Source organism: Hoplias malabaricus, chromosome 8 (assembly GCF_029633855.1).
Source record: "Hoplias malabaricus isolate fHopMal1 chromosome 8, fHopMal1.hap1, whole genome shotgun sequence".
Lineage (NCBI taxonomy): Eukaryota > Metazoa > Chordata > Actinopteri > Characiformes > Erythrinidae > Hoplias > Hoplias malabaricus.
The window spans coordinates 37814573-37942831 of NC_089807.1; the positions used below are offsets into that span (position 1 = coordinate 37814573).

The 128259-nt window shown below is 39.3% G+C and overlaps 5 protein-coding genes and 4 long non-coding RNA genes across 14 annotated transcripts; 4 read left to right on the top strand and 5 right to left on the bottom strand.

The window, feature by feature from the left end:
* Nucleotides 1-668: 668 nt before the first annotated feature.
* LOC136705187 (uncharacterized) lies at nt 669-3143 on the top strand. The gene is made up of 3 exons (XR_010804035.1): nt 669-823; nt 1446-1501; nt 2889-3143. It is a non-coding gene; the product is annotated as an uncharacterized lncRNA (long non-coding RNA).
* A 4648-nt stretch (nt 3144-7791) lies between these two features.
* On the top strand, nt 7792-11723 carry LOC136706107 (uncharacterized). Of its 2 annotated transcripts, none has more exons than XR_010804117.1 (3): nt 7792-7910; nt 10970-11210; nt 11476-11723. It is a non-coding gene; the product is annotated as an uncharacterized lncRNA (long non-coding RNA). The 2 variants fall into 2 exon arrangements; XR_010804116.1 differs by having other exon boundaries at nt 7797-8006.
* Nucleotides 11724-31616: 19893 nt separating this feature from the next.
* LOC136706151 (GTPase IMAP family member 9-like) lies at nt 31617-33163 on the bottom strand. Its single transcript, XM_066680102.1, has 2 exons — nt 33102-33163; nt 31617-32942 (listed from the first exon to the last, which is right to left on the bottom strand). The coding sequence occupies exons 1-2, from the start codon at nt 33112-33114 to the stop codon at nt 32254-32256; spliced, it is 702 nt and encodes a 233-aa protein (XP_066536199.1). The 5' UTR covers nt 33115-33163; the 3' UTR covers nt 31617-32253.
* A 27500-nt stretch (nt 33164-60663) lies between these two features.
* On the top strand, nt 60664-64770 carry LOC136705872 (GTPase IMAP family member 8-like). 2 transcript variants are annotated; one of them, XM_066679682.1, is made up of 3 exons: nt 60664-62704; nt 63367-63451; nt 63539-64770. In XM_066679682.1, exons 1-3 carry the CDS (start codon nt 62410-62412, stop codon nt 63915-63917), a joined length of 759 nt encoding a protein of 252 aa, XP_066535779.1. In that variant the 5' UTR covers nt 60664-62409; the 3' UTR covers nt 63918-64770. The 2 variants fall into 2 exon arrangements, with proteins under 2 accessions (XP_066535779.1, XP_066535780.1); XM_066679683.1 differs by having other exon boundaries at nt 64459-64770.
* A 13511-nt stretch (nt 64771-78281) lies between these two features.
* On the bottom strand, nt 78282-88341 carry LOC136705831 (uncharacterized). 3 transcript variants are annotated; one of them, XM_066679618.1, is made up of 12 exons: nt 88166-88341; nt 83920-83998; nt 82428-82539; nt 82194-82334; nt 81989-82087; nt 81850-81900; nt 81676-81723; nt 80934-80972; nt 80760-80857; nt 79797-79956; nt 79601-79704; nt 78282-78639 (listed from the first exon to the last, which is right to left on the bottom strand). In XM_066679618.1, exons 1-12 carry the CDS (start codon nt 88324-88326, stop codon nt 78574-78576), a joined length of 1158 nt encoding a protein of 385 aa, XP_066535715.1. In that variant the 5' UTR covers nt 88327-88341; the 3' UTR covers nt 78282-78573. The 3 variants fall into 3 exon arrangements, with proteins under 3 accessions (XP_066535715.1, XP_066535714.1, XP_066535716.1); XM_066679617.1 differs by having other exon boundaries at nt 80664-80857; XM_066679619.1 differs by lacking the exons at nt 79797-79956; nt 80760-80857 and having other exon boundaries at nt 78283-78639.
* Nucleotides 88342-101526: 13185 nt separating this feature from the next.
* LOC136706173 (GTPase IMAP family member 7-like) lies at nt 101527-103194 on the bottom strand. Of its 2 annotated transcripts, XM_066680130.1 has the most exons (3): nt 103115-103194; nt 102773-102955; nt 101527-102670 (listed from the first exon to the last, which is right to left on the bottom strand). In XM_066680130.1, the coding sequence occupies exons 1-3, from the start codon at nt 103125-103127 to the stop codon at nt 102252-102254; spliced, it is 615 nt and encodes a 204-aa protein (XP_066536227.1). In that variant the 5' UTR covers nt 103128-103194; the 3' UTR covers nt 101527-102251. The 2 variants fall into 2 exon arrangements, with proteins under 2 accessions (XP_066536227.1, XP_066536226.1); XM_066680129.1 differs by having other exon boundaries at nt 101527-102955.
* A 335-nt stretch (nt 103195-103529) lies between these two features.
* LOC136706172 (GTPase IMAP family member 8) lies at nt 103530-106981 on the top strand. The gene is made up of 4 exons (XM_066680128.1): nt 103530-104950; nt 105577-105661; nt 105748-105812; nt 106335-106981. The coding sequence occupies exons 1-4, from the start codon at nt 103666-103668 to the stop codon at nt 106364-106366; spliced, it is 1467 nt and encodes a 488-aa protein (XP_066536225.1). The 5' UTR covers nt 103530-103665; the 3' UTR covers nt 106367-106981.
* On the bottom strand, nt 105713-120250 carry LOC136706175 (uncharacterized). The gene is made up of 3 exons (XR_010804126.1): nt 120106-120250; nt 110078-110231; nt 105713-105822 (listed from the first exon to the last, which is right to left on the bottom strand). It is a non-coding gene; the product is annotated as an uncharacterized lncRNA (long non-coding RNA).
* Nucleotides 120251-120424: 174 nt separating this feature from the next.
* LOC136706176 (uncharacterized) lies at nt 120425-121349 on the bottom strand. Its single transcript, XR_010804127.1, has 4 exons — nt 121232-121349; nt 120950-121026; nt 120707-120787; nt 120425-120532 (listed from the first exon to the last, which is right to left on the bottom strand). It is a non-coding gene; the product is annotated as an uncharacterized lncRNA (long non-coding RNA).
* Nucleotides 121350-128259: the final 6910 nt, after the last annotated feature.

Below are 128259 nucleotides of genomic sequence, written 5' to 3' on the forward strand. Positions count from 1 at the left end.
CACTTTTGATCTGTATTCTTCACTACTAAATTTAAAAAGAAAACTAGCTTTCAGGAAAAAGCTAATTGCATTTTAAGACCTTACCTAGGCTGATGATGCAGAGTTGTCTCAAAGCCATATTTCACTGTTGTGCCAGAGAGGTCCAGTGAATGCTCTAGATCTTATCATTAGAATCTGACACGTCGTTTGTATGTTGTGGGCGAGGTTTAGGTAAACGTCATTCACTCAGGGCTTTGAGGAAACTTTGACTGCTTTCTTCACTTCACGTTCAGTCTTTGAATGTGTATTTATGTGGGGGAAAAAAAGAAAGAGCAAGCATGTGCAAAGGTCATTTAAATGTTCAGCAACTGTGCATTTACACCACTCTAATTTCAAGGGCACTTGACACAAATGCACTGTTATGTGCATTGCATAAATCCAAGATGGAATAACTGTCTGTAATGTGTTAATTCATTTAAAGCTTTATTTAACAGACAAAAGCACATAGAACTGGTTTTCAGTGATTTCAATTGTGATATTCATCTCTGGAGCACATTCTAAAAATTATGGACAAAGGCATGTTTACCATTTGGCCACTTAACATTTTATTTTATTAATATTTTTTATGATTTATTAATAGACTATAATAATTCTTGCCATTTTTTCACAGTGGATTTTTGCCCAGTGTTGTTGAATACAAGATATGAACTGCTCACAGTCTGTGGTCACTGTTGTCTACCTCCAATCTTCATGATGTGCCATACATATTCAATGGGAGACAGATCTGGGTCATGAGCATGTCAGTCAAAGACATGCACTCCATCTATGAAGCCACACAACCAAAGTAAAGTAGTGGGGACAGAGTTTGTGTCACGTCCTCGTCTTGTCGTGTCTGTTTTTCCGGCCATGTGCTCGATCTCAGCACATGGCTTTGTTTTGTTGTTGTTCTGGTCCCGTCTTAGTTCCGCCTCCTCGTTTGTCTCATTTGTTACCCTGCCCCCTTGTTATCTGTGTCAGGTGCGTCTCGTCTATGTTTGGTATTTAAGCCCTCTTGTCTCACTTCCTCTGGTCGAACATTTCTCTTTTCACCTCTGTTTTGTCGTGTTCTCAGTCGTGTTGTTTCTCCTTTCTCATATCGGTCGTGTTATCTAGTCTGTCTGTCTGTCTCTACAGTTTCTTCTTGGTCGTTATCTATCATCATTTCGTTGCCCAATCTAGTCTGTCCTTGTTATAGTTTTGTTTCAGTTCTCAGTCGTTGTGTTGCCTCATCTGTTCCCTGCTTCGTGTTTTCCCTCAAGTCTGTTAGTGTTTGTTTCGTTATTTTTCCTTTAATAAAAGAACTGTGTTTTAGCGAGTGCGTCCGCCCTCAGTCAGTCCGCCCTCTCGATCCTGACAGTTTGTTTAAGATTAGGGAAGTCAACAAAATCACATCTTAAATGTGATGTAACCATGCTTTTTCTTGACAGGAAATGCCTTGTCCTTCGTGAGCAAGATTGGGTCTAGATTTGCCAATAGCATTTGTGTAAGTAAATAATCAAGCAGTTTATCACATTTTTTTTTCATATTATGAGTATATGCTTCTGTTAATTCTGTGAAATGAGGGGAATTCTGGATTTAAAAAGTTGGCAGAGGGTGCAACAATGTTTTTTAGGGCCATGGCATTGAGGGGAAAAAAAAAAAAAAAAACAAGATCCCGAGAATAAAGTCAGAATTCTGAGAATAAAGTCGGAATAATTCAGAGAATAATGTCAGAATAATCCAGAGAAAAATCTTGGAATAATTCTAAGTAAAAAATGTCCATATAATTCTGAGAATAAAGTCAGAATATTTAGAGAAACACTGTTTTGGGTTATTATTTAATATAATATGTAGACAGACAGACTCACAGTCTGTGCGCCGTAAAGTGAGTTGTGAAAGAAGCACTCAGTGAAGTGAACAGAATTATTTATTAAATGCATCCACATGACATGACGACTAAACCTGTCAGTGCAGCCCCTGACTGCGATGCATACGACTTTAGTTTATTATCCGAGTCGTATCGCGATGGAGCGTTGTGGTCACCCTGGAGTTCCACATGCTCTGGATCGATCATTTTCATGATTATTAATTGTATCCTGTGAAACTGCATGATCTCTTGTGAATAAAGGGGTTCTTGCAGCAATTCAGAGTTTAAATACTAATCACAATCTGGTCTTGATGTGGAAGAGAACTGAGTATTTATTCCTGAAATCCTGAAATAGTATGACTTCAGCAACACACCACATTCCTCAATTATGCTGTGGTTGTGTCTGCCCCATTAAATTACATGTGCAGTGAATTATTCCGAGTTTATTCTCAGAGAGTAATAGATTATTCTCAGTAATCTAGTATCAGGCTGTGTATCAATAGAAAATCACTAAATGGAGAGATAACTGTTAAAATGTAATAGTCCAAATAACACCCTAGTACTTTCATGTCTATTTATGTCTATTTTGGTTTGAACTAATGTATTGATTGTGTTCATCTAAAATTCAGTTTGAAGTGGATCATTATTAAAATAATTTAGTTTTACAGGGTGGGCCATTTATATGGATACACCTTAATAAAATGGGAATGGTTGGTGATATTAACTTCCTGTTTGTGGCACATTAGTATATGGGAGGGGGAAAACTTTTCAAGATGGGTGGTGACCATGGTGGCCATTTTGAAGTTGGCCATTTTGGATCCAACTTTTGTTTTTTACAATGGGAAGAGGGTCATGTGACACATCAAACTTAAGAAAAACAATGGTGTGTTTGGTTTTAACGTAAATTTATTCTTTCATGAGTTATTTACAAGTTTCTGACCACTTATAAAATGTGTTCAAAGTGCTGCCCTTTGTGTTGGATTGTCAATGTAACCCTCTTCTCCCACTCTTCACACACTGATAGCAACAACGCAGGAGAAATGCTACCACAGGCTTCCAGTATCCAAAGTTTCAGGTGCTGCACGTCTCGTATCTTCACAGCATAGACAATTGCCTTCAGGTGACCCCAAAGATAAAAGTCTAAGTGGGTCAGATCGGGAGACCATTCAACTGGCCCCTGATGACCAATCCACTTTCCAGGAAACTGTTAATCTAGGAATGCTCGGACCTGGCACCCATAATGTGGTGGTGCACCATCTTTCTGGAAAAACTCAGAGAACGCGCCAGCTTCAGTGCATAAAGAGGAAAACACTTCATCATGTAGCAATTTTGCATATCCAGTGGCCCTGAGGTTTCCATTAATGAAGAATGACCCCACTATCTTTGTACCCTATATACCATACCATCAATTCTTTTGTTCCAACAGTCTTGGAGGGATCTATACAATGTGGGATAGTGTCAGACCAATAGCGGTGGTTTTGATGTTAACTTCACCATTCACATTAAAGGTTTGCCTCATCACTGAAAAAATCTTCTGTGTAAACTGAGGATCCTGTTCCAATTATCGTTTTGCCCATTCTGCAAATTCAGTGTGCCGATCTGGGTCATCCTCGTTGAGATGCTGCAGCAGCTGGAGTTTGAAAGGGTGCCATTTGTGAGTAGCCAATATAGGGATATTCGACTGACGCCACTCTCCAGTGACATGCTGCGAGTGCTACGCTGTGGGCTCTTGTTGAATGAAGCTAGGACAGCCACTGATGTTTCTTCATTAGTGACAGTTTTCATGCGTCCACATTTTAGCAAATCCAACACTGAACCAGTTTCACGAAACTTGGCAAGCAGTTTGCTAACTGTAGCATGGGAGATGGGTGGTCTCGTAGGGTGTCTTGCACTGAAATCTGCTGCAATGACCCGGTTACTGCATTCGCCAGACATCAACACAATTTCTACCCGCTCCTCATGTGTTAACCTCTGCGACATGTCAATGGCTGTAAACAAAGAGAAGTAAAGGAAGCAAGGAGAGGTGCATCTAAATGTTGCAATCTTTCATCTGTTTGGTCCACAAACATGCCCCAGCCATGGCTGGAAGTTCAAGAGGACACTATTGGTCTTGCTCTTTCTTGGTGGGTGGGAAAATCCACCCATTCCCCCAGTAAATCAACAACATGCTTCATCAATGCAGGTTGTGATGTGACTCAGGTGGCCACCGTAGATCAGGACAAATAGGCTTCTCCTCCAACTGGATGGAGCAGTCCAGTGCCATATTATTATGTAAGCTTCCAGCTTTAGTGTGGTGTGATTAGGGGAGTGTTTGCTAGCTACCAAGTGGTATTGTCAATGATAAAATCTAGGTAAAAATATAAAACCAAATTATTAAACTGTGGAAAACAAATATAGGGTATGATAAATCAAAGAGATAAACTAAAAATTGTGCAGCGTTCAGATTGATTTTCCCAGTTGACTTTAAACGAACTGAGGTTGATTTTTTAATCACCAGATTCACATGACCAACATTTACTGCCATATCCTAAATTCATGTAACACAATTAACAGCTTCGAAACTAAAATTACTTCAAAAATAATTTCCACACAATACTAATTGAGGCTGTATTTCAAGCTTTAACAACAATTGTTGTGCTGCAAAATGCTGTCAGCATGCTTATTTAAATTCAGAGTGTGAAAATGAAAGACATAGTGTGAAAACTGACACATCTCCCTTCTTACAGAGCTCACATATCACTCACACAATCTTACTACTGTGAATCACAATAAGCTGATCGTAAATGAGAGGCAAAAGTGACAAGTGGAACAAGGTCATTTGACTCATCTCTGACATGAGCATCACAAACTTGTTCAGAAGCAAAATTCACTTATTTTACAGCTGATAGGAATTTGGTCCCACTTTTTACACTGCGAACATTTCATGATGAATAAACCAAAAATTACTTGGAATAAAATGTTAAAACTGCTCTCATTTCTTTCTAAATATCCCGCTGTTCTACACTAGTAGTCTCCATTCTTTCAGCATATTTCATTTTTCTGTGATTTTCAATGTCCCAAAATGTGTTTAGACTCTCAGCAGAGTAAACACACTTTTATCCTCCTCTTCCTTTTAAGGTGGTGTGTGGAGGGCTGTTCATTTATACACTTGTTTACTTTTAGTGACTGTGTGTCAGCTGGTAGTTCTCAGCAACTCTCTTAGTGCCAGAAGAAGCAGCTGAGTGTGACTGGCGTAATGGTGGTGGAGAAATGTGTCAACAGTCTGTCTTCATACACAGAAGCTTATATTTATTTTGATATATATATACATCATATATATATATATATATATAATTTTTAGCAACTATATTTTTCTCTGTATGTCTTTGTCATTCTTAAAACTGCAAGTGTATAGTGTATAATGGTTTGTAAGCCCACAGGAAAAACATTGAGCAAAAACTGAAAATTTGAGTGTGAGCAGAGGAAATCTGAGTGAGATTAAAGGCCAATTTATTTAGCAAAATGCCAACAAATGTTCTGTAAACAATACTCTCACATTTGAAAAAATATGTTCCTGACTTCTGCCATAAAAATAATGTAAGTGATGGTGCCCTCCAATAGTTTACTATAGTTAAAACCTGAGAACATTTCTGTCAAAGGTGAAATGGTTCCATTTTTGAGTTTTTCACTGTCATCTCCGAAAGGCAGCTCATTAGAAATGTATAAACGAGAACAGTGCAGATACAGCAGGGTCCACTAAAGTAAAATAAATATGTAATATGGAAAATTGCAATAAAATTCTATATTTTAATTCATGATGTGTGTCACGGCTGCGCAGGGAGGACGAGGAGACGGACGTAAACGCAAGGAATTTTATTTAAACAAGGACAAAATCAAAATAAACACGGGTAAATACATGGAATTAGACAAGACTATACTATGAACTTAACCAAAGACAGACAAGAGACAGCCATGAACTGGGGTAGACACATGTAAACAGAAAGACTGAGGAAACATACATCTACGCACACAACACCAGACAAAGGAGCACACAAACTACAGGGGTATATCAGGACAGGACAAACAAGGAACACCTGGAGACAATAACGGGACAGAGGCAGGACTAAGGCGGGACTAGGGTGGAGACATGAATAATAACAAACAGAACCATGTGCTAAGTGAGCACATGGCAGGGAAAACAGACATGACAGGACAAGGGCGTGACAATGTGATATGTACACGTTTATACATTCATTTTTCTCCTGTTTTTATTTACATGTTGTTTATCATTTCTATGCACTTTTTATTTCACATCTATTTTATTTCCCAATTAAGAGTGTTACGGTGTGCATTATGACACATAGGGGTGGTTTCCCAGACAGGCATTAAGTCTGGACTAAATCTTCCTTTCAATGGAAAAATCACAATTTAAAATGCAGTGTAGTCCAGGACTAGGCTTAATCTGGGAAACCACCCTTAGTGTTTTAAGTCTGTTATTGGACGGGGTGGGCATTTATTGGTTCAGAGACCACACCTACAAAAGTTTATTAAGAATCATCTTGTTCTTCTGGTCAGTTTTAGCTTGTGCTATTCCTGGCACTGTCAGACACCAGTCAAATTTTCTACTTCTTATTTTGGATAGAGATAAAAAAATCTTTCTAGACATGTACAACCAGATATTCAACCCAAATCTTAAAGAGCATGTGTCTTTTGAACTTCTAAATCTGATGTAAACTGGGTGTATGCACATTAGATCAAAACATGCATGCACGCAAGTAATATGTAGTTTCTTTACCTGTCCAGTCTCAGCCTGGACAAGTAGGCCATCATGTTTAGCGACATTACACATAATATAGCAGAATTAGCTAGCACTAATTATTATTAGCTTTCTGGAGCTTCTCGCAGACACAGGCCTTGCAGCATTGGACTTCTTCCCTTTGGCCTTTGGTCAAAGACAGCCTTGGACACAGCGACCACTTCATCAGAGCTGCTGGCATTCTGAGGGGAATGTGTGGATTCTCCTTCGTCGGTAATGTGAACACACACACACACACACGTGCATAGGGTCTGTGATCACACACCTAGAGCGATGAGCAGCCATTCCCAGGCACTTAAGTCATGGATGTTCCTGCCGTTCCTGGGGATCGAACCGGCACCTAAGACCAGTCCCCTAACCATTAGGCCAATGGCAACGATGAGATAGAAAAAAAAATTATATATGTATATTCACTCATTATCTGTAACTGTTTATCCAGTTCAGGGTCGTGGTGGGTCCTTCATAGGGCAACTCATACACACCTACAGACACCTTTGAGTCGCCAATCCACCTACCAACGTGTGTTTTTGGACTGTAGGAGTAAACCGCAGCACCCGGAAGAAACCCTTTAAGAATATAAAACTTAGCACAAAAAGGAAATTTGTGTTTGGTAGATTATATCTTTATTATTTATTGCTTCTTGGCAATAAATCTTATACCACTGGAAAGCCTGTTAATTTCCCTTTTAATTGATGCCACATTTGTAAGGAACATGCATTTGTGGGTTGAGCATTAAAGCTGATGCGGGCTGTGCCCATGAAAAATTTGCCAAATCTTCTCTTCCACTGCCAAACAGCTTATTTTACTGTTGCTATTGACACTTGTTTTGAGCTTTTCTTGTTTTTGTTTTTCTTGTTCATTTTATTTAAAAAAAAAATACTAGATGATCTACCACCAAAGAGCAAAGAAGACCAAGAACATTTTCTTACATTTTAAGAATTACAAATACTTATTTATTCAATGTAACAGGTTAGAGTAAAGCAGGGGTGTCAAACCAGATCCACGGAGGGCCGTGTGGGTGCAGGTTTTCTTTCCAACCACGCAGAAGCCACACCTCACTCCACCTGTTTTTAATAATTGGATCTAATCAATAGATCTTGACTTTCAGTAGTGTGGGGCTTTTGCGTGGTTGAAAAGAACACCTGCACCCACACGGCCCTCCTTGGATTTGGTTTGACACCCCTGGAGTAAAGCATGTGTAGTTTAATGTGGCTATGCACAGCTATATGGAGTTTTATCATGGACATAGGAGTGAGTTTGATATTGAGGTGGACATATTTGCTGAGTCAAAGCTCACCCCATACCCAAAATATTAGCCAACTATTAGCTGATTCCTACGTAGATAAGGTAGTAAAATACTGCATTTATAATGTTCTTTTGTTATTCTTTATAAATAAGATTAGTAAATAATTTTAATCCAGCACAGTGTCAACATTTTTAGCATAATCATTTTATATCAAGCTTAGACTCATTGTGTCTCTCATAATTGTTGGTATTATTTGTATTAGTTTTTTTTTTTACCAGAATAAAAGTCTCTGAATTTATGAAAATATGTTTGAGTAGATTAAAAATGATTTATATCCTGTACAGGACAGTAATCTGAGTGGTCTACAGTCAGTGGTGTGCCAGACTTTTTATGCCAGTGGACCTATATATGCTTGCTGTCTGGGTTGCTGCATGTCTAGAGGGCTTTCTCAAAACCTGAACACACTTCACTAACTCTCATATCCATCTATGTTAGCTAGCTACCTTAACAAGACTTTATATACAAACCGCTTTTATAACAGTAATTAGCCATCTGTTGTACTCTCGTTACTGACCTAAAGCCCAGAATAAAAGTTGGGCTATTAAGCACAGAGATTGCATATTCTACCATATTTTTCAGTTACTAGCAGAGCCGAATATAGGGAGATTGCATCAACTCCATTCACTCCAATGTCCCAGGGTTTTTTTTTTTTTTTTACATCAATGGAAAATCGTGGAGCCTCTCAATAGTTTCCAAAAGTTAGCGACAGAGACCAGCGACACTGGAGAGTTACAGCAGAACAGATGAGTGTGATGCACATTTACAGTTTAAGACGTTTAAAGAGTGATTTGATATTATTTCACAAGTGGAGAAGGTGAAATGAGGATTTCTTTTGCAATAGAATTTAAGCTGTTACACAATAGCATGGAATATAATTGTTTTTGTGATTCTGTAGAATAGGATGTAATGCGGATCTGAAACTTTTAAACAGTAAAGAGAAAACACCTTCATCCTTTGAGTCTCATAATAATAATAAGTCTAAAGTGTACATACGAGGCTAGTAACACCAGATTTTCAGACTAATCCTGAAATACGGCAAATTAGTTTTTTTACTGTTCACAGGGCCATTACAAAACAATTCCACAGTAAAATTTCTTCATCTTCAGGATATTAATAGTCTGTTATATTGTGTCTTTAGTGAGCCTTTCAGATTTTTGAGACACTATGAAAATAAAGAGATAATATCCGCGGAAGGAAGCTAAACGTGTAGTTTTTCCACGGTGTGGAAGTTGTGTTCCTATTTCGCCATCTAGCGGCGATAGAATGCAACTACTGCACCATTTAAGGCGAAAGAGAAAATCCAGATGAATCGATTGCTCATCCTTGGTGACCCGGATGTGTATCTGAATTTATTTTTTTTAACTCGTATTTTGGTATCTGAATTTTACGACGGAGTTTTAGGGCCACAGCGTGGGGGAAAAAATAAAATTCCAAGATTAAAGTCAGAATTCCGAGAAAAAAACTCGGAATAATTCTGAGAAAAAATCTCAGAATAATTTGCTGCGTATAATGGAGCAGACACAGTGTAACAGAGTAGAACTCCGGCGCCCACGAGGCTCCATCGCGTTACGGCTCGGACTCGTACAAAAAATTAAAGCCTTTATGCATCTCAGTCAGGGGCTGCGTCATGTCGTGTGAATGCGTTTAATAAATAATTAATGCATAAGGCTTTAGTTTCTTGTACGAGTCCGAGCCGTAACGCGATGGAGCCTCGTGGGCGCCGGAGTTCTATTCGCTCTGGATCCATCATTTTCGTGATCATTAATTGTATCGTGAAACTACATGCCCTGGGTTCGTGCACTGATTCAGGGTTTAAACACTAATCACACTGTGGCCCTGATGCGGAAGAGAAGAGTGTTTATTCCTGAAATCTATACCATAGTATGACTTAAGCAACACACTGCATTCCAGTTACACTGTGTCTGCTCCATTATACGCAGCGAATTATTCCGACTTTTTTCTCAGAATGATTCCGAGATTTTTTCTCAGAATTATTCCGAGTTTTTTCTCGGAATTCTGACTTTAATCTCGGAATCTTGTTTTTTTTTTCAACGCTGTGGCCCTAAAACTCCGTCGTAGAATTTCGTCTACCGAATTTGAGCAACTTCGAAATATACTGTTTGGATTTTTTTGAGCTTTAATTTTTTTTATCTGAATTTATTAACCTTGAATAATAACAGTGAAAACGTGTTCTTGAAAATTCACGAGTTCTATTCAAGAGCAATTATATTCAGATTCATAATTTCAGTGCAAAAAAAAATTCACTGCTACAAATTCAAAGGTGGTAATATTTCAAAGTCTGATGAGACGGATTTGCTTCCATAAGAAAGACAGAGACTCAGAAAAAAAGGACTGTGAAGCCACAGGCACCTTCACAAAGAAAGATAGGAGATGTAGCCAACAGGCTCTGTCCTCAGACACCAGATTACATACGGGGATTTTAGCTCAAAGTTTAGCAAAGACCCAGCACCCGGGGGTTTATATAGCCCACAGTTGACGAGAGTCACGCCTAAGTAGTGTGCGTGATTCGAGGCCTCCCCCTGGTGGCCAGAAGACACCTCACCCTTGCCTCAACACTTACACTTTCAACATCATACTCATGAAATTTATTTAATATTTCTACAAATTCCTACAGTAAAAATGTATGATTTTCCCCTTTGAACCTGAGAACATGATCTTCAGCATAATATGTTTGGTAACTGTTTGATTTAACCATTTTATGGCCCTCATTTTGCAATTTATGGAATTGTTATTTTTTATGACTATTTCAATGCTATTACTCCACATTCCTACAGTATTAATGTATAAATATTATCTGGGCACCTGAGAATACATTCTTCAAGGCTGCAGTGGAGTGGGCCAGTGGTTTGATTTAACCCTTAAATAGCATAAACAATTCTGCCATTTATGTAATTTAACTGTTATTTTTATGAATTTTAAAATAATATTATTTCAAATTCCTACAGTAAAAATGTATGAATATTATACTCTGGGTACCCTATAGGTATGAGTTGTTAAGTGCCTTCACTGGTGTCAAGCAAAACGAGAGGCAGACTACAGAGAATACAAGCTAGAAGAAGTGTGGCAGATAGAGAAGTAGGAGGAGAAGGGAGGAACGTGGAGGGCCTGGTGAGGTGCTGGCAGGTGAACCAGACAAGGTAGAGGAGGCAGAGACAGGGAAAGAAGTGCCAGAGATGCAGAGGAGGAGGAGGAGGAGAGAGTCTGGGTTCTCCAAAATGAAAAAGGTTCAGTAGCTTGTATTTACTTAGATCTTGGCAATGTGTAAAATATACTACACAAAACAATTACATGATACCAATGACATCATACAAGCAGACACAATTTCCATGTATTATTAAATAATTAATTATAAACACAAGCATGGAAGCATTTCTAGAACAAAGTGTCTATATGAAATTGAAATATAAAATTTCAGTATGATTTTCTATGATGAGTGTATGAAGTAAAATATTAGCCTAACGTGGTTGCGTCTGTGATCTGTTCCACTAGATAATCATTCATCAGAGAAGTGAGGTGGATCTCTGGGCACTGGCAGTTCAGCTTTCTCCCAGGACGCCAGCGCTGATCCTCAGGGCTCACACTGGTTTTTGTCCCTCACCTTTAAAAAGCAAACCCTCTCTCTCCGGTGGCATCAAGGTCTTCAATTTTCATTTGTAAATGTATAATAAACCTCATCATATTACCTCTTTTTGATTGCTGCTTTATTCCAGTTTTCATTGCAATTTATTCCAGTCTGTTTACACATATTTACATTTATAACATTGCTTATGTATTTTAAGAAATAAAGCGTATTTATGAACAATACGTTTGTAATATTTATGTCTTTACAAATAACACAATCAAAAGTTCACTGTTGCAAGTCGATGAAAGAAAGACAAGAGGAAAATGCTAAGATTTATTTGAAATTACTAAACACAGAGCAATAAAGACAGTTGACAAGAAATTAACAATGTAATTTTTTTTTTTTACAAATTTGTTTTAAAATGGTTGTGATTTTACATTTCTGATAAGTCATATGTATTAGAACTAGTTATATACTATGTACAGAACAGACTAGAACAGGAATGCTGAGATCAGTATAGAACTCATGTCAGGGCAACGACCTATGAAAATAAATGTAGAGCAAAAAGTATATCAATAGGTATATGAATGTATATTCATAAAAAAATAGGAAATTATTATTTACAATTAACTCAATATTCATTCATTCATTGTCTGTAAGCGCTTCTCCAGTTCAGGGTACAGAGCCTACCTGGAATCATTGGGCGCAAGGCAGGAATACACCCTGGAGGGGGCGCCAGTCCGTCACAGGGCATTAAGTCAATATGATGATGCATTTGCAGCTCTTACTCCAGTGGGAATCCTTGATCATTAATCTGTCTGGAATGCTGACACTCAGGGGAATATTTGCAGTTTTTAGATAAAAAACGTAGTTACTGTATTTTGGACTAGTTCTTTAGCAAAAAGTGGCAAAAAAGAAATGATAATATTTATTAAAGCATCAACTGATGTCATGCATATGCTCAAGCCTTAAGTGTGTGTTTTGTTTAGCCAAAATAAATACCATTAAAAGGTATTTTCAACCTATCATTGTCTCTCCTGACTTGCATTTGAATGTGTACATTGTAGCGGAGTCAGTGATAATTCATTACTTGATTAATAATTAATTATTTAATTCATTTTGTTAAGCTCCATGATTGGGAGCCCTTAAGTAATATGTAGTGTCTTTACCTGTCCAGTCTCAGCCTGGAGAAGTAGGCTATAATGCTGAGTGACATTACATATAATATAGCAGAATTATTCATTAATTCATTATCTGTAACCCTTATCCGATTCAGGGTCACGGTGGGTCCAGAGCCTACCTGGAATCATTGGGCGCAAGGCAGGAATACACCCTGGAGCGCCAGTCCTTCACAGGGCAACACATTCACTCACACACTCACACTTTTGAGTCGCCAATCCACCTACTAACGTGTGTTTTTGGACTGTGGGAGGAAACCGGAGCACCCGGAGGACACCCACACAGACACGGGGAGAACACACCAACTCCTCACAGACAGTAACCCGGAGCGGGAATCGAACCCACAACCTCCAGATCCCTGGAGCTGTGTGACTGCGACACTACGTGCTGCGCCACCGGGATTCTCCTCCCTTGCTGATCTTCCTCCTTATAAGAGCCACATACATGCATGTCTCTCTTGATCCTGAAGCTCTTATCACCACTTTGAGGGTCAGGGGTCTGAAGTCTCTTTCATGCTCTGGGTGTGGCACTGAGCTTTGCTGGATTTAAACTACATCTTTTCTTTAACTGTAGCTGTTTTCTACTAGAAATAAAAATAAAACTTCAGGTTGGAATTTCTGGGCTCTCTTAGCTGTTCCTTATTGAACCGATACGGTTTGTTCCGTGTTTGTGAGGTTAGACTGTTAAGATTTACACATTTCTCTCCCTTCTCTCGGAGGGAGGAGCAGGTACTTTGTTTCTCCCAAACAGAGAATGCGCTTCTCGTTGGTTATTTTTTTGGTTGAACTATTTAATGTTCTACCAGGACACAATGCTAAAATTAGTTCTATCTGAAAGCAGTGTTTTAGCTCTGACCTCCTGCTCTCAGCGCCACTGCAAAAAGATTGTTACTCCATTGGCTGCCTCACTGAATGATGGACAGCTAAATCTGGCTGCTTGTTGACTTAATAAAAGTGACTGACATCAATAACCAGAGGTGTAATGACTAACAACCATAAGAGTTGAACCAAAAACATAATAAATAAAGAAATAAAATTAAAGTATAACTACATTTTCTAGAATGGCCTGAAGTAATGTCAAAACTTACTGATAGCTTTCATCAGGTTTTGTCTGACCTTATAGTCAAGTGCTGCAAGAGGGTTCTGGTGTCAAATGCTGATGCTCTAAAGAGAGAAAGCTTGCTAGTGTACATGAGTATGTGGCTCTGGACAGGCTCAAGCTCAGCTGTCGATCTGTGAAAAATATTCAGCTATGGGTCAAAATCTAGCATTGAATTCATGTAGTTAAAAGACAAATTATCTGAAGTTCAGGTACTTGTGAAGTTAGATGAGCCAGTGCTTGTTCCCCATATCTTCTCAGAAGCCTCATGAGCCACGGCTTTCTCCATGTGCTCATGTTGGCTGCTCCCCAGCACCGACCTGTGTTCATTTGTCACATGATGAGCAGTCAAATCCACTGCTCCAGAAAAAATAAACATACAGTATATCCTTTCTGCCATTAAGATGAAGTTGTCATTCCATGTTGCTCGCTTTTTTTGTTGTTGTAGTACTGTAGATGGTATTTGACATAGATTTAATGTGTATATTGTAAGTGAATAAAAGGCAGTTGTATCTTTAGAGTCATGCCACCTTACACAGTACAACTAATCAGTTTTTGCAGCATTATGCATGAAGCTGGTGACTGAAATTATTGATTTGTTCAAAGTAGGTGCATTGGAAAAATATGGCGCAACAGCTGTATGATATGAATTATGACGAACCATATACAATGACAAGAACATATTCCTCATTTGAGTTTCTTTTTCTTCCATGTCATCTGTTCCCCAATCGATGCTGTCAATTTTGAAAATATGTAATATTTGTAATCATGGTAAACCTACATTCATTTTTGCACAACTGCAGGAAACACTGGACATTTCTCCAAATGTATTACATGTATTATTATTAATTATCTGTAACCGCTTATCCAATTCAGGGTCGTGGTGTGTCCAGAGCCTACCTGGAATCATTGGGCGCAAGGCGGGAATACACCCTTGAGGGGGCGCCAGTCCTTCACAGGGCAACAACATGGATGTACCACAGATCCAGTGGAATTTGACTGGACCCAGAGTAATAATGCATTTATACACTGAAAATACCATCTTACACTGTGAGAAATGTGATGGCAACTGTGTTTGAGTGAAGTCCATATGGAATTTACCACCCCTGTTCTAACTATGTGTTAACTGTCTTGACTAGTTTGTCTGTGATAGTTGCTGATCACTCACTATCAAAACCCCTTGAAGTTAATTACATGTTGTCCTACAGTGAAAACCTTTGCAGCTCTTCCTGCTTTTCTTTTACATATGCTAAATTAGTCAGATGGTCACCCTATTACAGAAAAGACACACTGGTTTGCACCTCTTATTATGATAATCATGTTGAGTTCAATGTTTGCCAGTCGCATTTAGATCCGTACTTCAATAATAATAATCAAATGTCCATACCAGGTTTCTCTCCCAAATTTAGCAAAGCAAAAAGAAGCAAATGAATAATAATAATAATAATAATAATAATAATAATAACCATAATAACCATAATAATAATCTTTATTTGTATAGCACGTTTCATACAAAAACACAGTGCTTTACAGAAATTAATTAAAACAAAAATGTATAAAATATGAAAGCTTACACATGGGTCCTGAGGTCACTGATCTTATCCATCATCATGCATGGACTGCAAATGCAAAACCGACCAAAGTAAAATAGGATCATACAAAAATAAAAACACATTAGATTCTTGTTTACTCATATATATACACATAGTACAATGATCTAGGAGTCTGCCAGACACTGAACAAATTACTGTGTAAATAGGCAGGTTATATGCAAAAGCAATTTAAGAATGTCAATTGATTAAATAATAAATAAAAAAAAAATTGAATAAACTCTAAAATGGGTATATGGTTTCTGTTACTAGTAATGGGCATATTTAATGTTACTCTATCTGAATGTGTTAAGTTGTTCAATGTATAGGATAAAAACATTTGTAAAATGGGTCAATATAGACTCAAAATTCATGTTTCTGTCTAATGTTTCTGTCATGCTGGTTGCTGCCGAGGTTTAGCGTCATTTAGCATTACAGCCTTAGCCAGTACCTAGGCAAAATACATTTATCTGCCTTAAAACCAAGTGCACACAGACCACAGAGTATCAATGCAGGTACTCGAATATTTCAATCATTTTAAATGCCCATCATCAGTGGCTGTGAAAAATTATCTAGTGAAGCTTCTCATAGTCAGTCTTCAAGCTCTTCTTGTCTCTAAGCTGCCTCCATCTTCCAAAGACATTGCAAATATTTAGTTTTACGCCACCTTGTGTCACTTAGAATCTAATGTAATCTCCGTTGATGAAGTTCGCTTGCCCATTTCCATGGCTGCAGCACACAGTTTTTCAGGGATTGCGTTCCGCGCCTGACAGCCCAAAATTTTTACATTTACTCTGATTGTACAGAGGGCAAGATCACAGGCAGGACCTCGGAGGGCAGGTCACTGGAGCTCTGCTTCAAAGAGGATATACTGTGTCTGTAATGCATAAGTGTTTTAGCTGAGAGTATTTCCTTAATCTATCATCTCACACCTTGGACATTTTATGTCTAAGTACAGTAAATATCTTACAGGTTGCTACTTTACAGATTGCTCTCTGAACTGTGGTGGAAAATTATGACAGAAATAAGAAAGCTGAGTCTCTGAGTCGGCATCAAGTAAAACAACAATTTTTTTTTGTTTCTTCTCTCACTGACAGTTTCTTAACCAGAGTATTTTATACCTGTAATTGCCCCCACCCTCATTACCATGGCGCCTTTTGAAGTTACCATCTGCTCGCTTTTTTACATTTCAATCACATTTCAATGTATTCTGTTCTCAGTATCTACCATTTGTTTTATTCTCTTTTGCATTTCTAACACCTTTCCAGATGTGCTCTGTGCACCCCCTCTATTCAGTTAGTAGGAGACAAAAGGAGTTGATTGAACGGAAGGTGTCGATATGCTGTTATTTGAAACACACTCACACAAATAAGTCTGCGCATACATGGTCATTGCTTGATTAAAAAAATCTCTATTGATTATGAATCATTTCAATAAACAAATTCCATCACATTCCCCCCTTTGATTCTAATCAATCATTTTTAAAGATAATCTTCATCAAACAAATGTTCCAGTCCCAGGTCTTTATCTACTTCATCAGGTTTAGAGTCCTTTGTGATCTGCAGGAGCTGGTATCTTGCTTGAACATGATGAAACAAAGTTTTGACAACACAATAACACAGCAATGGTCCACAGCAAAGCAAAAACACCAGCAGTATGAGAATAGGCAAAATCATGAAGAATATGCTATGTAAACTAACCAACATAGAGCCCCAAACTCCAGGCCATGAACTAACCACCCGCTCTTCATCCCTGAGTTGAGCAGCCACGGTACGCATTTGGCACAGAACCGTGCTGATGTTACCTTCCAGGGCATTGTTAGGAGGAATATAAGTACAACAATGTTCACCAATCATGCTACAGGCTCCTCCTTGCTTTGCCAAGAGTAAATCAAGTGCCATATGGTCCTGTGTGGTCATTAACCTTAATGCTATTAGTTCACATTGGGAATAATATTTCAGCAAATCGTTCACCTTCAGTAGTTAGTTTGTGTTCACCTGGCACGATTAAGTCATGTAATGAGTTGTGTCGAGTGTGGAGGTGGGGGTGTATGGTCTTATGTGTGCATTCAAATGTACTAAAACGCAGCGACCCTGCTGCAACTTGAGCAGATATAACAATAATCTATGGCCACAATACCAATACCAATCAGGTATCCAAATGGGTCTATCTGGAATAAAAGTGGTTAATACCCCAGAATCTCTCACCAGATTCACTGTGCTGTTGCATTGACTAGGCTCTAAACCCCTTTGCCAGCTACTAGTCTGATTACCTGAAGTTTTGTTCACTGTGTCATATGTGTCTGTGTGTATTTCAAAAACAAACGGGTCAGCTGCAGCGTGTGGTATCAAAGCACAAGCATGACAAGTATTATTTACACCTGATGTATGGGCTGTGAAGTTGGCATACTGCCAAAAACATTCTTCCCTGGATGTCTGAAATACACCTCATTAGAGCTAGTAAAGTCATGTTTAGTGGTTAAAACACAGTGTCCCTATGATGGCCAGCAGACAGCCCAGGCCTATTGCCATTATTTCTAGTCCTTTGGGGTTGACCATTATTATCACTCTTATGTTGTTGTTTCTTCAGGTGAGGTTGGAGCCTTCTTGCAGTGAGTATGGTGTACCCACGTCCCTCGTCCTTCCACTTTCACAGCCGTGTGCATCATTAGGAGCACCTGGTGTGGTCCAGTCCACTTGGGTTGGTCCCGCCTTCATCTGCGGAGGTCCCGTATCAGCACCTAGTCACCTGGCTTGTGGTCGTGGAAGGGTTGGTCAGCTGGACGCGGTAGCACTGCTTTCATCTGCTTAGATACAGACAGAAGTGTCTCATATAATGAGACGCAATACGTTGTGAGACAGAGATCAAGCAACGGATCATCAAGTGGAGGTGGACCTAACCCTGTGTTGGGAGGCCTGCCAAACACTATTTCACTAAGGCACTAAGATCAGTTCTTTTCTGTGGTCTAGTTCTGCTTTGCCATAGGACCAAAGGGAGGCACTTAACCCAATTAAGGCCTGTTTGTTGTGTCATTTTTGCAAGACTATTTTTAATGGTTCCATTAACCCTTTCTACCATCCTAGCACTGGCGGGGTGTTAGCTGCAATGTTTTCTCATGTATTCTCAAATGTATTGTCAATGGGGATGGAGAAACTGTTTACTTTTGCAAGAGTGGATTTAGAACAGATGAGGAGAACCTCTGATATATCACTGTTGAGTTTGAGAAAATTGGAGGAGAACCAAGACTTGACTTCCCCAAACAATTGCATAGGGAGGTGGGAGGGAGAGAGGAATTGGGTTTGCTAGAAAGGTAGAACTGGGTGTCATCAGCATAGCAATGAAACTGGATGTTGTGTTTATGGAAGATATGACCAAGGGGGAGAAGATAGATTATGAAGAGAATGGGACCAAGGACAGAGCCTTGAGGAACACCGGAAGTGAGAGGAGATGGCTGGGATGTGAATGTCTTTAACTGAATAAACTTGAGTGTGGTCAGAAAGATATGAAGCGAACCAGTCCAGTGGTGTGTTGGAAAAACCGATGGCTGATAGAATGGGAGGAGGATAGAATGGGAGATGGTGTCAAATGCTGCACTATTCTTCAGGTCAAGAAGAATGAGTCTGCTGCAGTCAGAAGGTAATTTGTTATTTTGAGGAGAGCTGTTTCTGTACTGTGATGGGGACGAAACCCATATTGAAACTGCTCATAGAGGTGGTTATTAGATAGATGGGAATGAACCTGAGAGGCAACTGTCTTCTCTAGGATTTTTGAAAGAAAAGGTAGGTTAGAGATGGGACGAAGGTTATTGAAGTTCTTAGGATCTAGACCAGGTTTCTTTAGAATAGGGGTGACTGCAGCAGACTTTAAAGATGAAGAGACAGATCCAGAAGTGAGGGAGGAGTGAATAATGGCAGTTATCAGAGGCAATAACGAAGATAAACATGCTTTAACCAGGGGTGTTGGGAGAGGGTCAAGTTGAGAAGTTGAAGGTTTAGATTTATGGATGAGATCAGAGATATTGGAGATAGTTGGAAGCTGAAATGTAGCAAATGGGTGAATATAAGGGGCTGGAACTGGAGAAAATAATGTACAGAGAGTGTCAGGAAGCAATTGTTGGTGTATCAGATCTATTTTGGTATTAAAGAATGACATTAGTAATGTGCAAAGGTCGGCAGAGTAGAAATGTGAAGGGTCTGGCAAAGAGTGGAGGTGACCAAAGAAAACAGGGCCCATGTGTTTCCATTCCGTTGGGAGAAGTACTGGGATTTTGCTGTGCAAAGGTTGTTTTTATATAGAAGAAGATGGTTATGATACAGATCCTTGTGAATTGTGAGTCCAGTTTTCCTGAAGAGGCGCTCCAGCTGGCGTCCAGTAGCTTTGAGCTGACGTAGGTAAGATGTGAACCAAGGAGCTGAATGGGTGAAAAAGACAGTCCGGGTTTTGAAAGGAGCGAGTGAGTCCAGTAGAGAGTGAAGTCCAGTGTTATAGAGATGAACCATATCATCAGTAGTGGCTGAATTACTAAGACTGTCAATACCTGATAAAAGTGAAGTTAGATTAACATTTTTGATATTACGATAAGTAATGGTATGTGGTGGTCTACTTTTAGATAAAGCCATATTGATTTTGAATGAAATAACAGAATGATCAGAGACAGGGAGGTCGGTGGCAGTACAGTTGTGTGGAGTTACACCAGAACAGCAGACCGGGTCCAAGGTATGACATTTAGAGTGAGTTGGGAAGTTGATATGTTGTAATCCAAAACTGTCCAGGCAGGATGTAAAATCCTTAGTAGTGATATGGTTTACATTGCCCCTATGTATGTTGAGATCACCAAGCAGAATAATATTGGAAAAATGTGAACAGAGGAATGTGAGAAATGCTGAAAAGTCATTTATGAAATTTTTATTAAGCTTGGGCGGACGATAGATAGTAGCCAGAACAGTTGTTTTTGGTCCATGCAGCTGTATAGCTACTACTTCAAATGTGTGGTATTCAGGTAAAGTGAGAATGGTGGCTTTCAACTGCTCACAGCAAAGTACCTCCTCCTCGACCAGTGACACGCAGCTGAGAGATTTAAACAAACCCAGCCGGTGTTAACTCATTCAGCTGGGAGAATCCCCTGGTTGATGCTACGTCTTAGTAAGACAGAGAATGTCGAGCTTACGGTCGAGGAGGATGTCCCGGAGGAGGAGGCTTTTATCAGTAAGGGACTGAGTGTTGAGAAGCCTGACGTTAACTTCACAATGGGCTGTGGGTTCCATGATGTTAGCCAACCTAGATATCCTGACTAAGACAGCACGGTCCACTGTCCTGTCAGGGTTTCTCCAAGGGTGACGAGATTTAGACCAGATAGACGACCAAGGAGTCGTCAATGTGGAAGTTCTGTTGAGACTTGCAGTGGATGTATCTGCGTCGAGGAGGCTGGGCAATGTTCGGGTAAATGTGAAGCACTGGTGGCATAAGGGGCAGGTGGAACCGCAGCTTGAGAATACTGGTGTAAGGTTGCAGATGGATGAAGTACTGTGGACAATACAGCCCAAGCAAGGACAAACCTTACAGCCAAGTCATTAATCCACATGGTGAAAAAGTAGAGTTAGGAGACAGCAGGCAGCGTCTGGGAGCAGAGCGATTCGCATACAGGTAATCCAGTCAAAAATTAAAGTCGTTCTGGTGGGAGGCTGGGTTGGAGACCAAGCTCTGGCATTAGACAGATCTCAGAAGTCACAAGCTTGAAGGGGCAAAAATCATAAAATAGTATTAAATAAATAACATTATTTACATAATTTACATAAACTGCAGTTGTGATTATTTACATAAAGTGCAGTTGTGAAATGACATTATGATTATGTATTGTGATTAAAGTGCAGTTGTGATATGACATTGTGATTATGGAAGTTAAAGTAACCATATATACATATTGAAATATAAAACATGTAAACAAAGTAACATTGTGTAGGTGATGCATTAAGTACTGAGGGATAAATTAAATACAACTTTACAGAAGGTGCAATGTAATGATTTAATGCAATGTTTGGTGATGAAAATGTTTGGTGTTTGCTAATGAAAGGTGCAATGTTTGTTTAAAGTGCCTGAATAGTGTTCATCCGGATAACAGCCTCAGGAAAAAGCCTGTTAGTGCGGGAACGGAGGCTCCTGTAACGTCTGCCAGATGGTAAAAGGCTGAAAAGTCCATGATTTGGGTGGGTGATGTCCTTGACGATGTTTCTTGCCCTGCCCAGGCAGCGTTTATGGTAGATGTCCTTGATGGTAGGTAATTCGGTGCCTATGATGCGCTGTGCTGTTTTTACCACCCGCTGGAGAGCTTTGCGGTCTGCAGCACAGCAACTGCCGTACCATACAGAGATGCAGTTGGTAAGTATGCTCTCGATGGTACAGCGGTAAAAGTTCACTAATATCCTGGGTGACAAGTGAGCTTTCTTCAGACTCCAAAGAAAATAGAGGCGCTGCTGCGTCTTTTGATGAGGAGTTCAAGGACCAGGTGAGATCATTGGAAATGTGAAGACCAAGGAACTTGAAACTGGACACCTGATCCACTGCAGATCCGTTGATGTAAATGGGGGCGTGAGCTTGGTTCCTAGTCCGTCTGAAGTCCATGATGATCTCCTTTGTTTTGAGCGTGTTTAGTACCAGGTTATTGTTGTGGCACCACAAGGACAGATGCTGTACTTCATCCCGGTAGGCTGTTTCATTATTATCTGTAATCAAGCCTATCACCGTGGTGTCATCTGCGAATTTGACTATGGTGTTTGAACCATAGGCAGGTACACAGTCATGGGTGAAGAGAGAGTACAGAACCGGGCTCAGAACACAACCTTTTGGAACGCCAGTGCTCAAGGTGATGGTTGATGAGTGAAGGTTGCCTAATCTAACAGATTGGGGTCTGTTAGACAGGAAGTCTAAAATCCAGTGGCAGAGTGATGTGCTGATACCCAGTTGGTTGAGTTTGGATATCAGCATAGATAGAATCACTGTGTTGAATGCAGAAGTAAAATCGATGAACAGCATTCTCACATATGAGTCCAGGTGGGTTAGTGCAGTGTGTAGTGCTGTTGAGATAGCGTCCTCGGTGGATCTGTTGCTACGATAGGCAAACTGGTGTGGGTCCAGCGTAGCAGGCAGGCAGGATTTCAAGTGGGAAAGAACTAGTCTTTCAAAGCACTTGGAAATTATTGGAGTGCAACAGGTCGAAAGTCATTTAACTCTGAAGCAGTAGAGTGCTTAGGGACAGGCACAATGGTGGCAGACTTAAAGATGGATGGTACAGCTGCCTGGGCAAGCAAAACATTAAAAATGTGAGTGAAGACACCCGCAAGTTCCACAGCACAAGCTCTTAGCACACGGCCAGGTACATCATCAGGGCCAGCTGCCTTTCATGCATTCACTCTGCTCAGCATGCGACTGACGTCTGAAGTGGAAAGTACAAGTGGGTTGTCGTCTGATCGTTTATTGAAGATATCTTGTTGCCCTGGTCGAACCGAGCGTAGAATTTGTTCAGCTCATCAGGGAGTGAAGCACTGTTGGTAGATGGAACAGGGTTGGCTGGTTTATAGTCAGTCAGGGTGTGAATTCCCTGCCACATACGCCAAGGGTCAGAGGAGGTAAAGTGCTCCTCAATCCGGCGTTTGTAGCAGTGCTTGGCTATAGCTATTCCTCTCCTCAGGTTAGCTCTGGCCAAGCTGTATGCTTGCCGGTCTCCTGATCTGAAGGCAACATCTCTGGCTTTGAGCAGAGTACGAACCTCTCTGTTCATCCAGGGCTTCTAATTAGGGAATGTTATTATTGTCTTTTGTGATGTCACTCTGTCCACACAGTTGTTGATGTGTTTCAGGACAGAGTTAGTGTAGGTGTCCAAATGGATGTGTGAGCCTGTGGTGGCTCGGGCAGCATACTCACTCCAGTCGGTGTGCTGGAACTGTTGCTGAAGGAAGGAGTCAGCCCCATCCATCCAGATCTTTACAGTTCTGGTTGAAGGCTTAATCCTCTGCATGACTGGAGTGTATTTGGGAAGCAGGAACAAAGAAAGATGATCGGAAAGTCCAAGATGGGGGAGGGGTGTTGTTTTGTATGCATTTGCCACGTTTGTATAAACTTTGTCCAAAGTTTTTTGTCCCCTTGTCGTGCAGGAGACATTCTGAAAAAATTTTTGGTAGTCCAGATTTTAAATCAGAGTTGTTGAAATCTCCTGATACAAAAAGCTCCATCCGGGTGTGTATTTTGCAATTTGGTGATAGAAGCACAGAGACACTCCATAGCCGAGTTAGCGTTAGCGTCAGGAGGCACGTAGACTACGGCTGAAACAATACAGCTGAACTCACGGGGCAGGTAGAAGGGTCTGCATTTAATGATCAGGAACTCAAGGTCTGCAGAGCAGTGGGTTTCCACAACAACAGAGTCCATGCACCACGCTTTGTTTACTTAGATACAGTTTCCTCCGCCGCGGGTCTTGCCCGTAGTCACGCTTGACCGGTCAGCTCTGAACAGCATTCGTCCCTCCATTTCCACCACGCTGTCCGCCACATCGTCCCTTAGCCACGTTTCCATGAAGAACATTAAATTACAGTCCCTGAGCCAGCTCTGTGTGAGGGTCCAGATTTTTAATTCATCCAGCTTACCCGGCAGCGAGCGAACATTCGCGAGAAAACGCTAGGTAATGCTGGCTGGTGTGGGTTTAGCCTTAGCTTAGCACGTAAGCCACCGCGCTTCCCTCGTCTTTGTTTACGCTGGCGTCGCCGGCGTCGGATCCTTCCGGTTGGCAAGATTGACTCGCTTGGTCCCGGTGTTCGGGTCATCTCTGGTGGAAGCTGGTTGAAGTCGAACTGATGCGTGAATCCGGTGTTTGTGCAGTGAATGTTAATTTCCAAAAGGGTCTGTCTGTCGTAGCTGTAGTTTGCAAGAGTTATTTGCGCAAGAAAACTGGAGATAGCTAAGTGAATAAATATAATATTACTAAAACTGGTAAGACGCTGAGCCTCGCGGTGTGATCGCGACGCCATCTTGGTCTTGGGAGAACCATAGGTTTATTTAGTGTGATCTTTTCCATTTTTGATTCAGTTGCATTTAAACAGTAATTATGTGGCATAAACGTATTCAATACGGTGTTTTCTTTTCTAAAGACCATTGGCTACTCAAATATGTAATCACTTGAGGTTCTAACTGATATTTGATATTTTCTTGAAACTGCCCATGTTTTGACCAACATTTTACCCAGCACCTGTTTTTTTTTTTTTTTTACATATTTCTCAATGTCCAGCATTCAAAACATATTCCCACCTCAGATATCTTTGGAGATATTGTTAGTCTGGGGAGTCTGTTAGTTGAAAACATAAGCATTTTGATGATAATTTATTACATGGCATATTACTGTGACAAAACAAATGAGTAGCATTAGACTGACTTATTTTTCTTGATATTCTAAGATCTAGGATGTATGACTGATAAAGCTCTGACAGTCACAGCAGGCCCAGACTTTCAGGAATTTAATTCAGGGCCAATATGGACAATATCCCAACAAATAAAAAAAAAAAAAGAAACCTTCCTTGTTTCTCTGTTTTAAGATTTGTTGGTTTTGGATAAATAATTTCATTAGAGAAATTATTACAACTTTTCCACTTTTGCATTTTGATATAAATTAGAGCCTGATGAGCAGCTGAAACTGTTAATATTTTATCAGGAACTTTACCTTCAGTCTCTGTTATTGTGCTCCACTTGGGTGCAATGGCTGATTCCACTCAGAACATTGATTCTGCTGATGATTTGAAAACAACAGAGGTGAAAGCTCAGAAGTTAGTGAAGAGTTTAGGGGACACAATGCGCCATGTCAACACCTCCTCTGAGCTGAAAGGGACAGGTGGAAAGAGGTCTAGGAATGATGACACAACAGCCATGGACGTACAAAAATCCCAGAGAGCTATCAAGGTCTTATTCCTTGGAATGACCAGCGTAGGAAAGACCTTAAGTATCAGGACTCTTCAAGGAAAAGGTGTGCAGATTGAATGTGACGTTTACAAATACAACACCGCTGGACTGAGTCTGCAGCTGATAGACACTTCAGGATTTGATGAAAGTCCAGAAAAAATCAAGAAGACCATCACTGACTCTGTATCTACTTCTCAACCCCATGTCATTATCTTAGTGATGCCTGTTGGCCACTTCAGTCCAGCAACAAAGAAAACATTGCAGCATGTTCATTATCTCCTGGGGCAGAAGGCCACAAAACACACATTGATTCTCTTCACTAGAAAGGATGATCTGGAAGACAAAACTATTGAAACTTTTATTGAGGAGAATGAAGACCTCAGTGAATTTGTGCACAGGAACAAGATCAGATTTCACGCTTTCAGTAACAGAGACACCAGCGATCAGAGACAAGTAGAAGAGCTGCTGCAGAAGATTGACGACTTGTACAAGGCAAATAAGGAAGAACCTTACAGAGCAGAAGACATTTGTTTACATCCAGTCCAGAAGAAAGGTGAATATACAATTATTCTGTAATAAAAGAGCATCTAAACCTGGGGCCGTATCCACAAAACAAAATCATATCTGATCATTTCCTAGCTAGGAGTTTTAGTTTTGTTTTTGTTTGGAGTTTTGTAGGAGTCAGAAGAACTATTTAGTAAACAGTGTGGTTGGTTTGATATGTTGCTACAGGTGACATTATGTTAAAGAATGATGCTTGACAGTGACTCGTTGAAAACTGAGCTGTGTGATGAATTCCGGACCATAATCACAATTTACTTTTCAATATTAAACAAAATTAAAATAAAACTCTAATTGGATTCATAATTACGTAAAAGTATACATTCCTTCTCAAGTTAGTTGGTACATCAGCGTAATCTGTTAGAAGGGACTAAGTGTAACTCACATGTCATTACAGGGTCTAAATAGATATTAGCAGCATAGTAATGTCTAGTCGTCTAAACAGTAATATTTCCTAATGCATACATCATTACCTATATTACAAGTCTTAAATAGAGCCTATGAAATGTTTATTTTGGTTCCTTAAAAACCCCTCAGTGAACTGTTATATAAACCTTTTCACCAAATTTAATTATTAAGAATAATTCAGATATATTAATCTTAAAGAGTGAATGTGTTGGATTTATGAGTCTGAAGCTCTGTGGCTAAGTCTCTCACCATTTCTGTCAGTGGTACATGGCAGTGTTGGCCGCTCTAACACCAGCTTTGCAGGCCTGGAGAGGAGCACTGGTACACTGCTCACTGAGAGTGATGGGTGAGGATTTAAAGCTTCTTACCATTTGGACAAAACACATTCATAAATGATTTGTATAATCAAAGCCTGGACGTTTCTTTTTTCAGGACCAGGAGTTCAGTTGTAACTCAGAGCTGTTCTGCCCTTTCTCCTGCCACTGCTCCCCTTGTCCCTCTTGATTCTGCCTTTGACCCATCCTTTCCTCCTCCTGCTGCCACTGTCCCACTCACCCACTTTGATTGTGCCTCTTCCCCCATTGTTCCTGTACCATGTTTAACCCCTGATAAAAGCCCCATTCCTGCAGCAGCTGGAACAACACGAGCAGAAAATCTGTTGGAGCAGAAATTACAACTTGAAATTAATTTGCTCCAAAACAAGCACAGGCTCGTGGACTTGAAGAAGGATTACTATTCTCTTAAACTAGAGAAGCTAAAAAACACTGTGCGTTGAATAAAACACTCCATACTGGGTGTACAGTTGTATTTAATGTTGTAGAAAACAATTTTATTACTTTGTATTAGTGGACAAATATCCTTAAATGAATATTAGTTAAAATTAGAAAGTATAATTACATATTCATTGTATGAAACCTTGTATTTTATATGTACTCATATGACTGACTCAGTATTTACACCTTTCTAAATTCTTAGACTTCTAACATTGAACAGATCTGCACTTAGGTTTTCAGCATGCTGATATAAATTACAAGTGTTAGCCAGGACAGCTGAACTTTAGGGGCATTTTGACCTGAAGTGCATTAGTGACTCCTCTAAATTTTGATGACAGAAAAGGAGTGTGGGAAAGAAAGGTACTTGTCAGAAGGGCATGATGAGTGTTTTGGGGTCACAGGTGCATGGGAAACTTGCACGCGAGAAAGCTGAGTACTAACATGTCTTATTATGCATATTAATATATGTTAATCAGCCAGAAACGCCTCACCACCAGGCTATACGTCATATGGCGTATAAATGTTGGACTCAGATCTTGAGAGCTCAGAACTTTGCGTGGAAAGGGCATTAGGATGTTTTTCATGTATTAAGTTCTCCTGGATCCAGTATTGTTAAATAAATACTTTGATTTGCTTTGAACTTCACTCGACTGGTCTCTGCAACACTTCCGGAACGACCACGCCTCCCGGGAGAGAGAGGGTGTATTTTGAACCTTTTGGAGATCTTCTAAATTTTAATTACTTTGGGAACGGTCCAAAAGAACATTTTAATCTTCATTAAACAGAAAATTAAATTACTCTCACTGCATGATGGTTTTGAGGCTGTAGAGGAGGTTGAGGGCATTTGTAATTAATACAGTACGACTCACAGATGACAGTATTCCTGTTTCATCAGCACTGCATAACTGTGTTTTCCTGTGGCCAAGTTACCATTTACCTGGGGTAGTATTGTATTGTTTGTTGTAGTAGAGGTGACTGCAGTCCTGAGTTACTCAGCAATCTCTGTAATACCCTTGTGATTGAGATGGTCCTTTTGCAGAAGCATTTAATAAATGTCAAAGTGATTTTTGTTTGTTTGTTTCGGTTTTGTGAATACAGCCCCTAATGTGAAAATATGCATTTTATAGAAATGTTCATTGTATTATTTATTTATTATTATTATTTTTTTTTACAGAAAGAGAAGCTGGAAAATGCAGACTAATTTAAAAATGTAAAACATTTAATAGGAAAGGAAAACAACTGAAGAACAAATGATGGAGTGCTCCAGTTTCTATATATTTATTTTATAGGTTTAATACCTTTTTCATAAAAACAACTCAGAACATTATTTGTACTTTTATGATTCTCTGATTCCTTTATGCATTTAAAAATGTTTCTATACTATTGAGTTTGTCTCATAAAACCGTGATAATTTTTCCAATTGGAAACATGTGCTCTTTATATTTCTCATTACAATATTGTGTGTCACTTTTGATCTTTTACTTTGTGTCTCAAATCCTCGTGGTGTTACAGTAAATATGCAATTATTTGCAAATAATTAATTCTGCTATTAAAGAAATTAATAAAAGGAATATTTTTGTTCACTGAACTTTTCCATTACACGAGCAAAACCATATGGATCTATCGTCTGTCTTTGAGACTGTAAATAGTGTAATGTTTCACTAGAGGGCGCTATAGCTTTGATTCCTGGGGCTGAGCTGAGGATTCGTTGAGGGACGTGGCAACCCTGAATTACTTTGTTTATCCTACTCTCTCTCGCTCTCTCTCTCTCTCTCTCTCTCTCGCTCTCATTTTTAGGGTTCAAGCACTCAGTGCGCTGAACCCTATTGTATTTGTTACGGTTTTTATTATTATTATTCGTTTTCTCCTGTAAAAGTCGTTGTGCGGAAGAGACCGTAGGTCGTACAGACGCCCCACTTGGAGGGTAGAGGCTTCCGCATTTAAACCATCTGTGACAGTGAACACACACACACACACACACACACACACTAGTGCACTAGGGGCTGTGAACCTACATCCAGAACAGGGGGCAGCCATCCCTTGAGCCTGGGGAGTTGCGGGTTCGGTGCCTCAGCCGTGGTTTGAAGGAGGAGGACAGTTTTTCTGCTGGTCATGACCTCTCAGTACTGAAGCTCTGTTCTCTAACCATTAGACCATGGCTGCCTGCATGTTTATTACAGATGCAGACTATTTTATAATCAATGTATAAAAAAGACATTCTATCTGTGGTTAATGTATTAAACTTGGTTGTTAAATGGTTAATCTTACTAACAAAAATATGTTAAAGGCTTAATGTCGATGGGTGTAGAAGATAATGTAACGTCAGTATCCGTAGAATCTGAGGTTTAACAGTGTAAAGGGATGTGGGTTCACTATTTGGCAAACTACCAGTCACTGTAGCCCTTTCTATCAATGTGTTTTAAATTATTTTAATGACTTTACAACCTAATTAATAAACCATTATTAAAAGTGTGTAAGTAATTTAAAGACTTTTATAAGTGTGGTAGTTTTCTAAAGTGCTACAATTTTGTCTCCTATCATGTCTTTTTCTGATTCACCAAACTAGCAATCTTTGCGTTTTTGTTAAGCTCTGACATATGTATCTAATAGAATCAGCCATAGCATGAGCCCAAAACTGGTGTCTTTCAAACACCACATTCTTGTTTGATCAGCAGTATATCACGTATTGTCTCTTCACCCTCTTCATGTGGAATAAGTAATGGATTATACACTTGTAAAGCCTCTTTCTCCAGTGAATGCAACAAGGTGGCTATCTTTATCTTTACCTGTTTACTCTCAGCACCACTTGTGGTCATGTACATGTGGATCTTTTGCACCCATTTCCTTCATTAATTCATTCATTCATCCATTCATTCATTCATTCATTCATTCATTATCTGTAACCGTTCATCCAGTTCAGGTTTGCGGTGATTTCCTTCAATGTTCTCTGATGTTTCCAGAAATAGTGAGTAGCTGTGGGTGTTTAAACTGATTCATGATGCAAGAGTAGGCTTATAGTACAGAGCGCTATCCGTGTACAGTCCTCTAAATAATAATTATATAAAAAATGATAAAATAATTGTTTTTTTGTCTTTCCTCAAAATTCCTGGACGAATCTCAGTCCCAAAACACTCTCAATAGAGAACCTGCCACTTTGGAAACCATGTGGTATCCTTTACTCGTAATGTGGAAGTATAATAAATATATATGGCGTCTGAATGTTGGAGTGAAAAGACTATTGTGAACTATAGACACGCACAGCCAGGAGATTCATGCACTTAATAACAATGCCTCAAGATTGTGAACAACTGTTGAGATGGCACACCCTACTGTGTATATGTGATAGGTGCAGCTTTTTACAATTAGTGCAGAACACAATATACTACAAGATAGTGGCAAAAATGTTGTGGTTGCTGGTAGGAATGAGAGTGAGCTGGGCCCTATGTGAATACCTAATGGACTTATATTTTACATCTGTGAATAATTACAATTAATAGACGTGACCGACCTCATGGAACTGGCTTGTAACACCTTCACTTATGGTTAGGAATGGCACACCAAGGGGTTTAGCACATACATACTCACATGTAGCTATTGCTCCACAAGGGGGTGCTAATACATAAAAAATTAGTACACCTTTAGGTACTGTACCTAACCATGCATGAGTGACTATGTATTTGAATGAGTTCCAAGCCTGGTTCTTGAGATGTGTTGAATCATTTAATTTCACAATTTACAAAAAGAGTCTTTAAATCCAACACTTGTCAACTGCAGGATTTATAGTCTATACATCACAAACATTGAGTTTGTTGTTTGGATTTTTTTTTTTAAAGAAACATTTATTCCTAAAGCCAAAGAGAGACAGCTTCATTAACATTTGGGAGGAAGAATAAACAAACAATATAAAAAAGAATTCTTGGAAAACCAAACTAACTTTGCCATAAAACTGAAAATCCTTTTAAAGTTGTTAATGAAAGATCAATTTGGACTAATTCTGTTGTTCAAAGGGAAACATTCAGTTGACACACCTTTCTTAGCTATTAGAAATCTGGAATATTTGATAAAATAGACATTTGCCATTGTATTATATTGCAAGTATAAATAATTACACTGCATTGACTAAAACTTGAACAATAAAAGAAGAGCTGCCACTGCTGAATTTATTCTTGATTTTTAAAAAAGGTTTTAAAACTTGTAAAAACATCTCCAGCCTGTTCAACATTATGGAAAAATATTAAAACTCTGTGGTATTTCGTGATTTATCAAGCTTGTAAACTATGAGAGCAGAATGCACATCTAAGGAACTCTTACAAATCTGACCTTCACGCCTACAGAGCACCAAAGCAGGGAATGTAGTATGGCATGCAGGACGGTAGGATGGCATTGTTGCTTTACACTCAGCATATCATAAATCTGTAAGGCATCAAAAACGGAAAAACAATCAAAAATAGCCTGAATGGGAATCACATCAAAGCCATAGACTTTGTGAAAATATGAAGAAATATTCTACATATATATGTACGTGTAGTACCTTAGTAAAAATGTAGACACATATACCTTTTGTCATAACTAAATAACACAGGAGCCCCTGTCTCTTTGGAATTACCAGTAACCATTTTAATTTAAAGTCCACTCATACTGTGTGCTTTATTTCACCAGTTTTTGAACATTCTTTCTTTTCAGGCAGTTATAATATTTCTGAAAGCTAAGCAGGCACTGCAGTAGGACAGCAAGAGCTACACCTGCAAATGTAGGACTACATTATTTAATGATTTCAACAAGGACAGTATTGTTTACACGATTAGAATTTCTCTCTGGATGTCAATACTCCACATGTAAAATAGTACATTGATTTATTAGAACACAGAAATAACAACAACAACAACAACAAAAATATATAAAAAAGGTAAACAATCTTATATGCATAGCAGAATATACACTGAGACAGAACATCATGTTTTTTTTATTAAATTGTCCATTTAAAAAGCAAAAAATAAAAAATAAATGAATAAACTGAATAATAAAAAAAAGTTAAATGCCAAGCATATAGAATAACAACATAATTTATGGAAAATAAATTTGTGAGAATGTATATCACTTTATCTTTTCTGTGCTCCTTTTTATGTAATGATTTATAATGAGTTCATCAAGTTCTGCACTACAGTATTGTACATGGACTGCTGTTTTCCTGTTTTTCCCTCAGCTTCACCTTCAGTGCAGCTATTTTTCTATCCTCCATTTCCAGTGTAAACAGCTCATAGTTGTAGTAGGTGTGGTTGTTAAGACTCAGCATGTTGTAAATCTTGTTGAAGAGGTCTTTCACCTGAGTGTTGTCAGTCCTCTCCCTGTTGTTGAACAGATGATATCTCTCTCCACATGCAGAGATCAACTGTTTCAGTTCAGGTCCAGCTTCTTCAATGTAGGTTTCAATGGTCTTGTTGTCATACTCAAGATCATCTCCACGAGTGAACAACACAATCATTTGCTTGTGCATTCCCTCGCCAAAGACCTGCTGAAAGTTCCTCACAGTGTTTTTCTCCTCTTCAGTGAAACGCTCCACAGCAATAACAAGAAGAAAGGCGTGTGGGCCAGGAGCAGCCATCCGAACCCCTTTCACAGTCTCCTTTATTATATCTTCATTAGACATGTTTGTGTCATACAGACCTGGGGTATCAATGACTGTTACAGTCTGACCGCTGATTACTCTTGTTTCCTCTGAGCAAGAAAATGTAACAGAAGAGGCTCTGGAATTAGACTTGAATGCATTCTCACCCAGAATGGTGTTACCTGTAGCACTTTTACCAACCCCTGTCGTGCCCAGTAGGACTAAACGCCATGGTGCACTGCCTTTAAATAGAAAAAATAAACAAAAGTCATAATATTATGTTAATTTACCTGCTTTATATTATTCTGCTTTATTGTTTGAGTTTATGTTTATTTTAAACTGATGTTCTGCTGAAAATAAACTGCCTTCAAATTATATTTAAATATATTAAAAACACTCACCAGTGGATGCCATGACTGTCGCACTGAGGGTATTGTTGGAGGTTTGTACTGTTAGTTGTTTTACTATGAATTCTTCATATGAATTCGTTTTTATCTTCTGGGATTTTATAGGACCCTGTTCAGCTGGTGACGCCTCCTGTTTTATGTACTCTTTCATGATTGGATACTTGAATTCTTGAGCTCTTCTTTAGAGCTATAAAAACTCTCAGGGTACTTCCTCCTCTGTCTGTTTCTGAGCTTACTTTAGAACGGTGAGTGCCTGATGTTGTTTTATCAATTATACAAACTTAATTTTAATATAGAATATAATTCTTTTTGGCATGACTGACTTCATTAATGACTCCAGACTCTTCTCCAGTAAAACAGTTTGTTCATGTTTCTTTTGTTGAGCTTAAATGCCTTTACTGAAACAGTGCTTTTTTATTTCTCTGTTTAAAGTCTTGTTTGTTTGGGATAAATAATTTGACAACAATACAATAAATTAGAGTATGATAAGCAGCTGAAACTCTTAATGTTTTGTCAGGAAGGTTATCTTCAATCTCTGTGATTGTGTTCCACTGAGGTGCAATGATTTATTCCACTCTGATTTTGATCCGCATTGATTCTGCTGATGATTCAGTACAGATTGTTTTAATTGGCCGTACAGGCTCGGGTAAGAGCTCCTCTGGAAACACTTTACTGGGCAGGACACATTTCATTTCACAAGCTTCTGCAAAGTCAGTGACACTGATGTCCCTGTTGTTTATTTGCTGTATTGTGAAGACAGGTGATGGAAAAGAATCTAGCTCAGACACGGGTAAAGGTGTAAATACATCTTTATTTACAGAAACAGTGTCTTATGGGTTCTTAAGGATCCCGTGAGAGAGGTGTCCAGTTCAGTGCGTGCTCGTCTGCCCCTCTGTCCGTTCTTGGCTAGCACTCCCATCTGTATGATTCTTAACCTTTCCAAATGTGGTAATAAGGAATCTGGTCTACATTTGCACATTCAAGGGACTAAGGGAGGGGTAAAAATTTATAGTCTCTATCCTCACTGAAAGCTTATCCTAAACATTTCTCTCTTTGGAGCACAGACACAGAGCATATGTCTAAACATACAGAACAGTGACCATTTCGTAATGCTGCACTTAAGGCCTTATGTTTAAATATACGCCATTTCCTCCCTTCGAGACTGTCTCGTAAAATTAAGCAATCCATACATGTTAATGTCATAACAAATAAATGATACATCCCTATAAACAATTTTAGCATTACTTGAATTATGATATAGCAAAATAGTGTAGTGCATGTATGGAGTTTGACTGGAATGAGGAAGCTGTGCTTAACACCAGACCCACTCACAGGAATGCAGCTCCAGGAGAGCATTGTGTGTGTACAAAGAGACAGGATGAGAATTAAGAGACACACGTGTGCTGAGCTTAAATTATGTAAATAATACCAGTAATAATTTGAATAACATACACATAAAATAAGGTAGGGAATTAATGTGGATAAATTAACATGTATATATTTTTGTCTAGCAAATTTGTATTACAGGACAACCAAAATAAAGCTGAAAACAGGTGGAGCCATCAATACAAGGTAGAAGGAGAAAGACAGAGAGAGAGAGAGAGAGAAAAGCCAAACTGAGTAAGGGAAGTGTGAATTTATTCTCACATATATACACATACACATAATTAGTTTGATTATACTACAAACACACAGTTTAAGTTGAAGTAGTGAAGTAAAAAAATGGGGAATAAGTTAATGAAACCCGAAAAAGATGAGATTACACCATTTTTCCTGATGTTGTCTGAAGGGATGGGAACGAAGGCAGAATTGTCGGAATGCATGAAGCAGTGGAATAAAAAACAGCCAAAAAATAAAAGCAATGGACGCTTTGGGGTTCATTTGATGTTGAATTATGTCAGGAGGTGAGAGAGATGGTGGAAAGGAAAATTACTAGAACTAAGGCCCAGGTAGGGAAGAAAACTACGTTGCTTAGCTATAATACAAGCTTTTGAAACTCATGCAATTAAAATGAGAGGAAAAAGTGCAGGAGAAAGAAAGGGAAGTCCCTGGAAAAGATAAGAGACACATGGACAAAGGAAGACGGAGAGTTAAAGATAGACCTCCACCATATGCCCCTGAAATAAAGTGTGCAGCAGACAAGACAGCCAGAAGCACAACAGTATCAGAAAACTCCTGTATACTGCTGGACTTGTGGTAAGCCAGGCCACTACAGTTGTGATGGCCAGAGTCAAGAATGGTATTGAAGGTGCCCAGGAGACCTAAGGGGGGAGTCTCTAAATTTGGTTGCCTCAACAGTGGCAAATGAAGAACCAGTAGTGCCAATTAGCATAAATGGTCAACACTTTGTGAACAAAGTGATTCAGAAAATCTCACAAGCACTGAGAATCAAACACAGTCTAGGGTGTGTTTATCATCCTCAGTCACAAGGCAGAGAAGAAAGGCAAAATGGAATAACTTGTGCAAAGATTGCAAAGATTATGGCAGACAGTAAACAGAAAACAGAAAATAAACTCTAGCATTGATGAGCATGAGAATGTCAACCAACAGAGTCACTCACCTAACGCCTCATGAAATGTTAACTGGTCGACCAATGCCAGTAACATATTTGAAGGGACCCACCCGTGGCCCCAAACTTGAAAAGTTGAAAAAGAACTACAAGAGTATGTCAAATGTCTGACAAAAATCCACAGAGAGATTTTCAATCAGGTAAAAGGAGCCACTGGAGGGAGGACCTTGACTATTGCTGATGAAAAACTGAAGGAAGTGTAGACTACGTCTACGTCAAAACGTTCAAGAGAGGCTGGACTGAACCCAGACGAGAAGGACCATTTGAAATGATTTTAGCTACTCCAACCACTGTAAACGTAAAAAAGAACGAAAAGTCTGGATTCACCTTAATCATTGTTCCAGAGCTCCAGATCTGTTAAAACCACTCACATCAGCTACACCCACTGTGCAACAACAAAGCACAGACACAGGAGCAGAAGCAAGGGACCAGACAACGCCAGCACCAGACGTCATCAAGCCAGGTCCAAGTGGAGTACAAAGACCAGTAACTAGGAGTGTCACTAGAGCTACACCACCATCAGCTGATGACTCTGACTGATTGATGTTTTGAGTCTAGGCAACAGTTGGCAAACAGTCATCACTCATTTTTTTATTTTATTTTATTTATTTATTTTTTAGCTCAGTTTGAGGAGTGAGCCAAGCGCCGCCTCTGCTGCAGTAACAAAATAACAGGACAACTAATTAACTCTGACAGAATAACTTGACATTATGCCTGGTTGGCATCCATTTAGACATCCTGGACTTTGTGGACTGAGGGGAACCACTTGTGTATTGTTTATGTTGTCTAGTATCATTGTGATAATCATTCTGTCTGCAGGTATTTCTTACACAAGTTATGGCCCACAAGGTAACTTGAATGATACACGTGTTCACACCACTAAACACATCCACACAGGTTAGAATAAATGACACAGATCCAGTTCTAATTTCACTCAAACGTGAGAATATTCTGCAGTACAGCAGACTTGGAACACATCAGGATTAGTTTGTGAATGCTACTGTCCAATAAATAGTCAGCAGATATGCATGGGGACATCAAGTCTTTCACCAGGAGAATACAATGTGCTTAATGAATGGACATTGGTGAGAGGAAATAGGAAGTACACAAAGTCAATGACATGCTTACATAAGCCAGGTATATCAAATTGTACTCAAATCCCAAATTGTGTCAATCCAGCTTCAGCAAAACCAAGACAACAGTCTCATAAGATACGTTGTGCCTTGGCACTAATAATGGTACATCACCTACATCAGTCCAAGATAGAGCAAGGTTATTTTGTGAAATATCAGAATTTAGGAGCTAATGATACAATTACAAACATAAAGGGCAAGTTCCACTCAACTAGGAACTCAAAAAAAATTCATGAATGTCACTATAGGTGCTCTAGCTTCTTTGGGCCAGCAGATAGATGCAACTTCTAAAATGGTGGTACAAAATAGGTTTGCTATTGATTCTATGAGAGCTCCAGGTGATGGTGTTTGTGTTCTGTTTGGAGAAGAGTGTTGTACTTACATTCCTATGAACACTGCTGAAGATGGTAATTTCACTACATTTATGACACAATTAAAGGAATTGAGAGATGAACATGTGGCCAACACAAAGGGAGGAGTCCCTGGAGAGGGATGGTTGTCTTAGCTATTTTCAGGCCAATGGAAAGCTGTGTTGATTAGAATGGGTATGTTTTTGATTTTGTTTTTTTTAATTTTGTTTATATTGGGAAGTTGTGTTATGCCATTTATTCGCAGTATGGTGGGTAAGATTATGTCTGGACTCACAGGACAGTATCCCGTACTTCAACCTGTACAATCCAGTGGATCTTCTCGAACTATTCATGTGACATGTCCTTACACCAACTCGGATCATCAAGCCATCTGACTTAGGTGAAGTGCTAGAAACCTGTCCCTATAGTTAGCAACGTGCCTATCCACGTGATGTAAAATTACAATAATCAGAGGACAACGTCTTCAGGAGTAAACACCTTCTTTGCATGTTTTATGCTATCCATGTATTTACTCATATGTTATTCCTTTTGTTATTGATTACTGTAATCCATTATCCATATATTCATTTGTATTTACTCATGAGAAAATGCAGTTGCACATGTCATTCTTGTTTATTAGGAACAGGGATAGTTAAGCTTGCTAAATATTTACATATACATTACTCCCAGACAGACTCTGTATTGTAACGTAGTCAATAGTAGGATGTAATTTGGCCTATTGGTTATGTGAATGAGTGTGAAGACAGGGCCATAAGGCCTGAGCAGTTGTGGAACGCCCATATAATGGGAGAAAGGAGGACCTGACAATTCAGCATTACGGACCCATTACCCAAGGGGAGGGTTTGTGCTTGATTGATGAGCATGGTCTATGTATATAAGCTGTGCAAGCCACCAGTTTTGACTGACTCTTAAAGTCACCCTGGACAGTTTGTCCAAGGACAGTCGACATTTCCAAAAGTTGTTATAGTCGTCCGTGCTGGGACGTGTATTAAGGGTACCTGTGTTGTTAACTTTGCTGTGTTGTGAAGACAGGTGATGGAAAAGAATCTCCGCAGACACGGTTAAAGGTGTAAATACATCTTTATTTACCAAAACAGTGTCTTACGGGTTCTTAAGGATCCTGTGAGAGGAGTGTTCAATTCAGCGCTCAAAATCTCTCTCTCCCTCCTGGTTAGGATCCCGATCTATATGCTTCTCTAACCTTTCCAAATACGGTAAACATAGAGGTTGGTTAACATTTGCATGTTCTAAGGGACTAAGGGAGGGATACAATTTATAGTCTCCTAACCTCACTGACAGTTTATCCTAAACATTTTTCTCTGTGGAACACAGACACAGAGCATATGGCTGAACATATAAAACAGTGAACATTCCCTAATACTGTGCTTAAGGCCTTATGATTAAATATACCTCATAATTTCCTCCCTTCGAGACTGTTGAAGTCTCATAAATTATAAGCAACCCATACATGTTAATGTCATAACAAATAAGTGATAACTTCCTACACACAATTTTAACATCACTTGCATTATGATGTAACAAAATTTCGTGGAGTGTGTGGGCGAAAACACCTGCCAGGCAGCCATCTTTCTTGAAAATCCTTCAAACATTTTAGACAGGAAAAATTTCCCCATGATCCCTCTGCCTAGGCGATCACAAACTGTACTCCAGTCCAATTAAATTTATTCTATATGTGTAGGGAGTTGACTTAAGTAAATGTGTATAAAAATCTCAGAAAATAAAATCAAACCAATGTCCAAATTCAGGCTGGTCGACCCATCAGACCTTCCAATGGACCTGTCCCTACCTGACACACCCCTTGGCCCTAACATCGATAAAAACAAAAACATCTGAGATTTCAATACACTTACACAGATTACATTTCATCAGTCTATAAGTCTTCATAATAAACAGTTGTTACAATTTTTAATATCACTCATATAATGGTTTATCACTATCAAAGATTACTAATAATAAACAATTCAATAGGAACATATGACATAATATTGTCTTTTCAGCAATTTTGTCTTCTGATGTGATGTTGATGACATATTGAGCTTCAGCAAGTCTTCACCATTCTGTTTCAAAGTCCTTCTGTTTTATTGTCCTCTTTTGAGTTTTTGGATCCCTGTAGCACTTCAGGAATCTCGAACAACCATCCTCCCCTACAGTGATCTTCCCCCCTTTTTTCTTTCTGGAAGAAAGAAACAACAGCGAGTATCTTTTGCAAAAATGACAGATGCAAATAAACATCAAATACAACTTTAATAATAGTAATACTAATGTAGTATTAGAGTAATTTTTTTATAAGCTACAGTGTATACTTCATCCTAGAATCTTTATAATTGATTACTAAATAATAAACCTAACAAAATAATAGAATAATGACATAATTGAATAGTAAAAATATATAATAGTTGATATTCAAAATGGATATCTTTCCACCAGGTTGTTTTCCAAAATTTCCATGTTTGTCTGAGTCAGTTCTACTTAATAATGGCATCTGTACTTGATCTCCAGGCATTACAACTCCAATCCATTTCAAAATCATAGCTTTTGCACAAGTTAACAACAGTCTACAAAAACAAAACATTATACACACTGCTAAAAGAGCTGCTCCAAAAACTTGAGCCAACATTGCTCCTAGTGGTCCTAATTTAGTAATAAATAAAGTGTACGTTATATTGTCTATATGATCTGCTAAAAATGTCACACCATACCATGGGAATAATCCTATACCCCATTTTTCTCCTATACTATTTCTCCAATGGTAGGCTTCCAAACTATGAAACTGAGCCATTTCCCCTTTCTTTCTTCTCACCGAGCTACCTTCAGAATTCCCTTCATCAGTTGCTTCAACTTTTTTGGAGAGTATAAACCTCATAAGGAAGCTTTAATGTTGCCATATAACAACAACCTGTCCACCCATATGGTAGAAATATGTATGGTAGAAGTATGCTTTATCTCCACAAACCCACCAAATATCCTTAAAATTTCCTATAGTCACATTTATAGGCAAAATGTCATACTGCACCATTAATGTTCTACTCTGCTTGCTATCTGGTGTATGAAAATTCACTTTAAACCAGGCATCCTTAGGTTTAGGCTCTTTAAAATTCATCATATAACGAGCACAATTAGATATTCCCATAAACATCCCCTGTCCATTGTGAGTATCATTGGAAAAAAACAGTCTTTAGTCCCCAAAGACTTTACTTCCATCGCATCAGGCCGTGCTGTCAGTATATTTTCATGCTGATCAAGGAAATTCACATATCAAATCATATTCACAGGTCTAAACAAATGCACTGATAAAGCCATTATTCTATCTTCTTCAGAGTTTTGCTGATATAATAACCATGATAAAACATAAGATTGACACATAGCATGCAGTGGTTCTGGTACTGTCTCTAAAATTGATGGCCATGTGCTTGGTGTTGGAACTTTCACCACACATGGACCAGTCAACATCTCACTCATTCTTACGGAATGGGTTATTTGCTGAAACCATAAATTTCTAGCTGCCCATGGGTCTGTGATTTGGAACACTGAAGAATCAAATCCATATGCTTTCCATTTTGCTTCTCTTTTCTGTAATGCATGGTAATGGTCAGTCATTTCTTTAGATGTCCAGTCAAAATCAAAAAACTCTCTCTGCCCTTCTAAAGTGATTTTCTGAGTGGTTACTAAACCATTTGAATCCATGTCTTCCATTGGGTTTCTAGCTTCAAAAGTCACTTTACTAATATTCACTTCATGCTCCATATTTAACTCTGGTCCCTGTGTTATGTTTACTTTCTTCTGCAATGGAAAGGACATTACTGCTGGAGTCTGGGTTACTTTTACAACATTATGTGATCTTGTTATTGTTCCATTTAAAACAGTTGTGATAGATTCAGATGTACCCGAAGCAGAAGTCATCATTGGCAGTGTAGTGCTATTCATCTCCTTTATTGGCATATCTAAAGTAGTAATCTGATTTGTTACATTATTTCCTTTACTTATTTCTGGAGCTAAAGTAATCGGCTTAATTTGTTCTTTAGTAACCTTCAGAGTCATTGCTATAGTGGTTTGGTCCTGAACACTTTTAGTAGATGTAAAAACTTCAATAGGACTCTGGTCCTTTATCATCACTATCACTGTACGAGTTATGTACCCTTCTCTCCACACATTTTGAAATGGCACAAATTTAAGCTCTGGCTCCAAATAAGTACAAGTGCATTCCCCTTGACCTTCCCATGTAACATTACGTAAAAGAATTGAACAATCATCTCTAACTTTGAACCACCTAAAGGCATTAAACAAAATATACTTTCTCTGGTCACGAGGCAAATGATCAACTTCAGGTCCTGTTAACACCACTTCTTCACCACGACTATTTTTCCACTTAGGAGGACTATTACTCCCTGTATTAAATCTTCCACATTTACAGGGAAGATGAACTGTTTTACCTAATTTAACTTTAATCACAGTCTTCAAAGTTGATTATGTTGTTGAAATGATCAGAGGCACTAGTGTAGTTAGATGTGATCCATTTACCCCCTCACTAACTTTCGACACCGGAAAAGTAAAATTCTCTAAAGTTTCATTCTCTTTAGTTCTCATACCGTTTAGGTCTAACCTTTTTCCGAACTGGTCTTGGACTCTTTTCTTGATCCAAGTCTCTGAACTGTTTTGAAATGGAATTACTGCTTTCTGGAATGGGACCTGCTGTTTCTGGGACATATTGAAATTCAATTTCTTCAAACTTTTTGTCTTGTTTACAAACTGCTGTGTCATGTCTGGCATCGTCAGCATCATCCAAACCAGGGACAATCTCCTCTTCAGGATTCTGTTATTTTCAACCTGTTCTCCCTCGTTATTTTGGTTCTCCTGAACCTGCAACCTCTCCTCCCTTTGAGAAAGGCTTCTATTCACTTGGTGCTTTAACATAGTGAGATAAATGATACCACGTTGGAGACCCCTTTAACTTGAACTGCCGTTCCAGTACTGCGAACAACTTCTCTGCGTTCGTTATACCATTTTCTTCTAAATACCTTTACAAACACCTTGTCTCCAGGCTGCACTGTATTCTTCCTTTGCTCATCCAGCCTCTCCTGCTCCTCCTCTTTTCTTTGCTTTTCTGAAACGTATCTGGATATTCTTTTATGTAAATTAGCTAAGTATGAAACATATGCTCTCATGTCATCTTCCAAAAGAGCTAAACTTGGACCTTTCCCACTTGTACGCAAACATGGCGTTGGCATTCGTCTGCCTGTCATCAACTCATGAGGAGTCATGTGTAAATCACGCAGCTCACTTGAGCGACACACCATTAATGCTAATGGAAGTGCTGCTATCCAATTTAACCCCGTGTGCTGACAGATTTTAACAAGCCGATTTTTCAAGACACCATTCATTTTTTCACAAATCCCTTGACTTTGCGGATGGTACACAGTTCCCAGACGCTGTTTAATTCCCAATTTTTGCTAAATTAATTTCAGTGTTTTATCCACAAACTCTTTCCCATTATCTGAGGATATTCAATCTGGAAGTCCCCACCTGCTTATGACTTCTCTACACAAAAACTTGGCAACCGTTTGTGCATCCTTACACTTAGTTTATGACCTATTTCCTCACCTGATGCACTAAGAAGAATATCATCCATGTATTGAATGACAGTACTTTTTAACTTCTGATCTACCCCAACTAAATCATCTTTCAATACTTTTATTGAAAATGTGAGGACTATGTTTATATCCCTGTGGTAATCTCTTATACTCATAGAATTGCCCCTTGTATGTGAATCCAAATAATCCACACCCTGACTTTCTATTCTTAGTGGAACACTAAAAAATGCACATAAATTTAATACTGTGAAATACTTTGCATCCGGAGGAATTTGGGCTAACAAAACATGTGGATCTGGCACTTCTGCTGGAAAGTCTGCTACTATTTCATTTACTGCTCTCAAATCATTTACTAAACGATAAGAATTATCTGGCTTCTTCACAGGCAACAAAGGTGTATTACTCTGCGGACTCTGTGTTATCTTCAGAACATCTGCTTTCACAAGACCTTCAATTTGTGGTTCGATCCCTTTGATTGCTTCTTCATTCAAATGATACTGAGGCTTCCATGGAGGTTTTGTTCCTCGTCGAAGTTCTACTTTCACTGGTTGAGCTGACTTCACCAATCCAATGTCAGTGCTATGTTGTGACCATAAACATTTTGGAACATATCGCAGCATTTTCTCTTTCAGGGAGTTTGAATCCATCTTCGCATTGCAAAGTGACTCGTGTCATCCTGACGACTTGTGGCTGTCCTTGTCCTTGAGCAGTAATCATAATCTTAATAAATCGCTGGTCTTCACTCCTCCAGATGGAAAGATTCTCTTTCAGTGGTTCAAAGACAACTTCTTCTGCTTCTGCCATCATTTCACCTGTTTGTTTGTGCTCACAGTCCTCAGACACCAGCAAAGTCACATGTGGTACACTTTTTCCAATATCAAAATCTTTATGCAAATAATCATTTTTGTCTATCTTCATAGCAGTTCTTTGTGGTCCCAAAGATTATGCAACATGAATGTAATTCAATTTGCTTTGGTTGATGACTCAACCATTGTTCTGTATCTGATTGTTCAGCATCCTTAAAGTATTTCAGTGTACAATGAAATGGATACTCCGGAACATTCATATCAAGCATGTTTGCTACAATAAACTTCTCCCACAGCTTGACTGGTTACAAAAATTCTTCGCTAAGATTTCCAATCCAAAATACTGAAGGTATTCAGCCTCCGTTTTCATCATTAATTGATCAATCATTTCACTGGGCACTTCCACCAGGCAGCCGTCTGGTGTACGTTTTATTGTACAGTTCTGTCTTCACAAAGCATCTCTTCCCAAAATTGCAATAGGTGTAGGTTTTGATACCAATATGGGTATTGTACGCTTCAGATGTTTATAGCAGAGCTATGCACCGGTTCCATGAGAGGAATCAGCTGTTTTACTCCCTCAAACCCGATTGTCCGAATCATCTGACCAGACCTGTGGAGATCCCTTACTCTTCTGACCATCATCGCTGTCTTCATTCTCTGTTTCATCAGAACTTCCATCTCTTGAGTCCTCTTTCCTTCTACTCGCATCTCCTCTTTTTTCTGCTTTAGCCAGTATTCGTCTGATTGCTGGGTCGTATCCACCCATGGCCTCCTCCTTGTCACTCAGATCCTCATCTCCAACGGTCCTACTTCTCATTCTCAGGTCACCTCTAGTCTGCAGACGTCGAGTTCTCTTCTTGCTTTTTGGAACTTGGATACAGTTTTATCGTTGTCTCTCCTTGTCCTGTTTCAATGATGCATTCACCTTCATCTTGAATGTGATAACTTCCGCCTTGACTGATCACTGGAAGCTGAGTGTAGACTTTCTCAGTTTTCGCTTCCTTCTCATAAGGTGGTGGTGCCTTAACTGAGTCTACACGTGAAAAAGGCACATTAACTTCTGCCATTTGTTTTTCTATTACCTTGGTACGCTGACTTATTGCTTCTGCACTTTTCTCCCTCTTTTCTTTTGCAGCCTTTATCGGTTTCTGACTTCCTTGTTCAAATAAATGGAGAATGCCAAGCTATATTTGTCTTTTTTCCTTTCGCTTTTCTCCTTGATGCCCTTTCTTCTGTCCTGCTTTGTATGTTGATACAAGTACCTGCATCATTTTAATTACATCTGGGTTAAATGTCCCCTCTAACGGCCATGTTTGGTCAATGTCAGGCCATCATTTATACAATTTTTCTGATATTTTTGCAATGCCTTTTATTAAAGGATTTTTTTTTCTTAATTATCTCAGAAGGAGTAATCCCTTTTGAAACATTAGTGCCCATTTTTGGCATAATAATGGCTTAATATGTTCCCAGCTTACACTTTCAAAAATATTTCTCTCCATTTTTTCTCTGTTTATAAGCCACTATATTACCACAATCAATAAAAATTAAACCCAAATTGAATTTGCCAAGTTCAGAGAAATCAAACCTTAATATGCAATGCAAATTCACACCACTAAATCCCCTTTACTAAGTAATATAATTACTCAGTACAACATAAAATTCCTTGCAATTAAAGAATATACAAACTTATATAAAAAACAATAATTTGTCTTCATAAACCTCATATATAACTCTTAATGGAATTATAATCAAATAAGCATTATCTTAAAAAAAGAACAACCTGTTGCCAAGCTTTATTTGATAAAGTCTATGTCATGTACTGTAGCACAAATAATGGACTAAATGCAAATAGATAACACAATCAATTAATTTCTAATTATTACTTTTTAATAATGAGATCTATTAATGATTAAACCTAAATGTATTAATAATGCAGGTGTTTGTGAAAGATAGTTTGTGGATAAAAAGGTAACTGGCCTTTTCTTGAAGTCTGCTCTGGGTAACTTCAAACTTCAACCCGCCTTTTTGGCCAGCTCCTTGTTTTTTCTTGTCTCACACACCCTCACAGGATAAGAGAAACAGACAAATAGAAATTGAATACATTGAGATTAGTTTTTAGTAATTAAACATTCAATATTGTTTATATTTTATTTACCAACATTTAGTTCATTCATAATATTTTTTATCCTTCATTCAATATTGTATGATTATTCTACATGTAAAACAACTCCAACAAGTGTCTTCATTGGCTTAAGGCCTGAATGACCTTTTTCTTAACAGCCCAGAGAAAGGGATCTAAAAGTGATTGATGGCAAGTCCATCCTCAATAAAGCTTGCTTTTAACATCTGCTTTTGCTTTCCCAGTTAAACATAAATATGTCACATACCATTTTATGGTCACTAGATAGTAAAGTTTCAACACTGCATGTTGATTCTTAAAACTTAGTATATTAATATTATCTTAGTAGTTGTAAGTTGCAATTTTAACATATAAAACATTGCAGTGTATGTTTGAAACCCCAGAAAGCACCACTGTCAAACACTCAGAGTTTTCCAATATTCACACATTAGTAGTACTTTTACATTTATCAGTTGGCAGCTAATTAATTGTTTATATAAAGTAACAATACTTCACAGAGATCTAAACACAAAGATTATAAGATTCAAACCCCTTTTTCTGAGCAATAAATGTTAATTTACTAAACCCAAATGAACAACATTAAAGCTCAACATCCAACCAAATAACACCATTCCAACACACTCTATTAATTCAATGCCCTCCAAATTTCACCTTGTGGCAGTTCTCTCCATGTAAGGCCATCACCCAGTTCCACTGGCCAAAAACAATTACCCCAAACAATGTGCCTCAATTTTATCAAACTATTGCATTCCAAGAGAACCCAAACATATTACTGCTCCACCAATTCACTCTCACCCACTATGTTAAATTTATCCTATATTTACCTTTTATTTTAGATTATTATACTTTTATCTCAGCTGTGCTCACATACAACTCCACACAAGCACTACACAAGCACCACACCCATTGAAAAAAACAATTCAAACGCACACAATCTTAGGAGCCCAAACCTCTGCACAGCACTATACATCATATATTTATACATTTATATTTTTAATTTGCCCAAATAACTATTATTTTCTATTTAAACCAAATCAATGTGGCTTTTATCAGTACATCACAAATCAAAGTCCTGCCATCTCTTTCTTTTTCAAGAGTGAAACCTAGGCCTTACACACTTGTCAGAAGAGACCCCCCGATTAAAGTGTAAAATCTCAAGGCTTCATGGAAATGAGGGGAGCTTAGACCTGATCTCTTTTTTTCTCCCGATAAAAGCCAGCATATATAGATTTCAAATTTTCTCCTTTTCTCCAATACTAATGTTACCTTTAATTAAACTTTACAGTTACATTGTTTCAAGTGGTCACCCCTAATTAAATCTCCATATCACACCTCCAGTTTCTCATCAAACCGACCCAAAAAATCACCTAGTGAATTTTTCAGGGTTTACAGCTGGGCTAACCCCGCCTCAACAGAAAGCTTAATCCAAATTGCAGCATCTTGCAACTCACTATTATCTCTTTTGCTTTTATTCCATTTTCCTCTTCTATTTCTTCTCTTTAATTACCTAATTTCTCTTCTATTTCCCTTATATTCCTTCACTTTTAACTTATATTAATTTTAACCAAATGCCCCTGGGGCCCCAGGGCTTCTCACTATTTTCAAATTATTCCAATTCCACAATAACTCAAAGCTTACTTTCACGCAGTGGCCAACACACTATGTTACTAATTAAGCTATTCTACACTTATACTTCAACATTTCCTTTCCTTTTCCTGTTCTTCTGTTACACTTCATACTTCATTGTTCCCTTTTATTCTCTTTATTTCTATTTTTCTATTACTCTAGTTTACCAAATTTAGAACGGAGAAACTCTTTCCAACACCTCATCAACACAATACTGCATACACTAATGAGTCTAATACGGTACAATCCTTCTAGCAACAAACAGCTCAAACAACCAACCAACATTCAAATTTGTGAAAAAGCTCACCTTCTATTTGCCGCTTTAAGCGGGAATTCGAATGCAGCAGCCGTCTGAAGCTGAAAGGGCACAACTCAGCATCCCATCCTTGTCGCCATCTTTTTGTTGTTTATTTGCAGTATTGTGAAGATAGGTGATGGAAAAGAATCTCTGCAGACACGGTTAAATATGTAAATACATCTTTATTTACAGAAACAATGTCTTACGGGTTCTTAAGGATCCCATGAGAGAGGTGTCCAGACACAGAGCATGCATCTAAAAATATAGAACAGTGAAAATTTCTTAATGCTGCTCTTAAGGCCTTATGTTTAAATATATGTCATCCCAAGCAGTAGCTGAAATAATAAATGCTAGGAAGGTTACTGTGGTGGATACTCCTCGCTGTGATTGCACAGAACTTTCTAATCAAGAGTTTAATGCTGAAATAAAGAAGACTCTACAGAATCTCAGTGGACCGCTCTCCTTCCTCCTGGTCATAAAAGTTGGTGGTGTAGAATCTGATGAAATTGTGTTACGACCCAGTCTAGGGTTGAGCCGTAACAGAATGAGGTGTGTGTTGGAATTAATATATGTGAAGGGAATAATTGTAACAGAGATGTAAATGGTGAAACAAAAAGACACAAACAGAAACACAGAATGGATAATGAATAGAATATATATATATATATATATATATTGTAGATGTGATATTTACAATGAAACCAAACACCAGTGAACTTCAGGATGGCCTTATGCTGACAAAAACAACAAACAAACACCCCTCCTAACTGACCCACAAACAACATTGTTTCGCTCTCCTTCCTCCTGGTCATAAAAGTTGGTGGTGTAGAATCTGATGAAATTGTGTTACGACCCAGTCTAGGGTTGAGCCGTAACAGAATGAGGTGTGTGTTGGAATTAATATATGTGAAGGGAATAATTGTAACAGAGATGTAAATGGTGAAACAAAAAGACACAAACAGAAACACAGAATGGATAATGAATAGAATATATATATATATATATATATATATTGTAGATGTGATATTTACAATGAAACCAAACACCAGTGAACTTCAGGATGGCCTTATGCTGACAAAAACAACAAACAAACACCCCTCCTAACTGACCCACAAACAACTCTAACTTACCTAAGTGTAAACAAAAGACAATATCTTACCTTACTCCCTGTCTATACACAAAAACACGCACAAAGCCCACTCCCAAAACAAACGGCAGCCAACCCTACTCTGGTGAAATATATACACAGTGTTTAGAATACTTTACAAAAAAAAAAAACAGATCTAACGTCAGTATTTCAAAAAGGGGCAAAAACAAACTCGTAGTCGAAGAGAATATAACAAAGTCAAAACCAGGTGTTGTTAACTTTTGCTGTGTTGTGAAGACAGGTGATGGAAAAGAATCTCCGCAGACACGGTTAAAAGCGTAAATACATCTTTATTTACCAAAACAGTGTCTTACGGGTTCTTAAGGATCCCGTGAGAGTAGTGTTCAATTGAGCGCTCCGATTCTCTCTCCTGGCAGGCTTGGATCCCTCGTCTATATAGTCCTTTCCTTTCCAAATAAGGCAAACATAGAGGATAGTTTACATTTGCATGTTCTAAAGGGAGGGTGTAAAATTGATAGTTTCCTGTCCTCACTGACAGCTCATCCTAAACATCCCTCTCTGTAGCGCACAGACATAGAGCATATGGCTGAACATAAAAACACACTGAACATTTCTTAATACTGCCTTATGAGGCCTTCTGATTTAATATACCTCATAATTTCCTCCCTTCGAGACTGTTAAAGTCTCGTAAAATTTAAGCAGCCCATACATGTACATGTACAATTTTAACATCACTTGCATTATGATGTAACAAAATTTCATGGAGTGTGAGGGCAAAAAAAAACCTGCCCGGCAGCCATCTTTCTTGAAAATCCTTCAAACATTTTAGACAGGAAAAATTCCCTCAACGATCCCTCTGCCTAGGCGATCACAAAATTGTACTCCAGTCCAATTCAATTTATTCTATATGTATAGAGAGTTGACTTAAGTAAATGTATATAAAAATCTCAGAAAATAAAATCAAACCAATGTCCAAATTCAGGCTGGTCGACCCATCGGACCTTCTAGTGGACCTATCCCTACCTGACATACCCCTTGGGGGTCCAAGTTATGAAACTGAGCCATTTCCCTTTTCTTTCTTCTCACAGAATTACCTTCAGAATTCCCCTCATCAGTTGCTTCAACTTTTTGGAGAGTATTAACTTCATAAGGAAGCTTTAATGTTGCCATATAACAACAGCCTGTCCACCCACATGGTAGAAATATGTATGCTTTATCTCCACAAACCCACCAAATATCCTTAAAATTTCCTATAGTAACAATGTCATACTGCACCATTAATGTTCTACTCTGTTTGCTATCTGGTGTATGAAAATTCACTTTAAACAAAAAGTCCTTAGGTTTAGGCTCTTTAAAATTCATCTTATAATGAGCACAATCAGATATTCCCATAAACATCCCCAGTCCATTGTGTGTATCATTGGAACAAAAACAGTCTTTAGTCTCCACAGATTTTACTTCCATCGCATCAGGCCGTGCTGTTAGTATATTTTCATGCTGATTAAGGAAATTCACATATGGTAACTTCATCAACCAAGTACAATTTAATCTAGGTCTAAACAAATGCACTGATAAAGCCATTATTATATCTTCTTCAGAGTTTTGCTGATATATTAACCACGATAAAGCATAAGATTGACACATAGCATGCAGTGGTTCTGGTACTGTCTCTAAAATTGATGGCCATGTGCTTGGTGATGGAACTTTCACCACACATGGACCAGTCAACATCTCACTCATTCTTACAGAATGGGTTATTTGCTGAAACCATAAATTTCTAGCTGCCCATGGGTCTGTGATTTGTAACACTGAAGAATCAAATCCATATGCTTTCCATTTTGCTTCTCTTTTCTGTAATGCATGGTAATGGTCAGTCATTTCTTCAGATGTCCAGTCAAAATCAAAAAACTCTCTCTGCCCTTCTAAAGTGATTTTCTGAGTGGTTACTAAACCCTTTGAATCCATGTCTTCCATTGGGTTTCTAGCTTCAAAAGTCGCTTGACTGATATTCACTTCATGCTCCATATTTAACTCTGGTCCCTGTGTTATGTTTATTTTCTTCTGCAATGGAAAGGACATTACTTCTGGAGTCTGGCTTACTTTTACAACATTATGTGATCTTGTTATTTTTCCATTTGCAACAGTTGTGATAGATTCAGATGTACCCGAAGCAGAAGTCATCATTGGCAGTGTAGTGCTATTCATCTCCTTTATTGGCATATCTAAAGTAGTAATCTGATTTGTTACATTATTTCCTTTACTTATTTCTGGAGCTAAAGTAATTGGCTTAATTTGTTCTTTAGTAACCTTTAAAGTCATTGCCATAGTGGTTTGGTCCTGAACTCTTTTAATAGATGTAAAAACTTCAATAGGACTCTGGTCCTTTATCATCACTATCACTGTACGAGTTATGTACCCTTCTCTCCACACATTTTGAAATGGCACAAATTTAAGCTCTGGTTCCAAATAAGTACAAGTGTATTCCCCTTGACCTTCCCATGTAACATTACGTAAAAGAATTGAACAATCATCTCTAACTCTGAACCACCTAAAGGCATTAAACAAAAGATACTTTCTCTGGTCACGAGGCAAATGATCAACTTCAGGTCCTGTTAACACCACTTTTTCACCACGACTATTTTTCCACTCAGGAGGACTATTACTCCCTGTATTAAATCTTCCACATTTACAGGGAAGATGAACTGTTTTACCTAATTTAACTTTAATCACAGTCTTCAAAGTGGATGGCGTTGTTGAAATTATCAAAGGCACTAGTGTAGTTAGATGTGATCCATTTACCCCCTCACTAACTTTTTTCTAACCTTTTTCCGAACTGGTCTTGGACTCTTTTCTTGATCCAAGTCTCTGAACTGTTTTGAAATGGAATTACTGCTTTCTGGAATGGGACCTGCTGTTTCTGGGACATATTGAAATTCAATTTCTCCAAACTTTTTGTCTCATTTACAATCTGCTGTGTCATGTCTGGCATTGTCAGAAATATACACAGAGTCATCAGCATCATCCCAACCAGGGACAATCTCCTCTTCAGGAGATCTACTCTGATTTGTTTCTTGCATGTTATTTTCAACCTCTTCTCCCTCATGTTCTTTTGGTTCTCCTGAACCTGCAACCTCTCCTCCCTTTGAGAAAGGCTCCTCTTCACTTGGTGCTTTAACACAGTGAGATAAATGATACCACGTTGGAGACCCCTTGACGTGAACTGCCGTTCCAGTACTGCGAACAACTTCAAAAGGTCCTTCTCTGCGTTCGTTATACCATTTTCTTCTAAATACCTTTACAAACACCTTGTCTCCAGGCTGCACTGTATTCTTCCTTTGCTCATCCAGCCTCTCCTGCTCCTCCTCTTTTCTTTGCTTTTCTGAAACGTATGTGGATATTCTTTTATGTAAATTAGCTAAGTATGAAACATATGCTCTCATGTCATCTTCCAAAAGAGCTAAACTTGGACCTTTCCCACTTGTACGCAAACATGGCGTTGGCATTCGTCTGCCTGTCATCAACTCATGAGGAGTCATGTGTAAATCACGCAGCTCACTTGAGCGACAAACCATTAATGCTAATGGAAGTGCTGCTATCCAATTTAACCCCGTGTGCTGACAGATTTTAACAATCCGATTTTTCAAGACACCATTCATTTTTTCACAAATCCCTTGACTTTGCGGATGGTACACAGTTCCCAGACGCTGTTTAATTCCCAATTTTTGCTAAATTAATTTCACCGTTTTATCCACAAACTCTTTCCCATTATCTGAGGATATTTGATCTGGAAGTCCCCACCTGCTTATGACTTCTCTACACAAAAAGTTGGCAACCGTTTGTGCATCCTTACACTTAGTTTATGACCTATTTCCTCATCTGGTGCACTAAGAAGAATATCATCCATGTATTGAATGACAGTACTTTTTAACTTCTGATCTACCCCAACTAAATCATCTTTCAATACTTTATTGAAAATGTGAGGACTATGTTTATATCCCTGTGGTAATCTCTTATACTCATAGAATTGTGCCTTGTAAGTAAACCCAAATAAACCCTGACTTTCTACACTTAGTGGAACACTAAAAAATGCACCACATAAATCTAATACTGTGAAATACTTTGCATCCGGAGGAATTTGTGCTAACAAAACATGTGGATCTGGCACTTCTGCTGGAAAGTCTGCGACCACTTCATTTACTGCTCTCAAATCATGTACTAAACGATAAGAGTTATCTGGCTTCTTCACAGGCAACAAAGGTGTATTACTCTGCGGATTCTGTGTTATCTTCAGAAAATCTGCCTTCACAAGACCTTCAATTTGTGGTTCGATCCCTTTGATTGCTTCTTCATTCAAAGGATACTGAGGCTTCCACGGAGGTTTTGTTCCTGGTCGGAGTTCAACTTTCACTGGTTGAGCTGACTTCACCAATCCAATGTCGGTGCTATGTTGTGACCATAAACATTTTGGAACATATCGCAGCATTTCCTCCTTCAAAGAGTTTGAATCCATCTTCTCATTGTAAAGTGATTCATGTGTCATCCTGATGACTTGTGGCTGTCCTTGTCCTTGAGCAGTAATCATAATCTTAATAAATCGCTCCTCCAGATGGAAAGATTCTCTTTAAGTAGTTTAAAGACAACTTCTTCTGCTTCTGCCATCATTTCACCTATTTGTTTCTGCTCACAATCTTCAGACACCAGTAAAGTCACATGTGGTACACTTTTTCCCATCTCAAACTCTTTATGCAAGTAATCATTTTTGTCTATCTTCATTGCAGCTCCTTGTGGTACCAAAATTATGCAACATGAATGTATTCAACTTGTATTCAACTACATGAATTCAACTTGCTTTGGTTGATGACTCAGCCATTGTTCTCCATCTGATTGTTCAGCATCCTTAAAGTATTTCAGTGTACAATGAAATGGATACTCTGGAGTCTTTGCATCAGGCATGTTTGCTACAATAAACTTCTCCCACATCTTGGCTGGTTCCAAGAATTCTTCGCTAAGATTTCCAATCCAAAATACTGAAGAAGCTTCAGTCTCTGTTTTCATCATCAGTTGATCAATCATTTCACTCGGCACTTCCACCAGGCAGCCGTCTGGTGTGCATTTTATTGTACAGTTCAGTTTGCACAAAGCATCTCTTCCCAAAAGTGCAATAGGTGTATGTTCTGATACCAGTATGGGTATTGTAGTCTTCAGATGTTTATAGCAGAGCTCAATTGGTTCTGTGAGAGGAATCAGCTGTTTTACTCCCTCAAACCCGATTGTCCGAATCATCTGACCAGACTTGGGGAGGTGTATAGCATCTTCAGGCCGAATACAGGTGAAAGCAGCTCCACTATCTGCCATCATTGTCAATGGTCGATTATTTATTTTCACCTCTATTGTTGGATCTCTCTCCGGCCCTATTGCTACCAGCTGACACCTCCCACACGAGTTCTCCGGGCATCCCTAGAATCCTGGTTCCGGGCCCCTATAAGGGTTCACAGGTCCCTTGATTGACCTTGGTTGTCCTCTGAATCCTCCTCTGAATCCTCCTCTAAAGTATCCCCTGAAGTTTCCTCCTGGCCAGTTGCATTCACGAGCAAAATGACCAACTGTCCACAATTATAGCACACTTCTGTAATTTGGCTCGCAAAATTGACTGCTCCATCTGATTTAAATCTGGATCATTTCTGTAGAATTTCTTCCATGGCTGGAACTCCCAGGTGATTTGCTAAAAGTCTCTTTATGTCACCTATTGCTGGCTGTGTTCCCACCAGAAGCTCTTCCAATTTTGAAATCCAAGGATGTGCTCCTTCTTGCAAAGTAGGCAACTTTTCCATGATATCTGACATATCTGTATTTTGCCAAGGCTTGTATTCCAAATTCCGTCCACGGACTATCACTGGACACATCTTTTCAAGTGATTTCCCTTTCCTTGGACGCAATGTGTATTGTCTTTCCGATTTTTTAGTGTCTTCATTTTTCAGATCCTCCTCATATATCTGCAACTCTTTCAGTTGTGTCTCCAGTGAGCTAGAAGCATTATCTAAGTTCAATAAACATTGGTCTATACTTTTTTCTACTTCTCTCAAAGCTCTTCGTCTGTCTTCTCCTCTTGTGCTGGATGTTGCAGGAAAGAATCCTCTTTCAGAGAAAGATCCCTTACTCTTCCATCCATCATCACATTCTTCGTTCTCTGTTTCATCAGAACTTCCATCTCTTGAGTCCTCTTTCCTTCTACTCACATCTCCTCTTTTTTCTGCTTTAGCTAGCATTCGTCTGATGGCTGGATCATATCCACCCATGGCCTCCTCCTGGTCACTCAGATCCTCATCTCCAATGGTCCTCCATCTCATTCTCAGTTCACCTCTTGTCTGCAGATGTCGAGTTTTCTTCTTGCTTTTGGAACTCGGATACAGCTTTATCGTTGTCTCTGCTTGTCCTGTTTCAATGATGCATTCATCTTCGTCTTCAATGTGATAATCTCCACCTTGACTAATCACTGGAAGCTGAGGATAGGCTTTTTCAGTTTTCACTTCCTTCTCATAAGGTGGTGGTGCCTTAACTGAGTCTACATGTGAAAAAGACACATTAACTTCGGCCATCTGTCTTTCGGTTTTATTTGTAAGTTGGTTAATCGCTTCTACACTTTTCTCCCTCTTGTCCTTCGCTGCCTTCATCAGTTTCTGACTCTCTTGTTCAAATAACTGGAGAATGCCAAGCTCTATTTCTCTTTTTTCCTTTCGCTTTTCTCCTTGACGCCCTTTCTTCTGTCCTGCTTTATATGTTGATACAAGTACCTCTATTGTTTTAATTACATCTGGGTTAAGTGTCCCCTCTACCGGCCATGGTTGGTCTATGTCAGGCCATCGCTTATAAAGTTTTTCTGATATTCTTGCAATGCCTTTTATTAAAGGATTATTTTTCTTAACTATATCAACAGTGTAGTGTAGTAAGGTACACCACAAATATATACATATAATTTTATAATTTGTTTTATAGCCTTGACCTTATTCAAACTCCTCCAACCTCTGATATTTGACTTAATGAAATTAATTAAGATTTATAATTGGCTTAAGCAATTAAAACATTAATAATTAGTTTGAGAATGAATAATAATCATGCTAAATGAGTCCGTCAGGATTTTCAGGAAATTAATAAACAAATTGTAAACACTGTGATTTCAAATAATGAGAGTTTTATTAATAAAGGGAAGTATTTAATTACATAGCACAACCTTGTAATCTCACGGTGTCCGGCAGGGGGAACTGATTCGAGCTTAAAGGTGAGCTAGGCACTACTGTCTTGTGATTAAATTGTTGCTAACTAAGGTTAATAAATGGTAAATTATAAAGAGGGTTTATTTAGACATCAGCTCCTGAAAAGGTGTTAAATATACTAGCTTACTAGTTAGCCGTTTCACCGAGCCGTCGCGTCCTGCTGTTTAATCTCCGTGTCCCGGGGTGTTCTCGTCGTTCCCACGTGGTGAGAAGCAGGCCCGCTTGTAGAGGATCTCTTTACAGTCGATTTGAAGACTCTCGATTCCGAGCTGAGCTGCGTCGATCGAGATTTCCCTTCTTCGGGTTTTCACAGGCGTGGCTGGTTCTCCACCGTAGTGGAGAGGCTTTTTCAGAGTATTCGCTAGTCTCGTTGTTCAGCTTTCCAGGATTGATGTCTTCAGGAATCAGCTTATAACGTTAATATATCTGTTATCGATTACTCAAACGGTTGATACCTTACTTTGGCCACAAATAAGTTTCACCCGCTTTGATCACTCGTGAGATCACACTTCGATAGGTAATAAAACATAAACAAGATTAAAAGAAAAGAAAGATATTCAAATTACTCGACTTATTAGTAAAACTTCATACTCTTAGCTAATTTCGAGACGTCTCTCGTAAGCTTTTCTGAAGTCTCTGAGAGGGTTCCTTTGTTTCGTTGTCGGCGTGGAAGAGACAGCGTTTTTTTGTTGTTCAAGGTTTCTCGTCGGCGTCCTCTCTTTCCACTTCCTTTCGTGGTCCGTTACTTCTGTAGAGTCCTCGCAACTCTTCAGGACTTCGAACTGAATGTGAGCAGTCGAGCTGCTATTTTCAAGGCTGGCGCGGTCACGCCCTAATGGGAGGCGTCCTCTTTCTGATTGGACGCGAGTTCAGTCTCACGTGACTCTCGCTAGGGGGAGAGAGTCGAAGGGAGTTTGAATCATTGATTCTCACATAAAGAATATGAATTTCTCATATCAAAATTCTTATACCCGCTATCAACATATAACAATGAGTACATTGGACTATTAACATCAGACAGTTACATAAGGTTTCATCTTTACGTCCCATTTATGATGCTATGCTGGGAAAGTATATTAGTTCGTTTAATCCTATTCAGAGGTAGGATTTCTCTTCATGATAGAAAACAGTCCACAATATACACATTTCATTAGGAGGTAGGCATTCATCTGAGGGTACAGAAAGTGACATCAATACATAGGTTTAATACACAAATAATCAGAGTTTGATTATTTTCCGCTATTGTTTTCCAGCGACTCCGAGCGAGGCGTAGTTTCGCCAGTGTCCACTTGGTGTCGCTGTTGATTCGTGCTTCGGCTGGTGATTCACGGGAGTTCACTCGAGGTCACTTTGGTTTGAACATTTGTTGACCCTGTTTAGTGGGCTCGAGATAAGGAGCCGACATTTAGGTGCCATTGTCATAAAATGGCCGTAAAGGCTCTCTTCTTTGTTTGAGGTTCCTGCCTCTTATGAGTATTATAAGATAGTTATCTCGACAGTTCCTGTTAGTTAAAAGAGAGACGGGGTTGTTGGGGCCATGTGTTACTTTAAAGGGTTCTTTGATGCTCTTAGCTTATGAGTGTGCGTGTGTGTGGGGCTTTGCACTCCCGCGGGCACAGACAGTCCTCTGGAATGTGACTTGGTCGCAGAGGAAAGGTTCTATTCAGACTGGAGAAGTTTTAATTCAAAACTTTTCATTTCTTCATTTCAATCTGTCCAAATCTGGTCTGTACTCCACTACAACAGGAGTAACCCCTTTTGAAACATTAGTGCCCATTTTTGGCATAATAATGACTAAATATGTTCCCAACTTACACTTATTAATTATTTCTCTCCCTCTTTCCTCTGTTTATATGCCACTATTTTACCACAATCAATAAAAATTAATCCCCAATTGAATTTGCCAACTTCAGAGAAATCAAACCTTAATATGCAATACAATTCACACCACTAAATCCCCTTTACTAAGTGATATAACTACTAAGTGCACCATAAACCTAGATTTATTAAACATTCAATAACTACCTTGTAATTAAAGAATATACAAACTTATATAAGGCTCAACAAGCACTTCTAAATATGATTACCACTAAATATTTGCAACCCCATTACACCTATAGCAAAGCTTAAATAAAAAAACCTTTTACAAATAATTATTTTTCTTCATAAACCTCGTTGTTAATTCTTTATAATCAAATTATTATCTTAAAAATGAACAACCTGTTGCCAAGCCTTCTTTGAAGAAGTCTATGTCATGTACTATAGCACAAATAATGGACTAAATGCAAATAGATAAACAAATCAATGAATTTCCAATTATTACTTTTTAATAATGAAACCTATTAATGATTTAATCTAAATGTATCAATGCAGGTGTTTGTGAAAGAAGTTTGTGGATAAAATGACTGGCCTTTGAGCAGTCTGCTCTGTTCTGGGCAACTTCGACCCCCCCTTTTTTCCTCCTGGTCCTCTTCTCACTGTCTCCTCACAGATGAGAGAACTCACACACATACACACACACCCCACAGGATAAAAAGACAAATAGAAATTTAATACATTCAGCTTACTTCTTAGTAATTAAACATTCAATATGCTTATTTGTATTTTATTTACCAACATTTAGTTCATTCATAACATTTTTACCCTTCATTCAATATTGTAAACACCTCCAACAAATCTCTTCATTGGCTTGAAGCCTAAATGACCTTAATCTCAACCCCCCTAAAAAGGGTCTAAAGTGATTGATGGCAATAAGTTCATCCTTAATGCAGCTTCCTTTAACATCTGGTTCGGCTTAACCAGTTTAACATAAACATTTCACATACTATTCTATGACCACATGATAGTAAATTTCCAACCCTGCATCTTGGTTTCTAAGATGTATATATTAAGATAAGATTAATGTACTATGTTGTAATCTTCACATATAAAGATCGCAGTGGTATGTTTAAACCCCAGAAAGCACCAATGTCAAACACTCAGAGTTTTCCAATATTCACACATTGGCAGTATTTTTCATTTATCAGTTGGCAGCTTAAAATTTCTTCACACAAAGCAACAGCACCTCACAGAGATCCAAACCCCATGTATGTATCTCAATTTCATCAAACTATTGCATTCAAAGAGAACACAAACAAATTACTGCTCCACCAATTCACTCTCACCCACTATGTTAAATTAATCCTCTATTCCCTTTTATTTTAGATCATAAGCACAACACAAGCACCACACCCATTATCAGGAGCTTCAAACCCCTGCACAGCACTATACATCAATATTTTCTAATTTGCCCAATAACTATTAGTTTCTATTTAAATCAAATCAACGTGGCTTTTATCAGTACGTCACAAATCAAAGTCCTGCCATTTCTCTCTTTTTCAAGAGTGAATTTTAGGCCTTACACACTTGCAGAAAGAGACCCCCCTTGCAAAGCATAAGATTTCAAAAATTCAATAAAATGAGAGGAGCTAGACCCATGATCCCTTTTTTTTTCTCCCAATAAAAGCCATCATATGGAGATTTCAAAAATTTTTCTCCTTTCCCCAATAACAATTTTCCCTTTAATTCCCATGATTAAACCTTACAGTTTCCCCAATGTACCCTATTAATTACTCAGCTTTACACCTTGCTCACCTTTCTCCTATTCTCAACCTCTAAAAACTTCTTTCTGGAGCTCATTGTCTATAGTTTCTTAATGTATAGTCTCCCAGAAAGCTCATTTATTTTTACTTTATATATTTTTACTTTAAAAACGTCTTCCGTTCAGGCTCATTGTCATAAATAAACAAAACCCCTCATTTTATTGAGGTTCATATTCATTTAAATAACTGTCCTTGAACGAAGCTCATAATTTTTACCATTACAAATTTCTTTCCCTATTAATTTCTAAATCTCTCATTCTTTATCACATTTCCCCTTTTTCTTTAAACACTCTCTCTCTCTGACACTCTCTGGGCAGAGGTGTCTTTTTCCCCCCTTTCTCTAAACACACCCACAGAAAATGTTACAGCGCAAGGGAGAGACCAGTTCTCCCTCACACACACTCAATATGGGGGTTGATCATTCCCCCACTTTCTCCTTTTTCTCCCCAAAAAATTCTTTCAGCTGACACACACACACATAGTTACAGACTAAGGGACAAAGTTATAAGATGGGAAAAGGGAGGGGGTGAGGCACACACACTCAGCTGACACATACACATACACAGCAAGACACTCCTTTTTTCTTAACTCACTAAGCACACACACATAATCCAACATCCTCCAAACAGCGCTTACACACTCATCATTTTCAACACAATTTCTCATAGTCGACTCTTTCACACATTAACAGCATGCTTTTTATTATTTCCTTTCCTTATTTCCTTATTCTTTTATTCTTTATTTTAATTTATGCTACCTTATGAGGTGTAATAATTCAAAAAGAGGCAGCATCAATACAGTGTTCGTCAACAGTGTTTTGAGTGGGCACCCCTAATTAAATCTCTGCAGCACACCTCCAGTTTCTCATCAAACTGACCCAAAAAATCACCTAGTGAATTTTTCAGGATTTGCGGCCGGGCTAACCCGCCTCCTCGAGGGCTTATCTGAATCAGCGGCTTCCTTTCTTTATTTAACTCTCTTATTGTCTCTTTTCCTCTATTTTTCATATATTCCTCTTTTATACCTTTTCGTTATCCTTAAAACCTTAAATTCCTTTAACCTTAAATAAATTTTAACCAAATGCCACTGGGCCCAGGGCTTCTCACTATTTCAATACAATCCAATTCCACAATAACTCAAAGCTTACTTTCACGCAATGACTGTGATTCATGTCTTACAGTTTCAAGCAAAAATAGGGCCCTGTTTACCCAAACGTGCATGTCATCATCAGCTCACCTTATCGTTACTAATTAAGCTATTCTACACTTTTACTTCCTTTCCTTTTATTTTTCCTTTTTACTCTTTTCTTCATTATTCCCTTTTATTTCCTTCATTTCTCTATTACTATGACTATAGTTAAAAATTTAGAACGGAGAATCTTTATCCAACACCATCACCAACACAACACTGCATACACTATTGAGTCTATTTCGGTGCAACCTTTTCTGCATCAGACAGCCCAAACACCCAACCAGCGCTCAAATTTGTGAAAATCTCACCTTCTATTTGCCGGCTTTAAGCGGGAGTTCAAATGCAGGGGTCATCTGAAGCAGGCAGGTCACAGCTCAGCATCCCATCCTCGTCGCCATCTTTGTTGTTAACTTTGCTGTGTTGTGAAGACAGGTGATGGAAAAGAATCTCCGCAGACACGGTTAAAAGTGTAAATACATCTTTATTTACCAAAACAGTGTCTTACGGGTTCTTAAGGATCCCGTGAGAGTAGTGTTCAATTGAGCGCTCCGATTCTCTCTCCTGGCAGGCTTGGATCCCTCGTCTATATAGCCCTTTCCTTTCCAAATAAGGCAAACATAGAGGATAGTTTACATTTGCATGTTCTAAAGGGAGGGTGTAAAATTGATAGTTTCCTGTCCTCACTGACAGCTCATCCTAAACATCCCTCTCTGTAGCGCACAGACATAGAGCATATGGCTGAACATAAAAACACACTGAACATTTCTTAATACTGCCTTACGAGGCACGACGCACAAATACACGAACTGGAAAATGGAATGAACTCTAGATGGGTGAACAAACACATGGACTGGAACAGATTGCAGAAACTATAAATTTACAGAGATAGTGAGAAAACACACACATACACAGCGCAGCGTAACAATTGATAAAATCTTTGCACTCAGAAATGCCCTTGGCAATTCATACCTGGAGCACACCACAATCTTGTTTTCACACAGCGACATCCTCAAGTCGAAAACTTTTGATGAATTCCTCAATGAGGGAGGAGAATATTTTCAAACCCTATTAAACCGCTGTGGTCACAGATGACTTTCCTGGAACAACAGAGATGTAAGATGTGATGAGGATGTGGAAAAAATCCTGCGATATTTGAAAACAGAGGTGGAAGCTCAGCAGTTAGTGAAGTTTAGAGGACACAATGCACCATCATGTCAACACCCCCTTTGAGCTGAAAGGGACAGGTGGAAGGAGGTCTAGAAATGATGACACAACAGCCATGGACGTACAGAAATCCCAGACAGCTATCCGAGTCTTATTCCTTGGAATGAACACAGTAGGAAAGACCTTAAGTATCAGGACTCTTCAAGGAAAAGGTGAGCAGATTGGACATGACGTTTACAAATACACAGTCCAGGCTTTGATGAAAATCCAGAAGAAATCAAGAAGACCATCACTGACTCTGTATCTGCTTCTCAACCCCATGTCATTATCTTAGTGACGCCTGTTGGCCACTTCACTCCAACAACAAAGAAAACCATGCAGCATGTTCATTATCTCCTGGGGCAGAAGGCCACGAAACACATATTGATTCCCGTCACTGGAAAGGATGATCTGGAAGATACAACTATTGAAACTTTTATTAAGGAGAATAAAGACCTCAGTGAATTTGTGCACAGGAACAAGATCAGATTTCACGCATTCAATAACAGAGACACCAGGGATCAGAGACAAGTAGAAGAGCTGCTGCAGACGATTGACGACTTGTACAAGGTAAATAATGAAGAACCTTACAGAGCAGAAGACCTTTGTTTACATCCAGTCCAGAAGAAAGGTAAATATAACATTATTCTGTAATAAAAGAGCATCTAAACCTGGGGCCGTATCCACAAAACAAAATCATATCTGATCATTTCCTAGCTAGGAGTTTTAGTTTTGTTTTTGTTTGGAGTTTTGTAGGAGTCAGAAGAACTATTTAGTAAACAGTGTGGTTGGGTTTTATCCGTTGCTACAGGTGACATTATGTTAAAGAATGATGCTTGACAGTGACTCTTTGATAACTGAGCTGTGTGATGAATTTGGGACGATAATCACCATTTACTTTTCAATGTTAAACAAAATTAAAATAAAAATGTAATAGATTTCATAAAAGTATACATTCCTTCTCAAGTTATTTGGCACATCAGCTTAATCAGTTAGAAGAGACTAAGTGTAACTCACATGTCATTACAGGGTCTAAATAGATATTAGCAGCATAGTAATGTCTAGTCGTTTAAGCAGTAATATTTCCTAATGCATACATCATTACCTATATTACAATAGAGTTTATAAAATGTTTATTTTGGTTCCTTAAAAACCCCTCAGTGAACTGTTATATAAACCTTTTCACCAAATGTAATTATCAAGAACAATTCAGATATATTCATCTTAAAGAGTGAATGTGTTGGATTTATGAGTCTGAAGCTCTGTGGCTAAGTCTCTCACCATTTCTGTCAGTGTTACACAGCAGTGTTGGCCGCTCTAACACCAGCTTTGCAGGCCTGGAGAGGAGCACTGGTACACTGCTCATTGAGAGTGATGGGTGAGGATTTAAAGCTTCTTACCATTTGGAAAAAAACACGTTTATAAATGATTTGTATAATCAAAGCCTGGACGTTTCTTTTTTCAGGACCAGGAGTTCAGTTGCAACTCAGAGCCGTTCTGCCCTTTCTCCTGCCACTGCTCCCCTTGTCCCTCTTGATTCTGCCTTTGACCCATCCTTTCCTCCTCCTGCTGCCACTGTCTCACTCACCCGCCTTGATCCTGCCTCTTCCCCCATTGTTCCTGTACCATGTTTAACCCCTGATAAAAGCCCCATTCCTGCAGCAGCTGGAACAACACGAGCAGAAAATCTGTTGGAGCAGAAATTACAACTTGAAATTAATTTGCTCCAAAACAAGCACAGGCTCGTGGACTTGAAGAAGGATTACTATTCTCTTAAACTAGAGAAGCTAAAAAACTGTGTACTGAATAGAAACACTACATACTGGGTGTACAGTAGTATTTAAACAGAAAATTAAATAACTCTCACTGCGTGATGGTTTTCTCAGTATGGTGGTGTTGTAAGGGTCTGGTAGAAGGTTTTCCTGTAATCATCATGAAAGTAGGTTTCATTACTTGTCAGTGAACTTCTAAAGGGAAGCAAATAAATTGTTGGAGGCTGTAGAGTAGGTTGAGGGCATTTGTAATTAATACATTACGACTCACAGATGACAGTATTCCTGTTTCATCAGCACTGCATAACTGTGTTTTCCTGTGGCCAAGTTACCATTTACCTGGGGTAGTATTGTATTGTTTCTTGTTGTAGAGGTGACTGCAGTCCTGAGTTACTCAGAAATCTCTGTAATACATTTGTGATTGAAATGGTCCTTTTGCAAAAACAAATTTTCACTGATCATTTAATTAATATCAAAGTGATTTTAGTTTGTTTGTTTTGTTTTTGTGAATACGACCCCTGATGTGAAAATATGCTTTTTATAGAAATGTTCATTGTATTATTTATTCATTTTTTCTTATTATTTTTTTTTCTTATTTATTCTTTTCATACAGAAAGAGAAGATGCTAAATGCAGAATGATTTAAACATTTAATAGGGAAAAGAAAACAACTGAAGACCAAATGATGGAGTGCTCCAAATTCTACAGATTTCTTTACATTTAATTTCTTTTTCATAAGGACAACTTAGAACAGTATTTGTACTTTTTATGATTCTCTGATTCCTTTATGCATTTAAAAATGTTTCTATACTATTGAGTTTGTCTCATAAAACCGTGAATTTTTTTTCCACTTGGAAACATGTGCTCTTCATATTTCTCATTACAATATTGTGTGTTACTTTTGATCTTTTACTTTGTGTCTCAAATCCTTGTGGTGTTACAATAAAAATGCAATTATTTGCAAATAATTAATTCTGCTATTAAAGAAATTATTAAAAAGAAATATTTTTGTTCACTGAAATTTTCCATTATACGAGCAAAACCATATGGATTTATCGTCTGTCTAAACTCTTTGAGACTGTAAATAGTGTAATGTTTCACTAGAGGGCGGTATAGTTTTTTTTCTGGGACTGAGCTGAGAATTCGTTGAGGGACATGGCAGCCCTGAACTGCTTTGTTAATCCTACTCTCTCTCTCTCACACACACACACACATTGTATTTGTTAGGGTTTTCTTCTTATTATTCGTTTTGTCCTGTGAAATTTGTTGTGCGGAAGAGACCGTAGAGGCTTCCGCATTTAAACACACACACACACACACTAGTGCACTAGGGGCTGTGAACATACATCCAGAGCACGGGGCAGCCATCCCTTGGGAGTTGCGGGTTCGGTGCCTCAGCCGTGGACTGAAGGAGGAGGACAGTTTTTCTGCTGGTCATGGGAATCAAATCAAACACCTCTCAGTACTTAAGCTCTGTTCTCTAACATTAGAACATGGCTGCCTGCATGTTTATTATAGATATACACTTTTATAATCAATATATAAAAAGACATTCTATCTGTGGTTAATGCATTAAACCTGGTTGTTAAATGGTTAATCTTACTAACAAAAATGTGTTAAAGGCTTAATGTCGACTGGTGGAGAAGATAATGTAAGTATCCATAGACCCTTCCTGGATCAGGGCCTTGTCTGGTCTCATGACCTCCAGGGCTATGTCGTCGGGAGCTGTTAGCTCCCAGTAGGGTCTCCCATGGCGAACAGGTCTGGAGTGAAGATCCAGACAAACATGATCCAAAAGCATTCCTATGAGTACACCCATTAAAATTCAGTGTACCCTGCCCGGGAAAGGGTTACCGGGACCTACCTCTGGAGCCAGGCCTGGGGGCAGTGTCCGACGGCGAGCGCCTAGTGGCCGGGCAGCCCATGAAACCTGGCCGGTCTCAGCCCAAAATGGCAAAGTGGGAGGATCATGTGGGCTCACCACCCGCAAGATCCAGAGTAGGGGTGCGGTGCACTGCCCATTGGGCACAGAGCGGGGGCGAAGGGCCCCCTGGTGTCATGGAACTTGTCAGCGGAAACTGGTTTTTGGTATGTGGAACATAACCTCACTGGGGGGGAAAGAGCCAGAGCTGGTGCGTGAGGTTGAGAGATACCAGCTAGATATAGTTGGGCTCACCTCTACACACAGTGTAGGCTCTGGAACCAAACTCCTCGATAGGGGTTGGTCTCTCCTACTCAGGAGTTGCACAGGGTGAGAGGCGCCGGGCGGGTGTGGGGATACTCACAAGTCCCCGGCTGGTGCCTGTACAGCTGCAGTTTGTCCCAGTAAACGAGAGGGTCGCCTCAATGCGGCTCTGATTTGCAGAGAGGAAAACTTTGACTGTTGTGTGTGCGTATGCACCGAACAGCAGCTCAGAGTATTCGGCCTTCTTGGAGGCAGTGACTGGAGTTCTAGAGGGGATTCCATGCACAGACTCTATTGTTTTACTGGGAGACTTCAATGCTCACATTGGCAATGACTGGGAAACCTGGAGAGGAGTGATTGGGAGGAATGGACTGCCTGATCTAAACCCGAGTGGTGTGATGTTGTTGGACTTCTGTGCTAGCCATGGTTTGTCCATAACGAACACCATGTTCGAACATAAGATTGCTCATAAGTGTACTTGGTACCAGAGCACTCTGGGCCAAAGGTCAATGATCGACTTTGTGGTTGTGTCTTCTGACCTGAGGCCGAATGTTTTGACACTCGGGTAAAGAGAGGGGCTGAGCTGTCAACCGATCACCATCTGGTGGTGAGTTGGATCCGATGGCGGGGAAAGCTGCCGGACAGACCCCAAACGTATAGTGAGGGTGTGCTGGGAAAAGCTGGCAGATGACTCTGTCCGGATGGATTTCAACTATCACCTCCAAGAGAACTTCTAACATGTTCCGGAGGAGGTAGGGGGAATGGAGTCTGAATGGACACTGTTCCGGACCTACGTCGTGGAAGCGGCTGCATGTAGCTGTGGTCAAAAGCTTGTCGGTGCCTGTTATGGCGGCAACCCAAGAACTTGTTGGTGGACAACGGGGGTGAGGGAAGCTGTCAAGCGGAAGAAGGAGGCTTTTTGAGATTGGCTAGCTCGGGGAACTTCCGATTCTGTCGACAAAGGCTGCAGCTGTGGCAGTTGCTGAAGCAAAATCCAGAGCATGGGAGGAGTTTGGGGAGGCCATGGAGAATGACTTCCGGGCAGCCTCAAAGAGGTTCTGGAAAACACTCCGACAGCTCAGCAGGGGGAGGGGGGACACTGTCCAAGCTGAGCTCAGCAAGGATGGTGAAACTCTGAACTCGACTGAGCGTATTGTTGGGCATTGGAAGGAGCACTTTGAGGAACTCCTTAACCCATGCCTCCTGTGCAGGAGGTAGGGCCAGAAGTGTCTGGGGGGTCAGATTCCATTTCCTTGGCTGAAGTCACTGAGGTGGTGAAGATTAAAAATGTTATTTTGGACCGTTCTCAAAATAATTAAAATTTAAACATATCCAAAAGGTCCAAAATACACCCCCACACACGTGCTCGTTCCGGGAGCTTTGCAAAAACCAGTCGAGTGAAGTTCAAAGCAAATCAAAGTATTTATTGGATCCAAGAGAACTAATACATGAAAAAGTCTAATAGCCTTCCCAGTAGAGTTCTGACTCTTCGCATCTGACTCCACAGTTTTATAACTGATATGACGTTTACCCTGCTGGCAAGGCGTTTCTGGCTGATTAACATATATTAATATGCATAATAAGACATGTTAGTACTCATGTTTCTCGCGTGCAGGTTTCCCATGCACCTGTGACCCCAAAACACTCATCATACCCTTCTGACACTGTAGGTTTTGTTTCCCACACTCCTTTTCTGTCACCAAGATTCAGAGGAGTCACTAATGGACTTAAGGTCACTGAGATGCCCTAAAGTTCAACTGTCCTAACTTAACACTTGTAATTTATACTACAAGCCTAAGTGCAGATCTGTTCAATGTTAGAGGTCTAAGAATTTAGAAAGGTGCTAATACTGAGTCAACATGCCAGTTAGTGTGCAGATTCTAAACTGTTTAAATGCATGGTTAAAATACTGGTTAATCATTCATATAAGATACAAGTTCTCATACAATGTATATGTAATTATACTTTCTAATTTTAACTAATCATTTAAGGATATTTGTCCACTAACACAAAGTAATAAAATTGTTTTCTACAACAATTCCCCCTTATGACGTGTCCCAAGACACGTCATCACACTCTAAATCCTCCAAACATGTTTTTGACATGTATTTAACCTGTGAGAGCGAAAACCTGTCGGGCAGCCAACCAACCAATTTTTGACAGGAAAAATTCTCCCACTGGCCCCTACTGCCCCCAGGCGGCCAAAATTTAATCATGTCAACAGGAGGAAATAACATCATTTCCCTATTTGTTATCTACCAGACTACTTATTCTACAACAGTAATTCCTCCCGCTCTTCCGCAGACTCCAACATTGGTAACATATATGGTGGTGGAGGATCTTTGCCCTCCATCATACGTGTTATTGTTCTCTCTATCAGAGACCTAATACAAGGTACACAGCAGCATCCGCACGTGACTAAAATAGCGGCGAATACCGCTACTGCTGAAGCCATAGATATGAACACGCCTTTCTATTGTCCAAAAGTTCTCTCTAACCACTTAGTGATTGGATTGTCTACTCCCGTGTTTTCTGCCATCTCTCTAGACAGAGATTTTAGGGCTATTAAGGCTTTAGTCACCTTTCCATCTGGGGCCGTATTATTTGGAATTACAGTACAGCATACATCTCCGAACATATGACAAACGGCACCCTGATTAGCGAGTACCATATCTAACGCTATACGATTTTGTATGGTCATTAGTGAAGTTGCAGATAGTTGTTCTGATAAACCAGTTATTGCTGCTCCAGTAATGTTAGCCAATCTCATTACTTGGTAATTTACATAATTAATTCTATCAACGTTCTTGTTTGGTGTAATCCAAATGAAAATACTTTCCCATCCTGCCGCTATCTGATCTACCAATTTATGTTCGTCTGGCACTCCGCGAGGAATTCCTATTGCGTCTATATAAGTGGGTGTGTTTTTAGTTAAGTCAAATTCATACATCTTGATTCAAATTCAGTCATCTGATCGTCTAAGCCTATTGTGATTAGGAGTGGGTTTGTGCACGCCATACATAGTGATTGGGGAAATTAATCTAACCATAGCACAAAGGCCGTGACTATCCGTAGGTAGTTTTAGCAATAAATTTAACCCTCCGCAATAATAATACAGTCCTGCTCTAGCCCATGGCCCTATAGAGTTACCGGAGTCATGATTAAATATAGTGTGGCACCATTTAGGATTTATTTTACCTAAGTGTTTTGTACTCCGTGTCACGTCACCTGCTGTATGATTAAAACAAGTGAAGTTACCTGATTCAGGAATCTTAAACGGCCCTGACCCGGTGTTGTTTGCTATGACTGGAAAAATGTTTACCAAGGCAGTACAATTAGCTGGATTAGCCATACGTGTTAAGTTAATCATACACTTAAACCCTATTGGGTCTTTTCTCGGAAATAATGGGGCTGGACCTAAAAACAATGTTGGTCTGGCTGCCGCACATGCTATGCACCCGTCCATGTTAGCTTCTCTGGCTTGCGCATTTATCCATTTAATCCATAAGTTACTCCCTTCAAACCCTGTGCTTAATTTTACGATTTGTTCGGTTGTCCATGTAGAATAATCTGTCCCCAATATAGACTGATTTCCCCCAGTGTTGTCTGTCATGTTTTTTGTGTCCTCAACGGTGTCGGCTGTTGGTTTATTTCTAACTCTGACCTTAATCCATCCCACAGGGTCATTACCACTTACATCTACCCCGACCCCTATGAAAAATGCTGAAGACTTTTCCCCATTAGGGTCGGCTTGCCACTCCAATGCAATAGTTATCAAATTGGTGATTGGACCATTATCCCTCTGTATGTTAAGTTTTTCCCATTTCTCCCGTTCACGAGTCGCCCAACGTGTAGTCGGATTCCAATTAACATGTGTTGACCTCATCACATCATTCCACTTGTTGCAGGGTCTAGCCTTATTAGCTGCTTGGTCGGTGTTTTGATTACATTTAGTATTGTCGTCACGAGACCAACACAAATACACCGGCTCCCCCTTTTGCCCCAGCTGATTTGTACCACATTTAACCACTTCACATAAGTTCACTGTCCATGCGGTTGTCTCACCCCAATAATAATCTAATTCTATACCTCCCCAGCGTGTGATGCATTTTGATTTAAGCTGAGAGATGGTTGATCGTTTAGTTCTATTTAGCTGTGATGTCAGGTCTTTAATTGTCGCGTTTGCCGGGCGTACGATTGCTGAAATATTGACAACTGTTCCCTCTACCGTTGTTAATTGTTCCTGTGTGAAAACCATAGCCAGTGTTATTATCATTATACTCAATAGAGTATTTGTTATGGTTACCTGGAACCATATCGGAATATCAGGAGGAAGTACTGGTTGGTAATGTTGTCTGTATTTTATCCTGTCACACCCCCTTTTACCATACCAAGCCATCATTAAACAATCAATGTGTTTCCCCACTAAGTTCCCTTCTAATTAAGAAAATATTATCTAAACCCTTATATGTGTAAGTGTTAAAGTTACAGGGTGCGTTTTTTTTTTTTTTTTTTTTTTTTTTTTTTACAATGTGTTTAGAAAGTTCAACCTGCAAAAAAAGGAAAAAATTAACAGTCCAAGCAACCTGTAAAAAGAAGAACAGTCCACGACAACCTGTAAAGAAAATAATAATATGTTCTGGATCTTCAACAGCTTCAGACAGCACTCCGTTGACACCTGTTGTTCGCAGAGTGTCCAGCAGGCACTTGTTACTAATTAGATGCTTGCTTCTCCGTCTGGTGCTCCTCTGGTGGCAGTGCTGGCTTGCACTGAGACAGGTGGTACCATGAGCTGCCTTTACCCTTGAGTCGTACCGCGTGGCTGGTTCTCTCTGTCACCTGGTAGGGTCCTGTCCAGCGAGGTTCTGACCACTTTCGCTTGATGGCTCTCAGATACACCCATGGAGCGACGGCCACCTCAGGAGGTATCTCATTCTCCTCGTCTCCTCCTCTGTTTCTCCGTACCTGCACAGATAGTTCCTCACACACTGATTTTAGTTTCAAAAACTGTTGACAATACTCATCTGTGTTTATCCCAGGCGAGCCCACATCAGGACTCAGCCTTGTTTTTGGACCTGGGAATGCTACGCCTCTGACCAGTTCAAATGGGGAGAAGCCTGTGCTTCTATTTATTGAACTCCGAATACTGATCAGGGCAATTGGTAGGGCATCGAGCCAATTCATGCCCGTGGTCAGTGTAATCTTAGCTAATTTTGATTTCAAATTTTGATTCATCCTCTCCACCTGACCTTGTGAAGCAGGATGATACACACAACCATAGCTATGGTGCAGCCCCAATGACTGCTCCACCCACTGCAGTGTTTTGCTCGTGAAATGACTCCCATTATCTGAAAAAATTTTCCTAGGAAACCCATGGTTCGGAATCCAACAATTAATCAGAAACTTACAGACTGATTTTGCATCTTCCCTCAGAGTGGGGACTGCCTCTACCCACCCCGAGAATCTATCTACAACGACCAGGAGATATCTATATCTCCTAATGGGGTCAATCATATCTGTGTAATCCATTTGAATCTCATGTCCATGAGAATCTGGCAATGGAAACCTTCCTGTAGTTAGTTTAAATGCTTTTGCTACGTTCTGCGTGTTACAAATCTGACATTTAGTGATGTGATCAACCACCAATGCTGACATGTATGGGTGCCACCATTGTTTTAAATCTTCCAGTGTCTGTTGTCTTCCTACGTGTGCCACTGTGTGTGCCTCTTCTAAAACTACTTGTGCTAGTGACATTGGTAAAACTACTTGTCCTTCTTGTGACGTCCACACCTGACTGTTTGGGCTAGCTCCCTTTGCTAGCCATACTGACTTTTCTTCTGGACTTGCCTGATCCTGTATGTATCTAAGCTCTTGCCCTGTGGGAATCGGTTCCCAGGGTACACTGGAGTCCAACACAAGCATGTTGTTGGGTTCCGTGTAGCCTGCTGCTCTTTTTGCTGCCTCATCTGCAGCCTCATTCCCTCTGTTTATTATTGTGTCTCCCTTTTGATGTCCTTTACACTTCACAATCGCTACCTTATTTAGTTTGTGTATAGCTGCTTCTAATCGCATCAGTTCTGTCTTGTGTTTGACTGGTTTCCCTGTGCTTGTGACATATCCAACCTGCTTCCAGTGTGGAAGGTCTACGTGCGCAGCGGTGACTACGTACGCTGAGTCACTATAAATAGTGACGTCCCTTCCTTCTGCCACTTCTAGTGCTGAAATTACTGCTAGTAGTTCTGCCTTCTGTGCTGATGGACTCTGTTTCACCTCTTCTGCTATAACTGTCTGAAACTCATGCGTTTCCCCCTTCGCTTCCTGAACTACTGCGTATCCTGCTCTGACTTCACCTGTATCTGCCCGGTACCCACACCCATCCGTCCATAAATTCCATGACCCTGGAATGGGTGTGGCTTGTAAGTCTGGTCTTACTTTTCCTTGCCTTTCCACCTGTTCCTCACACTCATGTGGTGGACCTTCCAACATCCCATCTGCCATATTAACTCCTTCGTGTGTGTAGGTGATGTTGGGTGCAGTCAATGCTTTGTGAATGCGTCTCTGTCTCAATGGAGTGAGTGTGAACATCTGTGAATTTATGTACGCTACTACTCCATGTGTGGTTAGAATGCGCAATGGATATCCTGCTACCAGATGTGCTGTTTTCTGTACTAATTTGGTCAGTCCTGCTACATGTCTTGTGCACTGTGGTTGTCTCCTCTCTATAAGGTCCAATGGGACACTTAAATACATTAGTACTGCTCTACCTTCCCCCTTTTTCTGAAACAGTACACCATTAATCACAGTGTCTGTTTCAGAAACATCCATGTAAAAAGGTAATGAATAGTTAGGTCTGGCTAAGTCAACTGCAACGGATAAGGCTTGTTTAACGTCTATAAACGCCTGTTCCGACTCCACCGTCCAGGTGAGCTTACCAGACAAATTTCTCATCCCCAGAGATTTCACCATGTCTCTAAGAGGTTGTGTACGTCCGACAAAGTCAGGAATGTATTGTCTGCTGTAGCCAGTCAGTCCTAAAAATGCTAACATGTCTTTCACAGTTTCAGGTTGTGTGTGTGACAGTATAGCGGACCGGTGTGTGGCAGACAAGCCCGTGGAACCCTGTGTTACTACTCTCCCTAAGAAAGTAACCCTAGATCTGCAGCACTGTAATTTCTGTTTAGATACCTTGTACCCTGCGTCTGCTAAGCATTGAAGAACCACCTTGGTTGCTTCACGGCAGATTTCCGGTGTTTTAGCCGCCAAAGCAATATCATCAACATATTGTATCAATAAGGAGCCTTCTGGCAGTTGGCATGAGTCCAGACTCTTCCTCAGGGCCTGATTAAACAATCCTGGAGACAGAGCAAAACCTTGAGGTAATCTAGTGTATCTGTATTGTATACCTTTATGTGTGAATGCACATATATCTCTGCAGTGTTCTGCCAGTGGTATACAGAAAAATGCGTTAGCCAAATCAATGCAAGTGAACCATTTCATGTCTGGACCTAGTTCCGACAGAGCGGTGTACGGGTTAGGAACCGGAACAGTGGCAGTAGCCAAAGCTGCATTCACGGCTCTTAAATTATGGGCCATCCGATATTGGCCAGGCTCCTTTTTCGGAACCGGCAAAATCGGTGTGTTCCAAGCTGATTGACACGGTTCCAGGGCTCCGGCCTCCACCAAAGCCTGGACTGTTTTATCCTAAGATGCAACAGCATCTGGCTTGTGTTTATATTGGGGAATCCAAATTGGTTGTGTAATATTCATACAAAAAGACACAGGTGTCTGATTAGTGTATCCTACATCATCTGGTCCTGTGGACCACAATGTGTCAGGTAGTGATGCTAATAATGCCTCCGTCTGTGGATGATCAGTGTCCTCTGAAGAATTTCTGTTCTTTTTGGACCGTTCCCAAAGTAATTAAAATTTAGAAAATATCAAAAAGTTCCAAAATAGAACCTTCCTCCTCAGGGAGGCGTGCTCGTTCCAGAAGTTAAGTTCCGAAAGACCAGTCGAGTGAAGTTCAAAGCAAATCAAAGTATTTATTACAATACTGGATCCAGGAGAACTAATACATAAGAAACGCAAAGTGCCCTTTCCACGCAAAGTTCTGACTCTTCGCATCTGACTCCACAGTTTTATACCTGATATGACGTATACCCTACTGGCAAGGCGTTTCTGGCTGATTAACACATATTAATATGCATAATAAGACATGTTAGTACTCGTGTTTCTCGCGTGCAGGTTTCCCATGCACCTGTGACCCCAAAACACTCATCATACCCTTTTGACACTGTAGGTTTTGTTTCCCACACTCCTTTTCTGTCACCAAGATTCAGAGGAGTCACTAATGGACTTAAGGTCACTGAGATGCCCTAAAGTTCAACTCCCCCTTTTGGCTAACACTTGTAATTTATGTGTTTCCTAAGTGCAGATCTGTTCAATGTTAGAGGTCTAAGAATTTAGAAAGGTGCTAATACTGAGTCAACATGCCAGTTAGTGTGCAGATTCTAAACTGTTTAAATGCATGTCTAGATACTGGTTAATCATTCATATGAGTACATATAAGATACAAGATTTCACACAATGTATATGTACTTATACTTTCTAATTTTAACTAATATTCATTTAAGGATACTTATCCACTAATACAAAGTAATAAAATTGTTTTTTTACAACAATTCCCCCTTTTGACCTGTCCAACTGACAGGTCAATACATTTATATAAATGGTAAGCAATTAATGTTAGATTGGTCTGCCTAGGTCACCCCCGGCTTGGCGAGTGACTTAGGTAGAGCGTGATGTCAGATTGTGGTGGTAGCGGGCAATTACACCGCTCCTGTTAGGAGTGGACACCTCTGTCCTACCACTCACTCTCTAGACTAAGAGATTACAATGAGCCCTATATGTGTATGTGTTAAAGTGTATTCTTTCTGTATTCTAAAGTGTAAGATTTCACACAATGTATATGTAATTATACTTTCTAATTTTAACTAATATTCATTTAAGGATACTTATCCACTAATACAAAGTAATAAAATTGTTTTTTTACAACACCTCACAACCATGATGTCTAGGCAGCAATTGATGGTGCAATGTGACTAGGATGGGTGAGGTATCAGTGATGTGATATGTCTGTGTTGACTGTGAAAACATGAAACCAGGCAGCTGGGTCCGGACCCAATCCGTGGCCTCATTTGCTCTTTTTACCATGGGGCCCAACTGCTTGGCCTCATGTTTCGGATGGAGAGCTAATGAAATGTGTGGTGCCGCCGTGTCAGACAGTTTGTACCAATTGTGTTGTTGTGGTGTTAGTGAAACAGGAGATGCCACCCCTTCAGGACCCACATAAATCCCTGTGGTGTCAACCGACCACTGTATGCCCTCTAATTCTTTTTGAAAAGATTCATAATAAGTTAAATCTCCCCCCACATCATAAAACAGGGTGACATGGAATGGGTCGGGCGGAGAGACGTAGGGTGCCATGGCTGTAATCCAAGGCGACCACTGGTGGAACAAAGCAATGAGTCGTGGTGACGGGTCCGTCTGTCCAGTCACTAAACCCCAATAAATGTCTACCGACTCATCCTGCTGAGGTCTCATCAGATACATACCATCAGTGTACCCCACCACTGCCACAGTTTTGTGTCCGTCCAACCACGTAAGTGTGATCCCATCTGGTTGGCATAAAATAGTAACTCCCATTTTCATCAACAAGTCTCTACCACAAATGTTCAAAGGTGCTTGTGGTGCAATTAAAAATGAATGTGACACAGTCTGTGTACCAGTACTGACTGGCAAATGTCTTGTTTTTGGCAGTGATGTAGATGTCCCCGAGAAGCCCCTTACTTGCACAGTGTGTTTGCTCATCAGATGTGCAGGTAATACTGTATTGATGGCTGACCATGTGGCTCCCGTGTCTACCAGAAAAAGGATTTCGGAGGCCCCCACAGTTAATGACAGCATGGGTTCTGCCCTGGCCCTGCTGTCCTGGTGCTCCTCTGGGCCCCGTCAATGTCCACCCCACGGCTCCATGCTGTATTGGCCAGCAGGAAGATGTGATGGCTCCGGTTTTGGTGCCGCCTGTGGGTGTGGTGCCTGGTGTGGATAGCTGGTGTCAGTAGAGAGTGGTGCCCTACATTGTGCTGCCCAGTGGTCCAAAGCTCCACATCTTAGACACGCCCTTGTCCGACGGCGGGCCCTGCCCCTCCACCTACCATTACCGCGCCCCCTGCCCCATGAGTAGGGCTGATATGAGAAATATTGACTTGATCCATAATTATACGGTGGGTTTTGTGGTGGCCCTGATTGGGTAGGCATGTATGTGTTTGTGTTCATAAATGTTTGTGGTGATTGCATATTAGGTGATGGTGCAGTCATAGGCATCATGGTATCAGACTTTGTTTGCTTTTTATTATCATTTACAGATTTCCTGGCTTCTGCTAATTGAACAGTTAGTAGGTCTCTTTGTAACTTAAGTGTCTCCTTGTCTTTGTTATCTAATTTTTCCTTATATTTGTTCATATGGAACAAAACGTGTCTAACCCACAAGTCATGTGGTGCGTCAGGGCCCATATTAGGATCGTCCTCAATTTTATCCTTTATGAGGGCTGGCAAGCCTTTCACAACTGCAGTCCTAAACCAAACCACCTGCTGCCCCCTTGCAGGGTGAACCCCTGTAGTGTTAGTCCAATCCTCAACTGCTTTACCCATATATTCCCCTGGGCTAAGCTTTTCATCCCAGGCATATAATGGGATTGTGGACGCTGCTCTGGTTGGCCACATCTCTCTCATAACGTCAGTAAGGCGCTGTGAGTGAATGTGGAAAAGATCATAATTAGGTTGAGTAGATGTCTGAGCCTGTCTCTCTATTTCAGCTGCTTCCATGGAAGTAGTCGATCTTTTAATAATGTTTCTAAAATCCCCCAGTGCTAAAGTCATGCCACCTGTCAGACTGTCCAGCTTTCTTAACCAGGCAGCCGCTCCACTACATAAAGGCGGAAGCTGATCGACCAAAGTCTGTGCATCAGTCAGTGATAATGGTACATATTTATATGTTCCAGTACTAGTGGCCACTAATGGAAGCATAGTGTCAACGTTAGTGTCAGACGTATACCTGTCAGGCGGGTGTCGGGGTCTGGTGCTTCGTCTCAAAATGTCCGTTTTGTCTGAAGTGTGCATGTCACATTCTAAAGTCTGTTGTTTTAAGTCCAATTGTCTCTGTTCTTCTAATATGAGTTTTTCCATGGCACGCAATGTTTTGTTCAAATCAGAAATCCGTCTACCACCACGTCGTCCATTCGCACTGTCCTCATCATCTTCTATATGTCCGTCATCCTGATCCGAGTCATCCGTTGTGACATGGCCCTCTAAATCAGCTTTAATCCTGATTTTTTGTTTATTTTTACGTGGCATCGAGTTCTTAAATGGAGTTGTCAGTGTTTGTTTATCGACAAGGCGCGGTTTATCCTGTTCTACATGCTTTCCCGTGTCATCTATAATGTCAGAACAGTCGGTGTTAATATCCGTGTGTGGATTTAAAATTGACTCATGTGGCTTTCGCAATTGGAATGGGTCGTCTGTGTGTGCGTTTGTGTGTGTGTCACTTTGAGATGGCAAAATCCCGGCCTCTTGTGTCTGTCTGTACGCTCACTTTGCCGGAATCAACACTGAAAACAGGGAGGACATTATCAACTGGTGGGGCGTGACCTATGTTATATGGGGGAGGCGGAGCAGTAGAAGCTGTAGCCCAGCAAACACAGCTACGTATTCACAACGTGGTAAAAACCACTATATTAGTCATTTGGAACGTTGTGTAAATATTGTCAGAAAGTCAAAATGAAACACTTTATAGGGTTGTCACAACGTTTTTGTGCAACATTACACTACCATTCAGCAACAGATTTGCAACATTCCAGAAGGCCCCTTTCATGTATTCTGCAACATTCTGACAACCTAAAATGTAATTACTCATTTATAGTCACAAAGTAGACATAAAGTTACATCACATTATGCAAATACTGTTCTATATTTCTCATAGTAACATTGTCAGTGCATTTTTCCTGATCCACATCATCAATCATTTTTAGTCTGTTACAAAATACGGACATTACTGTGGCCAGAACAGAGATACTTAAAAAACGAGATATCATAGATTAAATTATGTCATCCATTTTGTTTTCATATTTCAGCATAATTACATGATAATGTACTTGTCATAGTTTTGTTTCCAAAATTGCAATGATGCAAAACATAACTACAAGCATTACACAAACATAATAAATATCAGACAATCACAATAACATTCAGAATGCAGTTTAATCAAAAATAATTTTACAAAAAGAGTATGCACGTTTATACACATTACACACAAACACAAACATACACTCTTTACAACAGTTAAGCTCCATCCACTCACATTGAAGTTAAGAACAAATTTTAAACACAGAGCACAATAAACAGGAGTCAGTCAGAACAAAGTTCATTTATTCACACAACAAAAACAGTCTGATGAATTCTAAGGAACAGTGAGGTTGGAAAATGTTCATGTAGAAGTAAAGAAATTATAAGATGGTGATTCAGATTCCACTGGGTCTGAGTTCGCCAAAGGCTGTGGAGGGGAGGAAATGAGACAATTCAAAAGTGATGAACATTGCTTGTATCCCTATAATTGTGCTACAATTGCCATATAAGGAGCACTGTGTAAGATTTAGTGACATGTAGCAGTGAATTGGAAAATCCCTCCCTTCTGGTGCATCCCCATCTTCTCTGCACCTATCCAAGTTTTTAGTGGGGCTCATTCTTTCGTTTTTTTTTCTACTGCACAGATATAAGATATAAGTTTGGTGCATGTACTGAGAGCAAGGCAGAAAACGCATGTCTCGAGCTGCAGCACCTGCATGGCCAAACATCATCATCTATGAAAATGATCACTGAATTCATGTTCTGTGACTCTTGAACATAACCATCTAAAAAACTTTTATCTAATTTTTTATTGCTTTGGAGAGCGGCTCCTTGTTTGCACGTGGTCATGCACTGTGAAATGCCATGCATCCCAAAAGCCCCTGAGTGTTTATATCCAACAAAAAATAATGGAAATCAGCATGAAGCTTCCTGTCAATTTGCAAACCTACAGAAAAGTGATGTATGAAATTACGAAATCAATCCAAGGTTCAGATGGAGTTTTTGTATGTGAAAGTAAACCAACTATGAGCTTCTTGCCCAACCAATTCCAGAAACGATCCTAGGTGTGGATTTGAGTATATGGGACTGGAAGTATGAAAGGTTAACAGTAGAAGTGACTGACATCTGACTGGTACAATGACCTCATGCAAGCTGTGCAGTGTTTTTGCCTCCTTAAAGTATGTTTTACTGTCAAACAAATGTTGAAAAAATAAAAATCGGTGCATCCCTACTTCTAATACCTAATGATGCTTCTCATAATGCTTCTAGCACACAGATTTGTAGTTACAGGTGATTATACTCTAATAAGCATATGGTTTTATATTGCATTTCTGCTAATTACTCCCCTAAATCTTACACACTGCATGTTTCACTAGATTTTTACTTACATTCCCTTTTCGTCGTGCAATCCCTGGTGCATGCTTCAGAGTTTCAGCTATGTGAGCCTCAATGTCTGCTGCGTTTGATCCTGGTTGGCTTCTCATCACTGCTTCTGCATAGATGAAGCATACATTTTTAAACCCAATCAACATTGATTTTTTTCCATAAACATCTAAGCTCGCAAGTACAGAGAAATACACTCACTCATTATTACTCTGTAAATGGTTAGATTCTGAAGTGAGATTTTCCCTTTCCTTCCTTTCAGACTAAATGAAGCCCATATTCTTGAGGATGCAATTGTGCGCATTGTACGTCTTACTGAATCTCCAAGGGAATGCCCCCCTAAGGTGGCAAGGTACCTGACCTATGAAGAGAATTGTATAGTTTACAGTTTTAATTTTCCTATTTATTGGAAATATTTCAACTTATAAACAATGGATTGATGGTGCGTATGAGAGGGTTTGATGGTGTGTGTGAGAGAAAGTTTAATGGTGAGTGTGAGAGCGTTTGATGGTGTGTGTGAGAAGTTCAATGGTGTGTATAAAAGGGTTTGATGGTGTGTATGAGAGGATTGACAGCGTGTGTTAGAGGTAAGTTTGAAATGGTTATTTAGTAATGAAAATGGTTTTATATTTACATTGATAAGTCAAAAAAAAAAAACCTTTTACAGATTAACAATTAAATGGTTCTTTGCATCATGAAGGGTTTCTTCAGATTGATTGAAAATGTGCTATAGACGTTTTCTGTATAGTGCCTTTAAGAGAAGAGTTCTGTATGGCACCAAAAATGGTTCTATTGTTACAAGCTTAACATCATAACAATAGAAGATTACTTTTCTGAAAAGAACCATCTATAGCACATTCTCCATCAGTCTGAAGAACTCCTTCATGATGCAAAGAACCATTTAATCATGCAAAAGGTTCTTCGAGTGTTCAGGGTTCACACCATTTCCCTTAATAAAGAATCCTTATAAAACCATCAATTTTAACTGTGTAGTTGTCTATGCTGCATTTAAATTGGATTTGTAATTATGAATTTATTTTATATCATTGGATTAATTGAGCTTGTCACCATTTTTCTTTCTTCTTCTTCATCTTTCAGCTTAATTTCAATCTTATTAAAACCCTCCATATCATCCACAGTGACAAACTCCATATCCATTGGCACCTCACTTCTAGCATTAATCAGCTGTTTAAGGAGAAGGCTTTGTTCCTCCTGCTTCTGCAGTAGCTGGTCAAGTTTCATGAGGACATGCATTTGAAAATCTATGAAACAGAATTTTGTCAATATAATTTCCAAACATTATCAATAACATTAATGAACACTTACAAAGAAACTTACTGTCTCTTTGAGGAGGGCGCTCTGGTTGAATGGGTGGTCCTAAAATAATTGCAGAAAACATTTATATTCTTAATATTCTGTTAAAATTCCAACAGGCAAAGGCTGTGTAGTAAATTATTATTTTACTGGTTGTTTTCCATATAAACAAACATCACTGTCTGAGGGCTAATGCTTCTCATAGTCACAATTCAGCAACTGTTGAAATGCAACAGAGCCATTTCCACAGTATTTGCTATAATGTTTAAAAGTACAAACAAACAATTTTTTTGTTTTTCAGATATCAGCAGCCTGCATTTCTTGTCATTCATGCATGTTCTAAATCATTCCAATCAATGCCCACTCTTAATTATTCTAACTAATGCTGCTCTGTGTGTGTATGTATGTGTGTTTACTGCCCCTAATCCCTAGTATGAGAGTGTGTTCACTGCCATGAATGAGTTAAATGCAGTGGTCAAACTTTGTTGTACTATTGTACAATCATAAAGCATGTAAGAAGTAGTAAGATGTAATGCTTCAATCAAATCAGCATTTTGGCTTCCAATATTATATTAAGATTCTTCACTGACAAATATAAAAGTCACAATAAAGCCTTAAAACTAGTCAAGTAAACTAGAAAGGGTACACGAAACAATAATAATAATAAAATAAATAAATAAATAACAATGTACATTTTCCATACATGAAAACCAATACCAAACCTGCATCACAGAAAATAAAACAAAATGTATTCTCTGTAACTCACTTTGGGCCATTTCCAGTTCTCTACCCACAACCACAGGAATCTCGGACCCTATAAGTAACATAATAATGTCTACATTATTTCATTTATTTAAACATGCCAGATTTTTTTCCCTTCTATTATTGTTTGTATGTATATGTGCATGTGGCTGTTTGTTATAAAAAGAAAATAACTCACAATTCGGCAAACTTGCTGGTTCTCTTGCCATATCCAACCCTCTTTCCATATCTAACACAGGCAATATAAACATTACATATACATGAATGCATTCAGACATACAACAGTTTTAATATTGATCAAATAAATAATGCCTTACCTTGGTAGAGAGCACATCTTGTTTGTGCAAGAAAGTCAGACAATCTAGGTGGAGATCTAGCTTGAACTTTAGGACCCTTGGTAGGTTGGAAACTATCATCTGCAGCACACAGTTAAGTAATATTTACTGATATATTGAACACCAAATTCTTAATATATTAAGACACATTGCCCTTTAAAATACATGCATCATATTAAATATTTACCATCCTCACTGGCAGAGGTATAACACAAATAGCGAGATGGTGGCCTCTTTTCCCTTAGCTTCTTCCCACTCCCATCTGACTCCTCTAAACAAGAAGTGTTCTCTGCCTTCCTCATTAGCTGATGAGCTGTTTTATAATCAACTTTGCAAAGAATTGGTGCCCAAGAGTTAAAATATTTGCTTCTAAACAATTAACAATAATGATTACAATGAGCCTTCAGAAATTGATACACACCTGATGATTTAAAAACTCTGACTTCAAGTTTTTTCCACAACGCTTTGTCGGGCAAAGATCCACGTTGAATCAATTTTTGTTTATTTTTAGGTGGCCAGTAGCAAAAGTGTCCCTAAACATATAAGTGAAGTTGAATTACTTTGATGGGCCTCAACCTTTGTTTTGCAAACTCTCATATTTGCTGCTTTCTAGATTTAATTAAGCAGCGATTTTCTACGTCATTCAAGTGAGTGTGTTTAAGGAAAACATCAAAATGTGCATGTAAGGGCTACTCTAAAGCCAGAACAGGAAGCCATAAAATTTACTAGCATTTCAAGTTTACTAGCAAGTAAGATCATGTTACATACTTTCAATACTACTCTTGAAACACTGGACAAGCTTTACAGACTGGTGACAAAAATCCAATTTAACAAAATAGTAAATTGCAATACACATGTCTAAAAATGTAAGGAGTATTGTTAATTTCATATTAGTGTTATATATTGAATGATCCTGGGATCAGGGACTACCTACCTTAAATCTACATTCACTGTTCTTTTATTAGCTCCACTGACCATACAGGAGCACTTTGTAGTTCCCCCTGTTATTCAATGGACAGGACCCATACAGGACCCCCACAGAGGGTATGATTTGGGTGTTGGATCATTCTCAGTGCTGCAGTGACACTGACATTGTGGTGGTGTGAGTGGATCCGACACATCAGTGCTTCACACATCAGAGCTTTTAAAACCTATGCACACTCACTGTCCACTCTAATAGACACTCCTAACTTGTTAGTCCACCATGTAGATGTAAAGTCAAAGACAGTAGCTGATCTGGTGCTGCAGAGTTTGTATAGGTTTTCCTCTAGTCCATCAGTGGACACAGGATGCAGCACACAGGACACTGTTGGCTGGAAATTTTTGGTTGATGGACTATTCTGAGTACAGCAGTGACCCTGAGGGCTTTAAAAATTCAGCAGCTGTGTCTGACCTCTTGTGCCAGCACAACACACACTAACACATCACCAACACGTCAGTGTCACTGCAGCGCTGAGAATGATCCACCACCCAATTCATGCCTGCTCTGTGCATCCTGTAGTGGATCTGACCAATGAAAATCAGGGTGAAATCAGGATAAGAAAGTACGCAGAGAAACAGATGACTGCAGTCTAAATGTAGAACTACAAAGTGTTCTGGTGTTTTCAGTGGAGCTGATAAACTGGATGATGAGTATAGACACAAGGTAGGTTTTCCTAATTCAGTGTATAAATTGTTAACTACCTTAGTGTTTTAAACTGTAAGCTCTAAACTCTAACAGTATTTTAACTGAAATTAAGTTTTTTTTCAGCATACTGTAAAGTTCATACCTGTGTACAAACCAGTATGGATAGGTCAATTGTCATAGGTTTTGTTATAAAAACTACAAACTGTGTACAAAAACAAAAACTGTGTACCAATCACATAATAATGGTATAGGAATTACATGCATTACATTAAAATAAAAATCTTACTTCAGATGTTCTCTCCACCCAGGAATCCGGGACAACAGCCACACTTCGCTCTTGTACAAATTCAAGAACTGAATACATACTGTTAACATATAAAAAAACATATATAAGTTGGTTATCTGATATTCTATTACACGTCATCAACTTAACCTTGAATTCATTATTTATTCCTTGTTTGTTCATTTACATATATACATAGTTCTTGTTATTGCTGGGACGGCTAGTTACTGAATGCAGTTCATTCATTCACTCCTTATGAAGAAGGGTAAGGTACAAAATATGATTTCCTCGGTGAATTTTGATTGCCCTTTTCATGATTTTATTTTTTGGCACCATCCTTATGGTCATGTCTCCACAGTGAAATGTATATGCTCCAATGAATGTTGAATCACATGGCTCCACAAACATTGGCATTGGTTGGCTATAAATGCGGCACAAATATCCATTCTTTGTGTCATCAACAATTTCACAACACTGTCCATCCACTGACAGAAAAGCATTATCTGGTGTGTGACAAGTGAATGTTTCTCCTCTTTTTTTGGTTTGTAATGCCATTCCTGTCTCACTCTCCCAAATTCTTTTTGCAATCTGCACTAGTGGGTTTTTAGGGGATCTAACCATTTTCTTCAGTGTCTGCAAGTAGTTCTCAAAAGGAAATCCAGAACAGTTATCCAGAGAATCATGAATGATTCCATCAGTTGCTATATGTAGCAAAGAATGCACATTGTATATTAAAAACTGAGATCCATATAGGTCCCTGCCTTCAGCTACAAAGTACTCCAAAAGACTTTGTGCATACATCCCATATTGTTTCACGTGGTCAGGACTTAACAAAATGCACAGTGCAACACTGAAACAAAGAAAATGCTCATATAGGTCTTGTCTAAGTACACCAGGCAAAACAACTTTACCTGTATATAGCATAAACTGTCTAAGTTCAGTTGCCTTCCATCTGTCTAGGTGTTTCAGACTCCTGGGTCTTCGGGCAAAACATGTGGGAATGTTTTTCTGGAGATCTATGAGCCTAGTACTAACAATTTCAACCTGTCCTGCAGACATCATTGTCTCCCTGCTTCGTCCTCTTTCTCCTCTTGTCCAGATGAGTAGTAATTTTTTCATGACACCAAGACAAGTCTGGTGCATATAATCAATTGGAAAAGCTTTTACCATGTCAATTGGTAGTTCACAAAATGGTGTACCACCATGATGGTGTTCAGCTTGGCTCTGTGTACGGAATGTCCTATCTGTTCTGAGAAATAAGTGATCTATTTGTTGGTATGTCACAGTATTCTGCCAGGTGCCTCTCTGGTGACATCTATCACACCCATAGTAAGCAGAGTATTGCTTGGTGTTTTTAACCATTGCACGTGCAGGTGCATCACAGACAACACATTTTATTTTGATTTTGATATTCTTTCCTCCTATGTCAAAACCATTTTGTAGTACATCTTTTAGATCAGAAATGGCATCTTCAAGAAAGGACAAGTCTGTTGGTCTATGGTTTCCTGAGGTTAGAGTGAGAGGGAAGACAAATAATGGATCTAAATGCACTGCGCATAGCACTGGCCACAAGCAAGTTGCTGAGCTCTTAAATAGTGGCAGCCCATCAATATTTAGGGAAAGCTCCAAATACTCTAATGATGCTATTTTGTCCTGTGAATAGCGTTCCATTAGTCTTGACAGTTGGTGTCTTAATTGAAAATGTACATACTGCATTCCAGATTTAATTGTTGTTTCTACAGATCTAGCTGTCTTCAGAAGTGTGCGGGTGGTTAAAGGTACTGTTAAACCAACAGAGCTAAGGATTTTCAAAAGATCATCAACAGCCCTATGTGAAACACTGTTATCATTCACCCAGCATGCAAGCTGTTTCTGTATATCTTGTTTCAGCTCCTTTTTCCTCAGACTTGACTGAGAGGGAGTTGTTGCATTATATGTACATGTGTTACATGCAACACTGCAGCCAATCTCAACAGTGGCATCTTCGCTGTTTGCCTCAAATAAGGAATAATTGCAGTCAGTCTCATTGTCTTCCTGGCTGTATTCCTCAGACAAGTAAGGACTGCAAATTGTCCCTACAATAGGCTCCTGGCTGCTTGCCTCAGATATGAGAGAAGAAATTTTTATCATATTTTTTTCTGTTTTGTTTTCTGAGACCCCTAATCCTCCAAGAATTCTCCTGGCTGATCTCCATCTTTTGAGGTAGTCTTTCCTGCTCCATCCTCTTTTAACCATCCTTAAATATTAAGAGGTCCAATTTAAAGTCAGAAACTCATCAACTGTTATCACAAATCCATTATTATATTGCTGTAAAATAAGAGTGTAGGAGTGACTGGGTCATTAAATAATTTAAAATATAATTTACTCTGACATGCCAAATGTCGTAGAATAGCAGTTTGTGAATTGATTATTAAGTGATGTTACCTTAAAAGACTGTTTGAACGACGTGATAGTGGGTGCCAGACAGATGGGACATAACATTTTCAAAGTTTTGTGGCCACTTAATATTACTCAATCCATTGTACAGGGAATACATCATAGAAGGCATTACCACCCACAGTTTATAGCACAGTGTCCACCCACAAGAAGACCTACCAGAGTGCCTCTGTTCAAACCATGAAACCAAACACCACATTACATGGGCTCAGAAGGTTGCTAAAAGGACGCTAGAAGACTGGCAACATGTGGCTTGGTCCAATGAATCGGTTGTTTTGGACTGATTGTACAGTGTGTATGTGACCCAGACCCCATGAAGACATGGACTGGTGGACCTTGTGCTCCCATATCCTGCTGAAGCTAAAGAACATTGCACTGACCTGTGATCGCTTGTCTTGGTAAAGTCTTCGATTATGTATTCCTTGCACATGTTATACTGTAGATAGAGGAATGTTAAATGCCCACTCAACTTTGGAAGTGGAACATGCCATCTGTCTGACACATGCTCTCTTGCCTTTTCCAAACTCTGATAATATATGTCGCCTTGACATTAGCATGCTGGCCAATGTTCAACCTCACTCACAGGATAACACCTCACAATGTATACAGGTACGGGCATTGCCAAGTCATCCTCTGAGGTAACACTTGATAATCAATTTACATAACGCTACTCCATGACATTTGGCATGTCACTGTACATTAATAACTATCGCATTGGGAAAATAAATATTACAAACTATTCATTTACAGTATTTTTACATATTTGATTACATATTTTAAAAATTATTTGAACAATAAATTGATAAATAAATATACATTGATGTATAATGAGTTAATGCATGAGTTCATTATTCTGAATAATTCATTTTTGTTTAGAGCATCCTTGATAGTGTCCTAATTACCCGAGACCTGTAAATTTGCACATTAGTAGTATTTAAGTGTAGAATAGAAACGTTTTAAACATTTTAACTAAAGTAAATGGGTTTTACATTATTGAGAATATGGATTAAAAACTTTTGTATTATTATTCTAAACTTCTAAATGGTAGGTTAGACCTATACGCAATTATTAATTACGAGATGATAAATGTATTTCAACATGTGGACGACAGGAAAACGGAAAAAAGAAATGCACACATTAAGTCCAGCTACCTCATAGTATCCACATAACACAACAGCAAGTGAAATTGCCTACAATTTATTGTTTGGGCAGTTAAAAGGTAGACATACCAAGACATTTATGTGAAATGCGTCTGACTGAACTTACAGTGAGATGCGTTAGCATTTGCCAATTAACCCATTCATGGCACTCGCAGTCACTCAAACTCTCTTTTGTTCAGAGACACACACCTCTATCAACATTTCCCTCAGTTGTAGCTATACAGTACGATGGCAAAAAGACAAAAGTATTTTGTCTATTGTAGTCATAGGAGTTTTAGAATCAGAAGAGTCGACTCCCAACACCCTTTTGCCACACTAATACTCGTTTAAAACGTCAAAATAACTTCAGGACCAACGAAAAAGGCAGGCGACTATTGGAAGAGGTGTGGGACTCGAATGCTCTTTAAAATTATAGTTTTAAATATAAGTATATTAGTATAACTTATTAGTTATACGTTCTGTTCAGTAACATTAGCTAACTAGCTAACATCAATTGTACAAATAATGCTGATAAACTAAGCAAGAATACTGAGCTATCTACCCAGAATTGTCTGTAAATGGGGACTATGGTAGTACGTATATAGTATACAACATATACATTCGAAAATGTTCTAAAATTTATATTTTATAGTCATAATTTATAAATCACTCACCTGAAATCCTGTGAGACTTCAACGCAGCAACGGTTCTTCGCCAACTGACAAAAAATTGAATTTCTCTCGTGCCCTCTAGGAGCAGGTTGCAGAGAGGTGGACACAAGGTTGCAGCGGGACCAGTAGAATCTGATTCGCGCAGTTGTCATAACGTACTTCATTGGTTATGTTGGCACCAACCCACATAGTTCATAACTGCAACCTTTATCAATAGGTTGATAGAAAGTAGATGCAGGGTTTTATTGCCACCAACCTTAGTGCAACATATTAACAACATAGTAAAAGAGTGCCTGTTAAGTAACGTGGCCACCAACATAACCACAACTAAAATACAACGTTGTGTGGAAGTTGTGTGTTTGCTGGGAGGCTCCTCCCCCTTGTGGTTCGTATAGGTAATTTCCACTTCCGGCTTCTCGGCAGTGAGTGATACAGCGCTCGAAGGTGACGGACCTGGTGTTTTCAATACCACGAGCTGCGGAATGAGACTGAGGAACGCCATTTTAAAATTTTGAAGCTCCGCAATGTCCGTTTTGGCTATATTTAAACTTGTGTTCGCCTTAGGTCTTTGGAAAAGGCTAGCCTTACTAACCTCTGCTTCAGCCTGACATAATATTTCCTCCAACTCTCTTTTTAACTGATTAATACAGGTGATTAAAGAAGTTTTCTCCCCTGTGTATAATTTAGCCCACATTTCAAATCTCTGGAGCACACTTTTGTGCACAATATCCCGCTTTTTCAAATGTTTTTCTCCCAGTTTTAATCCCTCAGTTATTATGTCAATTTGTTGTACAAACGGTTTCCATTCCTAATTCCCCACACCGTAAATGGCGTTTAATTCATTATGCAAGTCTCTAGGAGTAGCCATAGTGTCTGTAAGAAGCTGATTAAAAAATTGGACCTTACCTGAATGGGTCTTCGTTCTAGTTCACCCCTTAATTGCAAATCAATTATCACCCCAAGGTTTCATCACAATTCAGAGTGAACTAAAACAGTTTCCCAGCACCCACGCAACCTCGGACGATATATAGAAAAGAAGAGAAAAAAATCTAAGTTTTAAAGTCAGGTTCTGAAACACAGCCAATAAAAGCAGGACCACCTCAGCCCTGTGAATAATTTCACAGGTGGATAGAAAACATAAGTTTGTCTTCAAACACAGTATTGAATTTAAAAGCAAGTCAAGCCTAATTTACATGAAGTATGAAACCGACCCACGGACCATAAAAAAGCTTATTAGTCAGAAGCAAATAACACGCCAATATATGAAATAAAATTTGTAGTAAATGGAAAAAGCAAGAAAAGCAGGACTAAAATCTCACAACACAGAATTAAACCAACGACTATATTTTAGGAACAAAAACAAGTTTCCAGACACACTCAACAGTCCACAAGCCACAGTGAAATCACAAGATATATTATAACAAGCGAAAACAAACTTTTGAGAACTACTGAAATAGCAAGCAGGTTACAAAATATGTTATGATGAACGAAAAATTCAAACCGAGGCAGAAAATAAAATGGAACACAAACTACCACAGTCAAAAAATGCAAAGTGAACCGGAAAATAAGATTCTTAGAACAATAAGCAGGAAACGAAATACTATTTATATTACCACAAGAAGTCAAAGTGACCAACATATGCAAATAAACCCCAAAAAGAAAGAAACTGAATTTTTAAATTTGAGCAGGCGCTCTTATTAAAAAATCAACCAGTTTATGCAATCCTCTATCGCCCTCTAGCGAGCAAAAACATACACGACAGTCATATAACAGCCTCTAAGAATAACACAAGCTCTCAGAACTGACATAAAACATGAATACACAATTAAATTTCATTAAAATACACAACAAACTCTTTTTATTTTTAATTATTTCGCGGGGACAACTTCCGCTGCTATTTTTTTTAATTAATTCGCGGGGACAACTTCCGCACCTATTTTTTTATTAATTCGCGGGGACAACTTCCGCTCGCGGGTACAACGTCCGCAAATATTAATATACTTAACCTGCGGGAACAACTTCAGAGGGAACCACCCCTCTCGGACGGCCTTTCCGACCGGGCAATTAACTCGATACCTCGTCAGGTTCCGAGTGGAGGACGCCACTACTCAGTTTTGAAAGATGGGAAACCAACATCCATCTATTATATTTTAAATTCCATAACCAAACAACCCCAAATGTATAAACCAATAACAAATTATATAAACATATTTAAAATAAATTGATTTGCTCAATACCCCACTCTGGACCGCCGTCGGACCTCCTCACCACTTCCAATTTAATAAGTCCAATATGCAGAATTTGAATAAACAGGGTCTGCACCCACCTTATTTCATTGCGACCGCGAGTGGAAAGGAAATCCGAAGCCGTCCAAAGTCACCAGCTTCCCGCACGTCGGGGTCACCAATTGAAGATTAAAAATGTTATTTTGGACCGTTCTCAAAATAATTAAAATTTAAACATATCCAAAAGGTCCAAAATACACCCCCACACACGTGCTCGTTCCGGGAGCTTTGCAAAAACCAGTCGAGTGAAGTTCAAAGCAAATCAAAGTATTTATTGGATCCAAGAGAACTAATACATGAAAAAGTCTAATAGCCTTCCCAGTAGAGTTCTGACTCTTCACATCTGACTCCACAGTTTTATAACTGATATGACGTATACCCTGCTGGCAAGGCGTTTCTGGCTGATTAACATATATTAATATGCATAATAAGACATGTTAGTACTCATGTTTCTCGCGTGCAGGTTTCCCATGCACCTGTGACCCCAAAACACTCATCATACCCTTCTGACACTGTAGGTTTTGTTTCCCACACTCCTTTTCTGTCACCAAGATTCAGAGGAGTCACTAATGGACTTAAGGTCACTGAGATGCCCTAAAGTTCAACTGTCCTAACTAACACTTGTAATTTATACTACAAGCCTAAGTGCAGATCTGTTCAATGTTAGAGGTCTAAGAATTTAGAAAGGTGCTAATACTGAGTCAACATGCCAGTTAGTGTGCAGATTCTAAACTGTTTAAATGCATGGTTAAAATACTGGTTAATCATTCATATGAGTACATATAAGATACAAGTTCTCATACAATGTATATGTAATTATACTTTCTAATTTAAACTAATAATTTAAGGATATTTGTCCACTAACACAAAGTAATAAGATTGTTTTCTACAACAGTGGTGAAAAAGTTTTGCAGTGGCATAGCTCCAGGAGTGGATGAGATTCGCCCAGAGTTACTGAAGGTACTCGGTTCTTATTATCAAAAAAGGGGACCGGAGAAAGTGTGCGAATTATCGTGGCATTACACTTCTCAGCCTCCCGGGGAAAGTCTATGCCAAGGTGCTGGAAAGGAAAATCCATACGATAGTCGAACCTAGGATTTTGGAGGAACAATGCGGATTTCGTCCTGGCCGTGGAACTATGGACCAACTCTTTACTTTTGCACAGATGATTGAGGGGGCGTGGGAATTTGCTACTCCACTCTACACATGCTTTGTAGATTTGGAGAAGGCATATGATCGTGTTCCCCGAGAGATTCTGTGGGTGGTGCTCCGGGAGTATGGGGTGCCAGCGTCACTCCGGCGAGCCGTACGGTCCTTGTACTCTCAGAGTTTGGGTTGTGTTCGCATCCTTGGTGGTAAGTCAAGCTTTTTCAGTGTGGGCATTAGACTCCGTCAGGGCTGTGCCTTATCTCCACTCCTGTTCCTGATATTCATGGACAGGGTGGCGCGGCGTAGCCTGGGGCAGGAGGGCTTCCGTCGAGGAGCTCAGGAGGTGGCATCTCTGCTTTTTGCGGACGATGTTGTTCTTCTGGCTTCTTCGCACGGAGGCCTTCAGCGTTCACTTGAGCAGTTTGCAGCCGAGTGTGAAGCGGTCGGTATGCAGATCAGCAATACCAAATCTGAGGCCATGGTTATCTCCCGGAAACAGATGGCATCCCTTCAGGTAAGGGGTGAGAACCTGCCACAAGTGAAGGAGTTCAAGTATGTCGGGTTCTTGTTCACGAGTGATGGGAAGAGGGATGGTGAGATTGACCGTAGGATAGGTGCAGGGTCTGCAGTTATGCGGTCATTGTACCGCACCGTTGTGGTGAAGAGAGAGCTGAGCCATAAAGCAAAGCTTTCAATTTACCGGTCAGTCTATGTCCCCACTCTCACCTATGGTCATGAGCTCTGGGTAATGACCGAAAGAACAAGATCGCGGATACAAGCGGCCGAAATGAGCTTTCTTCGATGGGTCGCTGGGCGTACTCTCCATGATCGGGTGAGGAGCTCAGTGACTAGGGAGGAGCTCAGAGTAGAGTCGCTGCTCCTTCGCATTGAGAGGAGTCAGTTGAGGTGGTTTGGGCATTTGATCAGGGTGCCTCCTGGACGCCTCCCACTGGAGGTATACCAGGCACGTCCAACTGGAAGGAGGCCCCGGGGTAGACCCAGGACACGTTGGAGGGATTATATCTCCCGGCTGTCCTGGGAACGCCTTGGGGTTCCCCAGGAGGAATTGGTGGATGTTGCAAGGGACAGAGACGTCTGGGCTTCTTTGCTCGCCCTGTTGCCACCGTGACCCTGAAATGGAGAAGCGGAAAAGAAAATGAGATGAGATGAGATGAGTATCCATAGAATCTGAGGTTTAACGGTGTAAAGGGATGTGGGTTCACTATTTGACAAACTACCGGTCACTGTTGCCCATTCTATCAATGTGTTTTAAGTTATTTTAATGACTTTTCAACCTAATTAATAAATCATTATTTAAAACGTGTAAGTAATTTAAAGACTTTTATAAGTGTGGTAGTTTTCTAAAGTGCTACAATTTTATCTCCTATCATGTCTGTTTCTGATTCACCAAACTAGCAATCTTTGCTATTTTGTTAAGCTCTGTAATATATGTATCTAATAGAATCAGCCATAGCATGAGCCCAAAACTGGTGTCTTTCAAACACCACATTCTTGTTTGATAAGCAGTGTATCATGTATTGTCTCTTCACCCTCTTCATGTGGAATAAGTAATGGATAATACACTTGTAAAGCATCTGTCTCCAGTGAATTCAACAAGACAGCTATCTTTATCTTTACCGTTTTACTCTCAGCACCACTTGCGGTCATGTACATGTGGACATTTTACACACATTTCCTTCATTCATTCATTATCTGTAACCGCTTTTTTAATTCAGGGTCATTTCCTTCAATGTTCTCTGATTTTCCAGAAATAGTGAGTAGCTGTGGGTGTTTAAACTGATCCATGATGCAAGAGTAGGCTTATAATACAGAGCACTCTCCGTGTACATTCCTCCAATAATAATTATATAAAAATAATAAAATAAATATCCTGTACATGACTTGGTGTTTTTTTGTCTTTGCTCAAAATTCCTGGATGAATCTCAGTCCCAAAACACTCTCGACAAAGAACCTGCCACTTTGGAAACCATGTGGTATTCTTTACTCGTAATGTGGAAGTATAATAAATATATATGGCGTCTGAAGGTTATAGTTAAAAGACTATTGTGAACTATAGACACGCACAGCCAGGAGATTCATGCACTTAATATCAATGCCTCAAGATTTTTGAATAACTGTTGAGATGGCACACTCTACTGTGTAAATGTGATAGGTGCAGTTTTTCACAATTAGTGCAGAACACAATATACTACCAGATAGTGGCAAAAATGTTGTGGTTGCTGGTAGGAATGAGAGTGAGCTGGGCCCTATGTGATATTGTGATATGTGATATTATATTTTACATCTGTGAATAATTTCAATTAATAGATGTGACCGACCTCATGGGCTCATCAAGGGGTTTAGCACATACATACTCACCTGTAGCGATTTCTCCACAAGAGGGTGCTAATATATTAAAAAATAGTACACCTTTAGGTACTGTACTTAACCATGAATGAGTGACTATGTATTTGAATGAGTTACAAGCCCAATCCTTGAGGTGTGTTCCTTTTTATGAGGGATCATTTAATTTCACAATTTACAAAAGGAATCTTCAAATCCAACACTTGTCAAAGGCAGGATTTAAAATGTATCCGTCACAACTTCTCTGAGATCTTTATTTGGAATTTCTTTTAAGAAACATTTATTCTAATTTTTGGGAAAAAAAATCTTCACAGAACTAACTTTACACTAAAAGTGAAAATCATTTTAAAGTTGTTAATGAAAGATCATTTTGGACTAATTAATTTGTTCAAAGGGAAACATTTTTGACATACCTTTCTTAGATATTACAAATCCTGAACATTTGGACAAATACACAGTTGCCATTTTATTATATTGCAAGTATAAATAATTACACTGCATTGACTGAAACTGGAATAATTAAAGAAGAGCTGTCACTGCTGAATATATTCTTCATTATTATAAAAGGTTTTAAAACTTCTGTAAAAAGCACAATCTGAAAAAATATGTAAAAAATATAATTTGATGTTTATAGTCAGTTAGAAACATCTCCAGCCAGTTCAACTTTACAGAAACTTATCAAAACTCATGGTATTTCTTGATATTATCAAGCTTCTAAACTATGTGAGGAGAATGCACATCTAAGGAAATCTTACACATCTGACCTTCACGCGTACAGAGCACCAAAGCAGGGAATGTAGTATGGCATGCAGGACGGTAGCATTGATGCTACACTCAGAAATCTCAGCATATCATGTTGGAAATCTGTAACGCATCTAAAACTGAAAAACAACAATTCTATTTATATTTTTACGTGTAGTGCATTAGTAAAAAATTGGATACATATACCTTTTGTCATAACTGAATTACACAGGAGCCCCTGTCTCTTTGCAATTGCCAGTAACCATTTTTATATAGTGCACTCATACTGCGTGCTTTATTTAATCTGTTTTTGTACATCTATACTTGTCCAAGGCACAGCTTCCCAAAAGCTTTTTAGTCCTGACATCATCTGAAATGATATAGCAAGTTTCTCATGTAATGATCACTCTACATTTAAAGATAATCATAGTATAATAAAACTTTGGGAAACCCTGCCTTGTTTCTGTTTTTATTTTAATGTTTTTATTTTACTTTTATTTTTCACTTTCTATTTCATTTTCTATTTGCTATTTGTACGTCTTTTCTGTTCATCAAAGGAAATGTCATCTTTATCTTTGTTATTGTCCTTTTTGTTGTTATTTAATTCAATTTTTTTTTTGTATTGTGTGTGAATTGTCTTGTTCCCTTGTGTCTCTTAGGCACATCCCTGCACATTCTCATCAAACCTTTTTTATATTTTTAAGTCAATAAAACACAGATAAGTATCAGTGCTGTTCAAAAGGAAGATAATTGTAGGAAGAATGTTTATCTGTGCTTGTGTTAAGACGTTCTGAACAAAAGAATGCACAGTTGCCTGTGAAATATGTGAAATGTGCATCTGATAACTGACAGAATGTTATTCTTTAATACTCAAATGACGTGAACAGGACTGAAGTGAGTTCATACCGGTAATGTAAGTCTTTTCAATCACTGGTCATCTTACCTTGAGGATCAGTCTGTACTTCTTCTCGCCTTTTTATCTAAGTCAAACCCCAAATTATTTAGAAGCTCCTTTAGTCTAAATAACATATCAACATTTAGAAATGTATTCTGTTTTGAAGATTTTTTTTTTTCGCTCTGACACAAAACTCCTAACTGTTTAAAGAGTTCTGGAAACAAGAACATTGACAGTGACAGCAAAATGAATGTTCCATTGCATTTTATTAATGCTTCAACTGAAAAACAACAATTCTATTTATATTTTTACGTGTAGTGCATTAGTAAAAAATTGGATACATATACCTTTTGTCATAACTGAATTACACAGGAGCCCCTGTCTCTTTGCAATTGCCAGTAACCATTTTTATATAGAATTGCTGTTTAAAGAGTTCTGGAAACCAGAACATTGACAGTGACAGCAAAATGAATGTTCCATTCCATTTTATTAATGCTTCATTATCTCGTTACATATATTGTTACATACAATGAATTGTGGATTAAATTATTACTGTTATATTTTGAAACGATGTTTCTTTGTTCCCAGTGAAACAGTCAATTAAGAATCATGAGCATGTTCCTGTAATGCATCTCTTTAATGAAACATTTAAATTGATATGCTTTTTTTTCATTTGTTTATCACCAAACCAGTATATAGTCCCAGGGCCACAATTAGCACAACATAAACTGTGCTACCCTATGTAGATTTGTAAATAGCTCTTATGTTAGAGGGTAATGTAACTTAACCTTCTCTCACCCTTTAGGACTTGACTTGAACTTAACTAAACTCAGAAGAACTTGGACCTGATACATTTAAATAAATTCTTAAAGAACCAGGCTTTGTTATACACTTCAGTAACGTCTCATGGACTAAGGAGGTGACTTAGACTTTAAGCTAAGCTATTTAAGCTAAATGCTATGGTGCACTGCCTGTAAAATAGAAACAAAAAATAATAGTCATACTATAATGTTAATTTACCTGGTTTATATTCTTCTTCTTTATTGTTTCAATTTATGTTTATTTTTAACTGATGTCCTGCTGAAAATAAACTGCCTTCAAATTATATTTAAATATTTAAAACACACTCACCAAAGGATGCCATGACTGTTGCAATGATGGTGTTGTTGGAGGTTTGTTTTACAGTTGTTTGTAGTATGAGTTTTTCATATGAATTAGAAAACCTTTATAGGAACCTGCACAGCCAATGATGCCTCCTTAGAACGCTAGGTGTATTTAATGTGATTTTTCTCTGTTTTTGATCAGTGCCTCTTTCAGTTGCATTTAAAAAATAATTGACTGACATAGACATATTCAATATGTTATTTTCTTTTCTAAAGACCCTTGGCTACTCAAATATGTAATCACCTGAGGTTTAAATGCTAACTGATATTTGATATTTTCTTGAAACTGGCCATGTTCTGACTACATTTTTACCAAGCGCCTGTTGTTTTTTACATATTTCTCAATGTACAGCCTTCAAAACATATTCCCACCTCAGATATTTTGCAGAAATTGTTAGTCTGAGGTGTCTGTTAGTTGGAAACATAAGCATGATGATGATAATTTATTACATGGCATATTACTGTAACAAAATAAATGAGTAAATGAGAGTCACATCAGGCCCAGACTTTCAGGCATTTAGTTCAGGGTCAATATGGACAATATCTCAACTAATAAAAATAATGTTGGTGCATTGGCAATTGACTCAGCTGCTTATAATAGTAACAATAGTTATTCTAATGATAAATATTCTAAATATTGTTTATTTAGAATACTCAAAATGAAAAATAACATATTTAAGCTTTTTAGTTTATATTTGGTGATCTAATACAAAGTTATTTGATGTGAAATCTCCAAAAACTTTGAAAGACTATTAATAAAATAATGGGAGTATTTTTTTTGCTGAATTTTTTCCTGCCCGGAGTGGGTTGCCGCCATGTGACTCAAAACGAAACTGAAAGTAAACATCGTCGTTCATGTTTTGAGCAGAGGAATGAATTATGATTGCAATACTATCAGTTATGAGAGCAAAATCAAACACAGATTTTGAAGGATCGGCTTGTTTTAGGTGTAGTACTCCCATACCGCTATTTTTAGAAACGGTAGGATCTGCTGTTTCTAACAGTATGCGGAGCTTTAGAGCTATAAAAACTTTCAGGGTACTGTTTCTAAGCTGTGATGTTGTTTTATCAGTTATGCAAACTTAATTTTAATATAGAATATAATCAGTTTTGGTGTAACTTACTTCATTAATGACTCCACACACATATGCAGTAAAACAGTTTGTTCATATTTCTTCTGTTGGGCTTAATGCTTTTACTGAAACAGTGCTTTTCTTATTTCTCTGTTTAAAGTCGTGTTGATTTGGGATAAATAATTTCATTAGAGAAATTATTACAAATTTTGGACTTTCACAATTTGATATAAATTAGAGCCTGTTAAGCAGCTGAAACCCATGTTTTATCAGGATCTTTATCTTCATACTCTGTGATTGTGTTCCACTAAGATGCAATGGCTGATTCCACTCACAACAATGATTCTGCTAATGATTTGAAAACAACAAAGGTGAAATCTCAGCAGTTAGTGAAGAGATTAGAGGACATAATGGACCATCATGTCAACACCCCGTCTGAGCTGAAAGGGACAGAGGTAAAGAAGAAAGATGAAATAATGTAATAATGACATAATGTATGCCACTGATGTAAGAAAATCCCAGACAGCTATCCGAGTCTTATTCCTTGGAACGGCGAGAGTAGGAAAGACCTCAAGTATCAGGACTCTTCAGGGAAAAGGTGTGCATATTGAAGGTGACGTTTACAAATACACCACTGCTGGACTGAGTCTGCAGCTGATAGACACTCCAGGCTTTGATGAAAATCCAGAGGAAATCAAGAAAACCATCACTGAATCTGTATCTAATTTTCAACCCCATGTCATTATCTTAGTGACGCCTGTTGACCGCTTCAGTCCAGCAATAAAGAAAACCATGCAGCATGTTCATTATCTCCTGGGGCAGAAGGCCACAAAACACACATTCATTATCTTCACTCAAAAGGATGCTCTGGAAGACACAACTACTGAAACTTTTATTAAGGAGAATAAAGACCTCAGTGAATTTGTGCACAGGAACAAGATCAGATTTCACGCATTCAATAACAGAGACACCAACGATCAGAGACAAGTAGAGTTGCTGCAGAAGATTGACGACATGTACAAAGCAAATAAAAAAGAACCTTACAGAGCAGAAGACCTTTGTTTAGGTCAAGTCCAGAAGAAAGGTAAATATAACATTATTCTGTAATAAAAGAGCATCTAAACCTGGGGCCGTATCCACAAAAAAAATCACATCTGATCATTAGGAGTTCAAAGTAAGAAACTAAAAGAAACACTAAAAGTTCCTAGCTAGGAGTTTTAGTTTTGTTTTTGATTGGAGTTTTGTAGGAGTCAGAAGAACTATTTAGTAAACAGTGTGGTTGAGTTTGACCTGTTGCTACAGGTGACATTATGTTAAAGAATGATGCTTGACCGTGACTCGTTGATAACTGAGCTGTGTGATGAATTCTGGACGATAATCACAATTTACTTTGCAATATTAAAATAAAAATGTAGTTGAATTCATAAATACGCAAAAGTATGCATTCCTTCTCAAGTTAGTTGCCACATCAGCTTAATCAGTTAGAAGAGACTAAATGTAACTCACATGTCATTACAGGGTCTAAATAGATATTAGCAGCACAGTAATGTCTAGTCTTCTAAGCAGTAATATTTCCTAATATATACATCATCATGATCATCATCATCATCATCATCTTCTTTGCTGCTTAAACCATTTTAGGGTCGTGGTCTAATGCATACGGGCTTAGACCACATAAGCAATCTTAAATAGAGCCTATGAAATGTTTATTTTCGTTCCTTAAAAACACTCAGTGAACTGTTATATAAATCTTTTTACCAAATGTAATTATTAAGAATAATTCAGATATATTAATCTTAAAGAGTGAATGTGTTGGATTTATGAGTCTGAAGCTCTGTGGCTAAGTCTCTAACCATTTCTGTCAGTGTTACACAGCAGTGTTGGCTGCTCTAACACCAGCTTTGCAGGCCTGGAGGGGTACACTGCTCATTGTGCTTGAAGACTGAACTTAAAATAGAATAGAATAGCTTTATTGTCGCTGAGAAAATATGTTTAAGATCAATGTTAAAACATTTCCAGGGTGAGTAGTGTCCATTGAAATGCAGATAGCTTTTTTCTGGAGTCGGCTGTTGTAAATGTCACTGAGTGGAGGTAGTGAAGTACCTGTAATTTTTTCTGCTTCTCTAACCACTCACTGCAGGACTCTCCTGTCCCGTGCTGTACATCTGGTGAACCAAACTGTGCAGCAGTATGTCAGGAGGCTTTCAATGGTGGCTCTGTAAAAGTTCACCAACAAGTGTTGTGGGAGGTGGGAGTGCTTCAGCTTCCTAAGGAAGCAGAGTCTCTGTTGTGCCTTCCGCACTTGGCATCAGGTGTTGAAAGCCCAGGTGAGGTCAGCAGAGATGTGTACTCCAAGGAACTTAAAGTTCTCCACTCTATCAACCTCCACTCCATTGATGTGGAGTGCCGTGGTCTCAGTGCGAGTGGATCTTCTGAAATCCACAACCAGCTCATTGGTTTTATTAGGGTTCAACTCCAGGTTATTATTACTACAGCATACTGTCAAGTGCCGGACCTCCTCCCTGTAGGCTGACTCATTGTTGTTTGTAATCAGTCATACAATGGTGGTGTCATCAGCAAACTTGATGATGTTTTTGGAGGTGTGAATGGGGGAGCAGTCATATATGAAGAGTGAGTAGAGGAGGGGGCTGGGGACACATCCCTGTGGGGTGCCTGTGTTCAAGATGAGAGTTGGGGACGTGCGGTCTTCCATCCTGACGTATTGGGGTCTATTGCTCAGGAAGTCCAATATCAATAAGCACAGTGAACTGCCCAGGCCCAGATCGCCAGTTTTTTGACAAGATTTTGTGGAATAACTGTATTAAAGGCTGAACTAAAGTCCACAAATAGTATACTTACATATTTTTTTTTTCTGTTCTAAATTAGTGAGGGCTGAGTTGAGAGTTGTGATGACAGCATCCTCTGCTGACCTGTTCGTCCTGTAGGCAAACTGACTTTGGTCAAATTCAGCTGGGATGGCAGATCGGATATGAGGGATAATGAGTCTCTGAAAGCATTTAGAGATGATAGGAGTTAGGGCGACTGGGCAGAATCATTTAGGCAGATCACTGTGTTTTTCTTTGCCACTGGGAATATGGTGGCTGATTTAAGGCAGGTGGGAACGGCAGATTGTTGCAGGGAGAGGCTGAAAATTGTGGTGAAAACTCGTGACAGCTGGTCTGCGCAGACCTTGACAATACGTACAGTGACACCACCTGGTCCAGGAGTTATTTTGGTTGAAGTACTCCTGGATGCGCAGTTGGTATTTGTGCTTGGCTTTTATGATGCCCCTTCTCAGGTCAGTCCTCACTCTCTTGTAGGCCAGTTGGTCCCTGAGTCTGAGAGCAGTGTTCCTAGCTTTTAGCAGGGTCCTCAGTTCTGCAAGCCCACTGCAAGTCTATTTGCTCCTTTCTCCTCATTAGATTATGGTTAGGGAAAGTTTTAGGGTCAAGTTGTCCCACCCACTCTGAGGTGCCTCTGGCCGACAGAGACATCCTTGGACAAGTTGGAGGGTAGATATTATCAAATGAGCTGACAGAAAAAAATATTTGGATGTCTGGGACTTGGGGAGTAATCTGAGACATAATGTAAGGGGAACAGGAAAAGTGCGCGTGACAATTGCCCATTCTGTATTTCTCCACAAAAACACTGTCAGAGGTCAGTTCTTTGACATAGACTTTTATTGCTTGTGTACATCATTCAGACCTTCAGCATATGAACATCTTTGTTACTGATGTAGATCATTTTAGTTTAGTCGATGTGTGAAGTGCATACAGTAGTCCTCAGTGCTGGGTGCAGAGAGAACATGGCATTCAATAAAAAAAGTAGATTCAAAATTTCAGGACAAAACATTTTTTTAAATATAATTATTATTTTTTTATATATAATGTGTGTAATCATTCTTTCTCTAAAGGCAGTTATAATGTTTCTGAAAACTAAGCAGGTCCTGGAGTAGGACAGAAAGAGCTACTTCTGCAAATGTGGGACTAGGTTTATTTAATGATTTCAACAAGAACAATGTTATTTACACAATCAGAATTTCTCCCTGGATGTCAATACCCCATATGTGCAGTGGTACATTTATTTACTGAAATAACAACAAAAATCTACAAATAAAAAGGTGAACAATCGTATATGAATAGTAGAATATATATTAAGAATATATATTTAGACAGTACATCATTTTCAACATTTTTTTCTGTTGAATTTCCCATTTAAAAAAAGCAAAAAAAAATTATTAAAATAAAAATAAATAAATAAAAACAAATTACTGAATAATTAAAGAAAAGTAAAATGATAAGCATATACAATAACAACCTAATTTATGGAAATTGTTTGTGAGAATGTATATCTCTTTATCTTTTCTGTGCTCTTCTTTATGTAATGATGATTTCTAATGATTTCATCACAAGTTCTTCACTACAGTATAGTACATCGACTTTTGTTATTTCTTTGTATTTCCTTCAGTTTCGCCTCCAGTTCAGCTATTATTCTTTCCCATTTTTCTCTCGCCACTGTCTGTGTAAACAGGTCATAGTTGTAGTAGGTGTGTTTGTTAAGACTCAGCATGTTGTAAATCTTGCTGAAGAGGTCTTTCACTTGAGTGTTGTCATCCCTCTTCCTGTTGTTTAATAGATGATATCTCCCTCCACATGCAGAGATCAACTCTCGCATTTCAGGTCCAGCTTCTTCAATGTAGTCTTCAATGGTCTTGTCGTCATTCTCGAGATCATCTCCACGAGTGAACAACACAATCATGTGCTTGTGCACTCCCTTACCAAAGACCTGCTGAAAGTTCCTCACAGTGTCTTTCTCCTCTTCAGTGAAACGCCCCACAGCTATAACAAGAAGAAAGGCGTGTGGGCCAGGAGCTGCCATCCGAACCCCTTTCACAGTCTCCTTTATTATATCTTCATTAGACATTTTTGTGTCATACAGACCTGGGGTATCAATGACTGTAATTTCCTGACCGTTGATTTCTCTTGTTTTATTTGAGCAAGTAGATGTAACAGATGTGGCTCTGGACTCAGACTTGAATACATTCTCACCCAGAATGGTGTTACCTACAGAACTTTTACCAACCCCTGTCTTGCCCAGTAGGACTAAACGCCATGGTGCACTGCCTGTAAAATTAAACAAAAAATAATAGTCATCATGTAACATTAATTTACCTGCTTTATATTATTCTGCTTTATTGTTTCAGTTTATGTTTATATTTAACTGATGTTCTGCTGAAAATAAATGGCCTTCAATTTATATATGAATATTTAAAAAACACTCACCAAAGGATGCCATGACTGTCGCACTGAGGGTATTGTTGGAAGTTTCTGCTTTTAGAGTTGTTTAAATATGAATTTTTCACATGAATTCGTTTTATAAAATCTTCTGGGATTTTATAGGACCCTGTTCAGCTGGTGACGCCTCCTGTTTGACGTTCTCTTTCATGATTGGATACTTGAATTCCTGAATTCTTCCTTAGAGCTATAAAAACTCATGATACTTCCTCCTCTGTCTGTTTCTGAGCTGACTTTAGGTGAGTGCCTGATGTTGTTTTAACAGTTATTCAAACGTAATTTTAATATAGCAGAGATTTTTTTTTCTTAAATGACTTCATTAATGACTCCAGACTCTTCTGCAGTAAAACAGTTTGTTCATGTTTCTTCTATTGAGTTTAATGTCTTTACTGAAATAGGGCTTAGTTTAAGAGAAATAATTACAGCTGTTATACTGTCACCATTTGATATAAATCAGAGGCTGATGAGCAACTGAAACTCTTAATGTTTTATCAGGATCTTTATCTTCAGTCTCTGTGATTGTGTTCCACTGAGGTGCAATGGCTGATTCCACTCAGAACAGTGATTCTGCTGATGATTCAGTACAGATTGTTTTAATTGGTCGTACAGGCTCGGGTAAGAGCTCCTCTGGAAACACTTTACTGGGTGGGAAACATTTCATTTCACAAGCTTCTGCAAAGTCACTGACACTGAAGTCCCAAACAGCAACTGACATAATCAATGGTAGGAAGGTTACTGTGGTGGATACTCCTGGCTGGGACTGCACCAAATTTTCTAAACGAGAGTTTGACGCTGAAATAAAGAAGACTCTACAGAACCTCCGTGGACCGCTCTCCTTCCTCCTGGTCATAAAAGTTGGTGGTGTAGAATCTGATGAAATTAATAAAATCTTTGCACTCAGAGATGTCCTTGGCTCTTCGTATCTGGAGCACACCACAATCTTGTTTTCACACAGCGACAACCTCGAGTTTAAAACTTTTGATGAATTCCTCAATGAGGGAGGAGAATATTTTCAAACCCTATTAAACCACTGTGGTCACAGATGCCTTTCCTGGAACAACAGAGATGTAAGATGTGATGAGGATGTGGAGATAATCCTGCAATATTTGAAAACAACAGAGGTGGAAGCTCAGCAGTTACTGAAGAGTTTAGAGGACACAATGCAACATCATGTCAACACCTCCTCTGAGCCGAAAGGGACAGGTGAAAGGAGGTCTAGAAATGATGACACAACAGCCATAGACGTAAAAATATCCCAGAGAGCTATCAAGGTCTTATTCCTTGGAATGACCAGAGCAGGAAAGACCTCAAGTATCAGGACTCTTCAAGGAAAAGGTGAGCAGATTGAAGGTGACGTTTACAAATACAACACCGCTGGACTGAGTCTGCAGCTGATAGACACTCCAGGCTTTGATGAAAATCCAGAAAAAATCAAGAAGACCATCACTGACTCTGTATCTGCTTCTCAACCCCATGTCATTATCTTAGTGACGCCTGTTGGCCGCTTCAGTCCAGCAACAAAGAAAACCATGCAGCATGTTCATTATCTCCTGGGGCAGAAGGCCACAAAACACACATTGATTCTCTTCACTAGAAAGGATGATCTGGAAGACAAAACTATTGAAACTTTTATTAAGGAGAATAAAGACCTCAGTGAATTTTTGCACAGGAACAGGATCAGATTTCACGCATTCAATAACAGAGACACCAGCGATCAGAGACAAGTAGAAGAGCTGCTGCAGACGATTGACAACTTGTTGAAGGCAAATAAGGAAGAACCTTACAGAGCAGAAGACCTTTGTTTAGGTCAAGTCCAGAAGAAAGGTAAATATAACATTATTCTGTAATAAAAGAGCGTCTAAACCTGGGGCCGTATCCACAAAACAAAATCATATCTGATCATTTCCTAGCTAAGAGTTTTAGTTTTGTTTTTGTTTGGAGTTTTGTAGGAGTCAGAAGGACTATTTAGTAAACAGTGTGGTTGGTTTGATATGTTGCTACAGGTGACATTATGTTAAAGAATGATGCTTGACAGTGACTCGTTGATAACTGAGCTGTGTGATCAATTACAGACGATAATCACAATTTACTTTTCAATATGAAACAAAATTAAAATAAAAATGTAGTTGATTTCATAATTACGAAAAAGTATACATTCCTTCTCAAGTTAGTTGGTACATCAGCGTAATCAGTTAGAAGAGACTAAATGTAACTCACATGTCATTACAGGGTCTAAATAGATATTAGCAGCATAGTAATGTCTAGTCGTCTAAGCAGTAATATTTCCTAATGCATACATCAACTACAAACAAAATACAAACAACTGTTGTGTAAACCTTTTCATCAAATTTAATTATCAAGAACAATTCAAATATATTAATCTTAAAGAGTGAATGTGTTGGATTTATGAGTCTGAAGCTTGTGGCTAAGTCTCTCACCATTTCTGTCAGTGGTACACGGCAGTGTTCGCCGCTCTAACACCAGCTTTGCAGGCCTGGAGAGGAACACTGGTACACTGCTCATTGAGAGTGATGGGTGAGGATTTAAAGCTTCTTACCATTTGGACAAAACACATTCATAAATCATTTGTATAATCAAAGCCTGGACGTTTCTTTTTTCAGGACCAGGAAATGTTTTGCAACTCCGAGCCGTTCTGCACTTTCTCCACCCAATGCTTCCCTTGCTGGTAGGTATTCCTGCAATCATGGTGAAAGTAGGTTTCATTACGTGTCAGTGAACTTCTAAAGGGAAGCACATACATTGTTGGAGGCTGTAGAGTAGGTTGAGGGCATTTGTAATTAATACATTACGACTCACAGATGACAGTATTCCTGTTTCATCAGCACTGCATAACTGTGTTTTCCTGTGGCCAAGTTACCATTTACCTGGGGTAGTATTGTATTGTTTCTTGTTGTAGAGGTGACTGCAGTCCTGAGTTACTCAGCAATCTCTGTAATACCCTTGTGATTGAGATGGTTCTTTTGCAAATGCTAATTTTCACTGAACATTTAATTAATATCAAAGTGATTCTGAAACAATTGCTCAAAAGTTCCCCTGAATTGACCAGTTAAGAGCTACTTTGTAGTCTTGGGGGTTTTTGTTTGTTTGGTTGGTTGGTTTTGTTTGTTTTTGTTTTTTGTGAATACGACCCCTGATGTGCAAATATGTAATTTATAGAAATGTTCATTGTATTTTTTTTTTTTTACAGGAAGAGTATATGAAAGTTGCAGAATAAGCTAAACATTTAATACGAAAGGAAAACAACTGAAGAGCAAATGATGGAGTGCTCCAAATATTACATATATTATTATAAGTTTAATTTCTTTTTCATAAGGACAACTTAGGACATTATTTTTTACTTTTTATGAGTTTGTCTTATAAAACAATGATCACTTTTACACTTGGAAACATGGGCTCTTCATATTTCTCATTACAATATATTGGGTGTCACTTTTGATCTTTTACTGTGTGTCAAATCCTTGTGGTGTTAGAGTAAAAATACAAAGATTTGCAAATAATTAATTCTGCTATTAAATAAGTCAATAAAACGAATATTTTTTTGCACATTGCACCTTTAACTAGCATATGGATTTATTGTCTGGTCAAATTCTTTCAGACTGTAAACACTGTAACGGTTCACTAGATGGCGCTATAGCTTTGATTTCTGGGGCTGCGCTGAGGATACGTTGAGGGACGTGGCAGCCCTGATTTACTTTATTGTTTATTTATTTCTCTCTCTCTCTTTGTTTTTATATCCCAAGCAAAAAGGAGACAACAACCCATTATTGGGTGCTTTGCCAAGTTCTGAATATAATCCTAGTAGATGTGTAGACAGATCTGTAATATAATGTGATTGTGCAGTGAGGGTGTGTTTTCGTTTAACTGGTAATGATGGTGACTAATACAGTTAAGAGAGGTCGTCAGCCTGAATGTCAGTGGTATGTATCATCCGTGAAGGTTGGTTTCATTTAAAGAACCTCAAGTATGATATGGATGTAAGTTTTCATATTTTCCAGAACAGGTCCAGTAAAATTAGCTATATGATGCAGACCAGCCCACTATAAACGTTTTTCCATAAACTGTTTTACCCACACCTTTTCTTCCAGAGAATATGAAAAAGCCCACTGCAAGTCCATATACTTCTTTCTCCTTTCTGAAAATGAGTAGTATTTAAGTTTTGATTACCTGTCTAGTTTACCTGAGAGGTTAGTTAACTATTGTGTTCATTAGTTTAGCTAATAAACCATATTCTTCCAGAATCTTTACATACATCATAACCTAAATTTATTAAAAAAAAACCTGAAGAAAGCTTTAACTTAAACTTGACATTAGACTTGCTAGCTAGCTAGCTAACTGCATGTTAGCATTACTTAGCAACATATTTGGGTTAGCATTCTGCAGGCTCTTCTGCACTACACACTTCCACTTTGAACAAAGAGACATTGTTGAAATGATCTATGAATTAAATTATTATATTAGCATACAGTTGTATACGTAATGTTTATTCTACCCCTTCTAAAGCTAAAGTGTTTGATCAGGTAAAGCGCTGTGCAGTGTAGTAGATGCTAATGATTTGGGACTGAGGAGCACTGCTCAATGACTCAGTGACCACATACTCCTACACTGGTGATTCAGTCATGGCAGGCAGTGCGTTTCTATGGCGACCCAGTCTGACCTGTGAGGATGAACTGCATCCATGTGTTAATCAAGGCCATCCTCATGCTCCTTCACCGACCCGGAAATTCTCCAACACACCTCACACTCCCCCCTCCACTGAGTCATTTCCAGGCAGTACACACACACACACACACACACACAAACCCACACTTCATTATTAAATCAATCTGTGCTCCTGAAAGAGTCTGTTCTGAACATTTGGGGGTCCTTAAGTGACAGGTTCTTGCCCAGAGATTTTCAGACAAAACAGCAACATCAACATGAACTAAACTTAATATAGAGCATGTGGGAAGCACATTGTATATATTATACATTTTTTATTTTAAATGTCCTATTAATGTTTAAGGGAATGCCAAGTGTAAGGGTAGGTGTCTATTTCAAAATGTTAAACAGCTTCTGAAGCTTTTGCTCTCTTTAAGAGACTAACACAGACCTAAGTACTTTCTTCACTTGTGCTTAAAGTAATTAAGACTTATGTAATGAATCCCTTATTAGCCAAAATGTGAAACTTATTTTGGTTAATCTTATAATTCAGGTTAAATATTGTTCTGAAACATAAGATTTCTGGTGTCAACAAGATCAAAATTCCAGTGTTTGTTCAACTTATGACCCAAAGGTGCTGACAGAGAACAAGGGAATGTAATCTCCACTGGAAAGTTCCAGGCAGATCCAACATCAGTGATCACCTCCCACACAATCTGTCATTGTCTCTCTCTCTCTCACTCTCTCAAACACACACACAAAGTTTCCACTCATCCACTCAACTTCTCAATCACTCTCTCCTCCTCCCTCTTCTCACTGTCCCCCTTTCCCTCCTCACACTTCTTTCACAATCCCTCTTTCCACTTCAACTCTTCTCAGTTGCCCCCCTTCATCACAGATCCCATCTTCCACTTTACTCCCTCACAATCCCACTCTCCTCCGTCATTATCCCTCTCTTCACTCCCCTCTTTCACAGCCTTTCACTCATAATTCCCAATCCACCCTCACTTCCTCTTCTCTCCTCCCTCACACTCCTTGTTTACAATCTTTCCCTCACTTTCTCTTTCCTTAGTTCTTTCACAATTTCTTTCCATCCCTCCCCCACAATCCTCATCTCCTTCATCCCTCTTTCTTCCTTATTGCTCATCCTTCTTCTAGTCATCCCTCTCTCATATGCTAGTGGCATTACTGAAGGCTCCCTTTTCTTTTCCCCGTTTCTGTTTCCAAAGCCTGTCCATGGGGAGCAGCAGAAACTTTGTCATCTTCCAGCACTAACCACTGGGTTTAAGAGACATGTCTGTGAAAGCTGTGGTTTATATGAAAAACACAGTTAAGCTTCTGGCTCTGCACTTGGTCAGCTCCGCTCTGCGATTCGAAGCAGTGGGTTTTCTGTTGTATTTTACTGTTCATGCAAGAAAAATATTCTATAAAAATCAATGTATTATTGGACTACACAAGATGTGACATAAAACTTTTCTTTCTTTTAATTTCTTCTTGTGTGGTTTTGTAGGACTACCGAGGTGGTTTTATGGCCTGCAAACTCTCAGTTACAAGCTGTGGTCATATACTCACCATAATTGAGCCATTTGGCAAGTTCCACTGTAGCAAAGGCCAGGAAAACAACTATGCAGCAGAATTCACTTTATTTCTCTTGATTTTACAGTAGGTCTCAACAGAAACAAAGGGACGAGTCAGTTTCCAGCAACCAGAGTGGAGAATTCCCACAGGGCTCATAGGAGTCATAAAAACACACAAAGGACGTTTATTTTTCCTTTCTATTCTTCTTTTCTGAAGTGAAATATTTCACAAGTGTTTCTGAGTTTGCTGCTGGGTCGACTGGCGACGAGTCAGTTCTCTTTCAAAACTATTAAACCGTTTATATCATATGCTATTGTAGACTCCAAGCAGAGCATGCAGTCCTCCAAAAGCAACAATAATTTCTCTCTCTCCTTGAGAGTAAATAAGTCAGTGTCACTTTATATGAGTCTGTGTGGAGCAGCTAAAGTGCAAAGCTATCTTTTACAGCATATTTCATTAAAGGAACACTAGGTTATATTTTTAACTCAAAAATACAGTTTCAAAATCATTGTGATGCTTCAAAGAGCTTTAATAGGGAGAATAAAGCCTCTGATGTTGCTAGTCCAGACTCAGCACAGCAGAAAGTGCATTATATTGCTATGGAGGAGGTTAGGAATCCTCCATTCTTCCCCTTGATTTCATGACACTGCTGTAAACATCATTTCCACTCTGCAACTGTAGGGGGAGCACAGGAGCAAAAATATTAGATCTTACCTAGTGTTCTTTTAGGGGTGGTGCAGCAGGTAGTGTCTCAGTCACACAGCTCCAGGGATCTGGGTTGTGGGTTCAAGTCCCGCTCCGGGTGACTGGAGTTTGGGGTGTTCTCTCTGTGTCTGCATGGGTTTCCTCCGGGTGTTCCGGTTTCCACCTATGGTCCAAAAATACATGTTGGTAGGTGGATTGGCTGCTGAAAAGTGTCCAGATGTGTGTGAAGAGTGAATGTGTGTGTGTGTGTCACCCTGCGAAGGACTGGCACCTCCTCCAGGGTGTGTTCCCGATTTGCACCCAATGATTCCAGGTAGGCTCCGAGCCCACCACGACCTTGAACTGGATAAGGGTTACAGACAATGAATGAATGAATGAATAGTGTTCCTTTAAGTGTAAACCTGAAAGCCCATGTGTGATTGTAGGCTTCCTACAGTGCGTTAAAGCTAGCACACCATTGGGTACACAATCTTAAATTTTAACTTGCCCAGTGTCATGCATCAGCTAGACAATTATGTCTCCCAGCATGTTGTGGTGGAGCCAACATTAATAACTCACTAATGCTCTTGTGGCTAAATATATTCAAATCCACACAGAAATGTTCCAACATCTAGTCTGAAGCTTTTTGAGTATTGCAGAAGCTTTTAAACAAACTGGGTGTGGTCTGCACACTCTAATTATATACTGCCTTCATGTTGTGTATCTCCAAACGGTGTGTGTTTCTGACCTGGGCTGTTTCAGTGGGGAAGTTGTTCCACCTACACTAATGTGAGAGCACTTTATTCACTCTGTATTCTATATTTATTTTCTATAACTGCTTCAGGGTCACAGAGAGTCCAGAGCCTGAATCACTTTGTGCAAAACTCTGGACAGGGTGCCGGTCGGTCACAGAATATAACACAGATACTCAAACACTCACACCATGAGCAACTTTATAAAGGCAATCCACCTACAAACAAGTGTTTTTCTCTTTTTAACTATGGAATGAAACTGAAGCTCCTGGAGGAAACCCACACAGACACAGGGAGAACACACCACACTCCTCACAGACAGTGGCCCAAGACTGAGAGCTCTGAAGCTGTGTGACAGAGACACATTGTGCCATAGTGCCACTTTAGAGCAGTTCACTGATATGACAAATTAAAGATCAGTTGAACTGATTGGCTGTTCCAGAATGACAGATGGGGTTGATGATTCTAATGACTGCCCATGACTGATACCGTGTTTCCCCGATAGTAAGACACCCCCGATTGTAAGACGCAGTGTGGGTTTTAGGGGGGTCGGCTAATGTAAGACGTACCCCGAAAGTAAGACATAGTAAACTGTACGTTGGAAAAATATAAGCCATAGTACCGGTACCTTTTGCTGCATTAACTGCGGGATGTGGACGGATCTGGAGCGGAATGAGCGGAGGGATGTGGAGGCCGCGGGAGCAGCAGTAATGTTGTCCGTGGTCCAACACGCAGCCATGGTTGTCATGGAATAAATCTGTTTTATCTTCCAGTATAACATATTCAAACTCTTCGTTCTTACCGTTTTTCATTGTTTTACATGTTATACATGGAAATACCGTCATGATACGGTTGATACGGCAAGACATTCTTGGCACTTGCTTTTATAAAACTGTTTTATGGTGAATACCATACTGTTCAGGTTGTTAATAAATGTTAATTTTATGGTTAAAACAAAAATCGACATTTTTTACCAATTTAAGACATACCCCGAAAGTAAGACATAGTGGGATTTTCGTTGGTAAAAAGAATGTAAGACACTGTCTTACTTTCGGGGAAACACGGTATATTGATACATGCTACAGTCCTTTCTGAATGTGCCTTCCAAGAGAAAAGAAAACAACATCCAGTGGCTTTTACAGTTGAGCCCAGGAAGATGTATTAAAAAGCATGTGTCACTATAGCAACAGCTTTACTTTGAACTCATGAAAACCAGCTCCTATGAAGGCTGCAGCTGTCCTGTGCTTTGACATCTGCACGAGGGTCCACCTGCATGTGCAGGTCCACTGTGTGGCCAAAAGTGTTCTGAGCACCTGCTCATCTAACATTTCTACTGAACCAATGGGTATGAACAGAGTAACAGGCACTGCTCTTCTGGGAAAACTGCAGCCTTGATATTGTAACATCTCTGTGATGCACAATAGCACTAGTGAAGTCAGGTACTGATTTAGGATTATTCATGTAACATTAAAAGCAGTCAGAAATAATCCCACACTTTTTTATTCTAAATGAGCTGATTGACGCTCCATCACTCCAGATAACAAAATTCAATTACTCCACATCCAAGTGTGGGGGGATTTACAGCCCTCTAGCTGATGGTTTGGCTTAAGCATTCGTGTGCTCTGAGGTGACTCATTCCATTGCATGTTTTTCTAGGAAGAATATACAAGCTGTGTGTTTGCAAATGAGTCCTGTGTCCACAGTTGGTACGTTTACTGTCTGAAAGCAGCAGAGAGCAACCAAACGTTACTACAAGCCGTACTCACATTTACAGAACATTTACCGTCAAGAATATATTTACCGTCTGGAATAGGGTGACCAGATCTGAGATGGTGAAAAAGAGGACACGTCTAGGGGGAGGGGGTGATGAGGTCACGCCCCTCACTGCCGTTGTATGTTTAGCTGAACCTATGTGTGCATTTAGGTCCTTTACACCTTTATTTGCTACACAAAACATGGGAATTTCTTTTTTAATTCATCCGAGAACTTACATTTACGTTTCGGCATAGCTGCTCAAGATGAGGGTAGGTACATGAGCTTTGCCTGACGTAAACAAGGACCACTGATGTGCAGACTGACCAATTAAATGTTTACAGAGAAGGTTATCAACCAATAACGTTAGCTCTGCAGTCAGACCGTCCAATCAGAAGATTTTAGGCTACTTCACCACCCCCCCTTCTCACTCAAGTGAACCAAACGGAGTAGGGGAGGGCGGGACTAGTTTGTGAACGAAACGCTTCTCGAAGTTCTATGTAAGCTCTAGAAAAATAAAATTCTGAACGTTGAAATTCCGCCCGGACATTTTTTTTAAGTCTAAAAAAGAGGACATGTCCGGGTAAAAGAGGACATCTGGTCACCCTATATAACAACATGGTAAAAATAAATTTCTTTTCAACCTCCATATATTTGAAAAGTAGACCCTTTAGGATTTCTTGGGGTATGTTTATTTTGGCACTAAGTAGAATGGTACTAAGATGAATTCACTCATTATGAGGAATATCCACAGGTGTAAGGTGTTACAATGTAGTTAACAAGCAGCTGAACCCTATAAATTTGTTCAATTGTATGCCATGATCAGCCATGTTGAAAATAGGTTTAGAGTAGTAACTATGATATGTAAAGCCCACTAGTTGTCAGCCTACAAGTTTCATGACAAGAAGAAGAAATAATTTAATTATTCCAACTGAAGCTTAGCATATTTAGAAGTATTAAATCCATACTTTACTATACCTATGGTTACTTTGGTAAATATAAACAAAAAATTATGTAGCCAAGCTAAACAATGGTTTGAGTATAAACACAAAACTGCATAAAAGCAACTTTGATAATTCTGGAGAACTACTGTTCTCAAAGCAAAATAAACTCCCTCTCGTGTTTGTTTTCATTCAGAAGCTCAACATTTTCTAAGGTGGGACTGTATGTTTGAGTAAAGCCCAGTTTATGCTTCTTGGTTTAGACATCATAGAATTAATAAAATTAATTAAAAACAAAGGAAAAGACTCCAAAAAATATCATTGAGAGGTGGGACCATATGAGGAAACACATGCACCTAAAAGGTTTATAAAACTAATACCAATATGCCACTACATTATATACTACATTATGTAGAGGACTATGTTTGAGATTCCGTACTGGTATTACAGGTAGGCCAACGCAATGTTAGGTGTCTTGCCCAGGGCCTTTTATTGGTGTAGCACAGACTGGTTGCTAAGACCTGGAATCCCTCACATGTCTCTCACATGGGAGCCAATGGTGTTACTACTGTACCACGCCAACCACATTTGTAATTCAAGCTGTGTAGTTTTTTAGCACTATTGGTATGTGCTTACTTACATGGAAAGTTAGTTGGAGTCATTTCCACCTTAAGTATTAAATCTGAAACAGCATGCCTTTTCACTGCCATGGTTCAGCCAGTAATGCACAGAGGAAAATGCCATTTTGGACCAAGTCATTAGTTTCTTTTTCTATTTACCAAGCCAGGGCTTGTATAAATGCATCTATTTTACACTACCGCATAAGTTACATAGTGCAGGTTCTGCAGCGCCAATTCTGGAGTAGCAAGGACAGAGGCCCTGTTCTTCCTATTACAGGTCAGTGAAGCATCAAAATGATTTTGAAGCTCTATTTTTAATTTGAAAGTATTACATAGTGATCCTTTAAGTACCGAGTAATGTATAGAACTGCAGTGGAACGTCTTAGAACATTCAACAACTATCAGCACAGGAAATGCAGTTTATGTGACTCCCTTCTTGTACTTTTGGATTCTTTACGAAAAAAATAAATGTTAAGCTACAGGGAACATTTTAGATACCTCATGTAACCCTGAGTAAATTTAGATTCTGCTTATGGATTCAATGCATCCTTGTTTCAGTGGCATTGCATAACTATCCACTCACATTGTGTGTGTGGTGGACCGAGGGCCGTGTGTGTGTGTATTTGCATGTCAAGAACGCACACGTGATCCACTCGGATGTGAGAGTCTCATTAGACTGTTTATACCAGGGTCATTGTGCAGATCACACACAATTTGCATATTTAACCTCCTGGTCCTTTCTCTCTCCCCCTCCATGATCATGTGATGCAGCCACCTAAAGCTTATAATGCTTCACTCCCATCACCAATATACACTGTCACTGGCAAATATCCTCCACTCACAGTCGTCTAAGACCCTGGAGCGTGTTATTATATTTGTGTAAATGAAGCAGTGTAGTTCATTACAGTTTCAATACTGAGCTGTGTGTGGGACATTCAGGTCTGTATCCAGCTCTTTGTACTCAAGAGGCTTTGAAGCCTGGTTTCTGTTTAATGTGCAGTTCATTAGCCAACATTGAGCTCATTTAGCAATGACATCTGATATAATACAGTGCCTGAACCCAGCACACATAGCACCTCATTTAGAGCAGCCATGGTTGGAGCACTTGCTGTGAAATAATGACTCAACTAGGTAGAAGAATAGAGCAAAACTCAATTACAGTGAAAAACGTATGTACACCGTTCCATGTTGAATGATAAGGTGAGCATCAGATAATATTATACACACCATTTAGCAATAAAATTAAAATGTCCATCCACATTGTTTCTACACTCATCAACTCCACTAATCATATGGATGCACTCTGTATTTGTACAACTACAGGTGTACAAGTATGTGTTAGTGTGTGTTGTGCTGGTATGCATGGATCAGACACAGCAGTGCTGCTGGAGATTTTGGAAGACTGTTAATAGTCTGACATCCAAGAATATCCAGCTAACTATGTTCTGAGTGAAGTGTCATATGACCTCTGATGAAGGAATGATGGATTATTAAGAGAAACCATGTGGCAAAAGATGAACTTGTCCCCACCAAGATGGAGGTGAGTAGACTCAGTGTTTAAAAACTCCAGCAGAACTGCTGTGTCTGATCCACTTGTACCAGCACAACACACACTAACACACAACCACAACGTCAGTGCCACTGCAAGCGCTGAAAAAGATCCACCACCCAACTAATCACCGCACTGTGGTGGTACAGTCTGTAGTTTCAGGACTACACAATGAAAATATATGGTCAGTGGATATAATAAAATGGAACATGTACAGAACCAGTTAAATGTTTGCATACATCTTCTCATTAGTCATTGGTGGAATAGGGCTAGTCACTGTATAGAACTGTGTGCCAGCCCCTACCTCTGCAACAACCCAAGTTATGGCCTCATACACATTAAGAATGTAAGCAGATCTACAAATTTACTCTTGACCAGACCCATGTAAAAAATATTTAAATAAACAGTAAACACAAAACTAATAAGAAAAACATTCATTCATTCATTATCTGTAACCGCTTATCCAGTTCAGGGTCACGGTGGGTCCAGAGCCTACCTGGAATCATTGGGTGCAAGGCAGGAATACACCCTGGAGGGGGCGCCAGTCCTTCACAGGGCAACACAGACACACACACCTATGGTCACATTTGAGTCGCCAATCCACCTACCAACGTGTGTTTTTGGAGGAAACCCACACGGACACAGGGAGAACACACCAAACTTCTCATAGACAGTCATCCAGAGCAGGAATCGAACCCACAACCTCCAGGTCCCTGGAGCTGTGTGAATACGACACCTACTTGCTGCACCATCATGCCGCCCATAAGAAAAATCATTGAATGAAAAGATGTGTCCTAACTTTTGACTTTTTTACTGTATATTCACAATATGTGGAAAATGTCCCAAACAAAGGAATATGGAGAGAGATTAGTCTCAAAATACTTTACACATGCATAAATGTTAATCCACATATTAAACACCAGTCACAAATATGTTTCATCATTCAAAAATGAACACATCCCAATCTGTGTCTCATGGTCTGCAATTTATACAAATACAGTTATATTCATAAATACATGTTTTTGGTTTTCATAGATATATCACAATTTTATGCGAAAATAAATAATTTACATTGCAAATATTTGTAAAATCGAAGTCTCGAATTGAAAATTTATTTGTAAATTGTAGAATCTGCGTTTGTGGATCAAGTCACTCACGTGTTTTTCGTGACGCGCATTTGTTCATTTCCTCTCGTGGGTTTTTGGATTTTGAGACTTTTCTCTCGCATTTCACGGGATCCAAATACAAATGCAGCCGGATCCACAAATGTGGCCACCAGGCGAACAAGCCACTGCTGGGTGGCACTGTTGTTTTAGAACGTGGGGCCAACTTAAATGGAGACCCATTTGCGCAACATTTAATGTGGAAGTTCAAACAAAAAGCCCCCAAGCCGCTGAATTCAGCTTCATATCACAGACAGTTAGGAGGGGGATCACTGGGGAACGCTTTTGAAGGTGCCCTAAATTTACCGACATTAAGGTAAATTTATAAAATAATAAAAAAAAAATTATAAAATAATAAAAAAACGTCGGTAATAAAATTACCGACGTGAAGGCAACACACTAGACAAATGCTACACAAGCATCAAGAATGCCTATCGCGCTGTTGCGCGCGCCGCTCTCGGGCTCTCCGATCACAGCCTCGTTCACCTCATTCCCACGTACCGGCAGAAACTTAAAACCAACAAGCCGGCCATTACAACAGTGAAGAGGTGGACCAGTGGAGATATAGAGAAGCTGCAGGGCTGCTTCGAATCCACAAACTGGGCTGTGTTTGAGGAGGCGACAGACGGACTGGACGAATACACAGACGCTGTGACGTCATATATAAGCTTCTGTGAAGACAGCTGTATTTCAACTAGAACACGTGTTAAACACAGTAACAGCAAACCCTGGTTTTCTATAGAACTGAAACAGCTTAGGCGAGAGAAGGAGGCCGCATTCAGGAGTGGAGACAGAGCTGTCTACAAAAAAGCCAAGTACAGATTGGAGAAAGGGGTTAAAGCAGCGAAAAGAAAGTTCTCAGAGCAGCTAAATAACCACATCACAGCTAACGACCCATCGTCAGCCTGGAACAGTCTTCAGCTTCTCACTGGCTACAAGGTGAGAAATACCCCCCTCCACCTGAACGACCGTCAGCTCACCAACGACCTGAATGAGTTCTTCTGCAGATTTCAAACAATAGACAATCAGCAGACTCTCTCACCCCATCATCAACCCCCCTCCTCCCCCACACTGGCTCTCACACCTCCACCCCCAGCTTGTCTCACCATCAGCCTGCAGGACGTCCACAGACTCTTCAGCAGACAGAAGGTGAAGAAAGCCCCGGGACCTGATTCAGTTTCTCCATCCATCCTAAAACACTGCTGTGACCAACTAGCACCAGTCTTCACCAGCATCTTCAACAGATCACTGGAGCTCCGTTGTGTTCCAGCTTGCTTCAAGACCTCCACCATCATTCCAGTCCCCAAGAAATCCACCATCACTGGATTTAATGATTACAGACCTGTCGCCCTGACATCTGTGGTCATGAAGGTCTTTGAACGCCTGGTCTTAGCCCACCTAAAGACCATTACAGACCCCCTGCTGGACCCCCTGCAGTTTGCATTCAGAGCAAACAGATCTGTTGATGATGTGGTCAACCTAACTCTCCACTTCATCCTTCAGCATCTAGACAGCTCTGGAACCTACGCTCGGGTTCTGTTTGTTGACTTTAGCTCGGCTTTCAACACCGTTGTGCCGCAGCTACTTCAAAGCAAACTGTCCCAGCTGTCAGTGCCGGACTCCATGTGTCAGTGGATTGCAAACTTCCTCACAGACAGAAGACAGTATGTACGGCTTGGGAAACACACCTCAGACCTTCGAACACTCAGTACTGGAGTTCCACAAGGGTGTGTTCTTTCACCCCTTCTTTTCAGCCTTTACACCCACGACTGTGTCTCCAAGGAACCAGCTGTAAAGCTCCTGAAGTTTGCAGATGATTCCACTCTGGTGGGCCTCATAGCCAATAGTGATGAGTCTGCTTTCAGAAAGGAGGTTGGTCAGCTGGTGTCCTGGTGCAGTGACAACCACTTGCTGCTGAACACAGACAAGACTGTAGAGATGGTGGTGGATTTCCGACGCAACCCACCCCCTGTATCCCCCCTCTACATCAAGGGCACTGCAGTTTCCACTGTAGAGTCACTCAAGTTCCTGGGCACCACCATATCCAGGGACCTGAAGTGGGAGATGAACACCGTCTCCATCACCAAGAAAGCTCAGCAGAGAATGTTCTTCTTGAGACAGCTCAAGAAATTTGACCTGCCACAGACCCTGATGATCCAGTTCTACACAGCGATCATCGAGTCCATCATCACCTCATCCATAACCACCTGGTTTGGTTCCTCTACCTCACAAGAAAGAGCCAGGCTCCAGCGCATCATCAGATCAGCAGAGAAGATCATTGGATGTAACCTGCCAACGCTTCAGGAGATCCACACCAGCAGGGTGAGGAAACGCGCTCGCAAAATTATGCTTGACCCCTCACATCCTGGACATCACCTCTTCCAGACTCTCCCTTCTGGTAGAAGACTAAGGATCATCAAAAGCAGCACAACACGACATGCTAACAGCTTCTTTCCTAGAGCTGTAGCTCTCCTCAACCACAGTGAACACCTCTGAGTCTCCAAACCACTGAACTAAACCGACTGGACTTAACTGCACTGAACAGGACACTTTACTCACTTGCACTATGCTATTTTGCACAGCTGTACAGAAGTTCTATTTCTGTAACTTCTACAACAATATATAATATAACCTACTTTAGGAATATCTGGAAACATTTATATTCATACGCATATCTGTACAGTATAGATTTTATATTTTATGTTGTCTAATTTATGTCTTAACGCTCTTTTTTTCTAGTACTTAACTGTATTTTTTTAGTCTATTTATTGTTTATTGTACCTCTTTTAAAGTTTTGTTAACAGTCTGCGTACGTGTTACATGTCATACATGTGTTGCTGTCACCAAGACAAATTCCTAGTATGTCTAACATACCTGGCGAAATAAAGAGATTCTGATAAAGAGATTCTGATTCTGATTAAAAGCCAACAGAACTTCACTAATTTCGCTGCAGACTAGGGTTGTCAAATAAAATACGTTAAAATCATCCCGTATTTGGACTAAAACAGTGTTGCTTATTGGACTGATACTGGACGTAATTTTGAAATTGGACTGTTAAAACGGGTGATTTGTTTCAGACAGATGCTCCCCAGTAAACATTTAGCCATTGATTCAACGTTGAAATAACGTACTTGATTGTATTATATGGCATACAATTATGTATGTAAATATTTTGTACCCACCACAACCTTTATCTGGACAAGCAGACAATGAATGAATGAAAGCACAGAAGCCACATTGATGCAATAATTGTTAAATTATTATTTAGGTCAAATAACAACCTGTAAGCTTCTTTGAAGTCCTCTCTCATCTCAACGTCAGTGTGGTGGTGTGTACAGCTGTAAATCCATCACTGAACTGGTGAATTTTGTTCACTGTTAGAGTATGGATTCCATCAACCTCATCAAACTGTAAAAACAAAGCAGAACACAATAGGTGAAAGCTTCATTATAATAATGCAATAAATTATATCAATAAAGACAATGTAATGGTCTTACAGTAAAATCTAGTATTATATTATAGTATTATATTATAAATATTATAATAATAATATAAATATTATATATAATATTTTCAGAATTATAAAATATACAATAATACTTATATGATGTTGGTTCACTTGCTACCAGCACTGGGCATTTGGTGACAATGCTGTTGATGCATCTGTTGACTTCCTCGCCTGATAAAATTACTGAAACCTTCAGATCTCTGCAACATTGAAAAGTGGCACATTTTCTAGCTTTTGCTTGAGTGACACATGCAAGGTGTGCTGGAGAATGGAGAGTATTGACTCAAAACCTGTATGCTTTCATTAATAATCTGATCACCGCTTATAAGTTTTAAAATATTATTATTAATTCTACAATATAATAAAATACATACTTGCATTAGTGTTCCCCAAAACATTCATATTTCACAGTTAAATCTTTGGGAACATGAACATACTCCATGTTAGTTGGATACCTGTGTGGGGAAAAAAATATTGTCAGTCTAACAAAATATTGTATCATATGTAAATGTTTTGGTGCACCTGATAAAATTATATGTATTGTTGATTTTCTAAGTAAAAGTAATAGCAGAGTACAATACATCGATATTTTTACACACAACTTAAGATAAAAGTACCGTTCATCTGATGATTTTCACATATTTGGGTTGCATTGTTAGCAAGGTGGTTTGTATGTAACTGCAACCCAGACCTGCTGAAATAAGTCAAAAACATTACTGTTAATAATGTAATATTACTTTGAATTTTTTATACAGAATGGGTTAACTATTATCCTCCTCTACTCCTTCACTTGTCTTCACTGAGATGCTAACCTAGCATAGCTGCTAGAGCTCTTTAAATATTTATACTTTACCAGAATGAGTGAAACTAAAGTTTTATTAAGATTAAATATCACTTACATCTGAATATACGAGCCTCCTCCGCTGTTTTAGTAATGCCTGCTTCCACAAACCATTGAAAAATCATCCACTGAAACTTATTTTGGCGCTGTATTCAAACTCATAGTAACCGTTATCTGAAGGGGAGGGGCTCTCTCTCAAACACACACACATTCTCTCTCTCTCTTTTAACTGATTTAAAACGCATTTCGGACGTTCATAGACGTTGTCAATTGGTCCCGAAATAACTGACTTGTTTTCAACGCATTTCGGACGTCCATTGACGTTGTCAATTGGTCCTGAAAAATCGGCTCCGAAACAGAATATGCGCTTCTCATTGGTCATCACTTTTATTTAGCCAATCAGCAGCCAAAGGTAGCTGTCTATCATTTACTGCGGCAGCCAATGGAGTCATAGTCCCGCCTACAGGGGGTTGTTTTGCTGCGGCCCTGATAACAACAGGTCAGTCCTGAGACACTGGGGGAAACAACAGTGCCATCTAGCGGTGGCTTGTTCGCCTGCTGGCCACATTAGTGGATCAGGCTGCATTTGTATTTGGATCCGGTGAAATGCGAGAGAAAAGTCTCAAAATCCAAAAACCCGCAAAAGGAAATAAACAAATGCACGTCGCGGAAAACACGTGAGTGACTTGATCCACAAACGCAGATTCTACAATTTACAAATACATTTTAAATTCGAGACTTCGACTTTACAAATATTTGCAATGTAAATTTAAACAAATGTATTTATTTCTGCATAAAATTGTGATATATCTATGAAAACCAAAAACATGTATTTATGAATTTAACTGTAACTTGTAGAAATTGCAGACTGTGAGACACAGAGTGGGATGTATACCTATGGAAGCAAGTCTGTCTCATCAGACTTTGAAATATTACCTTTGAATTTGTAGCACTGAATCTTTTGCACTGAAATTATGCATCTGAATATAATTGCTCTTGAATAGAAGTCGTGAATTTTCAAGAACACGTTTTCACTGTTATTATTCAAGGTAAATAAAATCGGAAGACGAAATTCAGATCCCAAAATATGAGTTACAAAAAATTCAGATACACATCCGGGACACCAAGGATGAGCAATCGATTCATTTGGATTTTCTCTTTCACCTTAAATGGTGCAGTAGTTGCATTCTGTCGCCGCTAGATGGCGAAATACGAACACAACTTCCACACTGTGGAAAAACTACACGTTTAGCTTCCTTCCGCGGATATTATCTCTTTATTTTCATAGTGTCTCAAAAATCTGAAAGGCTCATTAAAGACACAATATAACAGACTATTGATGTCCTGAAGATGAAGAAATTTTACTGTGGAAATGTTTTGTAATGGCCCTGTGAACACAGCATGTGATATGAAAGAATATGTGGAAACATGAACTGTGAATATATGTCCTATGGCAGGGAGACCAGACGTCCTCTTTTTTAGACAGCAAAAATGTCCGGGCAGAATTTCACAAATGTCCGGGATTTTGTTTTTCTAGAGCTTACAAAGAATTTCGAGAAGCGTTTTGTTCACAAACTAGTCCCGCCCTCCCCTACTCCGATTGGTTCGCTTGAGTGAGAAGGGGGCGTGGTGAAGTAGCCCAAAACTTTCTGATTGGACGGTCTGACTGTAGAGCTACCGTTATTGGTCGATAACCTTCTCTGTAAACATTTGATTGGTCAGTCTGCACGTCAGTAGTCTTCGTTTACGTCAGGCAAAGCTCATGTACCCACCCTCATCTCAAGCAGCTATGCCGAAACGTAAATGTAAGTTCTCGCAAATAAAGGTGTAAATGACCTAATAGCACACATAGGTTCAGCTAAACATACAACGGCACCGAGGGGCGAGAGCTCATCAACACCTGCCCCCCAGACATGTCCTCTTTTTCACCATCTCAGATCTGGTCACACTATCCTATGACATTTTTATTTTTTAATTGTCAGATTATCAAATATCTGAAATTGATTTTACAGAAGGTGTAGTACAAATATAACATCCCAAAGTGAAGAGTTTATTTCATAAAGTTGTGTTTGTTTAAACACTGAATGTTGGTGTGTATATTAACAATGTCTGGTTATTTCTAATATTATTATAAATATTTATATAAACATTTGTGTTTGTAGATTATTTATTTGTTGTAACAATGCTTCTTGGCAATACATTTTAAACCATCGAAAAGCCTGTTAATTTCCCTTTTCAATGGTACCACATTTGTAAGGAACATGCATTTGTGGGATGAGCAGTGGAGCTGAGTGTGTGGGTTGCACCCATGTATAATTTGCCAAATCCTCTCTGCCAAAGACAATTACATTGTACAACCTGTGTTTATAAGTAATTACTTAAGTTTTATTTGTATAAGCTCCATTTCTTAGTGCTGTTCAAATGAAAGTCAAATGTCCATATGTTTAAAAAGACAAAGGCTTTCATGGGGTGTTCTAATTTTCACATGACTTTATACTCCACAGTTCATGTTTCCACATTCTGTCATATCACATGCTGTGTTCACAGGGCCGTTACACAACATCTCCACAGTAAAATATCTTCATCTTCAGGATATCAATAGTCGGTTATATTGTTTGTTTAATGAGCCTTTCAGATTTTTCAGACACTTTGAAAATAAAGAGATAATATCCGCGGAAGGAAGCTAAACGTGTAGTTTTTCCACGGTGTGGAAGTTGTGTTCGTGCGACAGAATGCAACTACTGCACCATTTAAGGCGAAAGAGAAAATCCAGATGAATCGATTGCTCATCCTTGGTGACCCGGATGTGTATCTGAATTCTTTGTAACTCGTATTTTGGTATCTGAATTTCGTACCGAATTTGAGTAACTTCGAAATATATTGTTTGAATTTTTTTGAGATTTAATTTTTCATCTGAATTTATTAACCTTGAATAATAACAGTGAAAACGTGTTCTTTGAAAATTCATGAGTTCTATTCAAGAGCAATTATATTCAGATTCAGATTTGTGGATTAACATTTACGCATATGTAAAGTATTTTTGAGATTAATCTCTCTCCATAAAGGAACCCGTCTCTGAGTGTGCGTGTCCAAACATTTGACTGGTACTGTATGTAGAAAGTAAGAGATCATTGTAATTGAATGGTGTTTATTTAGTGTGAGCAACAGATACACTCTTTACTGCTAAATGCTAATTTTAGTGCTACGTGCTTATCAACTGAATACTAAAATTACCTGGTGTTTACTTAATAGCCTCTTCTGGACACCACATATTATTTGAAGCTAACCACTTAGTATCTAGAGCTAACTAGCTTTTCTTATTTCTTATGTTTCTAATTTCCAGAGGCTCCATAACAAGCTGCATTTCTGAAGCCATTTCTGCTGTGAAATGACATGTGTATATGTGTGAGTGTGTGTGTGTGTGTGCAGTGGTGTGAAGAAACTGGATGATTAACATCCTAGATCTTGTTAGTACAAGCACTGCAACAGCTCAGTAACCAACCAGCATTTTCCTCTTGCACTCCCTACACTCTCTGATCCCTCTGATGTGTGTCTTATATGATGTATGTGTACACTTCACATTTACAGTAAAGTATTATTGTTATGAAAAGTAATTGTAATTCAGCTCCTTGTGATAAACACAGTCATATGTCTCCCACACACACTCACACACTATCTGTTAGCAGTAAGTGGTGGTCCTTATCTTGAGGTCTAGCATACACACACATACACGCACTGCCCTTAATGAGACTCATCTAGCTCCCTGTTTACAAAGCACGGTTTTTGATCTCACCTAAATGAAGCCTGGCTAATGGTTAAACCAGCAGATAGCTTTTGTAGTGCACTGTGTGCTTTTGTATAAACACTGCTGGACCCAACTGAGCCCGTGTCTTCACACCAGCTGTCTTACTGTAATGAGATCATGAACAGGTTTACTATCATCTGGATGTGTGATAAGCCTCTTCATTAATGAACCTCTGGTGTTGATTGGGGTCATTGATGCAGGAATAGAAGTGAACAGGGTCAGTTTGCTCAGTGAAGGCAGCACATATTTGGAATACATCATCAGTTAACATTTGTAGCCGTAAAACACACTGTATAGTTAAACCTTTTTTAATAGAAAGGCTTTTTTTCCAATCGATAACTTGTACATGTATTTAACTTTTACTTGTTTAAGGGTTAAAGGAAGACTAGGTAGTGTTTTTACTGTAAAATTACAACTTGAAAAGCATTATGATGCTTCACTGACCTGTAATTAGGTGACTATAGCCTTTTTCATTTAATTTAATCTCCAGGCTCAGCACTGCAGAAAGTGCACTATGTAACTTTTGCAGGAGGAAGCAGTAGGGGGAGCCCAGGAGCAAAATACCAAATTGTACCTAATTTTTCTTTAGGTTGCAGTCAATTATATGAAAACATTGATCTCTTTTCATATAGAGCATGTCATCAACCTGGCTTTTTACTCACTCTGTCATCCACTCACATTTAGCAGCGTAAATATTCTCCACAAGGGGGTGCCACTAAGAGTCTAGTAATTTGTGCAAATAATTTGTGATGCTTTCATTATAGCTGGGATTTCCAGTGCCTGTTCCAGTGGCTTTATACCTCTGTAGCTAACTCTTAGCATTGGGCATTATGACCTTAGGCTTATGGGCAGCTGCTCCATAGTTTCCCATCATTACATGGAGTGTCTTCAACTTTTGAAGATGTTGATTGGTGTGTATTGTCCCTGATAAGCAAACAAATAAATACATAATTAAATTCCTGTCAGTAGTCTACAAATGGGATTATCTCTGTGTGTGTGTGTGTGTGTGTGTGTGTGTGTGTGTGTGTGTGTTCCAGTATTTCCAGAACTTTCATGTGGTAAAATAAGTAGTGGTCAGCTTAAATACAGTGAGACCAAAACAGACAGAGGACCACATGCTGAGTTCTAGATGTTCGCTTATGTAATCCTCCTCTGTCTCTCTGTTCATTCTCTCTCTCTCTCTCTCTCTCTCTCTCTCTCCCTCTCTCTCTCTCTCTCTCTGTCTCTCTCTCTCTCTCTCTCTCTCTCTCTCTTGTTGTCATGAGGGGAACTCTGTACTCTGTCAGTGGACGGATGTCTTAAGTGCTTCTGCCCTCAGCACTTTGTTGCGTAATGTTCTCCAGGGATCTGGGGAAACCATGTGAAGAGTGAGAGGGGTACTTCCTTGCTGCAGGACTCTAAAGAGGTTTTCCAGAGGTTTCCCAGCCAGGGGCCTGAAATGACCGCAGGAAGTGACGTGAAGGAACAAAATCCATTAAGTCTCTAAGGCCCTAATGCATGCTCCTAAATACATTAAAGATTGTGCAGTGGGATTTCCGGAGCACTCTCTGCTGGGAGGCAAAGAAGTGTACACACTGTACACACTGTACACAGAGGAGGTAGATATGTTAGCAGTGGTATTTATAGATATAAGCACTGTAATGTGTGTGTGTGTGTGTGTGTAAACACACAATGCTAGTAAACTGGGAAAGTGACACAAGCGCATGATTCCTTTTAGACACGTGAATTCAAACAGCTTCACATGCTTGGAAGACAACGCTGAGTGCCAAGATCTTAACAGATGCCATCATTTCGCCAGCATTGTGCTGAGTAATGTGGAGAAGGTGGGCCATGCTACCCACCCACAGAGAATAAGGCTTGCCCTGAATGACTATGGCATCACCAGTTACTGAGTCAAAGCTCCTAACATCTCCTGAAAATATAGGACCAACACTTATATCGCTGTAGTATTCAGGAGCCCTGTGCCACATAATGAATGAATTAACTTTGCCTGATATATTGATTTTCATCATATAACACATTAATTTATCCATTCATTGTCTGTAACTGTCTGTGAGGAGTTGGTGTGTTCTCCCTGTGTCCGCGTTGGTTTCCTCCGGGTGCTCCCGTTTCCTCCCACAGTCCAAAAACACACGTTGGTAGGTGGATTGGCGACTCAAAAGTGTCCGTAGGTGTGAGTGAATGTGTCTGTGTTGCCCTGTGAAGGACTGGCGCCCCCTCCAGGGTGTATTCCCGCCTTGCGCCCAATGATTTCAGGTAGGCTCTGGACCCACCGCGACCCTGACTTGGATAAGCGGTTACAGATAATGAATGAATGAATGTCTGTAACTGATTGTCCAGTTCAGGGTCTCAGTGGGTCTGGAGCGTACCCTGAATCACTGGGCGCAAGGCAGGAACACACCCTGAAGGGGGCGCCAGTCCTTCACAGGGCGCATTCACACCTACTGACACTTTTGAGTCGCCAATCCACCTACCAACATGTGTTTTTTTTTTGTCGGAGGAAACCCACGTGGACACAGGGAGAACACACTCCAGACAGTCACCTGGAGCAGGACTCGAACCCACAACCTCCAGGTCCCTGGAGCTATGTGACTGCTACACTACCTGCTGCACCACCGTGCCACCCCAACATGAATAAATGCTTACAAGTGTGTTCACTGTAGAGGTTATGGTTTTTATTTCTTTTCTTTTAGAAAAACAATAATTTTGTGTGTGTGTGGGTGTGGGGTGTGTAAGATTATACCTCAGGAATAAGAATATGTATTTTATTTAGCTGTACAGAAATACAGTCTACATGTGGGCCTTTTTATGACAGGTTACAGTGAGTTAAACTGTGTGGTGAAAACCTGCACACACACACACACACACACACTTAACTTAATACACCAAGCTTAACCATAACCTCGCCATGACCTTAAAACATATTTTCAGCTTAAAATTAAATGGTTTACCCTCAGAAAGATAAGTAGCCACAATGTAAATGTGTAGAGGTTTTGGTCTCAAGAATTTAAAATAATCCTGGTATATAAACATACACACACACTCACACACACACACACACACACGACTGAATTGTGGGTTTAAATACTTCCATTCATTGTGTGGAGACGTATGCTAACCCTAAGTACGGCTAGCATAACCCTAGATTTACCTTAACCCCAACCTTAAAACATGTCTTAACATGCCCTGTGTTGTAGGAGCAAGCTTGTGGAAGTTCTAATAACGTAAGTGTGTAATGAGGATATGGTTCCCAAAACATGAGCTTTTCCTGGCACACACCC

What these genes read in the sequence shown, in the direction of transcription:
- LOC136705872 (XM_066679682.1), top strand. Translation starts at nt 62,410, where the DNA reads ATGCAGCATGTTCATTATCTCCTGGGGCAGAAGGCCACGAAACACATA. An exon ending in ACATCCAGTCCAGAAGAAAG is followed by an intron (nt 62,705 to 63,366) that starts GTAAATATAACA and finishes CATTTCTGTCAG; the next exon opens with TGTTACACAGCAGTGTTGGC. An exon ending in CTGCTCATTGAGAGTGATGG is followed by an intron (nt 63,452 to 63,538) that starts GTGAGGATTTAA and finishes TTCTTTTTTCAG; the next exon opens with GACCAGGAGTTCAGTTGCAA.
- LOC136706172 (XM_066680128.1), top strand. Translation starts at nt 103,666, where the DNA reads ATGGCTGATTCCACTCAGAACAGTGATTCTGCTGATGATTCAGTACAG. An exon ending in AGGTCAAGTCCAGAAGAAAG is followed by an intron (nt 104,951 to 105,576) that starts GTAAATATAACA and finishes CATTTCTGTCAG; the next exon opens with TGGTACACGGCAGTGTTCGC. An exon ending in CTGCTCATTGAGAGTGATGG is followed by an intron (nt 105,662 to 105,747) that starts GTGAGGATTTAA and finishes TTCTTTTTTCAG; the next exon opens with GACCAGGAAATGTTTTGCAA.
- LOC136705831 (XM_066679617.1), bottom strand. Translation starts at nt 88,326, where the DNA reads ATGAAGTACGTTATGACAACTGCGCGAATCAGATTCTACTGGTCCCGC. An exon ending in AAGATGTGCTCTCTACCAAG is followed by an intron (nt 81,901 to 81,988) that starts GTAAGGCATTAT and finishes TGCCTGTGTTAG; the next exon opens with ATATGGAAAGAGGGTTGGAT. An exon ending in AGAACTGGAAATGGCCCAAA is followed by an intron (nt 80,973 to 81,675) that starts GTGAGTTACAGA and finishes CAATTATTTTAG; the next exon opens with GACCACCCATTCAACCAGAG.